The sequence below is a fragment of the Amphiprion ocellaris genome, chromosome 12 (assembly GCF_022539595.1).
Source record: "Amphiprion ocellaris isolate individual 3 ecotype Okinawa chromosome 12, ASM2253959v1, whole genome shotgun sequence".
Taxonomy (NCBI): domain Eukaryota; kingdom Metazoa; phylum Chordata; class Actinopteri; family Pomacentridae; genus Amphiprion; species Amphiprion ocellaris.
In genome coordinates, this window is record NC_072777.1 from 23,231,041 (window position 1) to 23,375,219 (window position 144,179).

Genomic DNA, 144,179 nt, shown 5'->3' on the forward strand with positions numbered 1-144,179 from the left:
ATATATATATATATATATATATATATATATATATATATATATATATATATATATATATATATATATATATATATATATTATATATATGATTTATATATATGATTTATATATATGATTTATATATATGATTTATAATTCTGGGTCATAATTTATATGATATTTTGTTACATGTTTCACCTTTATCACCTTTATATGGTTCAGCTCTCCAACAAAGTCAATACAGATAATAAACAGAAACCTGATCTCTGATAACAAGCTAACATGGCACTGTAGATTCATCTCTGCATTCAGACAGTTAACAGATATTACCTCAAATCGCTGCAAGAGGGCACCGGCACTGCATGCATGAGCAGCGTTCCTGAATGCAGATTAGTTACAAACCATCAGTGCAGTCTACATACGCAAAGGAACTACTCTCGAACATTAAACCATCTTTACTCAAAACATCATCATTTCAAATGTACATTTACTGCCTCTAAGCTTACAGTAAGTGTATTTGTGGCTTTACAGCAGGGTCAATAACACATTACAGGTGAGGTTACTACTAATCAGAGCACATAGTGTACCTACCTGCTAAACAAGTCAGTTTCTTATGGTTTAAGAAGTCAAAAATCAGTGATGTTAGTTATAACCAGTTCTCTTATGGATTAGTTTCACTCTTTATTTTTCTCCCAGGTCAAAATTTGGTACCATCAGTTACACCTAATTTCAGATTTAAAAAAAAAAAAAAAAAAAAAGCAATAACAATACTTAAACCTGTGTTTGTCGAGTAAAAGCTTTCTGCTGAAAAGTCTATTAAATTATAGTTCAACTCTTTCTTTTCCTTCTGGTCATGTCCTGTAAGTCCGAAAACCTCTCCAACAGACCAACAAGAACTCATAGTACACCACATCCATTGTTTGTAACTTAAATAATCTACAATATTTAGTTTGGCAACCAGACAATACTTTGACAGCAGTGTTTTCTAGCAACACTTAACTCATCTATTCCACCCCTCAAGAAATAGTTTTTTTGTGGTGTTATGCATCAAGATGTATACTAAAACTCATTAACTGTCAGCTGTCAGTTTCTCACAAGCAATTCGTTCCACTTCTAACTTTTTTTTATAAAATGATGGAAAAACATCGAACACAAATTCCCTTAACAAAACTTTATTGTACAAATAAATTCCATACAAACAGAATATCAACAGCTTGATTCACAGACACAATGTAAATGTCAAAGTATATGTATGTAAGACTCCTGCAGAACATCGGCATGTTTTTTTTTCCACAGAATTTCAAGTATCTGTTGAGGAGCTGCCAGAAAAGCTGAGAATCTCTCTGCACACCAGCGAGTGTCAGAGTTTCCTTAAAGACAGTTTCTGCTGCTGGTTATTCACGTAAAAATGAGTGCAGTTTAACACGCTGTACACTTCACCTTTTACTACAACTTGACATTGATTCTGTGAAGATATGGACCTTAGATTGAAACAAGGTTGACGCTTAAGTATCAGGAAAAAGAGATTCACAGCGCCAAAATAACCGGATGACTGTAAAATACATTTTCTTGCTTATTGTTGGAAAGTTGTGACACTACATGTACTCCGTATCAGTAACGTTTGGTGGATATGAACCGGCATTTAAGTTCATAAATGATACGTAACAGATCTATATATGTATACAACTACGCCGATGAGCCAAAACAATAGTAAACACAAACGCTGATGTCCGGCTTGAGGTCAGGAGTCTGTGCAGGTCAAGCTCTGCCACCACAAAGTGGAAAAAAGCATTTCTTTATGGAGAAATGTCATGATGAATGAAGAAAGGATCAAAAACAAATTATGGACACAAATCTGGAAGAACGCTACCGTCTAAAATTTCATTGAGCATGGTGGCATTGAGAAATCTGTAAACCTCAAATACACTGAACCTAGACTAAAGTAAAGTGGACGGAGGTGCCTGTCTTGGTTAAAGCTGCAGTAAGTAATATATTTATGGCAACAATGGATTAATTATATATTTGTAATATGAAACAAGTCCCTTGTTGAGAAAAAATATGGCAAATTTTCACCCAAATCCACCGTTTCCCTCAGCTCTGCAGAGCCTACTAGCCTTTTTTGGCTTATTGATCTGGTTTCTTCCACCAGTTAGCTACTAGCTGGGAACAAAAGTGGGATGTTTAGTTGCTAAACAGGCAAATATTTTCCTCATTAGTAATATAGAGAATGGAAAAGTCTTATTGGCTGGAATAGTGCACATTCACTGGGCAGACAATGCAATTCCAATTGAATGTCTGCCGTGTAAATATGCAACTGTTTGCTAACACATTTACAAAATTATGTATTAAAGTATTATGAGGCCAGAATATTGCTCTGGTGCCAAAAGTGAAGAAAAATCATAAAGTCGTGCACCTTTAAGGCCATAAACATACTGTCTTTATGATTACACTCATGTAACTGCAGGCATTGCATCCAACATGCTTGTATGATTCAAGTGCAGGTTACTGCAGCAGAAGGGTGTTCCAAATGCTGAAAGAGGGTCTTTCAATTTACGTTTTCTTTCTATACATTTTGCATATCTGTCATAGCACAAGTTTTTTATCAACACAGGCTTGTTGAGAACTCATGTTTTACCTCGACATGAAGGTAAGAACAGACTTTTAGAACGTACAACAGTTTCATACGTGGAGTATGTTTCATTCTTAATAAAACACTTACTTTGTTCTACTGTCAAAACAACATAAGCTGAGGATAACACACTGGAACAAAAGCAAAGCTGGCGTATAAAAGCAAACAGAGTAAAACAAAAATTATGGACAAGAGTAAAAATATACTTACACACAAACTGCTATTTAAGTATTCAGAATGTGGGTAGCTTGAAAAGACCCATAAAAACAAAGTCTAACTGTTACTTCCACTGGAAGCAGAGACTTTTGTCTTTGGAAAAGTCCTAAAAAAAATACTGACTGCCTCATGAGATGTAGCAGCTTGCTGTGGTTCTGTGGTTGTGTTTAGTCCTTCCTGGTGATGTCAGTGTTCCAAGTGTTGGAAGCGTCGATGAGGCCCGGCTTCACACCGCCATCCTCCTCACTGATAAAGAAAAAACATGTAAATAGTTTTTTAAACAACAGCAATGTGACTCTTTATCTGCTTTGCAACCAATGCAACCAATCCTGCTGAAGTCAGATTGGATATTTAGTAAACATGTTGTGAATTACCATTAGAGGGGCAACTTTTTAAAGTTTCAAGATTGTATCTCGTTTAGTGTGACCTCCAGCCGTTGTTACGTGTCTAGAAAATTGGCACTAACCGATTATTATTAGTAATGAAAAATAAAAATCTTGGTGTCAAAATATATACAAATTCCAATGCAAGATTTGGTAAAATACCTGAATATCTATGTTTTAATTGAAAGAAAACTTTTAAACAATTATCCTCCAATGTTAATAGTCTATTATTTGTGACGTGTAGCCAATCAGATAGTGCTGTGGATGGGATATTTACTTAGATACTGAGAGTGGTGACTACAGATAAAAAAAAAAAAAAAAAAAAAGGCAGCTTCACCGGAATCAATCTCAGACAATTTATATTTATTTATTCTAGCGGAAATCAGTTTCTTTTAAAAAGAAGAAAATTTTACTGATAATTGAAAATAATTCTGAATATCAGATCTGATAATCATCCAGGCTAATAATTGGTTGACACTTTTTAAAAAGCAGACAAAATCAAAGTTTTGGAAAGGACACTTTTGGAACTGCAAGCATCTTTTGATTCTGCAAGAAGAAAGAAATACTGAATAAACTGGCAAAAAAATAAAAGATAAATGACTATGTGTGTGGGAGATTAGCAGAAAACACTCATTCTTTGTCCAGATTGCTTCTGTAGCCACATAATAAATACAAACAGGCCTACTTTAGTATTATTATCTGCTGTAATCACACTGGTCTGGACCTGCTGTGTTGTGGTTGTTAGCGGAAAAGTCTGCTAAAGTAAATCTGTAATGCTTCTTTAAGTTGCCTTTCACTCTCATTAGAAGGCGAGATAAGCCTTTATTAAACCCACAGTGGAAAATTTGCAGTGTTACAGCCACAAAGGGGATAGTGCAACATCAATAGAAAATAAAAATAAATGAGAAATATACATACAAGGAAAGTATTCCATTACAAAAATGAATTGAGATCCAGAACTTGGAATACTTGGAATCCTTTATACTCAGCTTTTCTCCATTTCAGGTGATCATATAGCTTACATGTGTGGTCAGAATTTTTAATCTCATATTTCGCTTTGTTAGCACAAGTTTTCTGAGAAAGCCAGCCCGTCTTTGTTATGGTAATTAATATTTTTGCCCTTTTCATTGAAGCTTGCTGCAAACTTGAGTTGCATTTCAAACCCTCCCTGTTCATCTCTGATGTTTTTAGTCTCTCCGGAGGTGTTATTGTATTCTAATACAAAAGAGATTCTATTTTCTGCTGTTTTTTGGGGCAGGTGTAGTTAACTGCTCTCTCTGGAGATTACTGACTGATTAATCAAGGCTTTTGTTAACATAGCTATACACTCTGAAGCGCTTTCACATTTCTTTGGCCTTAGACCCAAAGTCTGATGTTTGAATACAGCTTAATTTCAATGGCTGTGGTTTACACTGCAGGAACTTTCCTCTGGGACTAAGAACCTTTTGAGGAACTCGATCCTTTTAGCCATGTTTCAATCCAGAGATACCAGGGTTTAAATCAAGTTCCAGGAAGATTGTTTTGCCCATCATTAAGATCCATGCGGTTGGTTGTATTTTCTGAAGCATAAGGAATGTTCGGTTGTGGCTTGTGGTGCCGAATGTCACTGATCTGTCACGTACTCCAGCGTTGTTCCCAGCAATTTACAACTACCATTTTTAAAAACCTGCAACTGCCAACACATTTCCTTTGATTTGAAGGAAATGCTGAAGAAAAAAAAATAGGGATGTTTGCAATCAATCGCTGCTGTTAATAATTCAACAGATTAAAAAAATAAGGCAGAAAACGAGGGATATGTCAGAAAATGTATTGTAGATTAGCTGTAGTTCCTGGTTGTGCCATCAGGTGGAGCATTTTACTGTTTAATGAGATGAAAAACTGCAGCTTTTTGAGTTTAAGACTGTAGCAACCTGAGAAGAACTATGGACAGCTGCATGTTGGCAAGCAGAGAGCGTTGTTTGCGTTTAGCTAGCAATGAGACTTCTGTGGCGGCTAATGGCCTCTGCACAGAGTTTATCTATTCAAGATGAACCTAACACTGCATTCTTACAGCTCAGTTGGTGTTATAATGAAACATCCTCTGCAACTAATGTCATGTGTTGGTTAAGAATAACTACATCAACATCTAGAATAATGTCCACTATAAATCATTTATTTTAAAAATTAATTCATTACTGATTGGTAACGCTACCAACTATTTGCATCCCAAAGAAAATTCCTCTTATAGATGGACAAAAGGCAAAGTCTACACCTTGTTCAGCATCATGCTGAGAAAGAAATTCAGCAGGAATTTAAGAACATGGTGTGCCCTAAAATTTAGTTAGTCATTGTCTTCTATTGTCGTAAACTGCTACGGTTTGTGGAAATGCAGGCATTAGAGGAAAGTGCCAGGCATCAGTCCCTGCAACTAAAAGTTCTGGGGGCCATTGGTGGCTAAAGTTGGGAAGATAAATGTGCTGATTCTTCAATATTGAAGCTAATATTTGCTGTCAGACATGAAATAATGTATTGTATTTTCATTGGTGCTGACGGTATTTGTTTATATCTCTATGCCTTCCACTCATTTTGTGGATGTTGAATGAGATCAAACAATTCTCACTATTCTCCATTTTACTGGTGCAAAACGTTGGTGCCTTCCTCCAGTAAATGCCAACAAAAAGGCCATAGATATTTTGTAAATATACTTGTGAAAATGTCACTGGTTCCACAGGTACTAATGAATCAGCAGATGTAGTTTTTGACAGAACAACACCTCACAGTCTTTATCTACAACACGACACGCTGTGGATGCTCAAACCTGAGGTTGGATCCCTCAACGTCTTCAATGGTGTCAGGCAGGGGCTTGTTGGCCGTCTCAGGCAGCAGCAGGGTGAGAGCAGAGCCCAGCAGTGGGCAGAGGCCACACAGAACCATGGGAGCGTGAGGACTAATGCCCCTCAGAAGGTACATCATGGGAGCCAGGACACCCCCGGTCCGAGCACACATGGAGCCGATCCCGATCCCATTTTGTCTGAAAATGACAGTGATTAGAAAACAAAGTCCCCGGTTACAGCTAGTATTAATATACAATCTACACCTGCTACTATCTGTAACTTTCTTCAGTGTTCACTCTGCAGGAAGAAGTGGACTTAAGTGAGCTTTCAACTTGTAAAGCTCATGTTGGTCACGCTGTATGGATTGTATTTACACTTGACTGATACAATGCCTGTCTGAGCACCTCCAAATGTGTGATTGCATTCCAGTCTCAATGTGTTCTTCCTGGATTTACACCTGCATTACCATGGGCTTTTCTTCATCCAGACAGTGTTATCTGAATCCAGATAAGTTATCATCGCCATAGTTGCATCATTACTGATACACCAGACACAATTATTCTGCTCTGCCCAATCACAGAGCTATCAGAGAAATCTTTCAGCTCTTACTCAGCAAAATGTAGGAACTGCAACAAGATCAACAGGACATGTATCCCGCCTTTGTATGATACAATATAACAAAAATCCCTTTCTCACATTAGTGTGAAAGTGAAATCTGGTTAACAGATAACAAAACACAACAAAACATGATTTTAGCATTAAAAGAAGGACTTGCTTTTAAGACAATGTTTCATCAAATAATTATTTTCTTTAAACACTGACACATAAGTACAGTATAGAATATAGTACAGCATAGTTAGGGGTGAAACGTCTCTTTTTTCAAATGAAAATAACCTGACAATACCTTGCCCCTGCTTCTGTCTGAGAATGTGTTACATTTCTTTGTCTTATCTGATAATAAAGTAAAAATCTTTATGTTGTATTTGACTATAAATATGTTTCTTGTGCTATTTGAAATTGTATAGCGGCTTTTATTTTCTCAAAAAAGTCGCAACAATTTTAAGGCATTTTGATCATTTTAGTTTTGGTGTGTGGCCATCTTTAGGCACTTATTCATGCCATTTCCAGCAAAGGAAATCTATTGGACAAACCAAAAAGACCCACTACATATTAAAATTTGGTATGGGTATAAATAATTTTGAGGTTATTGTACACAGACCTGTTACATGCTACATATTTAAATGAGCTTGTATTAATATTTTTCTTTCACTGCATTAAAGTATACTAAGTTACTGAGAACTGTTCACTCTGTGTTTAACACTGTTAATTGCAATGAATATCATTGCTTTTTTTGGTCAAAAGACAGTAATCTTGTCTGGAACTTTATTTTTTTCAGGATTAGTCTCTTTATTCATTAGGCGTATTTTACTTTTAGCAATCTGTTCTAACTTCTCAGCTCACTTTCTTAACTAGTTTCATGCAGCAGATGGTGCTCAGCTTTTATGGCTGACTCCGTTCAGAGGTCCTCTGTGTGTCCTGTGTAGCCAGACTATTAAATTTGCTGAACACTATTTTCCAATCCTACTTATGGGATATGTTTCTCCTGAGCACCGACACATATGTATAATTTCAAATAATCTAATAATTTCCCCAGTTTGGGACTCACTGTTTAGGAACTGTAGAAGGAAACTGCTTCTCTTGTACTCAAACATAAACTGCAGCCATCATTTCAGCATGAACACAGATAGATAAATTGATATTATTTGCATCAACCATGCACATTATTGTGCTTGCTTTCTAGAAAAACCACGCATCAAAATCCGATCTACGTAATGTGCGGATGGTGTCTGTAAACACTTAAAGCACTGCTGTATGCTGACATCAGATGTTCCAGCATCTGGTTTCTATATGCTGCACTGGAAAACAGTGTAATATATCAGACTAAAATTCACAACACATTTTTTCCATACACATACTTCCCATTGTCTCACAATGTAGCTGGATATAAGGAGACCTGCTTTAATTAAAGTCCTCTGAATGGGGATAATTTAATGTTATTTACATCTTCAGCATATTTAAACCATTTAACTACTTAGACTAAAACAAAATTCCATATGGACCTTATTTGGTGTCATATATTCCCTGTAGGATAAGACAAATACATTGGCAAAAGAAATCCTTATGGAGCTTTTGGCAGGAGGCTGGTAGAGGATTGCAAAAACACACTGCTCGATTCCAAGATTTTACATTAGTCAAAGATGCTGCGAGTCTTTTGAATTCTTTAGTGTAAAGGTTTGTGTTTTTTCTGTGATGAGATGACACTGAAATAAAAATATACTAATATATGTTTGCACAGTTCTCAAGTCTATTCGTTGGCACCATACTCCATGCTATTCTGTGTGATCAAGGCCCATATTTATCAGATTTGTAAGAATGACACTACAGGAAGCTCTGAAGACTCAACTTGAAAGTTCTTCAGTTTCAAAATGCTTAGATGATATAAAACCACAAAACTCATAAAATGTTTTTTTATTTTTGTTGACTAAAATAAAAATCTAATTACAAAAATTTCACTAAAACTAATGTAGCTTTTTGTCAAAAGGCTAAAACTAAATCTCTACAACGGTGTATTGTTTTATACTTTGATCTTATCTGGTTTTAATCTCTGTAAAGCACTTAGTCAACCATATTTCAGATACAAACTGTCTTGGACTTGACTTGTTACATGATAATCAAATGGATACAGCACTAAAAGAAAATCATTCCAGGCACAAGTTGGCAAAACATTATCTATGTTTCATAAAACTGGTTGGACAACTAACGGGCAGCTTACTGCCTCAAGTCAAAAGGCTTTTTGGCATCGACGTTCAATTACAAGACAAAAACAGCTGGCTGAGTTTCAAAGTGAATTCCATGCAGAGTCATAAAATACTGAGAAAGACCTGTTCCAGTGCCAGTCAGGGTTCATGCAATTCTTTGCAGTTCGTTCTTCAAGTCATCCCATTAAAATAAGTCAAATGAGAAATGTGCTTGATTAATTTTCAAACAGAGAATTGTCTCTCAGTTTAATTGTTTACTTTCAGGTTGTTGCTTTAGTGTTTGAGTTTTGAACAAAAAGTACTTTTTTCTCTTATTATTTTCCATTTTTCTGCTCGGTGTTTGTAGTTGGACTGTTACCATGGTGTAGTTTGAACACGGCTCTCAACATCATCCACTGATTTCAATCCTAATTATTTAGTTTCGAAATTTAGTCAGTAAGTTGTGTGATTTAATCTGACGTCATTTTCATCTCTAATATGTAATAACGGAGTAGCTAGCTAACTTAGGCTAGCTAGCAAAGATATGTGCTGAGGTTGCGTCACTGAATGGCAGTGCTACATTGCAAAATGGTGTAATAAGACATGCCTGTATTCCTCACCATGTGGAAGCAGATAGAATCCATCTGGAAGATTACATCACCCACAAAATATTTCTTCTCAAACCTACTGAAGCCTTTCTGACTGTGCTGATAAGAAATTAAGCACCTTTTGCATTTTGTGGATCTAATATAGTCTGTTGGTGTTCATTGTGTGACTAGTGCTCCGATCAGCCAGCTACAGTACTCCGTGTTAATGTGTCATCCAGTATGCTTACTCAGTTAGTTTCACTGCAACAGATGTACTGTAGCATAAAGTGTGACCAAAGATCCAGTCTGCTGTTGGACTGATAATGAAATGAATGAGGCTGGAGAAATTTGAAGACATTAAATTTGATTGCTGAGGTTCAAACAATTGGCAGCTCTTTCAGATCTATTTTTTTTCCTTTGCTTTGACGAGACATATCTGTGGGAAAATAAGGTGTGTGCTGTTGTCTTCAGCAATTTTAACTTATTCCTTCTTTAACTTGTACCTTGTACATTAGGCCGACAGTAAAATTAAAAAAATAATCTTGGCTTGCAGCAGCAAACAAGCTGATGATCTCAAGTGTTCTCCAGAAAAGCTGAAAGATGGTGTGAAGACTGTGATCAGAAAGTTTTTTGGCTGTTTTTGATGTAGACTACTGTGAATTAGAACGTACACTACCATTCAAAAGTTTAGGGTCACCCAGACAATTTCATATTTTCCATGAAAACTCATACTTTTATTCATGTGCTAAGATAATTGCACAAGAGTTTTCTAATCATCAGTTAGCCTTTCAACACCATTAGCTAACACCATTAGAACACAGGAGTGATGGTTGCTGGAAATGTTCCTCTGTACCCCTATGGAGATATTCCATTAAAAATCAGCCATTTCCAGCTACAATAGTCATTTACCACATTAACAATATCTAGACTGTATTTCTGATTTATTTTTTGTTATCTTCATTGAAAAAACTGCTTTTATTTAAAAACTAAAGACATTTCTAAGTGATCCCAAACTTTTGAGTGGTAGTGTACATTTATTTTACAGATTGGTATTGCAGTCCCACGAATAATTTACACCTACTTCTTATATGCAGACAAACCCCCATGACAACTAGCCTACCAATCAGACACTTCGTCAATATCAGGAGACAGAATCACCACAGTCCTAAATGATCTTCCTGACATAATATTGTATTTTCTGATAGTCTGATTATAAATTAATATCCCAAGGTTTTCATTTGCCAAGGTGAGAAAAATGAAACTGGATATTTGAACACAGTTTTTGTTTTTCCAAGTCTGCATTTGTGAGTAGAAAACTAAACTGCAAAAAGTTAGGAAAGTCAGTTGGTGACCCCCAGAGAGAACAGCTACAGTTTGTAGCCAAAGCTGGCTTAGGAACATTTTGCTTTGGAAACCAGGATTTTCTGAACACACAGGGGTTCATGGGAAGGTAACACTCACCTGATAACAGTGGGGAACACCTCAGCTGAGTAGACGTAAATAATGGACAGAGAGGCTGTGATCCCAAACTTCCCAATCATGGCCAGGACAGTTTTGACATTAGACAATTCTAGAAGAAAGATCAACAATAGGTGAGGAAACAGGTTTGGGAAGTATATGAAAGTATTAAACATGGAAACCACAACCACATGTTTAGACAACATAGAGTCTACTGTTCATTCCTCTGTTAGTACAAGGACATCTAGAACATGAAGTTGAGCTGAACATGCGCATGCGTGTTCGTACCACTGGGGATGAAGATGGTCAACAGGCAGGCAGTGCCGCCCACAGCGAGGAAAGCCAGCTGGGAGATCTTACGGGATCGGTTGAGGGTGAAGAGAGTAATGGTGCGGGCAGGCATCTCCACCAGACCAAAGATCATCTGGGTCAGGTAGATGTTCATTCCAAAGTCAGAGATATTGAGGGACAGGCCGTAGTACACAAGGACATTGACGAACCTGAGGCATGTGGAGAAGACAGAATGTTTATTACCTCATGTACTTCTGCTATGACTAGCTGACCCTAATGTTGTATGTGAAGCCTTTTTCAAAGCTACCATGTAGAGACAAACATCTTTCAAATGATTCTGAAGACAAATATTTTCGTTTACATAAACTAAAATGATCAAGGTTAAAAAACTGAACCATTCCACTGCTGTGATTTCTGATAGTACCAAAGGATGGCAGCAAAGTAAGGAATTTTCAAATCCTACACACAATGACTTTAAAAAACGTTCTACTTGGCAAATCAGCACTTTTCCCTGTTAAATATTCTGCAGTTATAAAATAGTCGTGTTTGTTTGTTGTTCTGTTTTTATCTGATTTTGTAAAACTGTGATGCAAATAGTTTTAAAACATTCTTTCAGGTTTTATCCCTGCAAACAGTTTAGTGTGAAATAAGTTTCATCACAAACTTATACAGTCCATTAAAAGTGAAATGGTCTTTAAAAAAGTTTTTGAAATATAAAGGATTGCCCAGCCCTTTTTTTAATGTTACATATGATTAATGTCAAGCGCTTGCATATGAAAGTGTTATTTTTTCCAATTAAGCTTTTAGCCATTTCCTAATCTTGACTTTAGTCATTTAATTTCCAAATGTTCGGTGTCAAACTTTCCAAATGGAACTGTCTGGCATTTGAAAGGGGGAACAATGAAATATTGCTTGTTAAAGATAAAGAATCATATTTTTTAAAAAACAACACTAACAGTTGTGATTAGTAGCAAAGCATCTGGTACTAAGACACATTCAGAATTGAAAATGCTTCTAAGCAATACCTTAGTATCAACCTCTGACTTTACCTTCTTCCATAAACAGAGCTGTGGCTTACAGGCAAAATGTCACATGAGAGTGGGAGCCTCACCTTGTTGTGTATTCATTGTGTATAAAATTATGTAATGTTCTTGGACTCTTTCATTATTTTACAACATCAAATCAGTAGATACAGTGTCTATAAAAAGTATTCACCTCCCATAGAAGTCTTCCCTTTATATAATTTTTCAGCATTGAATTGTGGTCAGTTTAGTTTTGGTTTTTTGGACAATAATTTATAAAAAAAATGTTAAAAAAAAATTGTGTCAAAGTGAGAAGAAATGTCTACAAAGTAATGTTAATGATTAAAAATATAAAATGTAAAATTAGTGATTGCATAATTATTTACCCGCTTCAAGTGGGTATTAACTAAATTGAGCCTGTGTGGATAGATCTCAAGTGGCATTACACATCTGGACACTGCTTTTTTACCACATTGTTTCTTGCAAAGCTGCCTTAACTCTGTCAGGTTGCACAGGGATCATCAGTGAACAGCCCTTTTCAAGTCCAGCCTAGAATTCTCAGTTGGATAGAGGTCTGGTCTCTGACTCAGACACTTTAGAGTGTTCACCTTGTAGTCTTCAAAGTCAGCAGCAGTGTTTCCTCACTACTACTTCTTATACCTTGTTTAAACTACACAATATTTTGTCGAATAAGATGGTCACTGTGTCAGTGATTATAGATGATGTGAATCGGTTGTTGCTTATACAGCGGACGCTAATCATGGCTTGGCATCTTTCACAAACTGTGTGATATCACTGAGGAGGAGATGACAGGGACCCACGACCAGAAACATGAATGGCATCCAAAGCAGTGTCTGCGATACTGGCATAGCAAGAATTTACGACTCCATAATTAATATTCAGTGCGCTGACACTAAGCCAGTTAAATCTTAAAATGTTGCTGACATATGAAGATTTGATTAAGTCCACAGACATATTAAACATATTTATTATTGAGTTCAGAGTAAACTGTCAGTGTTGCAAGGAGCTATATTTTATTTAAGAGTATTGCTGTTTTGTTTTTATCCTCTCTATTTACACACATGCATTTGAAGAGCAGAACATTTGATAGAAGCCAAACTCTCCAACTTGTTGTTCTCGCTGACATATTTGACAGCTACTGGACAATTAGACAAGCTCATAAATGCTCAGCAAAAAGGAACATCAAGTCCTCTACTGCGGCACTAACCCACAAATCAAATCATTAATTCAAGGTTTCAACTTCATCTGCCACAATAAACACAATGGCAACATTGTACTGTGACCTTCATGGATATATTGAGTTTGGAAATAAGTTATCACAAGGTTTGGACACCATGTGCAGACAGAACTGAAGACACTGTGGTAACCATTTTTGAGAAGCTGATGTTATTGATGGGTAAAACAGTTGTTTACTTTGGAGAGAAGGACAAAATATGAATATGAGGATGTGTTTTCATGTGTGTGACTCCTCAGATTTGATAAGGCTTCCATTGAGCCCACAGAAAGTGAGACTTCTGCTAATACTCACCAGAGGTAGAAAACAATCAGAGACTGCTTCCTCATTTTTGGAGTTCGAACAAGGTCGAAGAAGGAGTGTTTCTGCTTCACCCCAGTTTTCTCCTCAGTTTTATAAACCTGATGAAACATGAGAACAACAGTGAGTAATAGGTGTCGCAGTCACAGTTACAATGTGAGAGTTAAAGTAATTTGCATGTTTAAATGCCAGCAAGTTATCAAAAAACCATTTATGCAAAGTAGAGCTAACAGTCGTCACTTTAGTAGCAGAGTAGTTGTGTCACACAGTGAGTACTTTCACTGCTACATAAGTATTTGTATGTGCTTAAAGAAGGATCTGGCAGCTGATTTATGTGTTTTCATTCCTTGACTTGAATACATTTCCAGTGATGGTGACAGCAGACCGCGCCCCGTACCCTCGGACAGATGTAGGTCATTTGTGTGAAAGTGAAAATTATTCAGAGGAAAAGTGTTTGTTATTGGTTCTGACTTTATGGGAAAATAACAACAATGTAGGTTCTGACTGACTGAGTCTGGACCAAGTGCTCTGTTGAAACAAAGTTAGTGGAATCCAGCAGGAATTACCAGCTACTTATGTGAATAATCAAATTTGCATTGTAGTCTTAAGAAAAGCTGCATTTTATAAAAAATGGGAAGCGTCTGATTATGTGAAAGTGGAATTTGGGCCAGTAAACATCATGGCAAGCTGGTTTTTATCAAGCCTCAGCATGCCATCAAGACATGAGGTTTTACTGCAGACTGGCTGAAGTCAGATATATTTCATGGAGCAGAGGCTTGTGGTTTTTACTTTCAGTTTTTTTTCCGAAAATTCGATTTCCTTCCTGGAGCAGCTGACCAAAGCACAGAACAAAACAGACATCTGATCTTTTAATACACAAATGGATTCTGTGTTAGAGTTTCTGTATATCACAATGCTTATTTGGATGTCAAATGATGACTACATTTTCAACATACACACTACCAGTCAAAAGTTTGGTCACACCGTCTCATTCAAGTTTTTATTTGCATTATTTTCTACATTGTACATTAATACTGAAGATGAACACTTTTTTGTTTACAACATAATTCCATATGTATTCTTTTATAGTTTTGATGTCTTCAGTATTAATCTACAATGTATACAATAATTAAATAAAACCACTGAATGAGAAGATGTGTCCAAATTTTTGACTGGTAGTGTAGGTGCTTTTACAGGATATCCTGGACACAAATCTTGTACAAGAGATCCTTATATTTTATTGCGTTATATGCAGGGTTACTTGAGGGGCCAATGCAGTAATGGAAGCTATGCCCATCGAGTCTTTGGAGTCTGTCTGTTCCACCAGATGTGGAAGAGAAACAACTAAAAATGCACCTGAAATACTACTTTTTGTCGGTAATGTATTATTTAGAAGCCCAAGAGCGCATCCTCGAATAACTACAGTACAGGAGCAAATACAGTTTGTTGGGTTAAAGACTGTATTAAAAAAAATCCCTGTTTGTGACTCTTACATCTAATTCAATTCAATTCAATTCAATTCAATTTTTATATAGCGCCAATTACAGTCAAATTGTCTCGAGACACTTTACAGAACCCATATGCCTGACCCCCAGAGCAAGCCAAAAGGTGACAGTGGCAAGGAAAACACCCTTTTAACCCTACTTGTGTGGAATTCCCCACTGTATGAAAGGCAGTCCTAGTTTTTAATCAAGTTTAGGCTTGTATTAGTGGCTTTGTCCTGTTTTTCATCCCTCCCACCACATCATCACTGCTGCACAACCGAACAACATCTTCTTCTGCAGTTTCGAAACAGCAGCACAGCAATTTTCCATATCTGAAATTATAGCAAAGCCTTTGTTCTTATTGCTTCTGCTTATGGCATTGAAATGCAGAAAACAAAAAATAAAAGCATACATTATTCATGAAACGAGGCAGTGTGAGTCATGGCACCAAATATGTTATTAGTTTTGTGTCCAACTGCTTGAACGCTAAAGTGTGCTCATAGATTTGTGTTGAGATTCAAAAATAGACTGGAAACTTGTGTTTTCAAGGGTAAAAAAAAAATTTAAAAGCTGCAGATTAGAGTTTTTCTAATTGGTTCAACAGATCTTTTACTAACTGAATTTTGAAGATGTTTTTCATTATGACATTTAAAGAAAAAAAAATCGCCTTGGGGCTTGAGAGGATAAAAGACAGAAAAAAGGAAATTTCAGTTCCATGACAGCTGTGAACTTTAAAATGACTAATGATCTCATTGAAAGCCCAAGAACAAAGTTAAGTAGATCTTGGGTTACACTTATTTGTCATTAAACTCTAAACATTATAAAGAAGGAAGCTGATATGTACATTGCAAGTATTAGTTGCTTAGTCGGCGACATGATAGTTCAAGTTACACAATTTCAGCACATGACAGGAAACGAAACTTACCCTTCCTACTGCTTGATATCACCAAAATGGCAAAACCAACATTTCACTTCCTTTTGATGCCATGTAGGGCATGTGTGCATTTGGTTTTGGTTTTATTTGTCCAGTTTTTGACCTAATTCCGAAATCAGTGTATTTGCAGTACTGTGCATGACAATAAGGCCAAACATACAGTCACAAATATAGTACCTAAGCAATGAAAGAGCAAGGAGTCCTGCAACAGTTGCAATGGTCCCTACACAGCTCTGATCGCAACGTTTAAGTATGCTGACAATTTACTTGGGACACAGATTAAACCTCAGTTTGTCATGTATGTAGTCAGCAAGTGCACATTTAAGACAATTTTTTTTTGAGGTTTTATTTTTAAAGAGGTCAAATACAAACATTATTAAGTCATCCAAATGTACAAGGTGGAGTTTACTTCAGCCAACTAATTTCTAATTGCAGCCTCAAAACATGAAGCTGTCTTTGTCCAAAAAATGTGTACGAACTTCTACAAATAATGTGAAACAGTTACTGTAAAATGCAGTATGTTAAGTGCAGAGATGGAGACAGTGGTATAGTAACAACAATCAAGAGTGTTGGAGCTTAGCGGTCGGCTGATTTCACAGCACTTGTTTTCAGTGTGTTAGGGTTTTTTGTTATTATTGCTGACATTTTGTCAATGAAATAAATATCCACAGGCTGGGAAATTCTAAAAAACACCACTACCTGGCACATCTCAAGGTCTTTAGTGAGGGGCTTCCCGTTCATCTGTGCTGCCTTCCGGATTAGTTCCCAAGCTTCTTCTGTCCTGTCGTTGGCCATTAGCCAGCGAGCTGACTTTGGCAACACCCTTAAAATGTAAAAACAAACTGTTCAGGTCACAACCTTGACTGGACAATTTGTCCTTCATTGTGGAACATTGGATTGCAGCTATTATTCCTGTTATATGTTATATTTGACAGGTAAAAATGAGCATCACGTGGAAGCTCTCTAGCAAGAGGCAAACAAGTAGTCTTCAAAGTAGGTCAGTGGAGTTTCCTGGAGCACTACACTCAAAAATGAGAGGAATTTGGCACCAACCATGCATGACAGCATACACTGCAGATTTTGTTTCCGACATAGCGGATGAACTTCAATCGCAGAGTTTCACAAGCACAACACAAGCACACTGTTCTTTATTTTATTTTTTTTTAATGATACTGTTAAAGTAATTTTATGAAATATAAAGAACTGTTTTTTTTTTCTGATGACACTGTACACTCTGTGTCAGGCTGCAGCCGACTCACCAGATGTAGAAGATGAAGAGGAAGCCCGGTGCTGATATCGCCAGCTGCAGTTTACGCCAGTCTCTTATGAGGTAAGCCACACCAGCCAGAAAAATGTAGCCAAAGCCAAAGAAGTAGTCAGTGATTATACCAGCCAACATCCGCTCCTTTGATCCCGTCCATTCTGTGCCTGTATGGCAGGAACACGTGAATAAGCAGCACAATGAATAAAACATATGCCAATATATATATATATTAAGGTGTCAGATTGCACTATGATGTAGTGTTTCGAACAGAGAAAGAACATTTTATAATTTTTTGGCTACAGTTCGCATAAGGCTCACATCTTTCTGATTCAAAACCCATAAACAAGTTACTGTTAGAACCACTGTAGTCTCAAAGCTCAAGTGTTTTAAGACTTAATTAAAAGTAATCCAGAGCTTGAGTCTACCTTGGTCATTCATTCCACCTACATTGGCTGCTTGTATTTTCTCTCTCCAAAAATATATTTCTCCCCTCAATTTCTTCCCCTTCAATAATATCTGTCATTACAGATGGTCTTGGTTTCATATGCCAAAGTTTTGTAATGCTACAATCACAGCTAAAGTACTACTGACATTTAGCCTCAATGCATGGAAGTGGCAGCATCATTGTTGGACATAAAAAAAACTATGATAAATGAAACCAAACAAATCTACCTGACTCTCTACCACATTGCATTTTTAAAATTTGAATAAATTTTCCCTTCAGATCAAAATTAACCATGAAACCAAACCAAAGGATACATCAACCCTCATATTTTAACATTCATAGTCACGATTAGTAAATGATTCAATCCACATCTCAACATACAACCGCTAAGACCGAGATGCATCTTTTAAGGACCCTATTTAATTTCTGTTACCAGTTGTATATCCATCATTTTCATTTTACTGAGCTGAGATTCTATTGGACACTGACCGAGCACAAACGCATTCATGATAACCCCAGAGATAGATGTTCCAACCATGAAGCGCAGGGAAACGTAGACATAGAAATTAGGGGCAAAAGCAGCAGCAACCCCAAAGGTGGCCTGGATAGCCAGGTTGATGAGGATGATGATCCTGCGACCATATCTGAAACAAGACAAAAGATTTCCAAACTTCCATGGAAACTATACTTAGGTGCAAAATTCTACAAAGTAACACACAGAGAAAAAGCAATGAACAAGACAGAAGGTGTTGCAAATCCTTTCAATAGTGCATTTAGGATGGATGCTGTTTCACTTACTTATCAGCTAAGCTTCCAAACACAACAGCACCGACAAGGAGGCCAAACATGTAGATGGAAGAGCCCATGTAGTTCAGGCTGGCATTGTCACAAACCAGGTCCCACTGTGAAGAAGAAATACTGGTAAATTCACTCTAAGAGTCTGAGAACTCTAAAATATATGAAAATAGTACAGAAAAATGGGCAAGATCTATTAATGGTGCTGCTGGGCAGTTTCACAGTTCACTTTGCTAGCAAGTGGTCAGATTGTGATAAGTTTTGGCAGTGTATTTACGGTGCCTAGAAGATGAATCCGCTCCGATCTTTGAGCTGTTTTCATACTAGTCTGTCTATGACTCCATGTTTTGTCCATCTAAGATATGTTTTAGTCTAAAAGGCTGATGGCTATTGAATTTGCTGAGCACATTCACAGTCTAAATGGGCAAAACCTGTTTGATTTTGACCTCCTGACCTTTCCCCTTTGTCTAACAGGAACACTCCTGCACAAAGCCCTGCTACTCAGACAGCTGTAGATTAAATGAAAATCATTTGTTTGTGCCATTCAACACTTTAACAGTGCTAAAATGAACACTGCAGCATTTAACAAACTCTCGTGAGCCTTTTGCCTTTTTAATAGAGGCGCATCACGTGTAGATTCCTGAGGCCTCTCAAATTGCACATAAGAGATGTGCTTTGTTGGTGATTCGCCCATAGTATACACCACTGAAGTTCCACAGCTGGAATGTTACAGAGTCCCAGACAACTTCCCATCAAACGCTCCTTAACATCCACAGCCTCCTAAATCAATTGCAGGCCTCTTGTTTAATGTCGTCACTGCAGATGGTTTGTCACATTGCCACACGTGACATTGCCTTGTCCAATCAAATCATCTTGGTCATGTAACTGTTCCTGGTGCCCACCCCTTATGTTCATGAATTACAAAACTTGGCAGCATATGTGGGGACGCCTGGAAGATGCCTGCACTGCAGGAGTCCATCTCTCAACCCTCATCCCGTTTAGACCTTGTCTCAGATAACACCAAAGCCTACTGTAGTAAAGCTGCTAAGCCCCTCCACATTCCATAGCGGCATGGAGTCCTTGTGTTGAACACATCAACCAAAAACATAGAAATTCAATAAATTCAAATCCTGGTTTGAGAGTTTGTCAGAGTGGCTGCTGGCTTTTTACTCACCTCAGTTACTATGGTGTTTTGGAATGTTTCTGTGCTATACTCCCAGCCCCCCTGGCAGCTCACGGTAGAGTGTCCTTCGCCAAGAGTTGCTGCATTGCTGTGGTTCAAAGGGACTCTGCAGGATAGCGTAGGCCAGACATCGGGGGTAGACAGACGGCTGAAGTTTGAAGAGGCTGGAGTGCCCGCTGAGGGCCATGTGGAGCGGCATAAATGAGGAGGAACAGCCCCGGTGAACACCGACACCAGCATGTGGAACGCCAGGAAGATCTGAGGTATACAGATCCACACATACAAGATCTTCTGGAACTTCCCAAAGCCTCCAATAATAGAGAGAATTTCATCAAAATTCATTTTGAGGTTGCTTGTAGACGCACACTTAAACTGTAACTGATCAAGTTCTAATTCAGAAGGTCCAAAAGAGCTTCTAAAATGAAACAGCCATAGATGCGCAAGCAGATAATGACAGAGAGCCCAACGTCAGTCAAATGTCTGTGATAAAAGACTGGAATTAGTGACTCTGTGCCAGGCTGATGATTAACAGGCAGAGAAAGTGTCCTCACTCAGATGCAGTCACACCTGTGTTGTGCTCTGAAAGCAACCTATGGCTTTCTGTAGTGAACTGTGGAGCTTTCTGACGGTGATCTAACCTAAGAGTGATGGGAGTGAACTAAAACAGGAGGGAGGTCTTTGCCTGCTGGAGGAGGAGTCACTGTGTGATGGCTGAACTGCTCTGCTTTTGTCTCTCCACCCCTGCTCAAAAACTTTCATAACATAAGAGTAAATTAAGTAACCCATTCTGACTTATTACCAAATATTTTTCACATACTTTCATTTGACCCGAATAGGCCTCATTCAGCGGAATTTTATTTGCTGCAGTGACAGAGGGAGACAGCAAAAGTCACTTTAATATCATCTTTATGTGGTTTTTAAGAAAATGCACACGTATCATGTAGCGGTTTCAGTTTTCCTGGTCTTTCATTTGTCAAACTTCCTCAATTGTTCTCAGTAGGACTGACAGACATGCACATTCCAACTGGTGCACAGTAATTCTACTGTTAGATGACATGTGGGAGGAGTAAATGTCCAAGTTGGTGACACAAAAGGAGAAGATAGATAACAACGAGGATTAAGGCTGCTCTGACTGGTCTTTACTCACTCCATCATCAATAGCTCACATTTCTCTGCCTTATCAGGTCATCTCCTGGCTTGTGCTGCTTAATTTGAACACTGCAGTGATTTGTTCTGTGGCTAAATTCTCATACATGCCATGTGGATCCCTTATCACTGCCATCAAAACCATTGACAAAAATGGAACAGAGCTCCTGGGAGTAATCTGAGTGGACTTGCATTGTTTGATGAGGCTCCTGTGTTGAAGTCTTTATATCGTCAACAGTCAGCACATGTAATCTTCTACAAAGAGTTTAAACTGCAAATGCAAAAACACAGCACAGAATGGTGGCAGCTGAAGAGTAGTTTCATAAAAAAAAAAAAAAAAAACTGTCAGAATGGGGTGGAGGCAAGTTAGCACAAGACACCCTTTCAATACAAAGCAGGAAGTAGTGAGTGCTACAGTATATGCCGCAGATCAAGTATCCCCTGGGAGTAGACTGTATTACATCACAGGGCTCTGGCTGAAAAACACTAAAACTTGTTTTTTATGGAGAAACTGGACATACAGGTTGAAAACAGGCTTTCTATAGAGCCAACAGTTCACCATCACTCAAGCCCACATCTGTCACTTCTGCCCTTCTTTGCTCTATAAAACGTAGCACCATCTTGTGGTGATATCAAAAAAAAAAAAAAAAATCAGTCCAAACAATAAATCAAATTCTGTTCATTTTCAACTTAACTTTCAATTAGGTAAGTTTCTACTTTTCTAGTTATTTTTCTAGTGTCAAAATGTGAAAAGGTGTGTTTTAAAATGCTTTCTTTGAATGAGTCTGTCTGCAATAAGAAAAAATAAGAGTTCAAAAAAGGTATAAAAACAAATTTTATTAATTACAAAACATATATTTTTGTGCATTTGTTAGGATAATTGATAGGCTCTGAAAAATATGACTTAAATACGTTGTTTAATGTAGATTATATGCTTAGTCACTACAGACAACACTATCACAAAAACTGACCCACAACATGACACTAAAGGATTTTGTCCCACAAATTCAAGTGGCTTTAATTCAATTTAAGATACTAACAAAAATAAACTACAACCACTGCAGCACAATTCTACAGAGATTTAATTTTCTATCCTAAACCGTGCATCTTCCACTAACTCATTTTAACAAGCCCACTGCCAGAGTGTCGGCTTTTGCCCTGGTAAAGGAAATGTCAAAACAAGACAGGAATGTTAAGACTCGCACCTTGCAAAGCTGAAGTGTGTGAGATCAAACAAAAGCACCCAATTATGGTCTTTAAAGGTGAGGAGGTGGAGCAGTCGCCCTCAAGCATCACCAGAGGAAACAAGACCTCAGAGGTGCAGCTCCAACTTTACACATCAAACCACCGCCAAGATGTAGCATTTTTTTGAAAATTTCTTCTAGCAGTCTGCATGAACAATAAAGACACTGACTGATTGCAGAGGCTAAAAGCAAGCTTCAGGTGTGTATTTGCTCCGTTAGGACTTTTTCTTTAAAGTACCTGAGGGGAGTTGTGTTGATGGTTTACTGATGATCTGTCTGGTGATTGGTATGGCCACCGGAAAGTCTGCAGGACTTGTTTTGTCAAAAATGAAGCATTACTGGCTATTTCCTGCTACTGTAAAGTCGTTTGGTTTCAGGCTTGTTTCTGATTATATTCCCTAGTCCTAGACCAGACTTGTGATTATTTGGTCTTTTTTTTTTGTTTGTTTGTTTATTTTAGATCCACACCATTTTCTATCTGTTTACAGTAAAAGCACTATAGGGTACCTGGCTCGATCCTGACTGACTATTCCTTATCCTGATATAGATGTACGCCCATCTATTTTGCTAATAGCACTTCTAAATATCAGCTAAGAAGGCGAAAAGCACAGCCAGCTCACAGTGGACATAGTCTGAAGCAGCAAAACCGCGCACAAACATTTGGTGAGGAGTGAGTCAGTCCAGTTGACCCAATTATGGTCAAAATCATCAGTCCAGTATGCACAGCTTGTACAATTATAGAAAAGGTTCAAAATAACTGAGAACTAACTTAACTTTGCTTCAACGCAGCTCCTAAAGGTGGTTTTGGTGCACAAAAGTAAACAAAAACCTTCATAATGCAGGATGTGCAGTGTAGATGTCACAAAGTGAACTGAACATCCTGTACTGAAGGGCAATTGATAAAAGATAACAGAACACATTGTTTAAAAAGTTAATGTGAACTGTATTTTAGATGTGATGGGTATTGAATGGAGCTTTAACTAAACACATTTTGAATATTGTCTGCATTTTCTGATTATCTTTCTAAAGCATGGGAAAAGTGAAAGACAGTAACTCTTCCAGTGATGGAAGAAGAATTAAGAACATTTACTTCAGTAAAAGTTTTAACAAAACACTATAAAAATACTGTATGACAAGAACAAGTTGTGCATTCAAACCCTTAAGTAAAGGTAATATAGACTTAATGCACTTAAAATGTGAAACATACAAGTAGTCACTGTGCAAAACAATGCTCCCTGTCAGTGTTTTATATTATATATATAATGCTTTTGGATTCATATTACTGCTGCATTAGCACTTTCACCTTGTAGCTAGAAGATCCCTGGTTCACGTCCCGGCTTTCTCGGGATCTTTCTGCATGGAGTTTGCATGTTCTCCCTGTGCATGCGTGGGTTTTCTCTGGGTACTACGGCTTCCTCCCACAGTCCAAAAACATGCTGAGATTAATTGATTATTCTAAATTGTCCGTAGGTGTGAATGCGAGTGTGATTGTTTGTCTGTCTATGTAGCCCTAAAATTGTGATATAAGAGTTCAGAGGGTAAATGTACAGCAACGTGTCATAATCTGTAGGATCATCATGTGCTTGTAGAATTGCTGTCCTGTGAGAATAATCCTTCAGTTTATAAAAAAAAACTAAATAATCCAGTTTGGAGATACATGAAGAAGGGTATGAGCAGTTTTAATCTGAAAAGCAACTAAAGCTGTAAAACAAATGCAGTACAGTAAAATGTACGATATTTACCTCTGACATCTAATGGAGCAGAAATATAAAGTTATATAAAATTAAAAAGTATCTGAACTTTGTACTTAAGCACAGTACTTGAGTAAAAACACAGTCTATTTGATTACTGGATAATTGTTTGTTACATACAGTATGAACTGGGTCAAAGATATTAAGTTTGGCATTAGGGGAAGCAGATGTAGCATTTGTCTTGTTGTTATGTGCATCTTATGTTTTGGGTTTAGGGGGCGGTGTTTGCATATTTACTACAGGTCCAGGGTTAAATATCTCCAGTAGAGTTATTTGTGGGAGGTTTATATTTGGATGATGTTTATGTTTGACTCATGTCTATGTCTGGTAGATGCTGACGGCAGATGATGGTGGTCAACATGGTGAAATGTTTAGTTTGTTGTTAGTTAATGACTCTGAATAATCTCGTGAAGGATAAGTGGTATAAATGACCAGATGAAGATAAAATATTACAGTAGGTCATAGCAACAATTTTGTGTAAATAAGCAGCTTTTGTTCGGGTCTTTCCATGTGAATTCTCAAAAGGGTGTTGGCTTTCCAGGGATGGAGGTGGAGAGTTTAGCTCTGAGAGGGACCTCTTTACTCAGTGTAAATAATAATGGAATGTGAACTCAAATACATGTCCGTCCACATCATGTGGGAACGTACAGCTTCAGCACCACATTAACCAAACAGCACACAGTGGACGTATTTACTGAGAAGAACTCCACTTATGAATTCGGGTTTTGTTGGACAATTTAAGAATGAAATGTACTCTGCTGAGTGCTAGGTAGGGACCTGTCACAGACGGTTTACTGATTTAACTCTTAGTTTAACCCAGATAAACGTGAGCGAGGTCCACAGACTAAGAATAAACAAGTGGGCAGGACTTGAAGGTCTCGGAGCGGCCCGGCAGTTATGAAGACAAATATTTCCCCTCTGGATCAGTGAGGCGGGGAAAGGTGTGTTTGGAGAGGAGACAGAGGGGTGCTTTGTCCCCTTCTTCAACAGGTCAGCTCTCCCAATCTCTCCTCACCCCACCCCATTCCTCTCCCAGCTCCCAATCCCCCTCCCTCAATCCCACTTTCCTGCTCCCTCGTCCCCCTGGTCGCTCTCCTCTGGAGCTCACACAAACCTTAACACTTAAGAGATGCTATCGCTTCTCTGCCGTTCCCTCCTGCTCATCCTTGTTCAACAGGTAAGAAGAGCGTTATCTTTTTCTATTCTCACTCTACAGACAGACTGGGTTTCTGCTGGGACAATAACTGATGTCTCTGAGTACCTGCCTTATATGAAGCAACAGGAAAATACAGCAGAAACTGTACTTAGGGGAAAAAAACTCACTCAGTATTTGCCTTTTCATTAGTGTGGTCTTATAATGTACTTATTTGCATACAGAGTGGTTTTACTGGGCTCAAGCTTAGTCTTTCAAAGTATGAGCTGGCTACAGAGGAGAAAATTCTGAGGGCTTTGTATTTAAAGCTCCCACGGACCCATTTTCACACCATGAAATGAGCTCATTCAGTAAACCTGGCAGACAGGCTTCAGATTTTTGGCATAACCCTCAGTGACCCTTGGAAGCACTGAGAGGCCGGGGGAATTAGAGTACACCATGCACGAGTTTCTCCACAGCAAAAAAGAGGCAAAGCAAAGTGAACACATTAGAAATACTACAAACCTAAGTGCTAGAATAGTTAAAAGCTGCTGGGCTGTCACTCCGCTGAGCTTTGAGGAGTAGTAAACCTTCACTGCTGTCACACTGTGCTGTCACGTTGATGCTTTAAGGTTCAAAGACTACAGTTATCTTCATGGTGTTTTTTTGCTTTTTAATTGTTTATCAATGGATGGTAGACTGTTTAAAATATAGGGAGAGAGAGAGAGAGATGAGATGTTTGAGACTGCCTCTCATCACACATCACACATGTATGATGCTCAATTACAACTGATGTGAGACGCACCTGAACTGCCTGACGCTGCAAGGAAAAAGCAAATATGAAAACTTAATACTAAATTTATGATTTAAGGTGTGAAATTCACAGTAATAAAGAAAAAAGGAAAGAAAAAATAGGTATATTTTAAAGGTTCTTACCCAGATTGTGCAACAGGTACCCTAATTTTGTGTTTGAATTTTTAGTGTGCTTATCACTGCTACAGACTTTACATGAAACCTACAGAAATAGTCTGCAAGCTATATGTGGACAATGTCATCAATGCAGGAAAAACTAAATGTGTCCTGGTCTCCTCTTTGGCTTTCTAGCTTAAATATATACAGTTAAGCATCTAATTTAAAGTTGTTTTACAAATATAAGCAGACAGTGTTATCATGCTTAATTAATTACCTTTAAGCAGGATTATTTGAGCTGATACTACTTATGATAATGATAAATAACTAAATAATAATGATTAAGAATTTGTCTTGTTTATGTGGTACCAGAAATACAAATCTCAAGGTGCTGAGACAAAAAAAAAAATGTTATTAAAAGTAAGGAAACAGGGGTAACTGGCTAAATTATCCTTTGCTAAATCTAACAAGAAGAAGAAACAGTTAACGGGAAGGACAGTCTGCAGCTTGGTTTTACTTCTGAATATTGTTTTTTTTTCGTGATGGCAAGGTAAATTGTCAAAAATTGTGACTCTCGTCGCAAATCTATAATTACTATGTTTTGCCTTGGCAGGATAGAAGGTGTCATTCTGTGCTTTGTCACTGAAAGGTTGAGACTTGCTTCATTTCACTTTTTAATACTGCCAACAAAGTTCAAGAAAAGACCAAAATAACTTAGTAATCTTGTACAGGTAGACCTATCGCCACAGCTTGGCATCAGCACTGGAGGATGGTCTAACTGCACCAATTATCATTCTGCTGTGGGAAAAAAAATTCTTTGGTGTGTTTGTTCCAATTCAATATGTCAACCATTAGCTAGAATACCAGAAAACTGCAGAGAGACCAATGTGTCTAAATGGCTCTGGAGATGTCCCAGCTTTTCTTCTTGAGCCACTATGAGGCTGACATACAGTATCTTCCTAGCGAACCCAAACCTTTTTATCCAGCACCATCAACAAGGCAAAGTTTAATCTGTCCAAGGCAGCCTGGTAACTCACCTGGTCAAATGTGCGCACGAGCATCATTTGCTACGGTTGACTCCTTGCCACAGCAGCCTGGGTTCGATTCCAGCCTGGGCCTTAACTGCATGTCTCTCGCCCTCCCTTCCTGTCTCTCCTTAGCTGTCCCTATCAAAAAAAAGGCCATAAAATATTCTTGAAAATGTATTTGTCCGACAAAGTGGTTACAACTGCGAAACTAATGACATTCCTATCAGAATTAGTTATAGTTTGTGTAAACAAAAACGGTGATCATGTTATAGCAATTATACTGAAGTTACCAATTTAAAGGCACTTCTGCGTCTACTCACAGTGTTTGGATGAACAGTACTTGATAGGGGGACACATTCACGTTTGGTCTGTGTCTTTCCCTTTTTTATTTAAAAAATAAAAAATCTGAATCAGATTCAGTTTTATTAGGAAGTAGGTTTTCACATATGGGAAATTTGACATGGTGTTCTGGTGCATAACAGTAAACAATGACAAGCAAAAGCACAAGAATAAAACATAAAATAAATGTAAATAATTAAAAAAAACTAAATCAAGGAGAAAAATCTAGACTATCACCATTTACATAGCATAACTATGTGTTTCTCAAAAAAACATGGCCAGTTCTTCCAATTAATAAAATCTTTGAGGACATATGGATAACTTAATCAATCTTATATTTCCATTTTCCAACAGTTACACTGTGAGGGATTAAGCAATGAGGGAACCTTTCCACATTCACTTCTTCTCACTGTGATATGCCTACTTTTTCCACTCTTGATGGAAAAACAAACTTTCAAGGACCATCTCTCTCCTTGCCTCCATCTCTCTCAAGCTGGACCAAAAAATATCTGACACAAAATATTGACCTTGGCTTCCAAAAGGCACTTGAGTGAAGTGCAAACTAAGTGTGTGAAGGCATTTTATTTTTAAGTCTCTCATTAAGGTGTCTGTACTGCAAACTAACTACCTCATATGTGTCAGAGTTCTACTCCAACATTTTCCACAGTAGCTAAACTTGGAAGTGGGACAAGAAACTGTCCATCAGAAAAATTTACTGTCTTAACAGGAACCAGAAAAACAGCGACAGTATGTCACATCTTCAGAAATCCCAGTTTTTTTAAGTCTCCAGCTAGACTGAAACTATAAGAGGATGGAGGAGTTCAGACAATGATGCTATTTGTTTTTGTCCAAGTTGACACAAAGTTTTCAGTCAAATCTGCTCTTAGTAGTTACAATAGCAAATAAATATACACCTACTGCTATGATATATGTCCTGATATCAGTGGGCTAACATAACAATCCACCAGGCTGTAGTATGAAAGTTTATTTTCCATTTATTCAGGACACTTTGAAATTTGGTTGGTTTCAAGTCAGCGTGCAGACCTAAAATCGAAAAAAGCGAATTCTTATTTGACCTATAGGTTCTTTCTCGTTGGAAATGATGGAAATTTGTCAAAATACAGCCAGAAGCTGCATTGGAGATGGTAATTATTAAATTCAACTTCATTCAACAGTATTTTTAACAGTCTTAACAAAAAACTATTCAAAAACTATTCAGACCCCTTGAAAATGTTGCAATTTTTTTTTAGAAAAATTAAAGTTTTTATTCTATTCTAAATTGTCCTGGTAATATTTACCATGTTCTACAGCATTTTTATCAATAGCTGATGCAGTGGTTCGCAAAATATTCATTAGTCAACTACAAGTGAAGGCGAAAACCAAAGAGCTTAGTGAACTATTTGGGCATATCACTGAGGCAGAGTCGTGCATTGTGACTCGTTCATCCAAGTCCTTTCAAATGGCAGTGGCTACAACGCAAAGCACAATCAAAAAGTAGAGGGGATTCGACACTGAAAAATCTTAAACAAGACAGGAATGTAGTTGCCTGAACACAGCTATGAGGCTTCTGATTACAAAAAAAAGTAGCAGCATTCAACGAGAGGAACGGCATTCCTACTGATAAGCATGGTAGTGGAAATGTAACACCTCAGAGTTCCTTTTTAAGCTAATGGGCTGGGTAACATCACTGAAGTAAATAGCATCATGACAAAAGACGAGGACAAAAAATATTCAAACATGAGTCTGCAAAAAAAAAACCTGCCCGTAAGAAGCCCTGGATCTGAAACAAACAGCCAAAGTGGTGAAGACGGTTGCTTGATGGTTAATGGAAACAAAATCAACATGTTAAAGTGGTCCAGCCAGAGTCCAGACTTGAGTCTCATTGAGGATCTGTGGAGGAACTACAAAACTGAGTTTCGGCAAGAATATTATCCAACTTCAGAGACGTGGAGATCAGAATTGTCTTGTCAGGCCTGTTCATGTCATTTCTAGCCAGAAGATATCTATCAGTCATATCAACATTTGGCAATGGTTATGAATAATTTGGGACTTAGCTGTACATGAACTGTTTAATTTCAGCATAGTAAAAATATCTTGGTCTTGACCCAACTGTTGGACAGACAGCTAGATAGAGTAATCAATTTAACTCTACCTCTGCAAGTCTGAAATCAAAAAAGTTGAACTAGGGTGCTTGGGTCACTTAGCCAGCTGTACTGAGGCAATATTATTTTGCATTCATTGAAGAGTTCAGAAGTCAGCAGTTGGAAAATGTTGAAAAAAAATCACCTTCTAATTCAATTCACCAATTCCACAGTGGTGTGAACACATTCCCAGAAAAATGAACTGCAAAATGCCACTTTGAACCTTGAATCTATCTTTCTTCCACCTTCCTTCTCCAGTGCTTCAGCCGGGCTCAGAACAATGGGCAGCTGTCGGCTCCTCAGGGCGGACGGGCTGCGGCCGAGAGGCGGCAGTTCTGCCGATGGCCCTGCAAATGCCCCAGAGATCGACCCTACTGTGCCCCGGGTGTGAGCTCAGTCCTGGACGGCTGTGGCTGCTGCAAGAGCTGCGCCAGACAGATCGGAGAGCCCTGCAACGAGAGGGACGTGTGCGATCCACACAAGGGCATGTACTGCGACTTCTCAGCAGACCAGCCAAGATATGAGGTCGGAGTGTGTGCATGTGAGTGTGTCTGTTATTTTTCTTTATCACGCTCTCTTTCTAAAACAATAGCTCCTGCTGACTTAGTGGATCCATGCTGTTAGCAGGTGTTCAAACCCAAAGCAGCCATATGTAAAAAAAAAAAAAAAAAAAAAAAAAAAAAAAAGAAAAAATAGTAAGAGAGTATAGAAGAGCAATATGATTAAATTATTCTCATTTGCCTGAGTGGGGAGCAACACACCGGACTCCTTCGAGGGCAGAGGAAGTCCCAGTAAACTCTCAACTGGCTCAACTGAAAAATAATTGTAAACATGAAGTTGCCTGCAGGGGCTTTTTAGAAGTAAAACTCAGTGGGCAACTTTCAAAAGAAACAGAGCTGCAAGTAACGATTATTTTCATTGTTGATTAATCTATTGATCTCCTTCTTGATTAATAAAATGTTTGGTGTGTAACATGTCAAAAATAGTAAAAAAAATTTTTTTTAAATCAGTGTTTCCCAAAGCCGAGGTAGCATCCTCAAATGTCCTGCTTTGTCCATAGCCTAAAGATATTCATTTTAATTTCATGGAAGAGTAAAGAAACCAGAAAATATTCGGTTTTAAACGGAGTTTTGACCTTTTTCTTAAAAGAAATTACTCAATAACCAGCTATGCAAATTGGCAAAGAAGTAGCTGGCAATTAATTTTGTTCAGCATAATCAACTAATTGTTGGAACTCTAATAGGAAAGCACATCTATGGTCTATCTATGACTCAAGCTAGTTTTTCCAGTTTAACAAACATCCGATAGACAGACTCAGAACAATAAAACTACCCACAATAGCCACATAACATTTTCAGAACAAAACATATTTTCAAATTTAAAGTCTATTTCCTTCTTTGGATGAGTGTAACTACTGGGAATGGGTTCAAGGCTGTTAAATGACAGCACTACAAGAAAGTACTCATAAATTTTAAAACCATTTCTGGCTTTCTGGTGAAAATAAGTGTGGTAAACCTCTTGGTTCATCATGAAAAAAAAAAGAAAAACATTAATTTACATTAAAATCTAAAACAGCTTTCAAGCTCCACAGTAACCGCATCAAGACAAATTCATCATGGGTTGTGACATGTTTCCCCTCATTCCTTCAGACATGATGGCGGTGGGCTGTGACCTGAATGGGGCCCACTATGAGAACGGAGAGGCTTTCCAGCCCAGCCCCCTCTATAAGTGCACATGCATTGCCGGAGCCATCGGCTGTACCCCTGCTTTCATCCAGAAGCCTGCCGGCCTCCTGGGCCCCGCCCCGCTGATGGGCAACATGCCAGCTGGCCTCCGCAGTGGCCAGAGTTCTAACAAGCACCAGCAGGACACTACGTACATGTCAGGTGTGTGTTTAGAGAGTAAACTGGTGGAGAAGGGCCAGCCTGTCTGGCATGGAATGCTAATTGCTGTCAAAGTTAACTGGATAGAAGGGGAGAGGGAATTCATTGCTCTGGCAGTGCGATGTGTGACTGCCTGTGGTTAGACTGCCTCACACAGGAAAACAGAGTGATGGATGGCTCCAGTTACGAAAAAGAGGAGGAGGGACTCAGTTTTTATTAAAAGCACAAGAAATGCCACTTTAATGCACAAAACAGCTCATTTGGCAACTCTGCCAAAACATATGTATACCATGATCTGTGTGTTTCAGGGAAATTTTACTTAGATTCTGTGGGATCTTGTGCAAGTAGAGCTCAAATTAAACATTTACAAGCTCAGCAGCAAATTCCTTGATGGTGAGTCAGACCAGGCATTTTAAGGTTGTTGGGTAGATTCTGATCAGTGATCTGCCTGGCAGCACACAGGCTAGCGCTTTGTGTAGGGTGTTGTTGACACAGTACCCTTTAACTGTAACACTGAAAGCTTACAGGGATCCTCCTTTAGCCTGGAAGAAGAACTGTCTGATCCAGACGACACCCTGGAGTCCCTGCTCCAAGACCTGCGGCCTTGGCATCTCCGTACGAGTCAACAACGACAACAGCAAATGTGAGATGAGGAAGGACCGCCGCCTGTGTCTGCTGCGACCGTGTGAGAAAAGTGTGCTCAAGAGCATTAAGGTGACAACTTTGCTTAAATCTATGCATTGGCTTGCTTTTATACAACATTCAAAAAAAGTTATCAGTGATTGCTTTTGTTGCTAGATGCCAAAAGGAAAGACGTGCCGGCCGAAATTCCAGGCAAAAAAAGCAGAGAAACTCAAGCTCTCCGGCTGCACCAGCACCAAGAAGTTTAAGCCAACATACTGCGGCGTCTGCACAGACAAGCGCTGCTGTGTCCCCAACAAGTCACGCATGATAAAGGTCAACTTCACCTGCAAAGGAGGCTCCAACACACAGTGGAAGATGCAGTGGATAATGTCCTGTGTGTGTCAGAGGAAGTGCAACGATCCGGGCGACATGTTTTCTGACCTGCGGTTACTCTAATGGAACCATTCAACAAGTCCAGAGACACAGGCACGGAGAACGAGCCCTGCTGTGGAAAACTGACGACTGAAACATACTTCGGTTGTTAAGTTTTCCTCAGCAGTGGCGATGTGCCTCAAGAAACCTCAAAAGACAGAAACTCCAACTACAAAACTAAATTTGATATAGAAGAATGGCAGAGATAATTGACTAAATGAAGAAAAATGTTGTTAGTTATGATGAAAGCTTTTGTGAACCCTGTCTTCAGGGCAAGTATGTGCAATAACAAGGAATATGGCCAGTGTATTAGCTGTAACAGCAGATGTTGTCATATCAACATTACCTCATAAAAACATGGTCAGGGAGCCTTAAAAGGCAAATCAAGTCATACAGATTGAGTTGAACTCTTTCTATATTCTTTTTACATGTTGTTCTTACTTATTTTTTCAGACAGAGAACATTTAATCAAGTCATAAATTAGACAATATTGATATATAACTTATAAAGGTATATACAAACGATTTGGTTGTGTGAAGTTCTTTTTGAAAAAGACAAAGGAACAGACAGCTACACACAGACTGACTACAAAGCGGACCTTCATGTGGCAATGCTGAGTCTGGGTGTGTCAGGGATGAGTCTGGCCTTGGTGGCATCCAGTTGATGATACTCTTCAATCAGTGAGCTGAGGGAGTCAACGGCCTCTGAGAAGAAGCTCTGCTCCATCCCCTCTACATGCAGGTAGTGATGTAAGTGAGCCTAAAATACAGCAAAAGAACAGAACTTAAAGTTGTGAAGTTGAAATACAAACCAAAAAATAATATGTAGTAATAAAAACATGAGTCTATTCTGGACAAGTGGTCATTCAATACCAATGACCCAAAATGAAGGTAGTGTCTTTATTTTTTGTGTTGGCACCGAAAATGTGTTCATTTTGATTCAATCTTTACCTCCATTTTTTAAGATCAAGTGTTGAGTGATCACCAAAAAAAGAATAACTGGAAAAAATACATTCAGCTGGCATTTCATTAAGTCCACTGAGCTAAAACCGACAAATTTAATACAACTGTCATACAACACCAAAGCTGTAGCATTGAAAATGACCATGTAGTTGTAATAACCCTTACCTAAAACAGTGGCAACAAACACTGACCATTCTAAGCTTCATGAAGGAAGAATGTCTTGCAGGACTATTGCACTAGACTGTATTAGTTCATTTTAATAAAATGTTTAGTCTATAAAATGTAAGCAACCACACTAGAATAAGGGTCAAACAATATGGTTTATTCAGGGCCCACGACAATTATCAGTAATCAGGGACACCTTTAACTGCTATTTAAAACCAATAAATTTGCAGTAAAACCAAAAATCTTGCTGACAAAATTTAGAGATATAAAACTCCAATACAAGCATTTTTAAAGGTGACTTTCTTCACATATGTTTCATCAAAAGATAACTTTTCAACATGTCTCCTTCAGGTTTGACAGCTTATTACCTGTGATGTGGAACCAATCAGTGCTGTGGGTGCTCTGCTCGAGAATTTATTGGGAATTGGTTAAAAAAAAACACAACAGTAAGGATAATCTGAAAAATGTAGAATATCAGACCCAATAAACGCCAGGCTGATAATCAGTCGACCTGTTTGAGGCTGTACCCTAGCTAAATGCTAATATCAGCATGCTAACATGATATTTACCAAGTATAATGTTGTTTGTGAAAATATTCACACCAATACTTTGTTAGTTTGCTAATGTTTGATGAATAGAAACTCAGGTTGATGGGAATAATACAAATGCTGATATTTAGTCATAAAAACAAGTGATGGACAAAGTAAAATTTGGCCTGATCATAGCACTAGATGAAAAGTTACGAGCTCAACAAATGTTAAAATATTAAATGTTAAAACAAATGTGGTGAGCAAACCACCAAAGACAGGAGAAACATTCTCTGAGGACCATGGATGCAGTCCAGTAGTTTTTAAGAAAGGTCAGAGTGGATGAAAGAAGTAGAACAAGCAACATCACAAATCACAAATGGCCATCACAGATTACTACAGATAAATATTTTCAAAAAGTAGGTTTTAAAGAGAAGTTAAGTAGCGAAGTAAAAAAAAAAAAAGTAAGTAAAAATAACTTGCTGATTTTAATAATTGGTATAGCAATTTTTTTGTACCTTTTAAAAGCTTAAAAACTCAAGAGTAGTGGAGGCGCACCTTCTTCCTGTAGAGCTTGGTAAAGCGTTCTCTGAGCTCCATGAATGTGGGCTTCACACAGGTGTTGTTGGCCAGAGCGAGCAGGGAGTGGGAGTGACCCACAGGAGGCACCGAACACAAACTCGTCTTCCAACCTTCCTGGTTCCACGATACAAAAGGCAGCGATGGCCTCAGTCTACGACGAGGAGAGACGAAAAACACCTGTACTCTGATAATTGTATATTTAATGCATGAACATAGGGCTGAAAAATCAACTGTAAGCAATCATCACAACTCTGTTGCATTAAGAGTCTCAGTCACATTTTAAACTGCATTTCAGTAGCAAGGATGCCTAACATATGAGCACATACGCCCTGAGCAGTGGAATCTCGGCTGGCCAGACAAATTGCTGCTCTGTTGTGTCCCACATTTTCTGTTTCTCTGTCTTACTATCAGCAAATAAAAAGAAAATTTAAAAAACCATAACTTTTAAAAATCTGAATCTTGTAAAGAAAATATGTATAATTAAGTTCCCACAGCATGCAGTAATGTTAAATTGTCCATTGATTTTACTAGGTCATAAAAATCTGAAAAATTGCAAATTATCATCATCATTGGAGCAGCTGAACCAACCATGTTTGCTAGTCCTGCTTGCTAAATGTCAATTCATTTCTAAACATTTTATTTACATTATTGTTTTGTGAGGAATACCGGTACTAACATTTCCAAGAGGAAGCATTCTATTCATTACATTTTTTATGAATCCTAAGATCTTCAGCTCTTTTTATGAAACACATTGATGTAACCAACAGTGCAGTACTGTACTTTCCCTTCTTCTCTCACGTTCCTTTTTTAAATTATGGTCACATGTATACGTGCCCTCACACCAGCTTCTGTTTCAGTTTCTTTTGACGACACGCCGTACAAAAACAAGATCTGTGGGGAAAGCGGTGAGCGCAGAGCAGAGGAAAGGTGGGTGCTGAATGGACCAGTCATGAATTATTGCTGCTGGTGTTGAATGGAGGTACTATTGGCAGGAGTGAGTGTGAAGGCCCTTTTTAGAGCTGTCAGGGTGGCTGTACTAACTTGTTGTGTGTTGTGTGGTGCAGAAGGAGTGTGAGGACGCTGCTCTGACCTCTCGATATTCCTGCGGAGGTCAGACACCTGAACGTTGCCCCTGACCATGAGGGCACAGGCCAGGTAGAGGCTATGCTTCGGGTCGGCTCGGATTAGTTGGTGGTCTTTACTGAAGGCATCGCTGAACATCTGATCCAGCCTAGAGGGCACAGAAGTAAATAAAATGTTCACATCGCTTAATAAACAAATCAGTTTTGTATCTTTTTCTGCACCTAAACTACCAAATAAACAAAAACATTAAGTGAAAAAGAACTGAAGACATTCCAGCTCAAGTTCAGTTTGTGAGGAAATCAGTGAAGCAGTGTTGACAAAGAAGAATTTTTGGAACTTATCTATGCAGGAAGGTCTGCCGAGGAGCCAAGATATTTTTAAGCAACACCCTGTTCTGCATTCATACAGTCACAGATATTTACCTCTGGGAGTTACCCGGTACAGCCACTGCTCTCTTTGACCAATGAGCAGTTCCACTGGAGCAGACGAGGACCTTATGGTTCACACAAGCCGCTTTTATGTCAGCTGTTGTTGGGGAACGTGGGTTTTTTCCAAGTCAGGCAAAGAGCACATTAAGTTGGCTCATAGTCGAATAATAAAGTGAATTAAGGTAGTTTTGTGGTGACTGAAAATCGTACGCTTATTGTTTAAATTATGTGACTGATTAGACAAATATTACGTTGAAGCTTCCTTTCTTGATTAAAGATCTAAAAACTCACCGTAGTATCAAAGTTACCTATTTAGCTAAGCAAGGCACTGGCTTTTTATTGGTCTCATTATGTGTCTTTCTGCATATAAAAAACGCCATATGGACTTGTTAAAAAGTCCATATGGGTCTTTAAATTACCAAAATATATACAATGTGACCTTGGACGCACATCCTCAGGCAATAACTTTGCACAGTCCTGTATACTGAAAGTATTTCTGATACATTTTAAGACCTATAGTCCCTTGATTACATTTACTTCTTAATAGTATTGTAACACTTACTGTCCGTGGATATGCAACACTTTTTTAATCTATATGTTACTGTTCATTGTTACGCACTAAAACACCAAATCAAATTCCTCCTATGTGAAAACCTACTTGGCAACAAAACAGTTTCTGAATCTGATTGTGAAAGACAAATGCCCCCCCAAAAAGCAACTAAACTATTTATATTGAAAACTGTCTAAAACATTATTTTAGGTAACTTGGTATTCATTAAACATGTTATTAAAATTTTACTTTTATATGTATTTTTATACATACATTTCTCTGATCTAATGCATAAATGTGTGTCATTTTATTATACTTGCCATAATCTAGTCTATCTGAAAAATATTTATATTTACACATGTGATACTACCCACATCACCCAAGCCTATCTGTAATACATGAAGTATTTGTCCCAGGTGACCGGTACTGTTTCATCATCAGGTTTTAAATAACAGTGTACACAAACCGAGCACGCTTCCCATAAGTGGGGAGCTTCACGTGAGCTCAGTACGCTAAGCTCTGTGAGTGTCAGAATGTCAGAACAACTGTGATGTATAAATAACTGCAGTGACAGCGAGGCAGCAGACCTTCTGGTGGGGACACTGACATCAGCCAGCGTGTAGAGAGGGGTGAGGCTGGGCACCAGGTAGTGTAACCGGGGGAAAGGCACCAGGTTCATGGCAATCTCATTCAGGTCCATGTTTAGAGACCCCTCAAATCGGGCTGAGCTGCAACAAAAGGAAATTTAAGGAAATTCAGGAGAAAAAAAACAGCTTAATAAACAACAACAACAACAACATAATGCTCTTTAAACACTTCAAAAAACAACATATAGATTTCCTCTTTCTTACTGTGCAAAAGTTTGAGGAAGGAGACGAAAAGAAAAGCAAAAACGTTTCCTGGAATAATGTCATTAACAGTTTCTATTTAGCATTCAACCACCTACAAAGAGCAGTAAACACACAAAAAAAACCAAAAAACAAAATCAAATCATCAATATACATGTACAGATTCTGAAAGTACCTATCAATTCTACAGTTAATTTAGTCTGTCCTAGCGTCTTCAGTCTGTTCATGTAAACCAGGACTGACTCCATGATATTGAAATTGGGGCTCTGAAGGGCCCTGTACCATTTTTTGCTGGACTTCTTGTGGTTGCAGATCGTTTTTTGGGCTCGTAGTCATGAATTTTGGGCTGACTAGACAGGTCACTGATGGTCTAAACTCAAAAGAAGTCAACTGGACTTGCTTGAAGAGGTTTCATCCCAAAAGCTTCAACAGTTCTAACAGTCTGGTGGAGAGTCCAAAAGAATTCAGAAAAGACTAAAGACCCAGCTCTTCACCGAACACCTTTGCATTTGACAGACTGCCGAAAAAGAAAAAAGAAAAAAGAAATTCCTATTAACTCCTGCATTGGCTGTAGGCACCAGGATACTATCAAACTTGAACTTGTTTTATGGCACTTATTCAGGTTGTTTTCTCCTGACTAGATCCTTGCTTATATTGTATCCACGCTCTAGATGTATGTCACTCTGGATAAAAACGTCTGCTAAATGGAATTGTAGAATTGTAAAAGGGCTCTCTGGACTGCATTGTAATCAACTGATAAGAGGTGTCTTATAACATCTTTTCTGTTTAGTGATGGTTGTTTTAGTTTCTTTCATTTCTTTTTTGAACCACTCTTCTTTGACCAAGATGTTTACCAAATGCGCTCTCAAATGAGCATCCCTTGTCCGTCACATATACCATAACCTGGAAAAATTTAATTCTCATTTTACCGAGCACCTGATAAATAAATGAGCATGGAAGCACAGTTAATACGGATATTTCCACAGAGGACACAAGGGCTCACTGAATGATATTGTGAGTAAGAAATGAAGAGGTACACACAAATACTGCCATTTTCTAAAAATAATTTACCCAAAAAAGGTTTAAAAGTCCAAGGGCTTAAAAACACCCGTACTTAGATTATAGTAGATATTGCAAAACAGGCCTGTTTCTCTCAGTACACAGTGGTCTGGTGTATGTGAGCACACAGTAGTTCTATACCTGGTGATATTGAGCAACAAGTTAGCCACAATGTTGTTCATGGCATCAAAAGGCTTCTCTGGCCCGCTGAGTCCACCCTGCCCAGAGATGACGGTGCTGTCTCTCTTGATCACTGACCCTGGCTTTGCACTGTGAGACATAATTTTAATCTTGTTCACAATGTCGACCAATGACTGGAAGGAGAGAAGTGAGGGAAAACCAAAAAAAGTAGTTAAAATGCATGTTTTTGATATATACATACTAGACAGACATCTGGAGAAAGAGGCTCCATTTGCACAAACCTGGTTCTCTACAGGCAGGACACAGTCGGCGTGCTCCGTGAGCTCTCTCATGGCCAGGATGCTGTTGTAGGGAGAGGTGATGACGTCGTCCTCAGCAGACGGATAGATGGAGGTAACAATGCGACAAACGTCAGGGAACTCCTCCTCCAGCAGGCTGAGCACGCTGGTACCCAGACCGGAACCCGTACCTCAAATCCAGAGTCAAGCAGAGACATAACTTCCCTTTCCCCCCCTTCTCTACAACTACCCTTTTGCATGCTTATTAATATTTTTATTGTTATGATTTATACTTTATAATACTGTTTTTATTGTACCAGCACCATCAGTTTTTTCTTGCACCTTAACTTAGTTCTTCTACCAGCATGATTTTCACCTTATTCTCTTTATTTTACTTAAATGCAATATGTAATTCATTCATCTGTCTGTTTGACTGCAGTAATCCCATTTGTTTATTGTCACAAGACCTTAAAACTCAGTTTCCATTATCTGGGAAAGGGATAAAAGGGGCCAAAAATGTTGGTTTCTGTTATCAAGCAGTAGACTCATATGACTTGCAAGTAACACAATAAAAATATCCATGCATGGATGTGGCAGACTGTTTCAGGACCTTACCTCCTCCCATAGAGTGAATAAGAAAGAAGCACTGCAGACAGTCGCAGTGTTCTGCTGCCTTCCTCAGCTTATCCACGATCTGCTCCCTGTAGGCCGAACCATACGTCATGTGTCCAACTGCCCTGGACGAGGAAAAGGTACATTAATGTTTGCCAGTGAATCAAACTGTTTACTAAAAGCCTGAACAGCGGCAAAAATGCAAAATTTATGAGAGGTATTGTGTAAATGTTCTTATTTGGGTCAGAAAAAGACATATTTCATAATTTCACAAGTGGTGGAAAGAATGTCTTGGCAATAACATTACAATACTCCACATAAAATAAAATTTTCAACAAGACAAATAAATAGAAGCCAAATGCTGTGGTGCAGTATTAAAGGGTTTCGAGCCTGTAAGCAAAGAGCTGTGTAATTATTCCAAGAATTTAAGTCAGTTTCACTGCACATGTTTAGAAACTTCAGAATTAAAGGCTGAACCCAGCCATTGTTGAAGGGGAAAATTATCCGCTGTGACAGCTCTGTCTCATGTGAACTTCTCTTTAATGTGCTGAAAATTCCATTCCCAGTGTCTCACAAACAACTCTGCTGGACGTGTAGAGAGGTTTTGTTTCTTTTTACAATGGCTGTCAGGCAAAGGAAAACCTATAGAGGGAATTTTCACAGCAGCCCTGTCGAGAAGCAACACTGACCTTTCCCCCAAATTATACTATGCAGGCTTTGAGGAAGAGCAAATTGGGGAAGAAAAATAACACCCAGCAGTTAAGGTCACCCTGTTTCTTTGCTTATTTACATTCTTGGGAATTTGAAATATGGTGGCTATAAAAGAAAGCTGCATTTAACTCTTACAGCGGATAAATAAAAAATTTAACACTTTCACAAAACTCCGGCTATCCAATTTCTACGACTCAAGCCTTGAAAATCGGAGCTCTGCATGATGTAACAGCACGTGTGAGCATTTGCAAAACAGCTACAGTATTTTAAAAAAATATGGCTACAACAGTTGCTACTGCTATATGAGCCATGGCATCCTGTGGTTAGTCTGTCTCTCACCAGTTGTTGCCTGAACCTGACACGTCGGTGAGGAGCTGAGCGCTGTCGAACACTTCCCTCAGCGGGCCCTGCAGGATCTCCTTCACTACACCCTCCTCCATGTCCACCAGGACCGCCTGCCGATTCAAATATGCGAGAATGAAGACAGCACATATATTTCACTGCTTTACGTAGATGCCAAGCGCATTCCTTTGACCGCTATGATCATTCCATAACTCCTCTTTGTAACCCGATGAGCGCCAAACCTTTCATTACGCAGAATCCATGCCGCACTCTAAAATAAGCTGTGACAAGAATCTATGCTTCAATCAGCCTCAGGCATGTTGTTACCAAGTTTAAAGTTGTTTATCATCTTAAATGGTCGAAACCAAAAGGGTTAACTTGAGCAGGTTAAGCTGATGCGGAAGCTTTTGTTCACTTCTTGCCAGAAGACTTATTTCATCTGTGTGGAAAGACTTGTCATCCCCAACATTTGGACAGTGGATCAGAGACATTATGTAGGTTGTATGTATTTTGGAAAATCTGTTATTTTATAAAGGAATAAACACATTCCCCACTACACACAATTTGGAAGCTTTTGTAAAATACAGTAGTAGGAAAGAATCTTACAGGTCTCCTTTTAGTTCATTTTTTACTTCAGTTTATCTTACTATTATTATTGTCATTATTAACATGGAATTACTTTCTGCACAGAATCAATCACCAGCCATCAGTGCACAGCATATGCCAGTTAGATTTCTGTTAGACTTGTACTGACATCACACAAACATAGGCAGCAGTATTCTAATAAGATCAAGCCTCAGGACATTATGCAAATGCCCACTTGATTGGTTTAAATCCTCAGGTAACAAAGTAATGCTTAATAGAACTATATATCATTATTAACTGGAGAGATTTTGACTTTTTTCCCTCAAATTTTCAAGGTGTATTCTATTTCCAGTACACATATTGTTTGGTTGATAATGCTTATCAGTCAGAGGCCAAATAAATTCACATTACACCTCATAACCTGCATACAATATATAGTTGCATTTATTTATTTATTGATATAACACTTGACTAATGTATTTCTTGAAGTAATTAACAACAGAAAAAACATTTGTACAGATGCTAAACCCCGACAGTCTAAATATCTGAAAGATCAGTAATCAAAGTTATTGTTGAGTCGGAATTTATCATTATTTTTAAATGATTACACAGTTTGAGAGTGACAGATCTGCTCGGCTGATTTATATACAAACTGACGCGGTGCTGAGTTACGTGAGAGTTCGTGTAAAATGGAAGTTGAACCACAAACAGAGATCACAGATGCCTGTATAGCATCTTAATGGACTACCTTGTTAAAATAGATAATTACCTTGTCATAATCGGAGACTGTACACAAGCTGATTAGTCTAATAACATTTTATTGAATCAGAATCAGATCTAACAGGATGTGAGTCCACACTCATTTGCATTCCATGTGAGGCACAGTTCATCTGAAATGAGTTTCTATGTCCAGTGCTGCTATTTATGCCGCTCTTTGCTTGTGTAGACTGAGGATTTGAGGATTAAGATTTACTTTAATTCACATGCAGCTGTTGAGATGATAAATTATAACCATTGCTTGCTGTCTGTGAATGCTGTCTGTTGTGAAGATTAGAAGATGAAAAATGTTCTCTTGAGCCGTTTGATGGTTGGTTGAACTTACCCGGGCCTTCAGATGTTGGATTCTCCCACCGACACCACAGGCTCCTCCAGCACTTTTCCTAGAAAACCAAATATAAAAAGGACTAAATTTGGAGCCCAACTGTCAACCTCTGTATGAACTGACACTGGAATAGAAACCAGGTCTAATTACCTTGAATCCACATTCCGGAAAAAGCTACTGAGGGCCTCATCATACAATCCTTTCTGAGTAGGAGAAAAGTGCAGGATATTAGAGGTGTCTTTAGAAGTTGTGGTAGGTGATAAACATGTCAGGTTTTATAGGACACAACAGGACATAACATAAATCTTCCCATAAAGCTTCCCCTCAGGGATAGGTCAGGCTTTTTTTTATTTATTTATTTATTTTTTTTTAGTAGTTTTGGCAACAGTTTCTGTCAGTCTTCACTGAAGCATTGTAGCTGTGTTATCAGGTCTCAGAAAATATGGCTGGTACCATGTTACTCTAACTGATAGGAATGACAGCCAGAACCAGAAAAAATATTACTCAAGTTGTAATAACCTGGAATTATTCTTTAAATCATGCACTGAGCTGGCTGGCAAGGTTTTGATTTGAATCTTTTTACAATTCTTAGTTGCAATTCAACTAATCTTGTAAAGGCCATAGTGGGAAAATGACATACATCACATTTAAAGACCACATTTACATAGTCACAGGTCCTATTGTTCAACAGATTTGTATATATGCTCAGCAATCTGGCAATAAACTCACAAAACCTACAGAATGAATATGACAAGACTCAAATATTTTAATAAATGCCCTAAATTTTCAAATATCTATAACCTGTAAATATGAATTACTGTGGAATACATTCATCAAATCAGATTTTGAGCTGGTTATGTCTGCTGTGTTTTACAAAATACACAAGGACATTGCATCTTTGACAAGTTCAGACATTTTTCAAAAATGCCCGATTTGCTTTACTCTATTAAAAGTATGAGTTATGGCCAGAAATGAATAAAACATTTCTGGCTGCAGTTTTTCCAAAGCAGTATTTTAAACTGTATCTATGTTTTTATCAATTTAAAAAAAAAAAAAAAAAAAAAAAAAAAATCATTTAACTGATTATCGACTTCTTTTCTGGGCTTTGTGTGTTTGCCCAACTAGCTGCTTATTACATTGCAGCCAAAACAGTTTCTGAAGGTTGTGGAATGTTTTAGGGGATGGTTGAGGCATGTTCAGAGTCAGGTGAGAATGTCCTTGAATGTGGAGATATAAACACCCTGGGGGGGTTGCATGGATTGCCTTTAGTATGATAAGCATAGAGCATAATAGGCTAGGCAGACAGGATTGTGTGACTTTGGTGGAATATGAAAATTGGGTTAGGATTAATTTGCATTGAAAACATTTAGTCTGGAAAATATTTGCTGCTGTTTTCATTTCACTACCAGCAGAATGAAAGGTCTTTGATAAAATGTGCAGCCTGTGACTGATAACGTCCAACTTGGAGGGAGTGATTTTGAGATGGAATCAGATGACACTGATGCAAGTGATGAAGATGCAGGTGAAGTTGACAAAGAAAAAACAACCCACTTGGCCTGAACAATCTGGGAAAACTATCCAATTGCAATCATGTAGTAGATATTGCAATATGATTTGTAATACTCTTTGAAGTCAAGCTTCAGTTCAATATTTACTGCATAACATATTTACAGGATGTGATGGAGCATTATTATATGAGATACTTTAAAAAGTGTGACTGTCAGCCCAACAACCCACTGATGACCCAGTCTGTGACTAGTTAAACATCAACCCCAGCCAAATAAACAGACGATGTCCTGTGATAGGCATCTATCCCTAAAAAAGGACTTTGTCTGTCCTAAGACTAATTCTTCTGGTCCAAGCATCACCCACGGCGCCGCTTCCCTCCACACATTAGTGGAGTACCTACAGACGTTTGTGTCACAAATTCAGGTTTGTCAATACAGTTTCACTCTGTTTCTAATTAATAAATGATCATTCATAAAAAATATGACGTGATTATTATTCATGATATACATACATTCATGGTGCTACATAAACAGTCAACCCTGCAAATGAACCCCTGTTGTTTTTTATGTTAAGTACAATTACAGAAATTCTGTTCCCAACAAAAGTCAACAGTGAAATATCGCAATTTAGCATTCTCCCAAAAAACTTAGACCTAAAGGATTTCAATAATCCCTAATTTAAGCTTTTGAAAAGCTGGAAAAAATGCTAATCGTTTTCAATATTTGGGCTGAACAGGTTGAAGGACCAACATTTGCTTGTTAAAATTTACAAGTTTTATAAGTCATGTTTTATTAAGCGGCCTTTTAAAAGGTAAACTAAATGCAACAAGTTACACTATAAAGGTTAGTTACAATATTAATAAATGTGTACATATTTCTGAATGATTAAATACATTCTACAACATTTCAGAAAAAATAACAGCTCATAATAATCTAATGAGGCCCAAGGTGAAACTTTCAAATGACATTTTGCGACAGTCTAAAACACAAAGATATTCAGGGTACCACACTAAATATGAGAATGTGCTAATATTCTCATTAGAGATACTGAAAGTCAGCAAAAGTTTAACATTTGTGCTTGGCAACTGCATTGATTAATCAATTATCAAAAATTTCTGACAGTCATTTTCTGCTAATTAATGAATAATGTTTTTAGCACTGTAATCCACAAGTTGAGAAACTGACAGTAAGTGAATGAAATAGCTTTCTTTACTGTGATATGATTTGAAAGATAGTGAACAACTAAGATACATTTTGTTAAAAGGGATGATTTAAACAGAGAATGATTACTAGTATTTGTCGGCTGTATGGATGTGTTAATGAAATATAAACAAATGAGAAAGGGAAGAGAGGTGTGGGGATGAAGATAAGCCAGGATCGCTAAAGGGAGAGGGAAAGATAGCTTTAAGAGCACAGGTGTAAGTAAAAGGATTAGACATTGATATCTTCATAAAATTGGGATCGGGTGAAGTTTGTTAAGTGAAAGTCTGCTTCCTCCTCCTTTCACCAGAGCCCAGCCTCATCTCTAATCCAAATCAGTCATTTAAAGGGAAGCTACCCTTCTCTCAAGCTCACCATAAATCTTTCTGTCTAATCAAACACCAGCAGATGTTATGAATCTAGGCTGAAAGTGTACTGCTCATGGAATTTTGTTTATCATAGCTGGAAAATCCATGTATGGCACTTTTCATACAAGTGGGATGTAATGTAAAGTGATTTAAAGAAGAGCAAAAAGAAGAGGGAACTGAGGAAATGAGGAAACACAATCAGAAATAAATGGCACAGACGTTATGATCATATTTAAGGTGGGAGTTTGTTTTGTGCAGTCTGGTACACAGGGACAGAGACGTTATAAAGACTTTGGCTGAACTTTGACTTGTGTTTTTCTGCAGTGACAAGTCCAAATGTCTCTCCTGTTAGACGGAGCGTCTGAACAATGTGCGTGTCTGCACTTACTTTGTTAACATGGGCGTGTTCTCGCAAAGCAAGATCCCAAAACCTGCAGCCAACTTGGTTACCACACTGTCCAACTGCAGAAAATAAGATTAATGTTTAGCCAGTAACCATTGCTATGACAAAATGTGCATGCTTAACTGTAAGGACCTTCTAGCTACAAGCTAATAATAATATGAGCTACCTAAGAGAAAAGAGCAACATGAAGCTAACCTAGCTTCTCTAAGCTAATATTAACTAAGTTTAACTCACCTTGAACAACAACAGACTGTGTCATGACAGCGGCGACCTAAACCATGTTTAAAGTGAATATTTGTCCACAGCTGTCCGCTTAAACGGGGTTTTGACGAGACTTTTGAACGCTTCTTCAAAGTTGCGCGTTTAGCTGTGTTTGGTCGAGCGTCGATGACGTAATGGTCATGGCAACAGAGGGTACGGTGCGCGGTACGGTTCATAGCTGCGTGAAAAGCGCAAGACGCCTCAGTAAAACCCGGACAAGTTTATTTTGTGAGGCAACAGTGTGTAGGGACATGTCATACACTGAAGCAATTCAATATGCTTTACAATAATATAAGAACTTTGCAAAGTACATGATTTAAAATGTAAATAAATTAAATGATTTGCCATCTAAAATTCACAATAAAAAAATTCAGAAGGGCAGATATGAAATGCAAAGAATTTTATAAAACTGAATTTCAAAAACATGTGCAGTTTCCCACTATTGCTACCTAGTAATAACTAGGTAGACCAGGCAAGGGGAAGTTTTGTAGCTTTACTTAAAGGCAGTTGGTGTTGGGGCTTGTTTAACATCACCTGAAAGGTTATTCCATTTCTGTGTTGTATGATACCACAATGCTGCTTCATCACATTTCATGAAGACATAAAAGAAGACAGGAAAATAAATCATTCCTTTAGTTGTGAGGAAGGGATATTATTACACAAGACTCATCCACATGGAGGTAAGACAGTATGCCTGAGAGCAGAGGCGTTGCTAGGATCTTGAAACTCTGGTGGTTTAGTCCAGCACTCATATCTTTGTATCCTAATCCGATAATTGCACCATTTTCAAGGTATAAGTAAGTTGAATGCGAGACACTGCTCAAGGCAATGTAAGGTCCTACCACTGTCTTCTATGCTCAGCCCATGTTCCATCCATCCATCCATCATCTATACACCACTTAATCCTCTGTAGGGTTGTAGGGTGGATGAAGCCTATCCCAGCCGACGAAGGCAGGGAACACCCTGGACACGTCTCAGCCCAAGCTCCACATGAATATAGCCTGTGGTTCTCTGACAGCGTACCTTGGAATAAATCTTACTGATATGTTTACTTATTGTTCATTAATGCACATTTTACTTTTTAAGTAATCATTTTGTTTCACTATAATTTGGGTGACCATCTGTTTACATGGTCCAGGAGACGCGGGTGCCCATACCAACCAACTAAATAAATAATAATTCAATTAAATATGTTGCCTAGATGCGAAAGAAGAAAAAAAAAACCTGCTCATGTTGAACTGAGCAGTGTTCTGTGTTGATAGATTGACTTCACTAAAAATTTATAAAATATGTTTGAGTTTATTTCATAAAAATAGATGCTATTTATCATCATTTTTTTTATTTATATTTATGTATAGTATCAGAGAACAACAATGTCAAACATACATTTTTATGTTGTATATATGTATATATTGTGACTGCAGGCTAGCTAGAGAGAGAGAGAGAGAAGAGAGAAAACATTTGAGGCTACAGTGGCTTGGACACACAGGTATAACACCACCACTGCCGGCAAGCCTAGTGCATTATATTGCATCATATTTTGATTTGACACCAGGTGCCTTAGTTTTGTTCATAAAGGGATGCAGAAAAGGCACAAATTAGTGCATGAAAATTTGCCAGAATGAAGGAAATTAAGTGTTGGACGCTCAAAATTTGCTGTATCCGCACATCCAGACCGCTAGTTAATATGTCCCCGATCCAATGTTGAAACAAAATCTCCACCCACATAAACCACCATTTCTTGATTTTAACTGTATTATGTACCCTACAGTAACATGTTAGACTCCTTAAGTAAAATTAAGGCTACATTGCCATGAGAATACAGCTATCGAACAATGGCTGAATGGGCTTAAATACTCACTCATTGATTCATTCATTCAGTAATAATAAAAAAAAAGAATATACATAACTTTCAAAAAACAAGGCAAAACAAGAAAATATATACAAATTAAAGATTTAACAAAAAAAATCTAAAAATATTTGCAAATATTTAGTTGGAAAATACACATAATATCCAGTAGAGGGCATTGTTTCCATATAATGCATGTCCTGCAGATGAAACAAAGAAAATTAAAAAAATAATAAAAACATTAATAAAAGAAACCCTTGAATAAGTCTTTTTCAGTGCAATTCACAAACTTGAAAGAAAAACACTGGAACATAACAACATGCTATTGCATGGATGAATCAGTAAAAAGCCAAACTTGCATGTAAAACATTTATTATCAGAAATGAAACAGTACAAAAAAACAAAGTTTTGAACATGAGCTTGTACAAAAAAATGTGCCATCAAGTTAATAAAGTGGAGTGATTGAGTTAATTGTACTCTAGAATGGATTAATGTCAACGTGTGCTTCATAGTGTGAACTGTAAGAGCAAAGAAAATGTAGTTCTTGAATTGGCAGTAAATTTCACAGGTTGGTTCCATTCAGATGTGCTTACATTTTCTTATCAATGTTTCCTTTGCGGTTGATTTATAAATTTGGACGTTTTGGTCTCAATTCTTGGTGTGGGACAAAAAAAAAAAACAATCAACAAATAACAGACAGAAACAAGCATCAGAGAGTGAAAAGGACAATGATACTCTTAGTGTGTATGTTTAACAGAAAGACAGTTTCTACGATGTGTTTGGTCAGTGCTGTATTGGGGAAAGAGATGACATAAGTGTTATGCTGCTGGACAGCTTCCAATGCTGACGGCTCCGTTGACCAGAACAGCTTTGCTAAAGCTCACTCGGTTGTTGTCGATGGTCAGGTTCCTCACGCAGCCAATGTAGGGCTTTCTGGTGACGATGTTTTGTGGGAGGAAAAGATCTGAAAAGAGGAAGAGTGTATCGCATGATAAGAAAGATGTGGCGTTATTGCAATAGCAGAAAATCAGGAGGAGCTGTTGTCGCTGGCTTACCTGGAGCTCCGCCGATGAATACTGGCCTCTTGGTGTCTGAGGACTGGGGGTTTGGAGGACCCACAACATGGTTGATCTCAGCATCCACAACCAGCTGGACAATGTTTCCGTCCCGAATCACTGCAACAAAGCAGGGCAGAATTAATTAATTTACCCTGAAAGCTCTTCAGAAAAGTGTTTTTTTTATATATTAAGCAAAGCACTGTGACTCGTTGTTGTGACTCTTTATTGTGTTAACTGCTTATTGCAGTATTCAGATACTTAACTCAAGAAAAGTAGCAATTTCACACATTAAAATAATATATTATTTTGTCTTTCAAGTTTTTCTCTAATAGTTCCTGATCCAAGATTATGTAGTGGATGATGATTAGTTATTAAAGAATCCACTAATGGATTGTATATTAGTGAGTCATTAGGCAATTCACTTACAACGAAAACACATTTTCCTTGTTGACCTGCTTTACCTGCATCCCTTCATTCATAGCAGAATGTGGCAGATGGGTAATTTAACTGAATACTTTAGTCTACTCTGCCTGACTCTTTGATCCTTTATGTCAGACACCAGCTTTCAGGCTCTGTCTCAAATGTTTGAAATATCAGGTCTTAATTTGGTTATTTACTGTGTTTTAGGGATTCATTTTGCAGTACAAACTGTTTAAACTGACACCAGATATTGAGCCAGAGCTGAACAATGAATCCAAATTGTCCATTTAAAGCTTTTCTGTTGGACACGTCCCCTGTTCGCTCTTTTCAACTTTTGTCCTTTCTTTGCTTTAATGGCTTTTGAGAACCGACGAGGAAATCCTCACCTGTGATTTTGTGCCAGGTACCGTCACACACACCCTGTTTTGGTGACACCTTTGTGAAGAACTCGTTAGTCCCATCATTTACAAGAACCACCACCTGAGAAAAATACACCCGTATTATATCCGTAATGCCTTTGAACAATAAGCATATTTCAGCTGAAATGATCTGAATGTGCTTATTTTTTTTCTGGACAACTGAGCTGAAGACTTACTGCTCCCTGATGAATGTACACAGTGAAGTATCCCTCTGTGGTGCGCACATGCAGCAGCACTGCAGATGCCACACGAGGGCGCACCTCCATCACCAGCTCAAACTTCAGCCCCACAGAAAACGATTCATCTGAAGGCAGAGGAAGCAGAGGCAGTGTGATGAAGTGACTCCTGGGTACTTTATCTATCCCGTCCTTTATTGTCATGCCGCATTAATCAGCTTCTCTCTGGTGCGTGCACATGCAAAATCACTGCATTCATCCAACAGCTGCAGCTCGGTTCCCTCATTTGTTGGGGCCTTCTCTCCCCCCTCCACACCGACACAGGCTAAGCACTGCTGCACTGAGGGTATCGTGTTGCCTCCCCCAGCCGCATTCTCTCCATGCAATGCACACAGGATGGCGAAGGACCGAAGGGGCTTGTGAGCTAATGAGCCGTGTAAATTAACAGATGCTCAGTTTGCAAACAGTTGTAGGTCCTGCCAAAGTGTACGTGCTGCTACTTTGCGTGAGGAAGACTGCACAGATTCAACACTTGAAAAGTCTGATCCCCAAGTTTCCCTTTGAAGCTGGAGGTTAAATCATGTTTGGAAGTAATAGGAACATACCCAGGACGACGTATCCTCCTTCCTCTGAGAAGTATGTTCCTGCCTCAGAATGTCCCTCAAAGCACGGAGTGACCCCATAAGTCTCTGACGCTGAGGGCAGCAACTGTCCATCCAGCAGAAGGTTCTTCAGACAGCCAGTGAAGCTGTACGCAGAGTTTCGCTGAAGGGAGGAAAACAGTTGGAAGTATGAAATAAACAGCTAAAGACTCACTGGATACATTAAAGCGACACCATATGACATTATATGACAAGAAGTGATTCTCTTTTAATTACAATGAAACGTTGAATTTATGAACCATAAAATACACCACCGCTCATTTCACTCAGGGGTTTTGCTGCTGCAGTATCATTTGGTCTGGACTGACCAGTCATACACAAGAATAGTAAGTTCTGAGTGAGGGGACTGTTCATTCAGTTTTTTGGGGGGTTTTTTGTAAAAAAATAAAAAAAATCTGTCTTTCTGGGGTATTATGTGTAGCTTGATTAAGGGGACAATGAATTAAAATGATTTCATAATCTTACAACATAACAAAATGTGGAAAATGTGAAAAGTGAAGTGGTCTGACTACTTTCTGAAAGCACTGAACATGCTTTTGTTAGGTGATATTTTCACATTTACCATGATGGCCAAAGCAGCCGCTGTTCAAGCTCATTTTAAAGCAGTAGTAATAACCATTTTCATGTTGACAACAGGCAACATAACTGTGTACTATATAAAAGGGGACGAATATCTGGTCGTAAATTTTATTTAGCAGTTTAAAGTCAAAGTAAAAAGCAGTTACAGCATTTTTAGCATCAGTAATGTGAGGCTTTTCCTACAGATAATGTGAGGAGAGTTTAACCATGAAAAGGATTTAAATGAAATCCTTTTAATCTGATTTGATTGCGACTACAGTGAAATATAGAGTTGTGAGGGAATACAGAGCTGAAGAAGACTGTTGGCTCCTACTTAAACTGCATTCCCATGTCGTTAGATTAGGAGGAGGACACGGGTTTAAAAAAAAAGTTGAAATCCAAACATACAGCTCCTGCTATGATATTGCTCTGCTTGTTAATCCTAGGAGCTTCAGCAGAAATCAACTGGACTTGACTTTCAGAACTGAAGAAAACTGTTGGATGAGAGGCGAAATGTCTTCAAGAACCTAAAAGAGAAGTCTGGTTGATTTCTACTAAAGCTCGTAGGATTACCATGACCTTAATGACTGAGAATCTACACAAACACTCGGCTTGTTCATTATCAAGAGTGGCTTTATATGGGGGTTGGTGGAAGCTACTCACCACAAATCATTTTTTATGGGATACATTTATGTAACTGATCCTGAATCCGAGATTAGACTTGAAAAGTACCTTTATAATTTATAGGAAAAGACCAAAAGAGAACTGAAAATATGAAAAATTATTGTACTTCAGCATATGAATCTGTGCTCCTGTTAATAAATAATAAACAGGAACACAGAAATGAAATTTCACTGTTGTTAAGAGCAGAGCAATTTACTGTTTTTGGACACCAAAAAATGGCCAAAGAAAAGGGGATATTTGACTTAAATTCATAGCATGCCCAGAAACACAAATCCTGTAGCATATGTAAGTAGGTTGTAGTAAATGACATGTTTACCATAGCAACTTTATAAGATGACAGATGCAGTGTTTAAATGTTGTTTACAGCTTGTTCTGCTGCCCCCAAGTGACCAAAAAAAGCAACTAATACTGCTTTAAAAACTCAGACGACGTCCTACTCTTGGGTTTCTTCTAGCCTGTGGGAATGCTTGAGCTGAGCTGCCACATATGTTCCTGACAAACACCAAATATTCCCATTTCCAATGATTCCGTGTACAGCATATTTTTACAAATAATGTTAAACCCCTGCCACAGACTAAACTTTATTCGTACCTGAATATTCTTTTGGGCTCTCCCTGGAGGAACTCCTCCGACATAGATGGGGCTGCTGACATGCCAGGACACGTTGTTTCCCTGAACTCTGTCTTCCAGCACTGTGAGCCCATCAATTATTAATCGACCCACACTCCCATCACGGATAAAAATAACCTTCAGTAGGAGAAGAGAAGAGGTTGTCACTTTAATACATAACTAACTGAACATACATCTAGCCTTGCATACTGACAATGCTAAGCCATGGATTCTATCATGAACCTACATTGTGCCAGGCACCGTCATTGTATTTCTCCTCGCTTCTGATTTTAACTCGTTGGTGCGCTACATTGAAAGTGTATACGAGCTTTCCGTGGGCCAGGAAGAGAGCCATAAAATCGTCCTCTTGAACGTCAGATACATAAAAGATGAGGCCAAAGGACGAGTGGGTCTTCAGGGACAAGGAGAAGTGGGACCTGGAAGGATGGAGATGCATTTAGTCATGCATGCAGACACAAAGACACCCTTGAAAGACAAGCATGAAGTACATGTGCAGAGTGAGCAAACTTAACACTGAGGTTACTTTTAAAGAGCCTCATCTACCTCTGAGAAAGAGAGTCTGGGATGTCGGCGTAGTGCTGCCTGCTGTTGGCGATGCCGCCGTAGTGGAAGGCTTGGCGGGTCGATCTGGGATTTGTGGTGAGGTAGCAGGATTCAGTGTTCAGCCCTGGTGGCTCCTGGTCGTCACTCTTCAGTTCCATCAGACCTGGAGGGAGGCTGGACTTATCCCTTGTAACCTATTTATTGAATATGAAGTGAACATAACTTGAATGATGTGAAACGGTTCCTTCAAAAAAGCAGGATTCACTAAAGTCTGCAGTATTGTGGGTGCCATTTTCACTTTACCTTGTGTGACTGGCTCTGTTTGGGCCTAGCAGTGTTATCTCTGTGCCTTGACACCAGTGCAGCAGGGGGTCGCTGTACTGGACAGTCCTGCAGGGAGGTCTGGACCTTTTCCGTGTATCTCTGAAAGTCCTCAGGCTCAATGTCCCGGTCTTGTCTGCAGAAACACAAATAGAAGATGTAACACTGCAAGAACACTCAACATATCACTGTGTATCCACAGCAACGAGCCCCATTTCAAGAACCACTCAGTCTTTGTTTTACATCCTGTTGAGAAAAGAAAGAAGAGGCCTCCATTCTAATCAGCAGCAACGGATACCTAGAAACACAGCTGAACAAGAAGCTGAACTGGAAACGCAAAACTGTCTTTAGCTTAGCATCTGCATGCCTCCTTAGTGCACCTTCTATGAGACGGTAATGGCCATGTCTGTGTTCTTTGGCATGGTGTGCTGGGGAGAAGGTGCTTGCACAGCAAATGCATTAATAAACTGATCAGGAAAGCCAACTCCATCTTCAGGAGGGATACTACTCAGGAAGTGATAGAGGTGAGGATGCTCTTAAAACTGAAGAAGAAGCGAACACTGCAGGAGTTGTTTTCCATTAGCTGCTATCAGACTGTTAAACGGGCAGGAATAAGATCTAACCCCGCTACTGTCCATATACAGGCAACAGTTGAGTAATGTGTGGGTACAAGTCTTTATTTTTATACAGATTTTGCACATATTCAAAGACCATTCCATATGTCTATATCGATATTTTATCTGTTATATTGAGATTTTAGATATACAAGTCATTTTGCACACTGCACATTTTCTGTATTATAGATTTTCTACACTTTTACACTCATATCTTACACATTACATATTGTATGTATTTTTATTACCTTACTCTAATTCTCTAATTCTTGTGTATCTTCATAATCATATGTTAAGGCACTTCCTTGAATAGTTTTGGTATCAGAAATGTTTTATTCAGTGTCAAATGTGGGTTCTTGACTGTGATTGTAGCTGCTATAACTAAATCATTTCCTGCAAAGGATCAATAAGGCATCTATCTATCTAGCGCTAAATCCACATCTAGAACTCAGGTGCATGTCCTCTAACTATCTAACAGTGCAGTGGAGGTTTACCTGTTGATGTAGGCGTAGCTGATGCAGCCGGTGAAGTTCTTGAAGCTGCTGCTCGGAGACCCTCCGTAGTAAAACGTCCTCGTAGTAGCTTCTGAGGAGGATCTTGGTGCTGACGATGGACGCTTCTTCTCCTGCTTGTCTTTGTCATCCACCAACAGTGAATACCTGAAATGAAGAGTGTAAGTAGTCAATAAGTCAGTTTAGATGCTGTCAACCTTTCCTTTAGTTGTAAATGCATCCCCTTACTCTGGCCCAGTAGCTGAAAAATTAGTCAAAATTTAGTTGACCTGAGTCTGACTTTTTCATATTTAACCTAACAATATAACCATATTTTCTTTTTGGCAAACTAGGAGAATAGCATGTAAAAAAAAAACTAACCAGCAAAGACTGCAGTCTGGCTAGTTACAGTAGCCTTAGCTAAAGTTAATTTACTCACTTTTTTCTACCTTCTTGAATTAAAACATATATTTATCTCATTTAGCCTACCAACATGTTAGCAAGAACGTTATTTATATCACACAGGTAATGCAGTACTTGATTAGCTAGTGCTGGTAAAAGCTCACTAGTTAAGTTTAGCAGAGCAGCAGTAAGACTTCAGTGATATTCATGTGATATTATTTGATTAAACTTCATTTAAATGACATTTAGATGTGTCTCATGAAAGGCAAATTTAATAAAGCTACTTTATTTGTTCTAATATATGAAAAAAATAACGCAAACAGCCATGGCTGCAACCTGGGTAGTTCTAGAGACCTGGTGGGCTACCCATTTTTTCTTGTTTCTTATTAAAAAAATACAATCAAATTTGATGTTTCGACATTATTAACCTGTATTCAGATTTTTCTTTGTTCTTTTCAACTAGTAGTGCCCTCCCATAGGTCCTTGGAGGATCTGGATTTGCTAAAATTGCACTAATGTGACCTGTAGTTTTTAAAAATCGTTGTGAAAAAATAACTGCCATCATACAACCATACCATAAGAGTTGCTTGTCTGTCAATGAGCTTATTTGGCATTGGTTCTGGGACTTATGCATTATCAGTCATTTAGCAATCACATTTGATTGTAGCTTAAAAATCTACACTAAATTCCTCACATAAGGGCTTCAAGTTTATATGTCGAGGGCCAACTAATCTCATTAGTGTTTACTGAAGCTGTGCTTTATTTAAATGTCAACTGAGAGGAGACATAGTGTGCCAATGACTAGATTCAAAATCTAACACAAAAACAGCTTTCAGAAGTCAAACACTTACTTCTGGTTGTTGACTGAGGCCACCAAGAAGTGTGTCCTTCCATCATTGTACTGTTTCTTGTGCGATTTGACTTTAGTGCCTCTGTTGTTCAGCACCACTCCTCCGTTCTCCAGAGAGATGCTTAACTCATCAGACTGAAGACAGAGAAAATAGGTTCACTGTTATTTGTCAGGAGGGTAAGATATATTAATTTGGCATCTTACCACTTGCTTAACATATATTTTTTTGTTGTGTGCATGAAGACAGATGTGTTTTTACCCCTTCGCTGGTGTAGAACAGGAGTCCGCTGGACTGTAGCGTTCTGAAGTTAAATCCTCCCTCAAAGTTATCGAAGGGTGAAATCTTTGCTGTGGATCCCAGGTAGCTCTCTCCACTGAAATAGGCTTTACGGGACATCTGTTACGAAAAACACATTTCACTTTCAGCACCTATTACCCCTCTTTCACTTCAGTGATCCTCAAGTGCAAATATTGAGTGACTCATATGAAAGCTGTTGAACTAGAACAGACAGTTATTTTCTCTCAATTGAAAGTCAAAGTTTCAGTGTGCAGATGTGTGTTTGACTTCTTTGTGAGATAGTGTGTGCCATCCACTCTTTACCCATATACTTGTATTGATTTCAGAGAGACACACACAGTGCATTATGACTGACAGGGTGTGAAGTGATGGAGAGGACTCTTACAAAGGACTCTTCAGGGCAGCCGCTGCTGATGCCAATAGTACCAGGCTGCTCCAACAAGTTATAGTCTTTCTTCTGGTATTGAAATCCTTTAACGCAACCCTTCAGGCCAACAACAGAAGACAGCTCTGGCCTGTGGATACACACATGACATATGTAAAGTTGTCATAGGCAACTATGTAGACACCCTCAAAACCCCTTTTCTGAGACCCAAAAGGATTCACCTGTTTGTCTCAAAAATTCTGCTGTCAGACATTAGACAAACATGTAAAACTGCCCCATCATGGTTCCCCATGCTAAAACATCGCACAGTTGAAGAAAATTCAGATCTCAGGTAGCCAACTATTGGCCTCCACTAGCTCCCAAGAAAAATATGTGCTTGTAAGATGTTTGATGGTTGACTTCGACTTGGTCAGCTAGTTTTAATAGCTGTAGTAGCTCTCTTAAATTATTTTTTTGCCTCCTTTTTTGGAGGCAAAAAAATCACTGATGCAGTTATAAAACCACTGGACCTGTTACCCAAACATTCTCCATCCTCCCACCTATTCAAACTAAGCTGCAGTTGCAGCTGTTTTGTTTGCAGGCATATTTAACTCACAAGGATTTGAGGACGCTGGATGGAGCCCCGCCAATGTAGATATCTGCGAAGGGCAGTGTGGTTTTCGGATTCTCCATAGATTTAACGTGACTCTTGTCCACCAGCAGGATAACTTTCTTTGACTGATGGTAGATCACTGACACCTGTGGAAATGTCCCAACACTGACAGTTATTACAACACATTCACACTGTAAGTTGTGATCATTAAGACAAATAATCGAAGAAGAGGAATTTACGTCGTGGTATCTTGCATCATTTATTTGTAGCTTGGGTAAGTTATTCTCCAAAAGTTTAGGCCCGTTGCTGAAGCCAAAGTCATACATTAAGCGCAGGAAGCCATTCTTTAGCTCCAAAAGGAAGAATTTATCCTGAGAGGAGAGAAAAAAATATATTAGCTTTTGCGTAAGATGATCATCATTCTGCATGTAATGTACAATATATGGACCAAATTTCTACCGAGATTTTTTTACTCCTATTTGATCCACCACTGAATCAAAACCAAATAAAACATCACACTAACAATGGTGAGCTACAAAACTACTCTGCAGATGGTTGGCACAACAGCATAAAACAAATGAAAAGAATTAGGCCCGTGCAAAATGCTTATAAATTCACAAGACTTACCCCATTGACCATGAGGAAAAGGACGCCATTGTTTGCGACTGTTCGCACTGCAATATCAAATCTTGTGACAACACCAAACTTCCCTCTACTCTCAATATTGTTGATAAGTGCGTAACCTGTTCCATCAAACAGGTAGCTTGCAATGCGGCTCTGGGAGAACGCCAGCTTGTACCTAGGAAAAGAACAACAAACATGATATGGTACTTTTAACAATTTTAAAGCATCTACTTGATAAATTCAGCTTAGGTTCATCGCTCACATAAAATAGTTACTAACTAATGGGAAGACTGAAAATTGGACAGTTCCTGGCACATGTAAATTGGTGCTGCTAAGGTTACTATTTTCAGGTTTGTTCAGGAATTTGCGCTACAGAACAATATAAATACATATTTTTTCATTAAATGTCAGTCTAGCCATGCAAACGTTTACCTGGGACATGGTGGAGACGCAACTATGTCTATTTTGTGAGTCTCTTTGAAATTGTACAGACTGATCACGTCGTTGTTCAGCGAGGCCAACTCGATGCAGCCCACAAAAGGAGCAAGACTCAGAGGAGGTGGCAGCTGGTGTGCAGACAAGAAGAACATTCACATGTCGTCATTTAGGAGAAAAATCATATTATTACATGCAAATTTGTTTGCATAAAGGAACTTTGTTGTTACCCTGACATCTGGCGGGACACCACCAACAAAGAACACTATGTCGTTGGGGTCGATGTCAAACAGTGAGTCACTTCCAGGAGCTTCGCCTTTCTGGATGAACTTCTGCTCGTCTGTGGATTTGTGGCTCGGTATGGTCAGGAAGACTTTTCCATGTCGGCCCAGCCTGCAAGCAAGAACCAAGAGTAACATAAATAGCTGAAATATCTCGTTTGAACGTGATTAAGGCCGACTGTTCACAAGTAAGTATGCAATCAGGAAACTGGCATAACTGATACCACTAAACGTCTACATAAGGTCTATTTCACCCCATTTATGGTGGAAAACAAGGGGAACCATAAACAAGAAAAATATTAATACTGTTGCCAAGGACGAGTCATCAGAACACAAAGGTCGAAATAAAGAAGGAATGGTTTGGTATGTAGCTAGATGCAAAAAACATCTTGCTAAAGCAAATGGATAAAAGCATGTTACCCTTTAGGAAGCAAATGAGGACTAATAAAATGCCAAAATCATAAAGTGTTTATCAGAAAAGGAAAATTCAGTCAACTGGAAAACTAAGAGAATGACAGTCAGGTTACCAGAAAATAAATTTGCATTAAAGGTGGCCTTTGGATTTTTAATGTAAACAGATAAAAGTAGTTTTTGCAACCAGAGTTTATATTCTTGAGGTCTAAAACAAACAAACAAAAAAAGTGACCATCAAATTTCCCTCCATGTAAAATATTTCACTGCTTGCTATCATTGTTCTGTCACCTCTATAAAAGTTACTCCACAGCACTAGTAGTGGTCATAAACTCTACAGGGTACACTTTATTTTATTTTTATATCATAATTAAATTCAAGAAAATCAGTGATCATGACAAGGTGTGTTAAATCACTTGTGTGCACCACTTGGATGATTCTGCCAGAGAAAATGATTCTGGCAAAATGCTGCATCTTTCTACCTAAAGCTCATTTCTTACCTCTCTACTTTGATGTAGTTGAAGACTGCAGGCCACTGGCTGACAGGCTTTGAACCCAGCGGGATCTCAACATCTTCCCCCCCGAGGCTGTACACGAATACCAGGTTGTCGTTCTTGATTGCGAGTCCCATGTAGTCTTTCTTACCCTGAAGGCAGTAACAAGCAAAAACAGAGCGTTCATTTTCCTTTCACAGCTTTTGTTTCGGTGTTTGTTTGTTTTTTAAATAATATCTCACCACAATACAAAGCTTCTGTGTGTTTCCAGCAGGGAAATGCTATTTTACCTGATGTATAGGAGTTTCAGAAGCCTAGCTGTATTTCATCTGTGACTACTACCACTGAAAAAACTTGGCCAACATCACTGCATAGATTACAGTGGCAGTGAAATCACCAAGGTGAAGCACTGTTAAAGGAGAACAGAGAGCTCTCACACCGGGTCGCTGCACTGTTTCTATGCACTGGTGGGCGGAGGGAGCAGTATTTATGTAAATGAAGGGCAACTTTGAAGGCACACACATGCACTATTGTCTCAGGCGTCTCTTGGAAACCTTTGGAAAAGGGGCAACTGCACGCTTTCAAAGCCTGTCACTTCTGCTCCCATGATCACAACAAACTATTCACATCCACAAGCTGCTCCCCGCCTTTCATCTTCGCCTTTGGGCCTCCGGCTGCAAGTTTCAGTTGGCTTTTTTTTTTTTTTTTTTTTTTTTTGTGTAACCGTAACTGATGACCTCAAACAACAAAGCAACTAAATTCATTTTCCCTAGATTCCTCACATTTCTGTCGCCCAAGTATAAAATGAACCGGTCCTCTATGGGGTCCTTGTCAGGGTCCACCCTGAGGAACAAGCTGATGGACGTCATCGTCTTCAGCTCCTCCAGGTTGCTGTGAGGATGAACCTCCACTGAGGACTGTCCGTTGAACTTCATGGACACCTGGACCTGGAATAGAAAACAAACCAAGATGACTGAAAGTTTACAAAAATAATACACTGAAAATTGAAGATTGTTTGATACAGTCGTCTCATTATCTTGTCACAACAGTGGATTTTCACTAAGTTCATGTCTGTGTAATGAAAAGTGTGAAAGTTTGTCATTGATCTGAGTTTAGGGGTTTGATGCTCCTTTTAATGAAAAATGTCTCATTAGCATTTTTGTAATCTCACAGGGCTGAGATATGACGCTTTTTAAATCCTGTAAAGGTGCAGTTTGTTATGACTTTCTGTACGATTACATTTTTGCACATATTATTTTACTAATGTCAGCCTTATATTTTGTATTTTTAGCTGTATGATGTGTGAATTGTTATATCTTGTTTGTGTGTGTTACTGCAAAAAACATTACATAAATGAAGTTTTTATTATTGTTTTATTGTCTGGTGAACCATGGCATTAGATTTATGCATGCTAATGTTACAAATATAACACTGACTATAAGTGGGATCAGCATAATTTTATGCTAATGTCACTTTTGAGTGTTGAGTTTGAGTTTTGTGAGGGGAGGCTTTAGCGATCTTCACCTGTGCTACCACTTGATGGTTCCGTTCAGTCATTTCTCGCTACCTGTGAGAGCTACTGCAACGTTGTGTGTTATTACTTCTAATTGTATTATTATTTCCAATAGTTGCCATTTACAACTGGAAAGCCATGAATTGACAATTGAAGAAAATCTTCCAAACATCAAAAAAGGGAATAAAATTATACTGAAGGCAAAAACAAAAATTGATCAAAGGCACCTTCTTTGTCGTAGGTTATTATCATTAATTAATTAAGTAGCCATACTGATATTTCTGAATCTTATGATTTACACCTGTTTATATTGTATTGTGCACACAAAACAGTATGTAAATTTGCACATGCTCAGGCAAATATTGCTTATATTCCTGCACACTGTAAATATTTCTAGTTCTTTTTATTACTCAAAATTCTGTGTTTTTTGCTACAATTGCTGTTTATTTGACTTGTAATACTTGCTTTCTTTTTTAATCCTGCTTTAAAAATGTTCTACTTGTCAGCATATACTGTAATGCACTTGGCAACCAAAGTGATTCTGACTCTGAATCTGTCTTCTGTGCATCAGATGGGAATGTTTTTTTATCCAGGTGCTTAGAAAAATCTTGGGAACTTTGGAAATATCTTCCAAATTTGCATTAAGAGTCAAATGATGTGGGTTTTTAAAAGATTTCTTTGCATTTTTTTTTTTTTTACTGAAAATGTTTATCTCTGTGACTGGAATAGAAGGTAATACATGTCATGAGAAGAACCCACTGGGGGTTAAGCATGTAAAAAGTAATGAACTAACCTTCTTGGCGACACTCCTGGCCTGGGCTATGAGCTCTCTGATCCTCATGATGTTGGTGGTCACGTTGTTGACGGGCTTCTTGTCCTCGACCACCTTCAGCTTGTCCAGCAGCTCAGGAACTAGCACATTCAGGTTCTCCACTGCAGAACAGGTTCAGCGTTAAAAAAAACCCACCAGGTTAAATGTGACACATGTAGTTACAGACTGTTGTGGATGAGCCAAACTAGTTGCTCCATTCATCAATAATTATTCTGATTCTTTCAAATAAATACATGTTTGATGCCCTGAATCTTATACCTGCTTCCCCTGCAGAGACGACAGCCTGTTCGTATGCATCTGTGGAGTAGTCGTTGTTTTGCATGTTGCTGGCCCACTCCTCCACCTTGCTGCTGATGGGGGTGATAGTCTGCAGGACTTCTGCTGAGCGGTTCAGAGTCCCTTCAGCCACTTTCATGGTGAACTCCAGACGCTGCGGCGTTCTGTCTGGAAGTGGACGCAGATTTTGACATTCAGTTGGTGGAGAAAACCACTCCATATATTATACACCGTGTCTAGATAAAAAGATGGTTTAGAAAACATGTGCATTTTGCAAATTCAGAATATGCAATTTTAATTGTTAAAGAACAGTCTGACATTTTAAAAAGCAGACTTGGGTAGAAGTATTAAAGTGTATCAGTTTTTGTGCTAAGCAAGGCTGAAAACAGCACTAAACTCTGTCTGAACTAGACACTGAAATCACTTTTCTTCCTTTAAAATAGGTGTATTCCTACCTGTGTGAATTTCCTTGATATCCTGGACTATTTCTGCAAGTTTCTTGGTGTTTTTATCCATGGTCTCTTTGGTCTCCTCAATGTAGTGTAGTTTGTCAGTTACCTCACTTTCTACCTCTGCAGCAACAAAAACAACAGAAGTACGCTGAGTATTACACAAATTAACAATTATTACATCTGTAATATTTCATTCTGTGAAGTTGCATACCGTTTTGTTCTGAATGCAATGAAACAGACTCCTTGAAAACATTGTCGCTCTTAGTTACCAGGTAATTGAGCTGCACGTTGATACCAGTGATGGCCTAAAACACAGACAGAAATACAAAAATACAGCAGGCTGATAAAAATTGATTCAAAATTTTAAATAATGTTGTCGAGTTGTGTGATCTGACGCACATCTTCAGCTCTCTGCGATAAGTTGAGGGTGGTGAGTGAAGTGATATTGCCATCGTCGATGTATTTCACTATGTTGTTGTACACGTTGGCGGCACTTATGGCTCGCTGAACGAAGCCGTTGGCGTCGCTCTCTTTCAGATCCCTGGAGGAGAGAAGTTGATTGATAACACAGTCTGATTCAAGTGCCTCTAAATTACATAACAGCATCAAATATTCCCACTCCGCCTGGAAATCATATTAAATTAAAGCTGCACTCATCAGTATTTTTATATTATATTCATATATATGGATCAGATGACTGGATGTAATGTGGAAGAGGGTGATTTCACAAATACACAGAAAAGTATCATCTCAGAGCATTTTAGCATGTTTTATCTCATTGTTTTGGTTCACGTCTCATGAACTTAATATATGCTAACTGTCTAGCATCAAACAGCAAACAAAGTTAGCTATTAGCGCGTGAATAAAGCTAAAAGCAGGCATTCAAATTACATTTAACAGGTGGTTAGAAACTTCAAATGAATGCCAATTTGTAATAATTGTTTTCTTGCACAATCTTGCTACCCCTAGGTGGCCAAACAGGAAACAAAAACAACTACAAAAAAACCTATTGCAGCTTTAAGTTTTCCCTGTTTTCAAATGATCCTTTTTGAACTTCATGATCATGTTTTATTCAACCCTCTGAAACACAAAACCTGCTGACGGTTTTGAGAGACATGTCCTCAAAAAATCACCAAAATAATCCCATTTATCAGAGCCAGAAACTACAGAAAAACAATGAATTGATATTGTTGGAACTATTCAACTGCCATGCGCTGTTTGGTGTTTTGTTTTTTTTTTTTATAACCATATCTGAGCGTAAAATCAGCACTTTATTCTACATGTCTAATGAAAGAATTGCCAATAATAAAATAACAACAGTAAAATATTAAAAATTCTGCATTCCTGTCCACAGCCATTAAACTATCAGGTACTCACCTTTTTGTATGAAATATGACACTTTGAGTTCTCTCTATTTCTAGCCTTGGTTGTGCTGTTTTCAAAGAGTGATGGGACTTAATATTGCAGTGATAAATGAGTCCACAGTGAGTAAAAATGTGACAGGAGCAAGTGGGTCAATTCAGTTTTCCAAGTATTTTCCTCGTATATATGTAGCTACCGTTGAAGCATATAGAAACAATACTCTTCCTCTCTGCTTTTACACCTTTAAGGTAAATTCTATATTTTTCTTACTGTCAGCAAACAGTTTCAAATCAGTGAATGTATTCTACTATTGAAGTCTCCGCTCTTGAGATGTGAAGATTTTTTCAACTGTTGCACAGGGTGTGATGTTCCTCCATCACTATAAACACTATAAACTGTACTTTATTTTGAGCCATTATGACAAACTCCACACCCAAACTACTAAATTAACTACTGCACCATCGTGGGTAATTTCCAGCTAAATATATGCCCCAACAATGGCACTATTTCCTCCTGTTTGAGTAACATTTAACAGAACTTTAAACCATATAAAAGCTGTAATAGTCGGTTTAGAAAGTCTTCAATAAGTTCATTTCAAAAGTGTATCTCACTCCTCCAGCTGGATGGCCTGTATGTCCAGGTCGTCAGCGTGATCGATGGCCTGCTGGACCAGATCTCTGTCAGTCAGAGAGAGACGCTCCGCCTTGTCCATCAGCTTTTGACTGGCGCCATCGATCGCGGCGTGGTACTGAGTCACGTTCTGCACGCACAGATTGCACAAATGTTGTAGTTATCATTTGGAAGCGCATTCCACTGATTTGCATCAATACTACGAGTAATCTCACTACAGGTTCAATTACTAGACACATCAACGCAACGGGATTGATTTATTTACCTTGTGATTGTTCAAAGTCTAAAGAATGACAACGTGCTTAAACACACACACACACACACACACACACACACACACACACACACACACACACACACACACACACACACACACACACACACACACACACACACACTCAGGTTCAAGCTAATATTGTTACACTGGGATTACTGTAATTCCCCACAGAGTAACTCAATAGAAAGCTACTTGACTGAAAAGGGAAAGCTGTTTGAGAATGGCACTTATTCAATCTGCTGCAATCCACAAATTGCTTCCAAATTAAATTGGCCAGGTCCAGACACAAAGCGGCTCTCAGGTTTCCATTCCATGCATAAATTCAATGCAACCCCGCAGTCTATTAGATTATGATACATTCTGCCCCATTCCTTGGGCCATAAAGAAAAAGCTGAGCATCATTAGACAGCAGGAACCTGGAGCTTTATCCACTCACACGTTTGAACCCAACTAATAAAAGGTCCTGTGAATTTACTCTTCTCGTTGTCGTGTCGTCTCACCTGCACCATACTGTCCACCTCAGCCACAGTCCTCTCTGTTTCAGAGATGAAACCTTGCGCTGTTTCCAGTGTGTCGTTGACGGCAGCGTAGTCCTGAGTCAGAGTCTCTTGCTTCGCCTTTGAGACACAGAAATAATCATAACATTTAGTAAACAGAACTTAGACTACAATCCTTTTATGTGTTTCTGGTGGGGGTATATTTTGGTCTTTGTTAGTTAGGACACAGTAGAGAAAGACAGGAAATGAGAAGAGGGATTTTTGGCTAGACATTTGTCACAAATTAAACTGACTTTCTTGCAGAGAGTTAAAAGAAAAGACCATCCTGGCTGTGAAATCTGGAGCCAAAGCTGGTTATGATTAGCTTAGCTTAGCTTAGCATAAAGACTGGAAGCAGTGGGAAACAGCTGACCTGGCTTAAAAGTTCAAAAATAAGTCTCTGAAGCTCAAAATAAACATGCTATATCTATTTGTTTCATCTGCACACAAAATGCACTGCATCTCCACTGTTTTGCTTGGCAACCTCATGGAGAGAATTTGGGAAGTTGTTTCTGATTCTGGTTGAGTTTCACCAAAAAATTGCAAAACAGCACATAACCTTTTATAAAACCCATTAATGTTAATGTTTCTTTCAGAAATGTCGACACTACGTTTCTCTATACACTGTTCGGTTTTACTGTGGAATACAATTTTAGCTTCTTTTACTTTTTCATTCTGAATATTTAATGTGATTATGTAGTATTACTAATTCATTCACACAGTTGTTCCCTGTTTGATTCTGGCCTTGAATGCCAAACCTGTCAACATTACAATAAAGGCCTGAAGCAATTATGATGCTAAAGAGTGAAAGTTCTGCAACGCTCTTCTAATATTTCCAGCACTATGTTTCCTTTAGTTCCCAGAATGTACTTCTTAAAGGTGGAATAATGTTCTCTAAAGACTTTCTAATAATGCATTATCAGACCGCTATAGAATAACATTCCTAAAACATTTTCTGAATGTTGCATTGAGAATGCCCTTCCTTTGTTGTCGTGTCACACTGTGTAACATTATGGAACGTTCTACAATGTATTGTAGGAATGTTTTATGAAAAAAGAGGCCTTGATAACATCCTGAAAGTATTTCTCAAATATTTGTTGGGAAATGTTTTTTATTTGTTATCCTGTAACATAATCTCCAGCCCTGACAACATCCTCAAATCATCCTTATGATTACTGCTGTTAAAACTTTATATCGTAGGTCACATTTAACTTCCCTAAAACACCCCTAAGATGTTATTTAAATGTTAGATGAAAACCTGTTCCTTAAGACAATATCAGGCAGTGTTAGCCGGTATTTTGTGGACATTTCCTGCTGCTTATGACAGCCCAGTGATGCATGCAGTAGCTTTTAAAATCACTTCAGAGGAGTCGATAACGTACCTAAACTTAGGATTTTCACTCAACCATCTTTTCAGAATATTTCACAGTTAAATAAACTTTTCTCTGTTCACTTTCCTTCACAGCTGTCCTCCTTGAGCCTCAATCTGTTAAAGATTTCTACCTGTTCAAACCAAATTTGTACTGTTGGAATTGTTAGATGTCTCAATATGATACTGTGCAGTCTTGACGTTACTACGTAAAGTCCCTTGAAGTCACTTGTGTTCTAAAAAGGTGCAAAAAACAACCTGTATAGTGTAAATTTTCATGCTGTTTAAGCAAATTCATCTGCCAAGGTGGCCCGAACTTGTTGGGGTAAATGTGTTACAGTGCCAACAGGCCACCTTTAATTTGACTGCATGACTGAGTGCAGCACACTGATGAGGTCATTGGATTCGGCCAGCAGCCTGCACTCTGTGGCTGCAGCTGGTGTCGACCGGTCTGTGCCCCCAGATTAGTAGAGGCTCCCTGTTTGGTTAGCGCCCCATTCACAGCACAGACCCTGATCACGGAGATCCCCACTCCTGATAACACACGTGCACACAAATACACCCACAACACATGCAGACACACAAGGCAGCAGCTGTTCTGCAGGATCGCAGCTTTCTGCTTCCAGATTCCAACCACATATATTTTTACAGAGTTGTAAATCAATAAATCCAGGAACATGACATCAAAACACAGGATGTGAACTCAGGGAATGGAAGAACCATACTGGTGGTTTTACATGTTTTAACACATGTATTGCATATAATGCGTATTGACATTACTGCCAACCATTTTTCATGGAATATGTTAGAATATCTAAAGGTTTACTGTGTGTCCAACCTGCCAGGCAGCCAGGTTCTGGATTCTACATGTTACGTTTTCACATTATTAGAGCTCGGTAATGCAACTCCAACAATAGGTTCAAAATCACTAAATTAGAAGATAAAATCAGATAAAATGAGGCTATGTGCTGGACAAATAATGCTCTGTAAAAGGCTGTAAACCAAAAACAACAACACAAAAGACACTAAATAACTCTGATAGGCATAAAGAAACTGCAGAGATAGGTGGCCCCTTTCACTTTACACATATGATTATTGGTTAATACAACATATTGATAAAGGCAGCTTGAAGCCCTGCTGCAATGTTACATTAATGCAATTCTCTATTAGTAAAAGATAAATTTTTTATGAGGAATTACAGTTCATATTTGTAATCCTAAGGTGCATAATGTACTGCCTGCTTCTACCTATGAGGCTGCAGGTAAAAGAATTGCAACAAAGGAAGGGAAGCTTATTTTTAAAACATAATTCTACTCAATTTGTTATGGAGGAGAAACATCTGGTCCTCTGTGGGTTGAAAGGTGGAAGTCAGGTCTATCTCTGACTGCACAGTGATCACTGCTAGTTGTAACCTTTGTGGGCTAAGCTAACCTCTGTCCAACGCTGCTTAACTGGACGAAAATCCAATTAGCCTGTTTCGAGACCTGCGCGGTAACAAATTAACCTCATATGAAGACCAGAGAAAAAACAAGGCAGTCTCTTCTCTGAGAGAAAATAACAGCAAGCAGATGCAGCTGCCAGCTCTGTAATAAAACACAGTGTAGTCTTCACAATGAATGTATTAAGGAGAACTGGATGATGGAAAATTGCTTGTTTGGCTCATGAGAAGAAAATGTTTTCAAGGCTCCAGGTTTTGCTCAGTATTGTTTTCTCTGCTGGCCCCACCTGTATGCTCCGATTCACCCCTAGATTTTACATTGTGATATTAAAAAAAACTCACTTTCACACGTCCTGGAGACGTTTCACAACTATGATTAAACATTCACGACAGAAAGGGTAAAAGCCAACCTTGTCTGTCGGAGGTTTCTTGTCAAATGTGCTACAGATGTTTGTTTTCTTAATGGGGGTCTATGGACAAACTGCAGGGGATTTTTTTGTTCGAATACCATGAGGGACCACAGGTACAAATTAGCAGCAAGACACATCCACGATTGTTAAATTCATCCATTGTCTTTACCTAAAATGCACTGGAGATCAAGTACTATCACTATTTGTACAGTAGTCAATTTTTGATCCTGTTTGAACTGTGCCATCAATTAGACACATGATGTTTGAAAATTTTAAAGATAATTTTGCAATAAAGACAGTAGAGTTCTATTTATATTTGGAGTGAAACTATTCAATTAATCGCATCTCTTGCTGCATGATACACATCACAAAATAAAAATATTCCCATCAGCCTCAATTGCACTCCATTTTTATTGCTAATTAGCAACTGCTAGCTCTCCAACATGCTAAACTCAACTGATGGTAATGACAGTACTTGCTACCCAACCATGTTAGTATTATAATTTTGAGCAATGAGCATGTTAGCATTTGGCTCAATGTTGTGTCTATTGTGTCTATAGGCCCTCTCCAACAGCTAGCAAAACTGGAGTTAAGCATAGCTGGTCTAGTTGGCCTAGTAGATATTGTTGGAACACACATAGAGCAACAGAACATAGCCATTACCCGGGCATATGTCACTTTGCTATTCCAGAACAAGGAGAAAAGTCTTTAAAGAGGTAAAAACCACAAGCCGGGCCATGCTGAGAGCTATTTGAATGCGACCAGTCTATCTACTCATCTCAGTCTTCAGCGGCTCAGGCTAGCTTATGGAGAAAGTTACAATGCAACTTGCAAAGTTATCTTTTAATTTTACAAATATCATCTATGAGACTCACAGCACAATTCAAATGGATGTCCCCACTGACACGTTTTCTGACCTGCTGCTAACAAGCTGCACATTTTACAGCACAGAGTTTTGATGCAGTAAATACTACAACAAATGCAAAATGTACACTGAAAGATCCCTGTTTTGCATTTATAATTTTAATACAGTTTTACTCTTTGAAACAGCACTTCTGTTGCTGTTTTACGTTGTGATCTGTCAGGGCTTTCAGGGTTGCAAAAGAGGTTGCAGATCCATTGATGTATATTAATATAACTTACATCTTTGCTTATATTAAAGCAGATATAAGGTAAATACTCCTGCCAAGATTTCTAAATGATCCTTCTGCTATCTGTCCGGCCATCTATGACATATACAGCATGATATTTGCAGATCAGTCTAAATGCTTGTCAGTATTTTGTTTTTTCTCTTCGACAGTAACATGAATCTCTTCTCTACAGTTATGATTCTGTGAATTGCCGGCTGCACCACGGGAAGGTGAAGCGATGTTTCTGTGTGGGCTCTGGATATTGTCATGGGAAAATTTTTTTGGCGTTGCAGCACTGCTTCTCCCCCTGTGCGGGCCTCCTCCTAATGTAACAGTCCAAAGCTCCCACATATGGTTGTGTTTCTGCTCTCAGCACTTAAATACCACAAGTAATAGACCTCTCTGACATGCCAGGCAAACTACAACCAGATCACTCTCAATGCAACTGTGCAGACAGAGGATCCTCCTATGATAAAGCACGACTCAACGCTGTTTCAAACATGGCGAATGGAGTTAAAGCAGACAGCACTTAGAGGAGGAACTCTATGTGAGCTCTTTAACAGAACTTTATACTAATGCATTTATGCTGACAGAACTACTGAGGAGTGTTGGGAGAAAGATGAACGAGGGGAGTTTCTGGAGCTGAAGGGGGTTTCTGAAAAATCACCTCTTTCCTCTGGAATTTGAGGACGCTGGCTCTGTTCTTGTCCTCGGCCTCCTGTACAGTGCTGGATGCTTTCAGGAGAAATCCACGAGCATCCGACAGCCTGCTGGAGAGTCGAGATATTACCTCCCTGACGGACGGGAGGCGGCCGTCCGTCATCATCAGCTTCTTCTCCAACTGACGGATGCGCCTCAGCACTGAAAACACAACCAGAGACATGACGTCCTCATCATTATTGTCACATCTGAGTGACTGGGCAGTTGCTACTGTAGATGTCTGGCCCAAAAATATGGGTTTGTAGTTGGTCCACAGCAGTGACTACATTGCGTATCCAAATTTTGACTGTGTCTGCTATGTTCTAGGTAACACAGTAATGATTTCTCCTTAAACTTTGAATGTTTGCATTTCTTTGCTCTTAAAATTTCAGCAGGTGGCTTGATATGTTTCAATCATAAAAAGAGTTGAATTTATGTCTTTACAAAGCAAGACCATGGCAGAGCCGGTCAGCTTCCAGATAATGCATCAGATTTAAAGGCCTTCTGACTCTAGTGCTGCATGTAGGTTTAAATTTTAAATTCAGAGTGAAATGTCTCGAGATTACATTCAGCTTACATTTGATCCAGATCCACCTCATCATATGCTCTTCGAAATCTCAACGTTTTTGTCATCAAATACCTGAAAAACTAATAATATTCTCATCAGCCTCAGTTGCATTCCAGTTTTAGTGCTAATAACCGACTGCTAACTCTCTAACATGCTAAACTAAGATGGCGGTGCACCATTTAAACATTTTTATCATGAACAATGTGCAAGTTAGTATTTTGACTACTGTGCCTACATGATCCAAGTTTTGCTGCTGTACACATAGGTCTAGTTGTCTCACTAGGTATTTTTTGCACAGGCATAGAGTAGCTATAACAGATTTCTATTTCTCTTCCACAAAATTTGAAGTCATAAGAATGAAAACACATTCTTGTTCATATCAGTACTCTGAGCAGTTTTGTTGCTACAGACTTCCTTTGTTCAGTCTGACCAAAATCAGCAAAACATTCACTAAAATAATCAAAGACAGATAGATGATGCTCTACAACTGAGTGTGTTTGCAGCATTTTAACTATTCTCTATTTTATATCTTTTGCTATATTACATTTGCCTTTATTCTGTAACTGTCACAGTATTCAACAAACAAAAGCTTACTTTAACTAGCCTCTTAATTTAAGGATACTAAGCTGTTTTCCAAAGACTGAACACTGTTCACTAAATATATGTCAAATGTGTTTTAAATATGCTGTGTAAAACACTTGTGTTTCTCCTCATGGCTGCATAACCTTTCATCCAATAATGTAAAAATAATAGAGGACAACAATTTCATCAGTACATAAGAATCATTATGTTGGTGCACTTTGCAGGCTGTGTTTGCACTCTGTCTATATCTGCTCACAGTCGTGGGCCTCCTCTGATTCGTCGATGGCGATAGGCACTCGTGGCGACAGGTTCAGTGTCCTCATCCAGGCTACCATCTCCTCAGCCGCCTCAGTGTTTCTTCTGACCACCTCTGGATCCACATCCTGGTGAACGCTGTACAGCTCCCAGTCATGGATCATCTCTGTGCACAAACACATGCACGAACACCTTCAGACTGCATTGCGTCTCACTCTCTGTTTTATTTTACTGGTCCCTTGGATTTCTTACTACAGTGATTCGCCATTTTTTATCAGACGTACCCATACAGAACTGTCAGATGAACTATTAACTACGGAAAATTTAACTTGCACTTTTAAAGCTGTATGTGAGCATAGCTGTTTGGTACCTTCAATACGTATGTTGAGGTCGGTGAGATTTGTGCTGAGCTGCTCAGCCAGGGTGAAGGTCTCCAGAGTGTCGTCATCCAACTTGTTGCCCAGATTCTTCACCACACTCTCCTGGAAAACAACAACAACCATCAATGACACCAATCAGTGGCTGAAGTCAGGTGCCAAGAAGTCTAGTTTGGAACTCTAAGGTGTGTATTATAAACATTAGAGAAAGTCTAAATAGCTAAGACATCTTAGCCTATCTTTGCATGCTGTGTTATGTTGTCCATCCTGTGCTGTGTAAAGAATTCACAGGATTCAATGGAAGCATATACAACAAAGTCACTTTGTATATAGTAGTTTGTATCTGGTTATTACTAAGTAGCAGATGATTGGACAGCTAGAATTCAGATGCATTGCTATGACAAAACATCAGCTTAAATTGTCTCGACTAATTGGAAAACGAAGACTTTGCTGACCGACTCTCCCATCTGCTTGATGTCCAGCACCACAGCGTCTGTAGCCTCCTCCAGCTCACCAGTCTGGGCCTTCATCATGGATGACTTGTTTCTCCAGTTTTGAAACTGAGTCTGGAAGCAAAGCAATTAGTTACTTTATCAAATCGCATTCCAGTGAATTAGAAAATAGTAAAAAAAACTTATCATAGCATCAAGATTTTTAAAGAAAAATATTCCTCCCAAAGAGACAGGCCAACGTGGTAGTGTAAGTTCCCTTTAACTTTACATTTAAATCTGTCTTAAAAGTCAGGAAACTTTTTCCTTACTTGAGGACAAAACTCTACACCAAGATGAAATACTAGATAGAAAATATTTTTGCAAATTATTACCTGTTTAAACATAAATCTGTCAAAAAGCAACATCAGCACTGATTTGAAGGTGTCTTTCTGGTAGCGTGATGAACATATGCCCAATATTATGGTAAAGTAAAATTGTTTATCGTAAAACCTAAATAATCTGGAAACCCCAACATGCTCTAATCATGTGTTTACAGTAGCTCTAGAGGACCTAATTCACAAATTGGAAGCAGAAGGGTATCATCTCTCTAAGAGATATCTACTGTATATTAATGACTGTCTCGACTTTTTTTTCTGTTCCCAACTTCACATTTCTTCTGCTTCTACCAATAAAAGACTTTTTAAGAGCTCATGTCCTGCTGTTTGAGCATTTTTTTCCCCCAAATCCTTAGTTAAAACTATAGATGAAGAATAGAAAACCTGAACTAAAACCATTTACAATAGTTCAATGCATGCTCGTCATACTTTGATACAATTCAAAGTTGTGCACAGATTCATTCCTTCTCTGAAAAATATTTAAAGATATTTTGCTCTTCTATTAAGATTTGTTAGATTTGTTTTTGCCAGGGCTTTTTACACAGTCAGATAAGATAAGGAGCTGAAATATGTTAAAACTCTGCACACATGTGGAGGTAGCTGCACAGGTAGGTGATAAATCTCTGTGCGTTCGCAAACATTAGCAACCTATTTCATATTACACATACTGCTTTGCTGCACTGTTCATATGAAATGTTTAACTCGTGCAGCTTTAATTTGTCTTCATAGATGATGCATTCCGCTGTTACCTTGTATTTACATTTCGCTTATTCTTTTACATGTACCTGCAGTCGATGAGCAGTGTAGTTGTAATATTTGAGCCTGTCGTTAGCAGCAGCGCCAGTGGAGATATTTAACACTCCAACCTTAAGCTGGTCCAGTGTCTTATTGGACAGACGCAAGTCCCCAATCAGATGCCAAATACACTCGTCACAGCCTAAAATCAGACAGAAAACATGTAGGTGTTTTGTTCTTTTTCACACTATATTCTTCTGTTGTGGAGTCTGCTATTAGAATGTGCTCCCCTTACTGATGTTGCACAGGTTGACTGTTGCAGCCTCGGCCAGACATTCTCCTGTATGCATATCACAGTAGCCACTCTCACAGTCACACTCTATAAAAAAAAACAGATACACTTTATCACACAGTGCACAACACAAAGTTCTGCACCTCACTTTAAATTCTTTAATGACTGGAAGCAAGTCGACGCAGTTATCAAACGTATACGAAGACCCACAGATGGTCATTTGGCGTGATGCCTGCACATCTGTCCTGTGGTCTCTCTTGTGTGGGACTGAGTATTTTAGCAGCTGTGTATGGATACAGATTTGGGTTGCATGGTGATATCATGCAACTCTGCAGAGAGTTTCTGACCACAGGGTCAAGGCTCCCAGCAGATGCTGCGTTGACATCATGAGCACTACTGCAGTAGTGGGTGTGGGAACATAAGCATTCAGCGCAGCCTTTTCCTCTGGGAATCTGCTTTGGCTGTTTCGACAAACGGTCTTTATTTCAGAAGAGTAAGAAAATGTTTGACATGTATAGGAACAGATGACTTACTCTGGCAGCCGGAGGGGCTGTAGTCCCAGAATCCTGGGAGGCAGCGCTCGCAGTAACGACCTCCGGCCCCCGGGCGGCATGGACAGCTGTGAGTGAGGGGATGGCAGGTGGGGCGATGGGAAGCTGGCCCACATTCACACCTCCGACAGCCCTGACAGCTGGAGAAACCGGAGTATCCCTCCTAGATCGCACGAATGAAGAACACTGTTAGTCTCTAGTCGTCTGCCTGTTCAAGTTCATTTTGAACATATTATTATGCATTATGGAAAGGATAACTGGGGCCTTACTTTGGTACTTTTAGCCATCATTTCTATGATGGTAACATCACGCACAGTATCTCAAGTGCTAGCATCTGATAACAGTGGCATTAGAATAGAATAGAATAGACTAGAATAGAATAGAATAGAATAGAATAGAATAGAATAGAATAGAATAGAATAGAATAGAATAGAATAGCCACTTTATTGTCAACCAGAACATACACTAGCTAGTGCACATTATGACTGAAATTCCAATGCAACAAGCTCGCCATTGGACTGATAAATACAAAAACAAAAACATTTCTAAATAAAAAACAATTCCAATATATACATGTAAACAAACTACATAAATCTATATATAAATACGTATATATAAATACACACACACACACACACACACACACACACACACAAATATATATATATATATATATATATATATATATATATATATATATATATATATATATATATATATATATATATATATATATATATATATATATATATATATATATATATAAATAAGTGTTAGTAGAAAGTATTAACTGATCTTGACAGTTCCCTATACTTTGGTGCATTCATTTTACTGTCTCCCTTTACAAGCCTTCCAGGGCCTGCTGCTGAGGAGCATCCCTACATTGTGATGCTGCCACCACCATGTTTCAAATTGTGGATGGCATGTTTGTGGTGATATTCAGTGTTTTGTCTCCATTAAACACAGCATCTAGTCTGATGGTCCCATTAGATGTTCAGCGTCTTGGAAATTCTCTTGTATCTGTCCGGTGACTAATTAATACTTTTACCCAAGTTGCTTTTCTTCTGCATTCTTGTTGTAGTTACTGCTGTGGTTACAGCAGCAGGACAACTGGTTGTGTCCAAGAACACTAGTCTGTAATACTGATGTTTACGACAGATAATTCAAAATTTTACAATTTACCCTAGTTTTTTCTTCCAAATAAACGATTAACAGCTAACGGCTTATTGATTTCATGACATTTCACCTCCTTTTAGCTCTTACACTCTATATCACATGCCATTAATGTTTACATATCACATTCCAGTGTTTTACGTTCACACAGTGCCACTATCTCTAAAACTTCCACCACAATTTTAACTGCTTCAGGTTTCACTGACACTTGAGTTTCTTTGGCCCTCACGTTTTAGCAGAAATATTACCCATTTACTTAAACTTCATTCACCTCTGACTGTTCTCATGACATTTTAACCGCTTCCATCTCTTGTTCTACCTCAGACTCTTCAATTCCTGTCATTCGATACTCTTTAAATTAGAGTCCAACAGCTTAACGCAACTTTTTGCAGGTTACACTTCACTTAAACTGAAACTTCATGTCATTGCAATGATTTCCTTAACTGACATGTAGTATTCACAGCTTTTGATGCTTGAACTTAAACTGACATATTAACTCCTTTCAACACTTAAACTCTGCAGTACCTCCAATCTTTTGGAAGCTTTAGCCCTTTAAGGACTTCAAATTTAATGGTAACTCCTGTTTATTTTGTGAACACAATTTTATTTTCCTGAGAAAAAAACATTTTATTCTAGTTTTAGTGTTGCTTTTAAATAAATTCTATTTTGTGCTGCCTTTCCAAATTCTTTCAAACGGTGCCGTCACAAAGGAAACTTTCTTTAATACTTTGTAGAAATGTTTAAAAGGTTTTAGAGACATCTCAAAGATAGTAAAAGCAAACAGATGGCAACTGATCACAATTTTGATTGCAAAGCAAAGGGTCTGACTATTCTTATAAATGAGAAATTTGTGTTTCACATTTTTAGGAAATTTACAGAAAAATCTAAAATATGTTTTCGCTTTATTGTAGTATATTCAGCATTGATTGCTGGGGAAAAAAAATGTTAGACTTTAAATTTATAACACCATAAAGTGTGCAAATAAGGGACAGTGGATACTTTCTGCAGTGACTACAGCTTAGAATGGCCAAAGCTGCAAAAAGGAACACCCTGTAATGCAACAAACTGATGTAATCCTTTAAACCTTACTTCTGCAGTGAATATTTGTGCCTCCCTGCAGAAATCTTGTGGTTTGTCTCACCTCACACTGGTCACAGTATCGTCCAGTGACCCCCGGTTTGCAGTGACACACTCCTGTCCTGTCGTCGCATGAAGAGGTGCCGCATTTGTTGCACTCACATTCTGGGAGAGACATAGGACGTAGGCAGTGATGAGTACATTAGAGGTCAAATTACGTCACAAGTATGGTGGAGAGGGTTATTTTTGGACTTGCAGGGCCTCGAAAGGCATACGGTAATCCTTGATGTGGAATTGTGACCTTGTCTAGTTTTTCCACAGGGCAGCTTTGAGGTTGCATACACACTGTCAAGTACATTAAACTGAGAATCAAACTTTGGTAGCATATGTTATCTTCAAACACCTGAGATTAACTGAAGAAGAATATGTCATAAAACACAATTTCTCTGATGTATTCTTATTGTGACTCCCACACAGTGTGACATAATACAGCAGGCCATCACGTCGTACAACATTGACTTGGAAGAATGCATGACTGCTGTCACTTGGTGTATGACAAGAATGTACAACAGCTAGCCAGAGCAACTGTGTCAACACACTTCATTAATCTTCCTGCCTTCACTGTGCATCGAGCTTTGTGACAGGCTTTAGATGCACAAGTTGAATTGTTGGGGTTTCACAGAGCAGAAAACAGCAACAGTACTTTCAGGGATCAAATATCTCTTGAACGACGGTTGAGGATGTTGGAGTTCACCCGTGTCCCTCACCTTGGCAGTTCTTGGCGCTGATGGCGTCGCCGTAGAAACCCGGGGCACACCTCTCGCAGTTGGCACCGGCGGTGTTTCCCCAGCAGTGCTGGCAGTGACCCGTCACGTTGTGGCACTCGTTGAAGATCAGGTTGGGGTCGGAGTTACCGTTACAGTCGCACCTCTTGCAGGAATTACCAATTGCCATCGGGTTGCCATAGTAACCAGGAGCACACCTGGATGCGTAAAACAGCACATGTAAACTGATCAGTCATAACATTATGACCACTGACAGGTGAAGTGAATAACATTGATTATCTTGTTCTAATGCTACGTTCTGCTGGGAAACATTGAGTCCCAACATTCATGTGGATGTTTGACATCTACCACCCACCTAAACATTGCAGGTCAAGCGACCCTGACGGGAACAGCAGTCCTTGATGCCAGTTGCTACCCTCAGCAGGACAACGCACCCCGACACACCGCAAAAACTGCTCAGGAGTGACCCGGGGAACACAACAGAGCTAAGGTGTCCAAACTCCCCAGATCCAAATGTTATTCAGCATTATTGTGGGATGTTCCAGGATAAGCCTGATCTTGGTAGCTCCCACCTGCAACCCACAGGACCCACAGAATTCACTGCTATCATCCTGGTGCCACAGGACTTCCCAGAGGTTCTGTGTTCATGCCCCACTGGGTCAGAGGAGTTTTAGCAGCACAAAGGAGACCAACACAATATTAGGCAGGTGGTCGTCATGTTTATGCCTGTTCAGTGTATAACTGCCTATTACAAGGAAAGAAGTTATGGAAAAATCCATCTTTGGAAACTTTGCGATTTATATAATCTACAGACGGAGAGACACTTAGGTGTAGTGTGCTACAGATTTTTTGGGTAGGAGGTGGAGTGTCGGTGTACGTTTCCTTGTTCTATATGTTCTCGCAGGTTTGTCTTGTTCTATGAAGGGTTTGTGTGTTGTTCTTTGTTCTGAAACATTCTACTCCTGTTTGTTTTGGTCACATCTATGTAATCCCTTTTTAATGCTTCATTCTTATTGAACCGATAAAATAAAATCGAATGTAACATTGGAAACAATAATTTACAATGGATACACAAATACATCACCTGCAGGGTCTGTGCTTAGTTCAGTCAAAAACTAACCTGTAGTTTTTCATGAATGTGCACAGAGCATATTTCAGTTATAGTGGATTTAAATGCTTTCTTGATTGCTTGCTCAGAGTTTCCTGAGCACTGACCTCTCACAGATATGTCCAGCATAGCCCTCTTGGCACTTGCACCGCAGAATGGCACTTCCTCTGTCACAGTGCACTGCGAAACTGGCCGGACACAGAGGGGAAAGTATGGCAGAGATTACACGCTGCTTGCCAACATTCAATCTTGTGGCTGCACAAAGAAGAACAAACCAGCTTACTTATTGGAGGGGATGGAGAGGGGGCAGGCGCAGGGTTTGCAGGTGTGCCGTCCATCCAGGGTGGGAGACACCATATATCCATCTTCACACATTTCACAGAAATCCCCTGTACTGTGGTCCCTGCAGTTCTGGAAGGGGAAACATTAAATTCATGGCATGCTTTGCCCAGTTGGATAGTTTAAGGTTTGAATAGTGAAAAGCAATAGAGGAAGCTTACTATACAAACACCAGTGATGTCTTCACAGTAGTCAGCGTGGCCTTTGCAGTTACATGGCAGACATATGTTTTGCTCACTGAGGAAAAATCCCTTTGTGCACAACTGTATTGGGAACAGAAATTCAAATTCTAAGTAAGAAGTGACTAGAAGCAGAGCAGAAAAATAGAAAAATTGAGTGCTATAACTGTAGATAGAAGTCAGTGTGCATAAAGCTCATCAACACACAGTTTGGACCTATGCAAGTTGATTGGTTTGTTTCGAGCTCAAAACAGATGGAAACAAAGGTAAACATATTACATATGAGTATAAAAGAAACTGGCATGTAACTGAGTAACCCCAAAGCGCATGAAGAAGCATCTGGACTATATGCTGCTGAGATCTTTGCTTTTGTGTACAATTTCCTTTTCCTTTTGACTGTTCCACTAAACACACTGCCTAAAAATACAGACTGAAATAAAAATGTTTTTTGTACAAAGCTGACATTATGGCCTTGAGGCTCAATCGTATGGAGAACTGATAAGTCTGCTGTGGAATTTTGCCTTGATAGTGGTAGTAGAGATAATAGCAAGTCACCAAAATGACTAAGGGCAGTAAATTTCATCACAAACTGTCTGCAAAACTTCCAAAGAGCTACTTGTGATGTCTGGAATGTTTGGCTTTCTCAGTCTTCCAGTCCCTTTATAAATGTTCGGTGGGGTTGAGGTCAAGTGACTGTGGAGGAGAGTCCATGACAGTCGGCACTCCTTAGTCTTTGGTCTTCAAATCAAAGCTTTGAAGTGAGTTTGGGCTCTTTATTCTGCTGCAGTTTGAATCCTTCCCCACAAAGATGTAAACCAGAGAGTCAGCATGTGTCTGAATAATGGAGTGTTGCTTCGCCTTGGTCAGAGTGGAGTCAATTCCAAATCCAGAGAAGCAAAAGCGACAGATTTGAATATTCCTATCACCATGTTTCACACTGCAGTATGATATATATATATATATGATATATATATATATATATATATATATATATATATATATATATATATATATAAATAAAAATAACTTGAACGCAACATCAAGAAAAAATGGAGGAACTCCTATAGGAGAGGCATATCATTTTCAAGCAAATGCAAAATAAAACCAAGCACATACTGAACCAGTCATGATCAACAGTAGCACTAACCTAAAAGATATACAACACTCAAGTATAAACTTCAAATCCTGCTGTCAAATGAGTCCTCTAAACCTTTGCAAAGCTATTTTATTACTTTGCTGCAAATATCATCCTGGGTCATCAAAAGCAAAGACTGCTTTTTCAGGTACAGACAGACTGCTAAAACAAGCACATGTCCAGAAGCCCAAAGGGTAAGGTGTCTGAAAGGTAATTTGCAGTTTAAACTTGACTCTTCATGTACTTGCAACTTAAGCTTTGACCTAAATGTTTCGAGCGACATTTTTGAAAATCTCCACAGTGTGAGCTGTGAGGAAACCCTTCTGAATGTCAGCATCCTCCCTTTTTACAGAATGTCATGTTAAACCCTACATCCTGTCTGATGTTTGTTCACCAGGCCTTCTCAGGACGGTGTGATGTAAGAGTTCAGAGCCGTCTCTCACACACACACACACACACACACACACACACACACACACACACGCACACACACACACACACGCATGCACACACATACGCACACACACACACACACACACACATAGGCACGCACACACGTCTGAACATCTTTTGAAGCAGCACCATTCAATGAGGCGTACAATCGCACTCTGTTTGCAGCAGACTGTAAGAACTCCACAGTTTGACCTCGTTGTTCCAGTCAGTCAGCTGGACATTGATGCTTTGCATTCAGAACAGTCAGAAGATGAAACATTCCACAGACGTACGGTAGCCTTTGCCCACTTGTGGTTCATATTTTCCTTTGATTTATTCACAGATGGGCTGCGAACAAAGACGCAATTATTCAGACAGCTAAATGTGAAACATCCTGTGAACAGCAGCTCTGATTCTTCCTGCAGATCCCTTTTCCTGTGGGTCTCCCTGACCTGCCGAGCATGTACGCTGATAGCAGAGCCATCCGTCACTGTCATGTAAACACTCAGTGAGTTAAACACATCACACAAATTCAATTAATGATGCCAGTGGGTTCGGGACTCACAGGAACAGGGGAACAAAAGAATGGAAGCTAAAATGGTCCCAAATGGTAGTTCAAGCCTCTAGGAGCAATAAACCACAAGTTTATAGGAAGACCATTGAGATGCCTGCTATTTACCATTTGTAAAGCCACTTAAGAGAGTTTTTGAAATGGTTCAGACCTATTAACTGTGTGACAGCGCGTGATGGGTCAAACAGCTGCAGAGTATATACACAGGAGGTCACAGGACAGGGGGTGGAGGGTTGGAGTCAGGAGATGAAGCAGATGGATGTCTTCAGACTTCTCTAAAACGAGTGGAATGTATATCCATTCAAGCCAGCAAAACAGCTTGTGACATAAACTTTTTCTTCCTGTGTTTAGATGACTCGTAGCAATAAATATTTGTAATTCAAACTTTGGACCTGAAAGTTCAACACTTGCCAAAAATGAGATAAGAACATCAACACAAATCCTTGTTTCTGTGGTAACTTTCTGCAGTGCTTTCATGTGTGTGGATACCAGCATGTACAGTTTATTCACATGTAAAACGAGTTACTCAATTTAAACTATGATCTGTATTATACAAAAGCAGCTCTTAAAATCATTTGCAACTCATAAGTTTATACATTAAAGGTTTAATAATCTAATGAAATGTTTTGCATTTTTTAAAATGTTTAATATTCTTCTTGTTTAATTGTATTTTTTAAATGTTTAATTGTGGAAAATATTTTATCTGTAATTTTTAATATTTGTATTTTTAAAATTTAGTTTAATTTCATAATGACATGTATTGTATCTTGTTGAATTATCTAATTCAATATTTTGTCTGTTTAATAGAGTTAAACATTAAATACAATTCAATTCTATTAAACAGACAAAATAAGACACAACTCAGCTGCATCAAATCCACTAATTACTGCACACATTAGCACCATGTGCTAACTGTAGCTAAAGAACCACATTTACCAAGACAACTATCCAGTACAAAGCCCTAAAACACACCAAGAAACACATTAAAGATGATTTTACTGCTGGAAGCTGCAAGCCAACACCTAAAGAACACACTAAAGCAACAGAGCTAAACCCGGTTCTGTGGTGAAGAGAAACAGAGGAAATGTTTGTCTGCAGCTAAATAAAGCAGGAAGACACTGAGCTGCTCAGGTGTTCCTGATAACACCAAGCAGCCACCTGGACAGCCAATAGGAACACAGCTTACTGGAAGTCCAGAGGGCTGGGTTAGTGAAGGAAATTTAGTTTAAAGTTGAAGCAGAAAGTTAACAAAGAAAGTTGAAAACCACCTTCTGATACCTGAAATCTCTGAGTTTTCACACAAAGAACACCTGAACATGTCAAACTGGTTCCATAGTAGAACCATCATTGTAAAAACGTCATAGTATGGTGTGTTGCTCAAAAAACATTAGGACCTGGCTGTCAGGGGACAAACCTGTAAGAAACATGAGAACAGAGAGAACCCAACCAGTAGGTCACAGTTTATCATCCCCCAGTCATCTCCTGAAGTCCATATGGTGAGAGACATCAGTATCTGGTTGTTCATTTACCAGAGGATGCTTATAATCATGCTGATGTGGTCTGTACTCTACAGTATTTTAGTGACTCAATAAATGCCTAAGTCAACCCGCCCGGCCAGCAGCAGATGGGTCCCCCCACATTAGAGCCGGGTTCTGCTCGAGGTTTTTTCCCTGTTAAAAGGGTGTTTTCCTTGCCACTGTCACCTTTTGGCTTGCTCTGGGGGTTCAGGCATATGGGTTCTGTAAAGCGTCTCGAGACAATTTGACTGTAATTGGTGCTATATAAATAAAATTGAATTGAATTGAATTGTTTTTTTTAAAATGCTTTTTAGTTTTTAATAAACATTTAATAGGCCTATATGTAATCAATAAATGGCCTTTGCCTATCTTAAGAAAAATTCACTCAGAACTCTGATATGTTAACAGTACTAAATAAATCAATAAATACATGCATACACACAAAAATAAGTTAATACATTAACTGTGTTAAGATAAGATTTAGATTTTTTTTAAAAAAGTTGTTTATGTTTTTGCAGAATCCAGTATTACTCACTGGTTGGTCATTACATTTTGTTAGTTTGATTTCACTGTTTAAAATGATGCCACCTCTTTTCAGACAGAACCTGTGATAATAAAACAATACAAAATTCTTAGTTTCGTGTTAATAAAGCACTTAAAGCTTTAAGTATGGCTAAATGCTTTTTTCAAAATTAAATATATCACTCCTTAGGTGGTAGTGGCCCCAAGTTCAGTAAAGTTGGAAAGATATTCACAGATTCGGACTTCAAGCATCAATAACTCATTAGATATAGGTTGTCAAAACATAAACGGTGCCTCTTTCCCATTGTTGCAAGGCAGACAATGTGCTACAAGCCCAGTTTTATCAAAAGTAGCTGTCTTTCAAGCTACTGGAATAACATTGGTGTCTATGGAGTGAACAGGGTCCGTCTGCAATTTGCAAAACCGCTGCAACAGTAAAGAGAGACAAATATTCAATAACTTCACTCTTATACATTGTAGTGTCACTAAAATCACTGCAGCCTTCAACTGGCTCCTGTTGTCAAAGTGTTTTAACAGAAATGTAAATGCTGTAATTTGATTCTTTTAATGAACCATGTAACTTGAATGGATGTGATGCTGGTGTGACCACAGTGCACACGTCTGATGTTGCTCACAGTGGTCCAAGGGACGCTCAGGGAGTTTGTGTGTTTGCTCAGACTCATGAAAAATTACAGGGAACACTGCTGGCAACATACACATTGGTTTGGTCGACCCTAAAATACCTGCAAATTCCTGAAGTGGATAAGAGTTAGTGACAAACTGGTGGACATACTGGAGCATTTAGTGCTAAATAGCCAGATATTTTCCTTAAGGGTTTGTGGAGGCCAAAAGGAGAGTGAATATCTAAATGTTAATACTGCTCTATACCTTGTGGATGCGTAAATAGGTAAGTATTTGGTAAGATATTATGCATACAGCTCTTGCAAATAAGAGAACAGAAACACAAATCAAGCAATATTTCCCACAACTTCCCAGTTTGGACGATACTATGGCTTGGGAAAAAAAAACATATTTGCTGTACTCCATGTAAACACCATATTCTAAATTTGTCTGAAGCAGGATATGCTCATAACTCATAACCGGGATGCTGGTGTGCATAGAAAGGCACTCATGGAGATTTCCGGTTTAATGGCTACTGGGTGAAGCAAATAAGATACAAACATTAGGATTATTAGTCACTAGTTTTGGACATAGCCAGGTACTCAACTTTTCAAAACTAGGCCAACTAGTCCTGACTCTAGCTCATCAATCAACAAAAGGGATTTCAGTCTAGTCATTCCATCTCTCATAAAGACAGCAAATAAGTGTTTTCTATAATTGTTCATTAACTATTTTAAGTCTCATTTCACTTGTGATGAATCTGAAAATTGGATTAAGATTTTCATACATGATGATATACAGAAACAATGGACATCTGAAGCCCTCTGCCAGCTGTGAGCACACTCAGCAATGTGAACTATTTCCACGGCCCTCCCACTGCGCTTTCTACAGTGGAGAACAAAGCTGGCATTCAACATGTGATATAGCTGCTCTCTGTTTTCAAGAGATGCAGCTTTTCCAATGATTCAATCGCTTTTTCTGCTCTGGCATCTGTGTATTTCCTGTGTGTTGACCGTATGTCTCTATCTCTGCGATACAGAGCTGGTATCAAGCACAAAAACAGGATTTGGCTCCACAGATGAGCTTTGTCCAAAGTCTGCAGCCGCTCTGGTCATGTAGATCCAGAACTGTGAAGCCCACCATCTCCCTGTGGTGCGTGTATGTATGGGAAGCCTGTATGACAGCTGGAAGATAACTTTTATCTGCTATTGCTTATGTCTGCTGTACATCTGCTTGTTTGCGGAGTTTTACCATTTTGGGGGAATTAAGAGGATTAAATGTAGAAGCTCAAAGGTTGAATCTCATTTCCGCTTTGAGCTGCTGTATTTTTATCGACCTTGAAGGCTCAGACACTGGATTTAGTCAGGCTAACTCCTGTGAACATCCTCAGGATGGGACAGATCCCGGGTCATGAGAACCTCATCCTAACTCAATAACTCTGCAGAGACCGTCTGGCTGTGGGGGCCAGGCCTCGTCTCAGGGGACCGTCAGCTCAGAGAAAACTCAGGGAAATAAACATATGTATATATAACAAACAAGTATATGAGGTGGAAATTGCTCTGGTTTAGCCTTGCCAATTTTGGGGTTTAAATATGCTCACATTTACGAGGACAATTTTGATCTACAGCCAACAGATTTTATTATGCTGATCAGTTCTGAATTCTAAATGAGCATCCATATAATGATGGTCACAGTATTACAGAACATTTCTGTAAAAAGGAAAGTTATAACTCACCTATGGCCTGATACTTTGCTTCAATTAATTGCAGTAATAGTAAATTTACCATAAATATCAGGTGACCAAGATGCTCTCTAAAGGTAAGTGCCCACTAGATCCGGCAATTTCTTGGATCCCATTCATTGTCTATGTGAAACGCACCGCTTTGCATGCTGGTTTGGTTGCGTCTCCCCGGAGCAGGCCACAGTTCATTTGCATAAAGTAGGCTTGACTTCTACTTTACGCAAATTCGATGCGGCGCGTGGAGGTCTGAAGCGTCGCGAAACTTTCGTCAAATGTCTAAACTAGCCGTTGGTTAACTAAAACGAGGACAGATTCAGCAACTGCACAGGTTATTTCACGCCTAAAATACTTTCAGAAATGCTTTTGGCTGAACTGTTTTCGTAATAAAAGAGAAAGTTTGCGGCTGAGTTGCCATGTTGGTCCGACTTCAAATCCAGGAGCAGACAGCTCCCAAGTCGATGCGTTGGTCCAATCAGAGGCAGGCAGGATGGTTCAGGAAGAAGGTCAGCAGGAGCTGAACATCGGTTTCAGGCTTCAAATACACGCCCACCAAGCGGGCGATTTACAGATGCGGCACATCTACATGCAGGAAAAACGCATCTAGTGGACACGTAGCATTAGAAATAGGAGATTCTCAAGGAACTCTGGGGATATTCAAGAACTCTTGTTTGTTTGAGGGTTCCTGGAGGGACTTTTAGCAACTCCATTCAGAGAACAGGGTGCTCTTATGACTCAAAATTAATTTCCTCCACACTGGCAATGTAAAGAAACCCCAAAAGATGCTCCAAGTTCTTCTACTTCTAAGAATATGGGTTCAGATTCTACAAGAAAGGTGTTTAAACCAATCAGTCGCATCATAAATACGAGTACTGTTAATTTTGAATGTATGCATCGGCACATTAGGACTGTGCATATTAAAGTCTGGCAACCAAGACGTTCCCATAAAGTGAAGCATTTAGTGTGGCTTTGTTCAGACTAAGTTAACCTCATTGCAAGACAAAAACAACTTGGTTAACTCTGCAAAACTCTAATCTATGTAAAACTGTTTTTCACCTACAGTGCCACTCGCCTTTACAAAACCCTTGCTTTCTGAATTAGTTTTGTTTGGCAACCACAAATATGGTTAGTAAGTTAAGAAAAGCTTGCGGTTACATCATTTGCCGATTTGTGTGGGATGTGAACAAAGAACAGACACACTAAATGTCTAGCCAATACTCCAACCATCCACACCCAGTTGGCCCTAAGTCTTGAGGTGCGTAATCTTTCAACATGAGAGCAATTCCTCAGGATGTTCGGCTGGACGAAGGTGGATTTATGTTCAACACAAAGGGTTACGATGTTATATGGGTAATGGAGGTGACACCAAAGACACCTCCGGCTGATTTATACTTAAGCATTGACCTTCCAATGTGACTGGTGGAGCAGTGCTAGAATACTAGTGGGAAGCCTTGCTAATTAAGGCTTTTAATGGCCACTAGGGACTAGTGAAACTGCAGCTTTGTCTTCTGTAACTAAGAAAAAGACAGGTTACAGCATCGGATGAGGTGTGTAAACACAGTAAATGACCATTCACAGCTCTAGCAGTCTTTATGTGGCATCTAGCATGGCATTGTGGTTACATTTCCAGTTTAATCCCTGCCGTAGACAAGTCAGGCCTTTAGAAATTTAGAAGAGTTCTATTAAAGTCTGGAGTATTTATTGGTTTGGAGACAGCTTTGGCTGTCTTTGCTTGGCTGTGACATCAAGTTTGTTTTGATGATAAAGGTTACAGTTTCAGAGTTTCGTTTTTACACCAGAGTTATGAAACACACTCTGAGCTGCTTTTCTGTTAAGATTGCAACAAAAGAAGAGCAACTGGTGTATTTTTTGACACTACAGCCAAATAAATAGTGGCCTGAGTATCATCATGACATAGAGGAGACTGAAGATCTTCCTTCCAAACCAAACTTGTGACTAAAGTTCTTGCTTTCCTGCCTTGCCTTTTGCTAAATAATTGAAATGTCCATATGGCACAACTTTTGTAATCTGGCTTTATGCATCTGTCAACGTGAATGCAATTATGGCATACACTGTGTGGTGTCAACTAGGAAACTTTGTTAATTTTTTAATGAAAATACTATGTTTTGTTAAGTTGAGCCTGTGAGGTTAGGGCCCAGTGTAGCTATGTGAATCTAAGGGATCTGTGGTCTGTGTACCAGCAGTCATTAATGGCTTCTCATGCCCTTACTGCCTATTGTGCTCTTTCTCTGTCTCTCTGGGTTGTTGCTCAACATTTGGCAGCTGGTTTCCATTAGGGAGCTGTCAGGGAGGGGCAGGAGGGGCATGACAACAGTGGAGACAGTAACTCAGAGCCCATCTGAGTTTTAGCCTCGGGGTACCTCTGATGACACAAACACATACATGTGTGAACACAAAGCGGCACTGTTGTAAAGTTTCAATGTCCAGATAGAGTCCCCAGAGAGCTCTCAAACTCCCAAAACGCTTGGAAATCGGCCTCATCCATGACAGTCTAACAGTGTGTATGTGTGAGCTTGAGCTTCATTATGTAAATGTACAGCAGGCAGAGAGTCAAACATAGCTGTTGCTAGAGTGCACAGTTATACCAGCCAAAAAAATAATAATCTATCTTACTTTCAGCACTGACTGTTGCTGTTCCCCAAGCCTGGCGGCAGAAGCTGGATAGACAGTCCCTGAGAGGATGCAGAGAAGGCAGAGGCAGGACAGAGATATAGCAGCCATGTTTGCGTTTTTTGCCCAGTGATTCCCTTCTCTCTCCGTCAGCGTCTCCTGGCCGTTGGGAAAAGTCTCTGGGCAGCTCCTCTTTGCTCGGCTGCACCGGTCGGCTTCACTTTTCCCTGACGTCCAGATGCAGCACTGCCCCTCGTCCCGGCCAGGGCTGAGTCCCGTAAAACAAACTTGTGTGGACTTCCTCCCTTTCTCTCTCTCTCTCTCTTTCTCACTCTCCTCTCTCACTCCCTCCCTGCTCTGATTCTTCTCCCCTAGCGGACTTGCCTCTCCCCTGAGCCTGTGTCCAAATCACATACAGATGGGAAGGCTGGAAACTGACAGTAAGAACGAGAGAGAAAGGACAGCAGACAAATGAGCAACTGTCTGTCTCTTCAACAGGCTCGAGGCAGACAGTGCACCCATCCAAGCCGCCTACACCCCTCCCCTCCAAACCCAACCCAACTTGCAGAGTCAGATTCAGCCCCTCGTCTCCATTTGCAGGACCATGGCACCCTTTTCACCTTGGGCTCAACAGGCAGCACCCCTCCCTCTGCTGATCTCACCCCTAAACTCCCTCCTCTGTCCGGCCAGGGTGGGCAGAGGGTCTAAAGCTTCAACACTCACTCTGCACTCCACAGGCAGAAAACAAACAGCTGCTCCGATATCCTGGCCTCAGCTCCACCTCGCAGTCCCAGACATGGGCTTTCTGTTTGTCGTCTGAAGTTGGGATCATCAAAAGCTGCTAAATTTACAGATACCGTGTGAGGCTATGAACAGGAAAGAGCCTTGGCGCGACACTCTCAGCACAAAGGAGGTATTGTCAAGGTCTAAAAACAGCATTTCCCTCAAGATGCAAGCTGCTGGAAACTGTAAAGGCCACTTCAACGGTTACTGATGCACGTGCTGAAACTCATGACTCTGCGGGTAACGCATGTCTCCACAAAGACCATGTTGTAGGCAGTTCCAAATACGTCCAAGTTATGCGACTCTAGCCTGCAGGACCATGTGGAAGTTCTGTGTCTCAAGTGACTAATAAACAGGTTGTCACATTCCAGTTATGTATGGCAGAGATGTCATCCACACAAGACCAAAAAACAAGAAGGCCTCAGACACCTCTATATTTACCAACCTGGACAGAACCACGGTCATCTAAATAATAATAATAATAATAATAATAATAATAATAATAATAATAAAAAAAGAATTCTGCTCACTTTAATAGTGCTGCAGTTACTTTTCCAGTTTTCAAAAGACCAGTCTTGGACAGATTTGTGGAAAAACCAGCAAAGCATCAAGCCACAGAGGGCGTTCCCATGGAAGAGGTTGACTGACAACTGAGAGCTGATGGTGATACAGTAGAACATCCCCTATAGAATCTATATATAAGACATTTCTGTCACTTTTTTTTTTTACAAGAACACATTAACAGTTCAGTTATATATTAAGTCACACAGAGTCAATGATTAAAGGTGTGATAGCACAATGGAACCACCCAGATGTTAAAAGGGAGCACCCATTGTGCTACTAAAGGATAATTCCAGTTTATTCCAACCTGGAGTATTTCCATTTAATGTACAGGTGGAAACTGCAAAGTAAGCTTGACCTATAGAGCCAATATAGCAGTCTAGTGATATTAACTATTTGTGCATCTACTGGAAAAGTAAGATTTTAAGTGACTTCCAATGGCATAATTTTGAAGATATAGAAGTTGGAATTAAAGAACCCAGTCTAACTCCCAACTCATCACATATGGCCACTTTGTCAGGGTGCCTTAGTGTCACATTTAGATGCACTGGGGACCCTTAGGTGTCATTTTTCAACAGGCAGGCTAAGTCTATAGACTGAAGAAAACTCCTGAATGTCAGACATAAATGCATGAATCTGTAGTCTAATGCTTTTGCTTTATAACGTGATTCATTTTGTGTGAGAGTATATTTTACCCTAACAAACACCTTTTGCTGACTTTGACCCTGTAGTTTTGGTTCCTCAAATCAACAAAACAGTGAGTAAAAGCTAGACCTCAGTCCAACACAGGACACTAACCAAGTTTCCTGGATAAAGGTACTGTGACTTATTCAGCCCCGACTCATCCAACCCTCTTTGTGATGATCTTTAAAACTGGAAATCCATCCTATCTATCAGTGTTGTATATTGACCCAAGTAACACCAAAGCCAAGTAATACCTCTAAAACGTTACTGGCATTGAAAAGATGTGAATGAGAATAAAATCACTTGACATGCATGTAGACTGCGTTATAGCCCATTTTCTTCAATTAGTTGTTGTACTTTCTTTCTGTACTTTTTTTTTCAACCTTGAACTGGGAGTGTTTTAACACTAAAATGGTTGGCAAGAGCTGCAAAGTCAAATCACTGAGAGCAGCAGATCATTACGACTCAGTTTTCAACCGGTGAAGTTGAAGTCTCTTTTGTTTTGTCTATATAACCTTACAGTACCTGCTTATGTGAAGTCTGTGGTGCTATAACAGAGTTAATTGCTGTCCTGGGAGTAATTGTAGACTCCGGTTATGCACTTCTGAGTCCAATTTCAACCTTTATGAAACACATTTACGCAGTGTAATTTGCACATGCGAAGCACTAAACACCAGAAAGGTGATTTTAAGCTTTTCTGAACCACATTCTGTTTATTCCCCCAGCTCACTGACACGGAGAAGCCTCTTCCCTCTCCATGTTTGGCCGACTGCACATTGGTATTCTCAGCACAGGCAAAGTATAAACATCAGAGACCACTCACAGACCAGGGTCATATTCAGTGATCGGAAAGGTTTTCACAGCAGCAGCACTGTGCTCTTTACTTCACCACAAAGTGGATGAGTTTGTCCCGGGTGGTCTCCTTTGCCAACCTATTCAGCTAAGGCCACTCGTGTGATTAAAGGCCACTGGGTCTGGCAGCTCGATGGTACAGCAGGCATGGCGCAGTGCAACACTGCCCTCCGAGCCAAAACCAACAGGGAGAAATCCACCCGCAGTGCTGCAGAGTGACTATCACAAGATCCGAAAAAAAACAGCTTGTCTGTTGTTTGTCCTGCAGTATTTTGCAGACTCAGATTAAATTCCAGCATATTACAACTTGAGTCTACTGGAAAATGTAACATTGTACATGTCAAACTACTTCCTGAGATCTGGGAAACACAAGTCAGATAATTAGATTTTGAGCAAAACCCCCAAGTTATTCAAACTTATATGGTAAAGAAAACAAAAGTAGATATTAAACTGCAGATTGAAAACATCCATCAGTGTTTACAGACTTCCTGCAAAGTCACCCTTGAGTTCTTTTCCCAACAGGAACAGCAAAGAATCATTCATCATATTCAAACTGATTTTGAAAGCAGATCGTTTCTACGTCATGCTTGCAGCATGCAGCTTAAGTTCACCTCCAGATGACAGCAGGAGAGAGGCAGGCTCTGCTGACAGGGCTGAGAGGCCAGAGAGCCTTGGAGGTCAGCTCTACTCCCTCAGCCTGCGGTGTCTCTTTACACTCTCCACACATACCACAGAAAACTATAACCTCTATCACAACAAACCCCTCCTCACTTTAACGCTACACACTCACTGGTGGTGCTAAAAGCTCCCTGGGCAGAGTGCAAGCACAGTTTCCAAAAGATAAATGAACCTTTGGCACTTGATAGGAAGTATTATGTATGCGAGAAGCACGATTTGCATTCGTGTTCGTGCTTTAGAGATTTAGCTCACATGCTAACCAGGACTGACTTGAATGACAGCAAAGGTTTTATGTGCTTCAGTGCCTATAACCACAAACCGAAAGAGAACAATCCCTCCTCATGACGATGCTGCAGCAGTGTCAGATGTCAGCTGTAGTGCTGGACAGACAGATTGACCGATGTGGTCTTTAAGGTTGCACTGTGCTTTAAATCAGCTAGACTGTCCAAGAAATCAATATCCAAAGGCAAAGCATAATGTTTCAAATGGACACACTAGATGGTGGAGTGAAAACTGAAACACCTGTGAACACAAGTGGGATTTAGGATCTGAACACTGGGGTGACTGGGTGTTCTCTGTAGCTGCACCCATGCAGGCTCTGGAACAAGCTCCCCCCCGACATGCACACCATCACTGACCTGGGTCTTTTTAAATCACAGCTCAAAACCTTCCTGTTTGAAATGGCCTTTCACACCTAGAGGCATGGTGACATGTTACTTTTAATTCTTTTAGATGTTATATTTTAGTGCTGTTTTATTGCTGTTTATTTTATTGTTTTACTGTATATTTTACGTGCTGCACAGTGGCGTGGTGGTGAGCACTTCTCGCCTTGCAGCCTTCCTGGGATCTTCCTGCATGGAGTTTGTATGTTCTCTCTGTGCATGCGTGGGTTTCCTCCCACAGTCCAAAAATATGCTGAAGGTTAATTGATTATTCCAAATTTGCTCATAGGTGTGAGTGTGATTGTTTGTCCTGTTTTAAGTTACTGTATTGTTTTTAAGTTATTTTCTTGTTTGTTTTTTTTTACTGTGAAGCACTTTGGTTACCCTTTGGGCTGTTGTAAAGGGCTATACAAATAACCTTTGATTGACTGATTGATTCGTACACCTTTACAACGTCAGGCAGGATGTATAGTAATTTTCTGAAAACTAACTATCCAATATTCACACCCAAGTTAAGACATGAGAGGACTGAGATACTACAGTCTTTCTAGTTCTCTTTATTCATCTGTTACTCAACTATTTGTTGCACTACTCATACATACAACCTAATGCAAGACTCTGCTTTTAAACAATATTATGTCGTCTAGCTCTGTATGACAACCACCTTCTCAATCTGCCCTTCAGATGACTGTAAGCACTTGATTTCAAAAGTGGTCAGACAGTGCATCTACCATGATAATTCCAGCTAATTTCAACCTGGTGTATTGCCCATTATTGTGGCTATTGTGGCTCAAGAGGTCATGCTAACGCAAACTATTGAAAGACAACATGTCTTGGAAAACTAATGGTGTTCCTGCACTCACTGTGTTCTTCAACCTTGGCCTTTCAAACAAACACTTAGAATTAAAAGGCTGTATGGTGGTCTTATGCTGTGAAGGAGAACATTTTACTGGAGTAGATCAATGAAAAAGTAGTAACACTTGACGACTGCGAGAGACTGCTGAATGACTGAGCTAATATCTGAAATGTATTTCACATTTAGGAACTGACCACCTTGACATGTTTAAGGAACATTATCTGAATTATGCAGAGCCTGGAGCATCAGCTGTCATTCTGCAAAGTGTTTGATGTACATCCTTACATGTAACTATAGACATTTCCTAAGAATCTGAGCTGGTGTGTTTGATTTGTTGTGTTCACCTTTGTCTGCTACTATAATGTATTTTTATGTTATGTTAAGTTAAAATCAATAAATGTATGTTAAAAAAAAAAAAAAACAACAACAAAAAGAAATAAACGTGGAGACGAGATCCACCACAGAAAAAGGAATTATAAGTGAGCTGAGGGTGGATGTTGATAGTGAAAACAACAAAAAATGGAAAGGTAACAGCCCCAGAATATTAAATGAGTGATTAAAATGGAAACAGCCCGTGGTATGGACTCTATGTTTGAACAGGACAGTGAGTGTAATATGGAAAGCAAAGGGAATGAGAAGAAACAGAAGAAAGAGAAAGCAGGAAAAAGGTGCTAAAAGTGGAGGCAAAATAGAAGCAGAGGCAGTAGAGGAAATAACAGAAGAATCACATTTGTCATTCCATTAAAAAAATGAATGAGCGACCATAAGAATTAGCTGGTCTTTTATGTACAATAACTTTGGTATTTTTAATTATGCTAAGCAAAATTTTATTTTCAGAAAACTAAAATTAATTTCTAATAAAGGCATCCTATTGTTAACACTTTTGAATGCATTCATGCTGTATGAATGACCCATTATGAATTGTGTTTCTTTTATACCATTGACAAACCCTGAAAACAAAGCTGGAGAAAAAAACAAAGCAAAACCTGGAAGAAGACAAAAACCAGAGAGCAAAACAACACAAACAACGGGGAACAAAAGGGTGAAAATGCAGGCAACTATGAAAGAAGAGAACGGTAGGTGAGATACACAAAAGAGAGATATCAGCAACATTGAAGAAAAGAACAAAGAGAAAACGCAGGAAAAACATGCAGAAAGTGGAGGTAAAGCAGAAGCAGAGACTGCAGAAGAACATTACAGAACACGGTCTCTACATCTCTGGAAATGCCAGAAAAATCCTAACTTCAATGTTCAGTGGGTCATATTTGTTCATTTTCTGTCTATGAAGCACACAAACAGTTGTTTTATTAGTATTCGTTTCAATCAAAAATGTTCTGATTACATTTTCAATCAAGAAAACTCATTCATCTGTATGGATGATTTATCCAGTTATATTCTGTTCAGGTGAACATTCACAAATGTCAGTTTCCATGTTTTCTAAGTGTAGCCGTCCTGTGGGATCCTCCTGTCCTTCGAGTGCAGTTTACAGACTGCTTCATGATTCCTCTCAGTCACTGAGTTGCCTCTTCGGGGGAAAGTGTATCTCAGTCTTGGCAGTGAGTGTTGATTAGAAACAGATGGAGGGAGGAGGGTCTGTGTGAGAGAGCGATTTAAAAAATGTGGAGCAGAGGTCTGACTTGGTGGGAAAATAGAATGATTCAACATCCACTCAGGCAGGCTGTCTTCGCTGAAAACTGAGACTACCCAACAGATTAGATTGTGTAAATGCTGGCAGTGCATGCGTGATTTGCTGTGCATTTCCCTCCAGTGTGAGTTCAGTTCATGCTCTCTGGGCTGTTCCAAAGTCAGCAGATGGAAAAAAAAGGAACCTGAGACGGAGCAGTAAATAACTGGAGTTTGCTTACTTCAGTTCCTCACATATCAAGAAAGAGGAACGCATTATTCAAACTAACAAAAATTAGTTTTAAAGTTTAGTCAATCTTCCAATACAGCAGGTTGAATTCAAAAGATTGTGCAGCACAGATTTAAATCAGTGTGATGGTGCAAACATCAAAAAAGATGTTAACTGAATAATTTAGTCTGTCACAGCATCATGTGACCAATGTAATAATGAACTGGGACCTTGTCATGTTTAATTTTTAAAAAGAATAGTTTGGCATTTTCATGTCACTTATGCCCTTTCTTGCTGAAAGTTAGAAGAGAAAACGGATACCATTATCATAACTACACAATAAGTGCAATGCCTACAAAAGGTATTAACTGTCCTTGGATGTTTTCCTCATTATTTACTTCAAACATAAAATCATGGTCCAATTGAGTTTTTAATCCATAATTTATACACACAAAAAAAAAGTCATGTCACTTAATTAAAGATGATCCAATCCTTCTTTGCAAAACTGTTGAGGCTCTGTCAGGTTGTAGAGGGATAGTGAGTAAAACGCCCCTTTCAAGTCCAGCCACAAATTCTCATTTGTCTGCGCTCTGACTCGTAACATCGACCTTGTTGTCATTAAACCATTTTTGTGTGGATTTAGTTGTTTCAAAAATTGTCTGATTCTGTCTCCCAGCTTTACACATTGGAGGATCCAACATCTGGCGAAGGATTGCACCTTCAGGTTTGTGGCATGTAAACACTGATTTGAGTAGCCTGTATAGGCTCTTACTCCAGATCTGGGAAATTTCATAACAGATTGGAAACATCCTAAAGAAACTGAGATACTGTTGCATGTCTACACCATTTCATGACTGACTATCTGAGCCAAGTAATATAGCTTCAGCCAAGCAACATAAAGAAACACTATCTGGATGTCTTTTTTCTGGCTTGGGATTTTAATGAAGTGGCACATAAGTTTTCCATCACACGATTTAAGAGAAGATCTAGAGGTGAAAGGCAACTTTACATTTGAGCAGGATTAATATCGTAAAGGATAGAGGCAACAAAAAGGTAACCTGGGACACATTTTGAAGAAAGAGAATCGTCAATAAGCAAGGGCAAACTATATAAGTAAACAGGATTGAATTTAATGGAACATCCTATAAAATTATGCACGGCATGTAGAATCCTTCAGCTGATGTAATGTTGCCGCCATATAAAACATGTCTGTGAATTTCTCCCAGTGGAAACATTAATGTTGCTTCAAAGAAGATTTCTGGTGATGGTTTTTCCATTTGACCTTGAAGGTACATAACACATAAGGGGAGACAACAGAATGATACAGGATTAAGAGGAAAAATAATGTTAAAGTGTTTTAAAACAACACAGTTCTGATTGTGTATCGCACAATATATCATAGCCCAACGGTTGATGTCATGATGAATGAGGGCATTCATGCAGTTTTAGTTACAACAGCACTGACCTGGTTTACTGCAGCTACTGGGGTCTACAGAGTCTGTTATAGCTGTGATATACATTACAGTGAAACATCTGCATGCAGCTGTTTTTAGATGACTCCAGGGACTCACTCAACTTTTCCATTTCTATCTATGATTTCAGTGACTTCGATTTAGTGCAGCATGTCATAAAGCTTAAATCATAACTCTATCTGTTTTGCACCAGGACCAAGTTTTCTCATTATTTTCCATCATGCTGATTGAAACCACTTTGCTTTTTACATTTGGTGCTGCTATACAGCACTTAATCTCAGTTGATTGAGCTCTTTTGATCGAGAAAGCAAATTTTACTTGGATTCCATTTTATCAGTAACCTGACAACCTTAGAAGTGCATCACATTCACATACAAGAATTTAATTTGAGACCTTTTCCAGGAATTGTGGCATACAATCTCATAATTAAGATAATGCACTTCCATAACTAAAGTTGAGATGGATAAAAATCTAATAGGCTTCCATGCGTCTTTTAATTTCCAGACTGTACAATTATGAACTGGCCTTATATACTAATTTGATGAAATATCTGCATGTAGATGAAGCTCTGAGGTTTGTCGCAACGACTCTGGTGAATCTCTCACACATAGCAATCCACTGCAATATTACCATTGTAGTGAAACTGGTCCCATTTACAGCACAGCCAGTGCTTCTAATAAATACTACACAGTTCAAAGTGGCTGTTAATCAAAATTAAAGATGCCATATTATGCAAAATCTATTTTTTATTGTTTTCAATAAAAATCTATCCAGTAATCTCACTGGGTTGTGCGCTTTCCCCTCACAACCTGTTAATAGGAGGGTTACATTTGTTGCTTCCAGGTGTTTAGGACTATTTCCTCTGAGTTTATTAAATACCAGCAGCATCAGACAGCAACAGAATCCATGAGAGTGTCCAAGGAAAAAAGTTGCATTTGTGCAAGTGGGCCTATTACAGTGCTGGTAACTGTCCCCAAGAGAGCATGGAGAGGAAATCAGTTCGGGCCACAATCTGACAAGTCACACAATGATGTAAGCCTACTTGTTTTTGCATTGGACAGGTGATCTACCACACTCAGAATGGCAGTTTAGTTTGTTGCTTCCGGCTGTTTAGAACTATTTTCTCCGGGTTTAATGAATACCTGACATCAGACAGCAATAGGCTCCATGGGTGTCTCCAAAGAGAAAGAACTGCATGCATTCACGCATGGACCAACAGTAATAACTTCATTAATTTGTCGTAACTATAAATTATCCTAAAAATCGAGACAGGATCAATCAGGATCTAACAGCACTGTTGACTTTTGTCCACCTCAGACAGGTGAGCTGTTTCACTGAGCGAAGGTTTATGAGCTGCAGTTAAATATTTACTCTGCCAAGGAACGTAGCGGAGTTACGTGACGATCAATGTACATTTTTCTGTTAATCTGTCTGTTTGTCTGTGTGCAACATGACTCAAAAACGGACAAACAGATTTGGATGAAATTTTCAGGGAAGGTCAGAAATGACACAAGGACCACCTCATTAGATTTTGGCAGTGATGCGACTTTTAGTCTGGATCCATGGATTTGTTGAAGATTTCTGTATCATTGCGAGATAGCGTCACGGCGTCACTGTAACTATGACAACAAGTGAACGCTAGGTCTGCTGCCTGCTGATGATCACATGATTGCGATTCTACTACATATTGACTGCTGCGGTCTTACCTGAACTCATCAGTCGGAAACTATAGAATGACTGAGCAGCCTTTTCTTGTTTGTTACGTCACAGCTGTCATTAAGTTGAGTACTGAGCTTTTAGTTTCACTATATAACGAATTAGAAATAAACTGGGCTGTTAGTTATTTGGACACTTTGATAAGCTGCTAATATTTTAGATGTCGTCTGAGGCAGCATTATTAACTAACTTGGTACATTGTCTAATCTAAAATGAATGACAAATATTGCGTATATACATGGCTATCTGTCACTGTGGTGTGTATGTCTATATTAAGTAGTGAGGGACATTAACAGAAAAATTACCTGCGTCTAAATCACATAATGCCATTTTAATGAACTGATGAAGCAGCAATGTTCCGTATCCAATGTCTGAACAGGGCTGTAGATGAAAAGCGAGCTGTCCCTGCAGACTAATCACTAAAAGAGCTGTGGACATCAGCAGCTCAGTTACATTTAAAGTTACAGACACTCAAACAGCCCGTTTGGAATAAGTCTTAAACTACAGGCATTACAGGGAATGGTCGATTAACTCTCTGTGCAGTATTTTGAGATGAAACTTACATTAGAAAGCATTTTGGGATGTGTGAGACTTGCATTAACATTAAAAAATTAGGCCTTTAACGTGAATACATTCAGTAGAAAATCTCAAAAATAAATCACTGTGCTTCTGTCTTTTGTTTCCGATGCAGCACAACTCAGCAGAACACCAACTAAGAAAATTTCAGTGCCTTGTAAAGAGTGCCAGAGTTTTGAGGGTGAAGCCTCAAATCTGTAGAAGTACAGAGAAGCAGCACGGAAACAGAACTGTATTCTGAAAAGGTAAACATCACTGAATCTCAAACTCAAAAACCACAAAGTATGAGAAGAAACAAAGTCAAAGGAAGAAAAAGAGAAAGTGAAAACTTAAATATTCTCTTGCAGAAGCATCCGGAGAAGTTGAAGACGGAGCTGACCAGCCCAGTTGTTCACAGAGATGTCTTAACTGAGAATGCTGTTCAGGGCCGAAGTGTGCTGGAAGTACAGACAAACCAATCTAACCTCCATCTGAGCTGACCAGAAGGGGATTTGATTTTTGTCAGGGTAAGAAAACAACACTTTAGGCAGCTCTACTGTAAGGAGGTGAGACTTTGTGTGCTTAAGAAAGAACAGCTTTCATAGATTAAAGTTTTGCCATACCTACTTCAACAAATACAAACCTGAAAAATCTTAATTTCTAATTTTGCACTCAGAAATAGAAACACTTGCCGCTAGACTAAATGTACTTATGTGAGAAGCAGTGATAGAACGTAACTAAGTACATGTGCTTCAGTGCTGTCAGGCTAAGATTTTACATTAAAAACATAAAACAAGCTTTTAAAATGTAAGATTGTCAATAATAAAACCACTGGAGCTGCTGTTTACGTTGGGCCTGTTGTCAGATTTCAGATATCTGTGTGGTTTCCCTTCTAAACATCCCACATTTAAGTAATACTTTGAAGTCCAAAAAGGAAATTTGGCTTTTATTTTATTTTATGAAAGCAATAACCCCATTAAAATCTGGAAAAGTCTTACATATCTGAGCAGCAGAATTAATTTTCACCCAAAAATCACCTCAGGCACATTTCATTATGGTCATCCTTTGTAGAGGCCTAATCCTAGTATCACCTGACAGAATTGCCCAATAGTACATAAAGGAAATGACAAATTAGTAATTTTAGCAGAAAACTGTATTACGGGACGAAAGTAGGAGGTCGTGGTCACAAGCTGCTGCAATGAATTTCCTCTGTAGGGTGGCTGGGCTCAGCCTTTGAAATAGGGTGAGGAGCTCAGCTATCTGAAGGAAGCTTGAAGTAAAGTCACTGCACCTTTGTGTCAAAAGGAACCAGCCGAAGTGGTTTGACCAGGATGCCTCCTGGACGTCTGCCTTTGGAGGTTTTTCAGACATGTAAAAATGGGAGGAGACCTTGAGGTGGACCCAGAACTTGCAGGAGAGATTACCACAGCTGGTTGCACCTCTGGATCCTCAAAAAGAGCTGGAAAAAGCTACTGATGAGAGGAATATCAAGAATTTCCTACTTCACCTGCCGCCACTGCAAACCAACCCCAGCTACTCGGAAGAAAATACATGGATGGATAAAGTCTCTCATTGTGAGTCAAAGCAATAATATAAAGAAAAGCAATGTGTTAAAGGACTTATCTACACATGCCTGAAGAAAAAAAATCCAAATACACATCTCTGATTAATATGAAATGAAACTGAATACTTTTATTGAGATAAAGGACATAATAGTATATGTTTGGAATTACATATTAGATACTGATGTGTACAAAATACCACAGTGTTTACACAGGACGAATGTGAATTGCTTAGTTTCTGTCTGTGGTCTTTTAAAATTAAGTTTATCAAAAAACCGTTACTTCTGTCTCAGTTCTCCCACGTGTAATATTGTTATTAATCAGAAAAAGTTCACCTACATTTGGTACATTAAGAACATTTTGCTGGGAACAGACAGTACGTACTTAATAATAAAAAGAAAAAAATTACTACTTGTGATGTAGTTAAAGTATCGAAATACTTCTTTCGCCGCTGACAGCACTCTGAGCTTAGTGCTGCAGCCTCACTGTGAGAAGTTATGATGACAGGCAGCTGTGTGGACACTGACCAGAGCTGTGCAACGCTGAAGGAAACAGGAAACCCAACCGTGTCCTGTCAGTGGACACACAACTCAAACTGACACCGACACACCCAGACACCCTGCAAACACATGCAGCACACTGACACACAATCACAGCCAAATACACAAAACATCTGCATGAATGTGTGAATTACATCATGAACGGACACTGTCAGTGTTCATGCTGCGATCCACCTGCACTGTTAATATGAAGTGCGCCCTACTGCTTAAACACTGAACTGCAGCTTCTTTTTTACAGCAGCAATGGTTCAAATTTAACACTGCGTGTGTGTTTCTCAAGTTGTGGAGACACAAATCAGTTCAGTGACCATTGGTGCAAGAAATATTCAGACCCTTACCAATACAGCAATAAAACATCTGTTTAAAAAATACTTTCAAGTCCTATTTCAGGAATTATACACAGGTATTAGTAGCAAAATGTAGTTAAAGTACTGGTTTGGTCCCTCTGGCTAATATCTTATTAAATATCACAGTAGATTATTATTCTAAAGCATCTGTGTGTAGCATGGATCATGTGGATACGGGATGTTGAAATTACTTTACATACAGTTTTATATGCATCAACACTAGAGAGATTGTAAAGCAAACAAAGCAAGAAAAGCACTCAGAGCGCAGTACTCCGCCAAGGCTGCTCAGTCATTGTATCATTTCCACCGGCTGAAATCTTGAAAAAACCCCTGGCAGAAATCACAGCACTATAGAATGTGGCCATTTAATAAAGATGTACCCACAAACAAAATGACATTGCGCTGAGCACAGGCATGTGTACGTTATGTTTGGATGCCGAATCACATGACTTAAATGTGTAGCAGGCGGCGGGAATTGATGGGACTCGGAAACAGCCCCACAATTTGATCCATTGTTCCTTATATAATTTCGGACGGATGAGTCCCGATAAGTCAGCAACGGCTGTTTAGTAGGATTGCAATCATGTGATCGTCAGCAGGCAGCAGACGTAGTGTTCATTTTTTAATCATAGTTACAGTGATGCTGTGCCACTATCTCACAATGATACAGAAATCTTTAACAAATCCATGGATCCAGACTATAAGCTTCATCACTGCCAAAACCTAAGCAGTTGGTCCTTGTGTCATTTCTGACCTTCCCTAAAAATTTCATCCAAACGCGTTTTTGAGTAATGTTGCAAACAGACAGACAGACAAACCAACTAGACAAACACTTATGCCTCCGTCTAAAATGTTTATTTTGGTAGTTTGCTCTTTTACAACATTTGAATAAAATTAGAGCATTTTTACTTTATGTAAATCAGCAAAATAATTGCTATTTTCCGAATATTTTTATTGTTATTATTATTATTATTATTATTATTATTATTATTATTATTATTATTATTATTATTATTAATAATAATAATAATAATAATCAATTGACAGAAAAATATGTACATTTTATTTTAAAGATTTTTTCCGTTTTGTTAAAATTACAGACTAGTATAATCACAGGAAAACATGTTTTTAACAAATAGACAAAACTGTATGTGTCTGTATTTTTTACTATTATTATTTAAATATTGTTCTACATTTGACCACAAAATTACACATTTGCTGTATTCTGCATTTTTAGTTCTTTGAAAGAAATATTGTGTATATTAAGGAAAAATATTTTTCAGTTTTGTTAAGTTATACCTACTATCTCGTCAAATCACAGAAAAAAAAGTATTAAAGGCCAAAACGATACATGACAACATTTTTACATATAGCATTGTCGGTATTTTTTACAATGTGTGATCATAAAATTAACCTGTTTTACTGTTTTGAAATCAGCTAAAATATCATTAATTTCCAGGTATATGCAGATTTTTAAACCATTTTTACAGTTCTTGAACATTACAGCGTTCTATCATTTTTTAAATTTATTTTTTCTGGCACTTTTGGTGACAGAATTTCAAGGTTTTACTACAGAACTGTTTTCTGCAGCACAGCTAAATTAAGAGAGAGCCAGAGAAAGTGAAAATCAGAGCAGCTGATCTGGTGTCTCTCTTCATAAATCAATAGGTCTCTGGCCACAGCAAGAGTCTGAGTCAGTGACACTTCACATATCAGAGAGCTGCAGACTCCAGAGGACTGTCAGTCTGCTGTCCATCGTCTCTGCTCTGCTGCTGCGAACACAAGACGATCTCTGAGAGGTGCATCGTAATCCGACCAGCATCACACACTGTCTGACAGAACAATCTCCCCGTGAGACCGCCGACACCATCCATCACTCTGTAGCGCCGCTCCACCAATGCATATTACGCTCATTCACTTCCTCCTCCTGTCTCTGTATCTCCACCATGAGCTCCACTCATCCTCTCCTATTGTGCCGCCAGCCTGGCCTGTAAAAACTCTGGGTGACAAATTCATTTTTACTATAATTGGTTGCCCACACTGTCCAGATGCTGTCACCGTCCAGTCGAGCAAGAGGAGTAAATTTCTTTTCCATTTCTCGGAGGCAGGAGGACTTTAAAGGGAGAGTCTGGCTGACCGAGTGAAAACACCTGCGGTCCAAACTGAGTCTCTGTGACATCTCCATTACTGTCTGGCTTAATTTTGGGGGCTTTTAGTGCTGACAAATGTGTAAAAACATCATGGGCGGACATTCAGACAGGGAGATATTATTTAGACGTGACTAGATGGCATTTAATTCATTTCTAGACTACATTTTTAATTATTGAGTTGCCGTACAGTTGGATTAAGATAGCTAGATAGGCAGATAGATATATACTTTATTTATCCCCTTGAGGAAATTCACACATAACATTCAAGATAGGTAAAGAAAACAATGTACAAAAGAAGATGCAATTAACGAGCAAATCGTGCTGGTCAAAGAAATAGAAATAAGGTGCCCAAAATGCTGGTATCTACAAAAACAGGTGCAAATATTGTTGGGATTTACAATAAAGTGCAAAATTGCTGCTATTTACCACGAAATACAGTATAAAGGTATAATTTGAAAACAGAACTAGTAAGTTTGTAGGAGGGATGCGGTGCATGGGTCCTGGTGGGGCTAAATTATTGGTTTTATTGCACAGTTCAGAAATAGTTCAGGCCATGAGCCACTGTCCTTGTCTGAGATCAAAATAATAATAAAATATATAATAACAGTTAAATGGAAGAAAAAACACACAGGTGTGCTATTCCATTAATTAGCAAACAAGGCATTTAGTTAACTTAGACTGCAGTTCAGAAACGTAACTTCGAGACGTCCTTAGTTAGGCGTCTCCACAATCAGCATTACAACCGCAGCAAAGTTAAGAGTTATTCTGTCACTGAAATTCAGCATTATTATCTATATAGAGGTAATATATGGTACTTCTTCGTAAATCATTAACTTTGACTGCAAAATGTGTTAGCTAACCTTGTTTTTGCAGTTTGTATTCACTTTTTGAGGAGAACGTTCAATATCAAACTTCGCTAGCTAAAGTTCGTGTTCACTTTTTAAGGAGAGTGGTCATTATCAAAGATAATTAGGTTAAGTGTTCAGTTTCAAAGGAGAATGTTTCTTATTAAAGACCGGTAGCTAAAGTTGCTACTACACTTAGTGCTCGCTTTCTAGGAAAGTGGTTACTATCAAATTTTATTACCTACAGTTTGCGTTCACTTTTTAAGCTAAATCTTTATTATCAAAGTTTATTAGCTAAAGCTGTTACACCACTTTGTGTTAAATTTTTAAGGATTTTTTTTTATTATTAAAGACTGTTAGCTAAAGTTGCTGCTGCACTTCCTGCTCAGTTTTTGAAGAAAATGTTTAAGTATCAAAGTATGTTAGCTAAAGCTGCTACTGTATTTTGTGTTAACATTTTAAAGAGAACCTTTAATATCGAAGTTCATTTGCTAAAGTTGCTGTTGCACTTTGTGTTCACTTTTTGAGGAGAATATTTAATTATCAAAGTATATTAGCTAAAGTTGCTACTGTATTTTGTGTTAACATTTTAAGGAAAACTTTTAATATCGAAGTTCATTTGCTAAAGTTGCTGTTGCACTTTGTGTTTACTTTTTGAGGAGAATGTTTAATTATCAAAGTTTGGCAGCTAAAGTTGCTACTGCGCTTCGGACTTACTTTTTAAGGAGAATGGGTATTATTTAAAAATGTTGGAGGTAGTGATTAAATTGGGTTTTAAAGGAGCATGATTTTTGGGATATTTCCTTCACATTAAATCCACTAACGAGCCTCCCGAGTTGAGATAGCGATGAACCTTGTGAAGTTACACAAATCAAGAGAGTATCTGCATGACTGTGGTACTATAAGATGTTTTATTTGTCCTTGTGCTCTATACAGAACTCAGGTTGAATCTAAATGATTAATACGAGAATCCTGTGTTATTCTTTTACAGAAAGGATCATAGACACAAGGGAGACTTAAGTGAGAAATTGACTGTATACACAAAAGCTATAAAAGGAATCATAATCATGTTAGAATATGAGTCGAAAGAGGAGAGGAGAAAACATAGAGAGGAGAAGGAGAGACGTGGCAATGAGACGTGGCTCAAAACAAAGACAGGCATCAATTAAAACGGCCAAATATTTGCTGGAGTGCATCACAGTTTACTTAGCATGGTTACAGTGTTTGGAGGATTAGATGGTCTCATCCAAGCATGAGGCAAACTCATTAGCTTGATTCATCTGCATTCATCATAAGCAACAGGGCTGAGTTGGAACTGCAAAAAAACAACAGAAAACTGACACTTAGCAGCACAACGAGTGTGTATTGTGTCGCTACCAGGTGTGAATAAAGAATCTGTTTGATTTATTTGTGTATGAATAAACAGCGACATATTTGATGGCATTCATGATGAATTATATTGGAAACAAAACCTAAATGTGGTGCAGATTATACTGCTTTATATGCGATCCAGTTTCATGACCTGAAAAAATGACTACAAAACATAATTCAAATTACGTAATTTAGACTTAAAAACCAATGGAAGAGATCTGCACAGAGTCTGAAAACTATAGTACACATCGAATGAATGAGGTTAGAGTACTGAACTGCTAACTGGTCATTCAAAAGTGTGACAAAACATTGTACTTAACAAACCTGGATGTCAACTTCTCTCAGAAATGTAATTACTTAAGAGAACAACATCCGCCAGTGGAGTCAAATAAGGACAACGTTTGGCTTTATCCCTACTTACGTCAGGAAACTCACTTCTAAAATTCCAGAAATTGTTGGGTTAGTGGAATTCAATCAATTAGACACACAACTTTGAGTTTTTGTGGAACTAGATTATACATTTGAAGGGCTCTTAAGAATTATACATACTAGCCTACATTTTTTTGGTTTTGAGGAACATCAAGACCGATGGTTTTTTTTGCCACGTTGTCAACAGGAGATTTGATCCTGCTTAAAAATATATTCACTCCCAATCTGAGAAAATCAGCCCGAGAACTCAGATTGAAACCTTGAACGTGATTTGTGATGATTTCACGGTGCATTTTCACGTCCATAATGAACAATTAACCTCTGAACTCTGCTGATGAGCGTTTCAGCCACGTTTTAAATCCAAATCACATGAGGTAATCTGCAAAATGAACTCACATTCACCACCACCAAAACAAAAGGACGACACAACGATGCTGTTGCTGCTGCTTCATCATCAACACCTGCACACGAAAATAAAGCACTGAATCAGACTCGGTGGGGATAAACAATCTGATTTGTCATCATCAGCAGTCCCCAGCCCGCCGCTGTCATCCCCTCACCCAAACACCACCACCACAGCTCAGATCAGGCTGGTGATCAGCCACCCTCTCTCCTTGCAGCTGCAGCAGCAGACACTCTAGAGGGCACTGTTGCTCTCAGATTGAGGTCGAGGAACCAGCTGCAGTGTCTCCCCAGAGGCCTCCCAGCATAGAGGAAGGAGGCTCTCTTCCTCTTTTGTTTCCCAGTTGCTGCAGGCCGGGACCCCTGCCAACCTTCGTCTGAAATACAAAGCGGAAAAAAAACAACAAAAAAACCCACTGTGTGGCAGAGCAGGCAGATCACAAATGTGCAAGTCTGACACGACTCACTCACTGAGTGTTACAGCTGTAGCTGTGCAGCAATTACGGTCTGGGTCAGTAAATAGAGAAGCTTTTTATTACCGCTCAGGGTGTCGTACAGACTAAAAGCACACTAGGTCTAACTATCGTGTTGATTGCTTTACATTGAAAAGAGTGATGAATAGGAAAAGCTGCCGTGTTCACTTGCAGGAAGGAAAACTTTGAAGGCATCCAGCCAGCTGAGTGTGTGCAAACTATGAATTATGTATTGTGTATTATTTGAGATGTCTTTTCCCTCCAAGGAGCCTGTTTTTGTTGAGGCACCAGACTGGATAACCTTATCTGGAGCAGGCTTTGTTGCTTGTGTAGACTGCAAAATGTTAAAGAAACACATTAAATGTACTCCTGTAGACTTCCTTATGGACCTCGGAGGGTTGTTGAGGTCCATTGTGAACTCTGGGAACTCTTTAGGGGGGGATTTCACATTTAGGTAAAGCAAAGGGAAAGATGATATTGGTTTATTAGGCTTTCAAGGTTGTATTCAGGATTTAAGACAATTGTAAAGATGCTGCATGAGCCTAATCAGAGATAAATTTATCTTGATCCTTGAAAATGTGTAAATAGTTAAGTCGAACTTTAGTGTTCTGTAGATATTTGTATTTATCTATTACCTTAAATATACTGTATATATTGTTGTAAACTCTGGGTTGAATTTATCTGGATATTATAGACAGTTTATGCCCAAAGGCAATTTATTGAAACAAAATGTCTCAGTTATGAACTGCATTAGAAGGAGGTGGCTGTGGTAAATGGTGGGTGTACAGAACACTTGATTCCCAGAGACTGTGGTTTATATCTAGAGTCCTGTTGTTGAAGCACCAAAATCATGCATTTTAGGTAGATGCATATAAATCTAGTCTTTTTTTCAAGTTACTGTGTGTAAAACAAGATGACAGTTTTGCCCTAACCTGAACAAAGTATTATAATTGTCTAAACTTAGCTCAAAAACCAGTGACTATTGCTGACATATATATTATTCTGCAAGATCAGATTTTCATGAAGAGAAAATTACATTGACTGGGAACATTTTGCATTTATGTTCACTATTACCAACAGTTTCCCGTTATGTTTATTTAAACTATAATCTATCCCCAGTGACTTTTCCTTGAAGATGTTTTTTTCCCCTGAATTTTTTGTATAGTCATGTCATTTCTGGGAAGTCTAACTATCCCTATCTTGGAAGTGTGATTTGGGGATACAGAAGGAATGCATTTCAAAACTCTGTAAATGTGTATTCTGAATCTGTGAAAACTTGCTTTGTGCATGTGGGCCTGTGGAAGTATGCAGTGGTAATTTTTTGGATCCTAATCCAGTTCTGTTAATGTACACTTATCTGTGTCTTGGAAGACTTTGCAAACTAAAAAGATTACGGGTGCAATTGTAGTGGAATCTCAATTTTGTAGCCATTTAAATGTGTATTTTGGATCCATGTAAACAGTAAATGAGAAATAAAGAGCTCAGTTTTGTATCCCAGAGAGCTGTCTATGTGTAATTATCAGGATACTTTACTACTACAGAGAAAAATGTTACACCCTGGAGGGTCAAACAGATAGTTTTTCTTGATTTTGGAGCTCTCCTTTGTGTACTCTGCATCCATGAGAACTGCAATCTGTATTGTATTTACAGAGGAAGGTAGAGGTTACCACAGGGCTGCCAAGGGGTAATTACACTGGACAGAGTATTAAAGTCACTCTCTGGTCGTTGATTTAACCTCTAAAAACCAGCCACTGTGTATCAGTGGTACATATTTAGTATTCCTGCCGTATAATGCATTCAATGCATGAACTTCCTGCCTCTCTTTCTACTTACTACTCACTGCTGGCTACAGCTCAAGCACACCAGTTCCCCCGTGAAACCACTCAAACACTATAAAACTACACTGTACTACACTCAGAAGTTGTAATATTGGAGTAATTCCGCCGTACATGTTAGAAACCGATTCTGAAGAAGATTAATGCTGCGGAAAGTCTCACCCTGCAAACTGACAGAATTGGCTTTTTAGGTTTGTGACGTACAAAATCCTGACAGTCTGAAGCTGTGGGGTTTTTTTTCACTGCATTGGTGCACTGCAGTTTTAAGGTGGAAATGACCAGCCATGGCACTGACTGCTTATTCCATTCATCATATGTCTTCCAGCATACAAAAAACACAATGTTAATAAAGCAACAAAATGGATTTTAACTGCTGTGGGCCTTTAAAATGCATCATGGACCCTTGACCACCATGCATGTACAGTGTATCTGCATTTTAGATGAATTAAATGGAAATTAATAATCCTGAATATGGACCATGTTTTCCCTGTCTGGGCTATTCTCAGTTTCATTATTAATCTTGAGCATGACACATCGAACCAGTCATATTCCACATTGCATATGCAGTAAATTGACCACCACTTCTTGGACCCAACACCCAAGGAATGTTCATCTAAAATATCCAAGCAAGTGATTTTATCCACTCGTGAGTATAAAATTGTAATTTACTGAATAAACAGTCGGCGGTAATTAAGGTAGACATTTTCTGCAGCCTCCAACTGCCTCTGACAGCCATCTCTGACAAATCCATCCCTCAGCGTCACTCCTGTCTGATCTGTAAGTCTAATACCCTGCAAGGAGAATGGGGGGAGGTCAAGGTTGACTCGAAAGTAAGTGCCATGAAATATTGACTACGGCTATAAAATATTCTGCTTTTAAGCATCAGTCACACCAAATGCGGTGCAGACCATGGGTGCAAAAAACAACAAACATCAGCAAAAACATTACAGATATAATCTCCGGCTGCTCACACCCATAATAAACTGCTGTGTATGCTTTTGCTTCCTGTCTCGGACATGTGAGAGGAGATTTAATCTTTTCCCTGGAGCGACTCCTCCCCTGTGACTGCTGGGGTCATGGGTGCAAATCAGCCACGTTGATCACAGACGCACAACTGCTGCCATCGTATTGCATATTGCTTTTCGTCTCCACGCGCACCCAAACAGAAAAGTCACTATGTAGCTCTCACTCTCCAAGTTCCATCGCATTTTTCAGAGTTTGAGAAAAAACAAAGTACAAAGATGTGTAAACACAGCAGAAGTCACCTCTGGAGCCAGGGCCAGATTTCAGTATTTGCTGTAATAATTGCCAGTGTAGCAGCGTGTTACCCTCAAAAGGCAAAGTAATAACAGCCATTCAAAGGTCCTCAAATAAGCAGCCTTGTTTGCTGTGCTCTGAACCTGCCTCTGTGTTTTTGTTTGCATCCATCTGGAACGTCTCCAGGTTATTCTATCTGCTGAGCTTGTTTTTCAAAGAGTGAGAAATGGTTCGCTTTTCTCTCAGGGACTGAGGCGTTCCTTCTGCTGCGGCAGTTATGATTTTCTGCCATGGTGTATTCGTTACTGTGTTACACAACTGTCAGCTCTTGTTAACCTGAGAATATGTACAATTTTATTCTTACATTGCTGTACACTCATGTACACACATCTATGTACACGTCGAAGCCAAATCTAGAATCAACCGTGGGGTGTGGCATGTATTGTGTAAGTTGAGACCCAGCTGTCACAAGAGATCTGTGACTTACTGTGATATTTGCCTGGTTGATGTTAGGTTAAGAAAAGATTGTGGTGACTGTCATAGAAAATGAAAGAATGTTGAGCGAAAATTTGTATTGGGACATGAATTCCAAAGTCCTGCATGAAAGTTCGATGCACAACAGACCCATCCACCACCCCAACCTTCACACCTTCAGTGTCTGCCTTTCTAATGCACTTCTTCCTAAACTGGCACTGAATACTGACATTGGTTTTGAATTATAAAGTGTGCAATTGTCCAGCGCTACTTGCTGTCTGTGCAGTGTTGAAAACAACAGTAGTGGACATAATCCCGGCATTTTCAGAGTCCTTATGATCTCAGTATTTGCACAATTACCTACACGGGGTTGACAACTTCAAGGAAAAACCAACATCAGGTCTCCTACTAAGGTGTTAGGCCACCATGTGCTGCCAGAAAAAGCTTCAGTGTGCCTTGGCATTCTCTCATGGAAGTCTCTGGAGCACTACTGGAGGGATACACTCAATTCCCCCAAAAGATATTCCCTTATTAGGTGTTTAAATGATGGAGGCGGAGAGCACTGCCTCACAACAGTCTACAATTCATCTTTAGTGTTCACCTGGGTGGAGATCTGGAGACTGTGAAGGTCACAGCATATAATTCACATCATTTTCATCCTCATTAAACCATTCAGTGACCCCTCATGCCATATAGATGGAGGCACTGTTATCCTGGAACAGAATATTCCCATCAGAATTAAATTGTTTCATCATAGAGTGATGGCAATCACTCAGAGCAACTTTGCATTGATTAGCGGTGACCCTTTTCCTAGATATACACTAGTGGACCTAAACCATGCTAGCAAACCCTTAGAGTTTCTGTAAAAAGCAACTGAACTCCTCCTTTTGGTTCTTGAGGATGTTTTACATCTCTTCCAAGGGGCTTCTCTAGATCTAAAATATCTAAAACATCTTCAAGAACCAAACAGAGAAGTCCAGTTGCTTTTTACTAAAGGTTCAAGAATTACCATGAACCAGGTTGACTGAAAATCTACACAGACATGTCAGCATAATGCTTCATACAGCACAGCAGTCACCAGATCCTCCCTCTGTGGAGGTGAAGGAATCAGGTTTTTCCTTTAATTTGTCACCTGTCTGGAACTCCTACAAACCTTTCTAAAATGTCAGGTCTTGAGTAAAAGCATATCAAGTGGCAAATGACAGAAAACATGAGAAGGAAAAATGATCATTTTTCCACTTGTGTTAGATAATTGTGTTTTACAAATTTCACATTCTGCTTCCAGTGTTGTCCATATAGCATTTTGCTAGCTGCTTTCTAGGACGATTAAAGCTTTTTATACAAAGAGAATCGCGAACCCTGAAGGGCTCTGAAGCTCCCGTGTTCATTTACAGTCCGTTGGTTTGTAGCAATTTCATAAATTGAAAATTCGAGTGAGAAAGGGCTCAGAGGCAGCTTTTACATAATTACCTATCTTATCAAATTTTCACGGGGTATATTCCTAAATTAATTTGTATTTTACCAAATTATCGCACACTCAGGTCAATGGGGGCCTCTAGCTAACAGGTTGATCCAGCCATGTGTGATAACAGTGGTAATTTAAATTAGAACCGAGTTAAGCGAGAAATGGCAGCTTGTTTTGCTCCACTGTGCTGAGCTCCAGAGGAGACAGGCTGTGAAATATGGTTAGTGCAGTGTTGACACTGTTACAAAATACCCACAAAAGAGGGATTTATGGAATCATTATTCAGCTAAGTAAGTTCTCCTTAACCTAGGTCAACTTGCTCTCCAGTTTGTGCAACGCTTATTTTTGCGCAGGAGCAGCGCAAATTATCCAGCACTATAATTCACTAGAGATGGGACACATTTTTCCACTCTATGCTAGTCCAAATGGAAAATCCATAGACTTTAACTCATATTCATATAAAAAAAAATCCCTTTGTTGGACAAGGTCATGTGTAATAAATTCCAGTGTAGGTTGACATTCAAATGATTAAATGTATTCCATACATCATACACGCAAAGCACTTTTTCAATTTGAAATATGGAGTTGGAAAAACACCTCAATAGCAGAACAGTCCAACGCTCAGTCAGACTCAGAGTTGCAGTGCTTTGATCATGGAACCTTGTACAGCAGAGATTTAAGACTCCCACACGTACCATGGGTTTGTTGATAATTTATAGAGATACAATTCCTCCAAAATGTTCTTGTTAATATCCCCAATGTTTCACTCTCTTCACAGCTTTTGGAAAACACAGTACAAGCAGCTGATGTACAGACCGACCGGTTTTCTGTACACTGGACCATGATCAACACATGCACAGCTGTTTCTGGTTATTACCCCTCGGTCCCTGAACAAATATTAACCTTGCTTTATGGTGTGACTCATAATAAGGAAGTGAAGAGTTTCATTCCAAAGTAAGGCATCAATCATTTGAAAACAGTACCACCTGCAGTCACACACTAACATGTTATGGTTCTCTCTGGTAGCAGCTGACCTAAATCCTTGGGTAACTACATTCATCAATGACTTACTAATTTATTTTAGAAATAATTATTGTTAAAAGAATAGTCTGACACTTTGAGAACTGCTCTTACTAGCTTACAGACTTTGGAGAGATAATTTAAAGGATCAATACCACTATATACTGGCTCACTGACGATAATTAATCTACCTACCTGCACCTTAATGATGGTTGATTCGATGCAGCATTGGTCAATTAACTGGTCCATTACTTTGGTTGTATCTCAACATCTATTGGAAGAAACGCCATGAAATGTTGTGCAAACATTCAGAGTTTCCATAGGATGAATCCAACTGAATGTCAATCCCTCATTTTTCCTCTAGTACCGACAGGAGATCCACTTTTTAGGCTTCTAGCCAAATGTCTTGACAGCTGTTGGATGGACTTCCGTGAAATTCCTTGCAACTATTCATGGTGCCATGACAATGAGTCAAAACGATGTTGTCATGCATAATGTGAAATATCACTCCAACATGGACTGGCACACAATTTGATTCAGACTTTTATGATTCCCAAGGTATGTATCCTGCTGACTCTAGTGATCTTTTGACATAATCTCTAATACTACCATGAGCTTCAGATTTAGGGTTTTATAGTGAAATGTCTCAAGATACATGGGAATTACTTTGGTGATCTCCTGATATTATATGTAGCACATTAACAAACCATCAAACTGTTGCTTTAATCCTAAAATGAAGTCCCTTTTCCAAAGTGAAAATATAGATTTTTGATTATCCCATCAGAGTCTCCCATACCCTAAAAAAAAAAAAGTTTTAGCCTAACAAGAACAAAAAAAGTACCCTAACTGTTTGCATCAGTCTTCTTGAGTTAACACAACTTCTAATGAAGTTATGCTCAGTCAACAAACCACAATGAGATTGGAGAATGATCTTTTTCTCTACATTCAAAGGTGCTTTTTATTAGCAGTCCTGACCATTTGAAATAGTCCATTCATGTTAAGATAGAGGATGGGGCTTGGAATTTTGAAGTCAAAGTAAAGAAAAATTAAGTTATCTAGCCAGTTCCATTAACGTAACTCAACTTCAGTTTAATTTTAAACACAGAACACAGAAATCTGAGTTTAAATTACAGACAAAATTAAGTTGATGCAGTTAACAACATCATTATGTCAACCCAAACCTTCAAGATAATTTTTGCAAGCTAACATATTTATCTAAAAATATTTGTTTGTTTCTTTTATCTTGCAACCATGCATTTAAGTGGTGGGAATAGATCCCTTAAATGACATTTCACAGCGTAGAAATGATACTCCTTTACAGCCAAACTGCGTTCACATTTAGGTTTTGAGGGAAATGGATTACATTTGCTTCTAATGGACCTATCTTTCTCATTTGTTTTATTGCCTTACTGTTGCCTCTTTTAAGCCAACCAGGCATATGTTGGGACAAGACTCGTCAGTCTTTTGACCCAGAAAATGGAGAGGAAGCTTAGTGAAAGTTTGTATTTGAACCCGAGCTATGATATTTTGATGTGACAAGTTACGTTTCTTTCAAAGCTTCGCTGAGAATGCAGTTTACTTGCACACAAACCTCATTTTTGGAAGACAGGGCTGGATTTTATCATAAGATACTGAAAAAAAAGTTTTGGGTTATTTCACCTCCCCATCAGTTCTATGGATGTACCTGTACTGATGTGTATAAATCTCACTCTTTGGACATCGGTTGTCTTGTGACAGTGTCACAACACATGACTCAATTAACACTGTGGCTGATCAGGGTGAAATGGCATTACTATGGCATTAAACAGATAATCACCACCACGCTACACGTGAGATTACAAGGCATGGGAGGACTTCTGCTCCACCAGTTCTTGTGTGCAGCAGCCCTGTAATAAGATTATTTTAGAACTGTGCTCAGATAAACTGGATCTTGATATGACTCTGGGAAGGAAGTCTGAGGTTATTATCCTGAGCTGGAGTGCAGAGAGCAGATGAGGGGGACAGCAGTGATTATTCAATATTTAATGCCATATCCTCACTGTCCACAACTGAACACTAATCACCCCACAAAGGGAGGACAAGCTCCTCGACAAAATGAGCCCAAAGTGTGCTGCTGCATCACAGACAGGAAGAGTAGGAGGCAACAACTGTAATCAGTCAGGGCCCCTGTGGAATAGATGATGGTGCAGCTGGGCCTCGGCTTTGGAAGCTTCACCGTTGCGCAACCGGAACAATACGGAAATGTGGTCTATTTTAAAAATCCTTGGAATCACAGTCATTACAGTCATCCTCAGCTTACACACAAACCCCAGCCTTAAAGGAACCACACAAAAACTAGTTAATGCCTTCTAGAGGAATCCATGCTCATTAAATACTCTCAAAGACAAAAGTATATGATTCAGACTGAGCTAAAGCCGCACAGTCAATATTTTCTATGAGTAAAATGACTAAGTTTAATGTGAAAAGCATTGTTTGTTGTGGCACAGAGAACAAAAAATTGACTCTGCAGTGCTTCTCAACTCTGCGATGCATTTAAATGTTTTTCAGCTCATTATTTTGGTTTTACGACCCGAAGCTTTACTATTTTGGTTCAGTCTCATTTGTCTTGTTTTCAGCAGCAGCCAGTAGTTCTTTTGAGTGCTCTGATAAACCCACTGTACACTACCGACAGCAAAATTATTCCTTCAGCAACTGGTGGAGACCAAACTAGAGCTAAACGAATAAATACTGGACATAAACTAATCAGGTGGACACCAAAACAACCACTGATGAATACTGATGTTGTTCCATAACTGCTGAATGAACAAAAAGGCAACAAATGAGGATAAGACAAGCCAGAATACTCCTTTTATTAATAGTATAGCATGATAATATGTTGGTGTTTCTGATTTGATGGCCCTAAGTGGTCAAAATGTGATTAGGACTACCTTTAAGTGTGCTCAGACTGGATATGTCCAGCTTTTGTTGAACAAATTTAAATGCTGGAGTTTTTGCAGTTCATATTTACTCACCCCAAACAGGTGTTGTGGCAGTATCTACAATGTAAGTTACATTCTCCAGGAATTCGTGCGTTTTTACCTTTCTGTGTTTATGAAATGGACTATGAATTCTTTTTTTGTTTTTGTGAAACTTAAAACATTGTTCACTCGCACAGACACGTCTTTACCTCAGCTATTCCTCCTTTAAGTGTTTTTATACATTATTTGTAAGCATCTGCTACTTTTCTATTAACTTTATGTGTAACTGCACTGCACCTAAAGTTTGCTGAATTTTAAGTTTTGGTCTTATTCAATTTATACTACTAATGAGGCTGAAAATAAAAAAAAGACTTGGAAAGGGTTGGTGGTGGAGAAAAGTCCCTGAGAATGCAACAAAGCGTTCATCCTCTGGGAAGCGTGAAGGAGCTCAAAATCATGAAATGTGTTTTTTTTTTAGAAGTGTATGACATCTTAAGGCAATAACAAAAGACTACAACAAATATCATGGAAATAGGCCCAGTGCTTGTAAGAAGCAATCTGAGCTTGACTAACAAAAAAGTTAGTCAAGCTCAAATTGCAACTTGAAAATGCAACTAGATGAAAGTAACACTCAGTCTCTGGGGGCAGGGAATGTTCCTACCAAATTTGATGGCAATCTGGCCACATGACTGAGATTTCATGCCCTGAAACACAGATGCCCCAACTTGTCAGCAACAGAGCATTTAACTGCTTTCAGAACTGAAAGACATGACAGTTAGAGTATCTGTTGTGCAAGATCTGAGTAAAACCCTGCATTCAACGATACGGCATAATTACTTTCACAGTAAAGTATTGCGGTTGTCTTCCAGGATTCTTGGCAGGAAACCCTCCCATCCACCCCCTTAACCCTCTCTTTTTTTGCTGTGTCCTTCCACAGACGTGACTGTACAGTAAGTGGCAGTTGGTGCAGCACCACCAGCGCAGCAGTGTGCAGGAGTGTTAATGCCAGGAACCTACCAGAATAATGGGAACCCTGTGCGGTGACCCAGCTGCTCCCATCGGGCCCCGGCTCAGCCAACGCCAAACAGCAGGCCCCTCACGCTCTGCACCGATAGCACACTCTCGCCATCCAGCCACACAGGAACGTGGCCAATCACAACTCACCGCGACTTGTGGCGCTATCTCAGACTTCTGCCCATCTGCTTCCTGGCCTGCTGACCTTGGAGGTCACTCAGACAAACGGATGTAAGGCCAGCGGCTTTGAGTTGATGACCTCTGAGTGAATGATGGACCTCTTCTTCGCCTCGTCTGACCTGCATTCAGACGAAAGGAAAATAAATGCACAACTTGCATGAAACTCTTGAAGTTTTTATGCAACCATTTTTCTTTAACCGTGCCTCAATTCTAACATTTTTACTCAATTAATGAAAAAATGTCATGAAAACATTCAAACAAACGTACACACTACCTTGTGTGCTTTTTTCCCTAAGCTTAAATAACTATTTTAATTTATTGCAGCCTAGATTGTATTGCCAAAGTCATGGATATAGTTCCTGTCAATTCTGATACACTGCAAAAAACCAACTGCTTTGATTTGGGAACTCGGCCGAAAGAATTAAGAAAAATAGCAGGCAGACCTAAAAGTTGGTCTTTAAATGGTAAAAAAAAAAAAAAAAAAAAAAGTCTACAATTTATAGTTTGGAGATTAAATTTTATTTTAACCTTTGTTTTCTTTTACAAACTACTGTGGTTGACTTGTTATTTGATATTTCTGGACAGTTGGGGCCAGGATAAACATTGTCAGTGCTTTGTTTGCGACTGCCATAAACAACACTAATGAAATGTGAAACCGAACTGAACTATAGAGTTGCAGACGCCCGAAACAATGAGCTGAAAGATAGAAAGAAAAAGAAACACATACACTGATGAGTGCAACATGAAGTAGATTATATCTAACATTAAAACTAAGACTTCACATAAGCTTTCAAAGACCTCATTCATGTTGGAATAAGCATTTGACAACAACTGTAAATCACAGTTATGACATTTAGATGATTCATCACAGACATCTGACTACATTTCATGGATATGTGGTTCTTCAAACAGTTTTGCTTCTCTTACAATCATTCTCACATTTCCTCCCTTCTTGTTACTGTCTGACATTGATATAATGCAAATAAAAACTTATATACACTCTGTATAAACTATTGTACCTCACTGTTTATTCCGAGTGACATGTAAAGAAGCACAGCCAGAGACATAATAAGCAGACTAATGATACAGGTAAACAGCTAAATGACAGCTATTTACCTTGTGTAAAAAAAAAAGTGCCCCGATCTGCTGTGTTCAGCTGTCACTGTGAGCTACATGCACTGACAGAAAATGTCTTTACTTCATGACTGCAGCGCCGTAGATCAACCGCACATCGACAAGCCTTCAGCCATTAATTCAAGTTCATGTTGCGAGAAAATGACTAAATATTGTCCATCACTTTCAGAGCCAAGGCATGTGGTGGAAAGTTGTTTTTCTGGACTCTGAGTCACACTGCTTGTTTAATGTGATGTTTTATTGATTCCAGCCGGGAAAGTGGAGATTTATAAGCAGAGCCACATCCACTTTGTCTCTAGCTGGCTGAGGTTAAAGATCCTATGTATGTATACAGTCTTTGTATGATTATAGTACCTTTCACATTATTGTAATTCCCTGTCATATTCTCCTCACAGCACAAATACTTGCTTTTGTATGAATCCAATTGAAAGCTGGAACAGTTTATGGATTATTGTTTTCCAAAAGCTGTCTGCAAAGTGGGAATGCAAGGACCATGGCTATACAAGTGGTTAGTCTGGATCACCACCACTGAAAGATCTCAACAGTCATTGGATCAACTATGGGGACAAAATTTTGTACAGATATTTCGATTCCCCAGAGGGTAAATCCTAATAACGTTAATGATTTCCTGAAGTTTTCTACTAGAAGGTTGACATTAAACACTTGCCAATATTTTGGATGGTCGAATGCAACAATATGAAAATGTTTCGTTCAACACAACATAATGGAGATGCATATAGTTTGTCCGGCATAACAGCTCCAACTCCATTATTCACAGCACTCTCTGCACTGTTTGCAGCACATGTAGCAGAGTGTGTATCACAGCAGAGCAGACAGCGGTGTGGAGTCAAGTGGTGTCTTCATGATGCCTTATTGGTGCTAACTTGTTTGTGGAATAAATCAATGAAAGGTTTGGAAACAATGACCCATCATTCTCCCAACATATCGTATGTATAAATGTATGCTTATATAGAGAATTTGGGCTAATATATCAATATTGGTAGCAGTATCAGCACAGAAAATATGGTATTGGTTGGGCTATAGTTGCCATTTTTGTTTTTGTAACCTGTCAAGAAAACCATCACAGGTCACCATAAAATTTGTTAAAGGTGTTCATGGTTCACCAAGGATAAATCCTGATAATTCTGGTGATTTCCTGACTTTTCCTGTATCTGACCTATCCTGTGAAACAACTCAACATCTACTTCAAGAATTTGCACAACATTTTAGAGACATTCATGGTTCCCAGGTGATGAATCCTAATGACTCTGGACTCACCACCATGAGACTGAAATGTGAAGTTTTTAATTTAAATTTCCACAACTATGGGATGAATTGCAATATAATTTGCATAGACTCATGTGTGTTTCCTTAACTTTTAATGTTGGGACACCACCAGGTTAAAAAACTGAAACTAAAAACATTTTTTTTACGATCAAAAACTAATAAACCATAGTGAATCAAAACAGTTTGTCTTTAAAGCCTTACAGTATAGTCCTGTTATAGTCTAAAATACATTCTTGCTTATTTAATTTTTTTTTTCTTTTTTAAATACATTAATCGGTAAACTAAGGTGTGATCCAAAATAAAGTGGTTTAACAGTTCTGCACATTGGGAACTAACTCAAGCAATGAAATAATTGAAAAATGTTTAGAAACTTCTATAAAACGTCACCTAAAATATGCAGCTTACACGGTGTGTCAAGTAATTGAGAGCACATTTTATTGATCTTATGAGGAATGCAAAGATTGATGAATTGAAGAAATATTAAATATGTGTATGGTAAGAATGATACGCCATAAATTCTTGGATATACATTAGGCTGTTCTCGTGCAGACACAGTAACAACACCTACTGAGAAAATTGGACTTCTGAACATGCTAATTATTATCAGCCTGTTCTAAAGCACATTGGACAGGTTGTGGGTGGGAACCCTGACCCATTTTCTGCTGAAGAATTCTTCTTCAGTTGAAGGTGTTTGTGTTTAATGGGTGGAAATCTTACATTAACTCGTCAGTCTTAATGACACGAGCAATTACCTTTTCAACATGTCAGCTAAGTTTTCACACAAATACACACCATTTCACCGTAAATGCCTATAATGTCCTTCTTCCTTCCCACGGAGGGGAAGGCCCAAACGCAGTGATATGTGAAAACGTTATGGTATGACAACTTTTATCGGTGTACAGGAATTTATAGGAGCTCACAGGAAAACAACAGATAGCTGGAAAGCAAACTTTCAGATTCAAGTTGCCATTCTAAGCAAAAACGCAGTTTAGAGTTTTTCTTTCTTGTCTAAAACAACTGTCTCATAAACATCCTATCTAAATAAATTTAGGTATCAGATTGAAGGTAGAAGTTGACTCCTTGACTCCTACCATGAACAGATCTAGTGGCTCCTTTCTGCTGTAAGGGGGCATTTTGCTGATATAGCGTAGATCCACTCAGTCCTCTTAGAAGGTCAAATCAGTGCAAATCAGTAAAAACATGTTCTGAGTGTTCATCTTTATCCTTTGATGAAATATTGCTATCCTGATAGGTAGTGGTCTCTTTGAGATTGACAATGGAGAGGAAGAAAAACTGTAGGGTTTGATGAAAATTATGAGAATCATATACTGTGGCCTTAACAGTCAAGGGATCTCAACGCAAATCAACACCTATGGGAGATTTTGGACCGCAGTATTAGAAACCACCATCAACAAAACACCAAATAAGGCAATAATTTTTAGAAGAATGGGTTTCTACCCCAGCAGTAGAGTTCCAAAGACTTACAGAATGAGTAACAAGCTGCACGGAGTTGTTCTAGTGACCCAACACCTTGTTAAGACAATTTATGTTGAATTTTCCTTTAATTTGTCATCCATGTTCAGAAGATGGGTATGGGATTAAAATATTTTTTCCACTGAAAGCAGTTCTCAGCTGCAGCTGGAAACAAGGTTAATGCTTGAGTTTGTGGAAACCAAAGCAATGAATAAAATTGGCTGAAAAGCTCAAAAGAACAAAGGAAAAAAGTCAGGTCGCATCACAATGAGAATCACATCTCCTGGTTACAGCTGTAACTTCTCATTTTACCTGCTTAAAGTGTTCACGTGATCATGATGTAAAACCTGATTTTACCTTATTTATTTTGGAGATACACAATCAAATCAGTCAATCTGATTCAACTAGAAGAGCTTTTGTGAGTCCTGATGTGACTCCACACTCTGTTCCAACTACTGTACAGGAGGTTATACACACATAAAACTGTATGTGGGTCTACATGAGTGTAAGGATGTTTGGAAATCTGTGAGGCAGGGTTGGGAACCTACAGTGGGAAGCAGCCAGCAGAAGGAGGGCAGCTACACGTATGTGCATGAGGGGGTTGTACCACTCTGCAGCTTTACTGACAGGAAGTGGGCCCTCGCTCTGTCCCCACATTCCTCCAACAGATGTTTGACAGGGAAAATATTTTCACAGCTGGAGAGGGAAGGGAGGGAAAATATATGTTTTACGATACATCACACTGGAGGTGGCGAAAACTGAGAAAAAAAAACGTCCACGTGATTTTTTTTTAAAAATGGTACATGAGCGTATATGATGCGATGTCCTGGGAAATCCCACTGTATGCTCAGTCATTGTCTCCTCCTCCACAAACCATCCCATAATTCCCTGAGTTCATGTCCTTGTGTTGATGATAAGGAATATATTCATTAATCATTCACTCGCAAAGGAATGTGAGCTAATGTAACAAAGCAGCACCTGGTCTCTGTCAGTAACACACTGGTTTAATGTGAAGTGAGAAGTGATGACGATGGTGTGGGTGGTGATAATAGCTACAAGAACTACAACGTTTATTTTCTGGAAACTGCTTGGTTAAGTCATAAAACAAAAATGACCCAAGCACAAGCACAAAAAAACCCCACGACAAATCCAAACAATGCAACAAAGACAAACGTGTCACACTGCAAAAACTCAAAATCTTACCAAGTCTGTTTGTCTTATTTTTAGTCAAAATGTCTCATCCCACTCGATTTAAGATAAATTCACTTAACCCTCCTGTTGTCCTCATTTACGGGCACCAAAAATATTGTTTCCTTGTCTAAAATAAAATCCAAAAATTCAGCAAAGAATTCCACAAATTTTTGAAAATTTGCAAAACCTTCAGGAAGAAAATTCCAATAATTTTATTTTTAAAAAATCCCCCAAATTTGGCAAGAAAATTCTTGTAAATATTTTCAAAAAATGAGTAAAAATCTTCCAAAAAAAATTCCTAAAAATATCTAAAGTGATTACATATATATCAGTAAGACTTCTAATATTTTCTTTAAGAACATTCACTAAAAAAAATCGATTTTTTGTGAATGTTCTTAAGAAACATTTTTAACATTTCTTTTTTCCACCGAAAAATGTTTGAAGATTTCCCAAAAATGTTGAAAATGTGGACATCAGAAGTTTCACTGTGAAAATATTTTTTTTCCCCCCACATTTTCAAACTTTAAAACTGGTCAATTTTGACCCACATTACAAGATGAGGGTTAACAAAAGACATTTCAGCAAGATGGAGGGACTTGTTTTAAGACAATGCATCCAAAATATCTTAAGTCAAACAATCTTGAAATTATCTTGTTTTTAGTTGTATTTTACAAGAGAACTCAAAATAAGTTTAATACACCTCAAATTAGGAGGTTACATGAAAGCAAAAATCTATTTTTGAGTGGAAAAACTGCTATTTTTTTTTAAGCATGTCTGGCTTATTTTAAGACACCTAAGCTTGACAATCCTGGTAAAATATAGTTTAAAATAAGTTTTCCCAGCTAATTTTAAGATCTCAATATTCTAAATATCAGATCTTATTTCAAGAAATCTTACCAAGCCATTTTTCACTTGTTCTATTGGCAGATTTTTTCACTTATTTCAAGGTAAAAGTTCCTTGAAATAAGTTTCTTTTCTTGTTTTGAGAGGGGCATTTTTTCCAGTGCACTGTGCCAAAAGTGTTGACAAGAAGCAGAGCAGTTTCACATCTCTCTTTTCTGGCTGAATCTGACGCTAGAAAGTGAGAAGTGGTCTCCATCGAAATGACAGCACTGAGGCTTCCAGCTGGACTCCACTTTATGAGCCTCTGTCTCCCAGGAGAGACGCCTCCCGGCTGTCTGAGCTCCGAATCAAGAAGCACCAGAGAGCAATTACTCTGTCCTTGCTGGGCTCATCCTGGGCTGTTCGGACACAAGTGAGACTGTTGTGATGGCAGTTTATTACTTTTGTGCCATCTTCCCCTGTAATGCCGACTCACAGTCTAACAAATGATGTACTGGAAGACAGCTCACTGTTTCATGTATGTAGAGGCCTGCATTAGCAATTCTATAAGCAATTACTTACAGTGAAGTCCAAAAGTTTGAGACCACAAGTGTAGATGCATATATATACTTTAAAATGACTTTTCATCAAAAATAATAACATCAAAGTGTAAAGTTAAATGTACATGTACATGTTTGTTCGATACTTGCTATCAAAGCATGACTCCAAAGAACTTCCTGTCATGACAGAAATGTTTGACTTTTCCAGCCTTCCAGTGCCCTTATAAATGTTCAGCGGGGTTGAGGTGACGATGGAGGAGAGTCTACTACAGTCAGTACAGCTTTGAGGTATGTTGTGGTAAAAATCCTTCTCCACAAAGATGCAAACCAGAGGGTGGAGAATCTCTGTGAAGGATGGAGTGGTACTTTTCCTTGGTCAGCACGGAGTTCATTTGGTGTCCAACTCCAGAGAAGCAAAACACACCCAGACCCGAACATTCCGACCACCATGTTTCACTGTTGATGTATCATTATCTCTGCTGTTTGTCTCCTCACATACACCCTTCTCTTCCTTGTCTTACAATGACAAACCTCAAACTTGGACCAAACACGACTGTTTTTCCATCATCCATTGTGAAATGCTGGTATGCTGTAGCCCAACCCAAACATTTGACCTGGTTTCCCCTCCTGAAAATAAGTTTTAAGGTGCTACTCAACCCTACCAGAGAGCTTTCTTTCGAGAGGACTTTCACTAATTGGAGTCTTTGGTTCTTTATTTCGCAATTTCTGTAGTCTGATAGATATTATCTCCCTGTCAATGTACACTTAGGGCTGATGCTGCGTTTCAGACCCTTCATTAGCTAATACTAATAATAAAGCCAGTATCAGTGTACATAGCTGGACGTATTGTTCTTCTGATGGACACGTTTGGTCTGCCTGATCATGCTTTGATTACAACTGAATCAGTTTCACTTCAAATGTTTTAGAGCGCCATGCATTGCCACCTGAAAAATGTTTGGTCCAGCCAAGATCTGATGCCGAGAAAGCTCTTTTTGGAATAGAACAACATTCTGGCTTGTGACTCTTGCACTTAGTTTGGATGCCATGTTTTCCACTATAATAGTCAGGAATGTTCTACTGGAAATTTGAGGCACAGACATTTTCATAGTAGGGGCACAATGACTGCAGGTTGATTTAGTTAAAGAAGCCACTGACGAGTCAATAAATTCCAGTTTATCACTGCTTCAGTGGAAGGATGCAACTCCATGAAACACTACCTTTGGCACAAAGGAGACCAGTGTCACTAAATCGCTAAAATTTGATTACTGACCTAGAAATAGTGCAAAATTTAAAATACTCCTTTGTCATTTTCCATGTCCAAACTTCTTCTGTTTTGAAATGTTTTTATGATAAAAGTCTGGCTATAATTAAGTACCTAGAACTAACTTAAAGGTAAGGGTTAGGAAATGATTGACATTATGGTTTGAATAAACCAGTGCTGACTGTTGGTAGGAGACTGCTAACCCTGGGCTAGCATCAAGATGAAACACTTTGTTCACTCACACACCTGTATGTGGCTTATGTGACTTCTTCACAAAAGACAGTGAATTTAAACTACCCAGTGTCACCCCATAATACCTGTCAATGAAAACAATTGGGAATTGGGAACAAAAATTAGAAATTGGGGCAACATTTGGTGATCATTGCTGTTGAATGTGATGTAAAAGAGTGGAAGACAACCACCTTAAGACAATGTCTGAATTGGGTAGAATTTCTCTCACCTAACTTGACAAGGCCTGCAAACATGTTCATGGTACTGACTCAAAGGATCTCAGAGCCCTTTGCCATTAAAAAGGAAAAGGAAAAGAGGACTGATGTTGGAGCTGCCAGGTGCAACACTCAAGTTGAAACTGGATCACTATGGTAAGTAATGCAAGTCATGAAAGACGATAAACTATAACTGGTTGCACCCAAAGCATATAGTCTGCCAAGAGTCTATGTCAGTTCACAACAAGAATGAGCCCGAATCTAACCATAATCATTTGTAAAAGCAAAAATACTATGTAGGTCCTTCATGCTTCTTCTGCTTTTGCATCTGAGAGAGGACAGTAATTCATTGCACAACCATGGGTTTGCTTGTCATGCTTCTCCTTCCATGGGTTACTTTAAAAATTTGAACAAACATCTGATGATTGCTTTCCTGGTCAGGACAGTCTCACCTTGCTCAAGGACACATTGATATCAGCTCATACTGTCCATTTACCGCAGCCTGAACCCTCTCCTGAATCCTTTGGTGTTGTCACAGCTGTGAGGTCTGTGTTTGAAGATCCTCTCACTGGAAGGAAAACATGGCCTGGGAGAGGATCAATATCACTCCTGTTGTTATTGCTGGTGTGGCCTGGACTGTTGTGAAGTCTAGCCAGGGCCAGCAGGTAGCTGTCAGTCACAGACCACCTGAGGAGACATGTGCCTGTGAAGGTGGGAGGTTGGGACTCATGGAGATGAAAACCCAGGTTTATAAAAAACTGCAAAATGTAGATTCTAAGTTCTGACACGTGCAACATTTTAAACCAGATACTTTTCTCATGAGTGAGAGAATCTGAATGAATGAGAACAGCATAGCATGAGGCAGCTGAATGCTAGTAAAGTGTTGTTTCCAAAGTCAAGAATACACTTTTAGGTCAACATGGACGAAAAATTCTAAAACTACACAGATAAATGGGAGAGTAAAACTGGGTACTGAAAGCTGCAGTTGCAAGATCGGAAAGAGCTAGTAAGATTTAACTACTATTTCATAGATGAAGAAGGAAACATCAAAATCAACTTTTAAGTCAATATGCTGAGAAGTCCTCAAACTACATCAAAAAATACAGTGTACAACTGAGCTCCACTCAGTCCTCTGAGGATGTGCTTGAAAGTCCAAGAAAATGTTCAAAACAAACATTCATGTTCAACTTTGAACACAAACGAGAAGACGTAAAACTACACAGAAATATGAGAAAGATTAGAAGTGAGTTAATTCAATCCTCTGAGAAAAACTGTAAGAAGATTCTCAGCCGTCTTTGGACAAGAGATGAAACATTCTCAAAAAACTCAAGCAAGTCTGTTTGTCATCCTTTTGGTACAACTGAGAGAAGCAGCTAAAAGATCTGAAAATGTGAGTTTCTCAACCTACAAAGATATGAAGTCCTAAAACCAGTCAGAAAAGTTAAAAAGATTACAACTGAGCAAACTGAATCTACTAAGGAAGATGTTCACATATGCTTGAAAGCTCAAGAAAAAACATAAAAAGTGAACATTAAAATGATTTTTTGGTTACATTCACTATGCATTATTGGATTTTCCCAGATCTGACAGAAGTGCTAAAATAATGTTTGGACCAAAGAGACTGAGGCTGAACTGACAGTCTGTCAAACAAGGATGTAACTAATGAAGGTAATAAGTGAGACAGATCACAGCATTGATTCAACTGATAGCTCACTCATCGGGAAAACGTGCTGATGAGTGCAAAGTCAGTTTTCCTCGAGTTCCCTGTCTGGTCTCTGGTTACAGCGTCATTGCTTATACAGGTGCATGAACGACACCATTCGTCTGTGTCACCACCATGACTTTGAACAGAGCACTCGTCAGAGAACAGGAGATCTTTGCTCGTTTTGGGTTTGATTCAAAGCGGGCGAGAAACGAGCTTCCTGCTGCATCCAGCTGGCCTCATTGTTTGGCCGGCGTCCTTGCTGCCAAGGCTGCTCTGGCTCGGCTCCCGTTCAGTCTGGCCAGACCGACTACTGGAGCAGTGCAGGCCTCTGACCCTGTGACCGCACAGCCTCCCCCAGTCTGACCGGAGTGCAGCACCAAGCAGTGCAGCTAAATGTTGATGGACTCACAAGTCGATGCATAAACCCTACATGGGCCACTACAAGTGTTTTTTAAAGTCCCCCTTATGTTCCTCTGTCATTGAACAGGACCACATAGAGCTAAAAATAAGTGATAAAATCTGTACTGCAAGCTTTTACATATGCATTTTCTTAAATACCAGTATTTCTTACTCATTAAATAGGGCCCGTAATGTTGAGCAAGTTCCACAGACAGTTTCCTGACAGATTTCCATGAAATTTGATATAGATATTGATTGTCTCAAGGGACTGACTTCTAAAAAAATTCAGTGACCACCGACCTTTCCCTAAAGGGTCACCTATCGGTAGTATAAACAAGGTTTAAGACGCTTAAACTTCCACAACCCTTCGTTTGTTTCCCAGTTTGTCTATCTATTATTTATGCATATTTGTGTGTGTATATATATATATATATACACACACACACACACACACACACACACACACACACACACACACACACACACACACACACACACACACACACACACACACACATATATTCCTAAGTGTAATTTATTTGGCATGTTTTAGGGGAAACTAGAGGGACTTCAGAATTGTGTAAGACTTAGCTAGTTAGCACACAGATCCAACAGAAACATCATATTAAAAAAAAAAAGCAAAAATCATTTGTCTTGATGTCATTTGCATTTCGTGCTTAGAAGTGTCATTTGGCACTGGACTAAATCAGAGGCCAACAAATAATCTATGAGTGCATAAATATGCCTGATATTAAGATGTCTAAAGAGGAACAGGAAATGCCATCGATTCTCCACCTGCAGTGTTCTGCATATCAAATGAAAGCGAGAGTATCCTCGCTTGTTATGTTACAAGACTTTCTCCAATGGCCACGCTGAGCAACACTGTATATTTTCCTTCTTGCCAGGATATTGCTGAAAACAAACCCAGGGCACCCCAAAGTCTTGCCTGAGCTTGTTTAAGATCCTCGTTGTTTGCTGGTGTTTGTTGAATTGGATTTCTGCTGGCGACTGGCACTGTGTTGAAGTTTATAATTTGCTTCCTGTTAATGTTCCAGTTAAACTAAGGACTCTACTGTATGTACACATTACCAGAAGCTTAAAAAGACATTGCACACCAGCATGCATGCTTGCACATGAAAACTAAAGCATGTGCAAGCACGCTATATAGACTCAGTTTTATAGAAAACATTTGTGTGACTTTCCCACACTTTCCATTGAGACAATAATGCACCTGTTCAACCGGATCCTGAGCCGGCCACAAATCTTACTCCCCTCTTGTGATAAAAACAAACAAAAAGATTGTCTTTATACATGTTCTTTAAAATAGGAAGTTCGTTCTGCTTGTCTGCTGGCTCTGACTTACAGATCAATACCTGCTGTCAGTTTAACGGTACAGTAACTGTTAGTGATGCATTACGAATTCAAGCGGTGTCCTGTCTAAGTGGCAGAACTTGTTAGAGCAGGCACTTCACCTGACCTGCGGCCAAACTGTCACGGTGCCAGGAAAATTGCTGTTTTATTGTAGCATATAATCTCCCTCCAGAGATGGGAAGAATCTGTTGTACAATGTATCTCAGGAGGAGGGGATGAGATAAAATTCTTGCTTGGCTTACATTCAAAAGACAAATAACTGAAAGCAGGAGCCATGACAGCGCCTGACTAGATCGGGAGCCAGTTTCTTGCCTGCTAACTGTCGGTGCTTTTTTCACCGCTCCATGGGCCAAGTCTGGACCACAGCGTCCCAGTGAAAAAAGCGAGGATTAAGACAGTTGGAGATAAAGACAAAGAGGACACATCGCCTCTCTTCCCCTGAGAGCACGCTCCCAGCCACACAATGGTAGCCTACAATGGGATGATGTGTTCTTTTGGCCTGCGCCGGATGTGTCATCTCGCGCTGCTGTGCAGAACTTCCCAGCATTGTGTGCGGGCCTCTGCCATTGTGGCTGAGCAATACTAATACCTTGCAGATATTTCACAGTGGGTGAGTGCTTTCTTTCCGCCCAGGCAGCCTGGAGTTCCCTAACTCCCAGGGTCAGGAAGCTGGGAGGCCCTGGGCCTGACGGACCTACAGAAGCACAGCTCCAGCTGTGGGGGAGGAGGAAGGTCACTATCTGTGTGTCTCTGTCATGTTTGGAAAAGCTCTGAAACACCTTGTAAACACCCGGTTCCTTCATTCCTGAGTCTGGTATCAAAAGGCATCATTCAGGACCAAACTCAGTGGTGTTTCTGCAGCTTCTGAAAAGATCAGTTTTCCCCCTAATGCAGCTACTGACTCAGTTTGTCATCATTATCATCCTTATCATCCTTCTTAAAGTAGACACTTTAATCTTAACAGCAACATCTCGAAAGGGCAAAATGTCAAGTTGGTATTTTGACAAAAATAATTAAGCCTGAATTCATTGCACTGATAACATGTTTATTGCTGCATACGACATTAAAGTCGTTTAACAACCTAAAGAAAGTATGTTAATGAGAACAACTAATGACAAATATGGTCAAGTAAATTTTCACATACAAGGGACTTATAAACGCTGATAAATAAAAAGTTTTTAAGGAAGGATAAAAAGATTTTTAAAAAGGAAATGTTGCAAGTCAATCAACAGTACGTGTTACAAGACAAACAAGAAACGGGTGCTACAAATTAAGTAAATAGTAAGTGTGGTGAATTCAATGGATTATAAGCAGTAAAAAGTGATGTGCACAACTAAGGTGCTCCACAAGGAGCCTGTTTAGGTCCACTTCAAATAGACTAATTACACCATAAATGTTAGTAATAATGCTGTAGTTCTGTGTAGCTTTAAAAAAAAATCTTTGTATTGATAATTCAGTGTTGTATTTTGCAAGTGTTTAAATTTCCTTGATCATGTCCAAGATTTGCAAATAATGCTATGTAATTCTGGTTAACGAGAAACAATACATTATTTTGAGATTTTAACATCAAAGTGTTTTACAGAAGGTCCACTGTGGCCCAGTGGATGACAGTGATATAAAACTTATCATGGTAAGTTCTTAGTCACTTTAGTGAGCCTTTGAATTTAAAATTTGTCTTGTATTCTGGAACCAACAACTCAAAACTTGATTTTTACTGAATCTGATTTCACAAATTCTTGAAGTCCTCAGTCTAAAAGATTCTTGACTTGTAGCTTGTTTTCCACAGTTTATCATACAGTAAGCTTGTGTAATTGGATCATGGGAAGTCAACAAGTATGTAACTTCTACAAATAAACAGAAGAGTAAACCGCCGTGGCCGTGACAGTTTCAGAGAGCAGTTCCCACACAAAAAACGTGGGATTGGCCTTTTCTATGCTCCCCTAAACAAGCTACTTTCAGTTCCATTTTATTAGATTAGACATCTCAGATTAAAGACAAAGCCGCATTTAAGCTGCATCGCATCGTTTCATTTTGATAAAATATCTCCTGCCCATTTTGGCTGACTTCATAAACTAGTTTTAGTCTTTTTCTACCTTTAAAGCTGATAATAATCCTGAATCTGAACTATGCTTTAGGTTAGGTGACTGGGAAAAATGCATTCTGCAAATGTTATGGTCCAGCAACGATTTTTAATGCACACAATGAAAGCCAAACCAGGAACTATGGATATGCAGATGTGATATTTGTCATGACCACTTAGTGCTGTCTGCTGAGATGAGACCAGAGAGGAACAGAAAGGCCGGACAGAGGAACTGACTGTGTGAGAGCAGTCAAAAGGAACATTGCCCTTGGGCCTGTGAAAGCACATTTTTCTCCAATGTCATGGAGATTTCTTTTGCTAATGAGCTGTATCCATGGGCTATCAAGTACTGCCAAATGCAGAGAAGAGTTGCTCCTTTGCTTAATTAAATCATGGACAATGTTGTGGCCTTAATATCAGGGATGAAAGCCCTCATGTAACTGTTGGGAACCTAGATCCACCTACTTTTGTGCAAAGCAAGGCAATGACACAGGTTTTTGTTAGTGTGAATGCAAAATTAGATGGTTTGCTGAAGAAGTATTGGTAATATTTCATGTTACTTTGGCATTCAGATACTGTTTTATCACTGATAAGCAACGAAAACTCTTCGAGTTCACTTCTGCTTCTGAAATTGTAGAGCATCTTCCATTCCATACCCTTTTTACTCTAAAGCTAACATCTTTAAATACTTTAAATGTAAAGTACTGGGAGTTATATTTCCTTTACATAACAAGTCAAAAAGTAAAAATGGGGCTGTGGTCACAGAGAAATATTTTGTACCGCTGTCATCCAACTGCTTTTCCGTATGGCCACACTTGAAGGCAGTTTGAAAAGCCCGTCATCATAGAGGGGAGTGATAATAGTTCCATTATGGGGACAATAACACACACAGAAAGTCTTTCCTGGCAGATAAGTTTTTCTCTAAGTTGTACAAACAAAAACTCAGAGAGAGAGAGGGATGTGGAAAATATGAAAAAGAGAGTGTGACAGGGATGTTAAAGCTACAAATACGTGACAAACTAAAGGAAAAGTCAACACCAACAACCTAAGACATAACACAAATGTCCTAGGAAGGTGTTGAGCAGCTTCACTTCACATTATTTTCATATTCATCAAACCATTCAGTGACCTCTTGTGCCCTACAGATGGAGGATTTACAGCGATTCTTTCCTTCAATGAGATAAGTGGATCTAAACCATAGAGCATAACAAAGCCACCAGATACGGTCACTATGGAACAAGGGTTTAGGTTTTACCTTTAATTTGTCGCCTGCTGGACATCCATATTCTCACATCCCCACAACAAGTCGAATGTTTTCAAATGTTAGGTTACTGAAACTGGTGCTGATTGTGTGACCTCCAAGTTGTAGAAATTACCGCAAGCAGCGATTCAATGCCAACGCGGAAAAAATGAAGGGAGAAGTGATTTTTGAGGAAAGATTTTTAAGCATTGTTCTCCTCTGCCGTGCGCTCTGATTGAAGCATGCTGATGTTATGATAATGAGGAGGTTGGGGTGGTGGATGGGATGGTTGTAACAATGCTGTTTTTGGAATCAAATAGCTCTTCAGTAGCGGAGTGCTTACTAAAACAGCATCAATACAAGCCACATTTTCCAAACGATTTCATAAGAATTATTACGTGACATGACTGCCTTACACAAGCACTTTTATATTCTTCTTATATTCTTTAGGATTGCTAGTTAGCTAGCAAAGGCGGTATGAGGCCATCACTTTGTGTTAGACTTTAGCCTGTGGCATTTAACACGATACATGATCCATGAACAATGCCTCAGTAAACGTATACACCTAGAAGAGCTCAGGCGATGCTAACTATGCCCTGCAGATCATACCTTCAGTATGTGGAATGGAATCCAGGGAGGAACTACAGATACAGTACAGAGAGCAGCAGGCAGAGAGGGGAGTCTTTATCCGAGAGGAAAAACCACAAGAGAGGGAGTGATCTTTCATTTAACCCCCAGAAAGACCCACTGACAAGTGATGAATGTGAGAACTGAGCTTTATTCTCCTGAATCTACACCGGACTGATAATATTCTGTTAAGAGTTCACATGAAGCTTTAAAGCTGCATTTCAAGTGCCTGTGCATTTCTGCAGAAAAACCAAGGCGATCAAACAGATGGAAGAAAAAGATTCAGGGTACTCAGCTCAATGAGATTCTTTCTTCCACAAGTTTCCTGTAAAAGGAAAGTGTGGTTTTGTGTCCAACAGCTTTGAGATGATAAAAAGAGGCTCCTCTCAAAAGCATAACTTGACAGCTGTTTTGGCAATGCACAGAAGTGCGAATGCAACTTTTTCATGTTCAAGACAGGTCCTGGAGATGAAAGGCTCCTTTCAAGAGCTCTGTGCGCAATAAAAAACGGCCACTTGCAGCCGGCTAAAACTCGGGGGAGGTAGATCCAGGTGGCCTTGGTTGGCACACAATGCCAGGGGGGGGGGAAACAGTTGTTGCAGATTTCTGTTACTGTGTGTGGAAACTTTTCAAATGCCAAAACAGAAATTTATAATTGCAGTAAGTTAAAAAGTGCAAGCAGTTTGGCTTGAGTAGAAACAAGCTTTGAGGAGCGCTTGCACCATAACAAATGCACGTCTCAATGAAGTGAGTTTTCTTACATGTGGTTTCAAGTGTTTGAAGCAAAATAAAAGACGGCTCTACACCAGAGAAGGCGGCATTCTGTTGTCACACTGATGCTCTGCGAGACTCCAGCTCTCCAAAGTTCAAAGTGGAGTGTTTTATCTCGCTCTTGCCACAAGGGACCTCGTTTGTGACATCCTAAAGCCTAGCGGGCCTGATTTCAACCATCCAGATTTTCAAAGGGCCAAAAAAAAAAAAAAAAAAAAAACCTCTTCCTGCATTTTCAGACTCCAGCAACCCTTAATGCTGCAACTACTGTATATTACTTGGCACAAATTTCAATCTCAACCACATCTGTTCACAGTCTGAGAGAACACACACCCACACGGACGCATGCACTCATTCCTCGGATCTGATGGAAACAGTCCTGGAGAACATGTGAAGTGGTACGGAGGTTTGAGAAGGAGCTTAATGAATCCATAAGTGTAACAGTATGCAGTGGGCTGAATGGGAGGCCAGGCTGTTTGATGTGTAGCTCTGGATCTGACCGCTGCCAACAAGCTGACTGTAAGAGGCGGCCTCTGTTAATATAGAGGTTATTGGACTGCTGTATGTGTTTCCGTGGCAGCAGAACTTCTGTCAGCAGCTGCTGATGCTGTCAGATCAATGCAGCTTCATGGTGAATAGTCTCTAGAAATGCCGCAAACAGTCATTATGAGATTTGCGAGGATCTGTGGGGGGTTTATGGGATGGCTGCAGACATCAAATACTGTTCATTTTTCATCGTAATTAATTTGTCTCTTCCTAGCTCATCAATTTTCTTTTAGATCCACTGGTGGTCATTTATAAAAGGGTATAATGTCCTCTGAAATGAAAGATAGTGCTCTATTCTCTAAATTATTAGGTCGAGCACAACACCGATGTTTCTAATTAAACTTTTTAATGGAACTGTATGCTGTTAAAAAAAAAAAAAAAAAAAAAAAAAAAAAAAATATATATATATATATATATATATATATATATAAATAAATAAATAAAAATTTATTTATTTATTTATTAAACAATTTTTGATGAAGCTAAAATTTCTGGAACAATCTACTGTTATTTTACAGATTTTCACTGTTTTGTTAAATGACAAATAAGTAAAATATTGTAGTTAAAAAAGTATGAATTTAATTAATTTGATCATAAAATCACACCGTTTTACTGCATTTAAATCGGTCAAAAATAATTATTCAACAGAGATGTGCTGTTATTTTTACAATTTTTAGAATTTTTGAATGTAGCGCCTTTGTTTTTTTATTTACAGTGTACAGTGCAAGAGCTTTGGGTTTGGATGTTTAGATTCTTATCCGTCACATGATGCCATCAGGTCTGACTGGGAGCAAAATCACGGCTTGGAACAACCACGGGCTACTTGGAAAACTGGTGGACTTGACATTAACTGATAATAAAATGCTATTATTTTTAATTCAGCCTCAATTTAGCAGATCTTGCTATTCAAGTTGGGCACTAAGAGCTGGATTCTGAACTTACTTATATACACTGATCAGCCACAACATTAAAACCACAGCTAGGTGAAAGGCACATTAATCATCTCAGTACAATGCAACGCTCTGCTAGGGAACCTTGCATCTGGGCATTCGTGCGAATGTTGCTTTGATATATAGGACACAAAGGACAGAACTCTGAGGATCTGCTGCCATCATCCTAACGTGAGACAATACAGGACTCCCCCAGAATTCCTGTGCCCATGCTCGACAGGTATGAGGGGTGTTGGTGGCATGAATAAAACTTACACAGCATTAGCCAGGTGGAATCCATCTCCAGTCATTGATTTAACCTCTAATAACTAACATTTAGAAGTATTCTTCTATAACTAATCCTGTGATATAGCTTGCATGTGACGCTATACTGTTGCTTCTTATAGGATGAGCAGATCTACGCAGTGCCTACCTCCTCCTCCACTTGCCCCTCTGCACTCATTGCAGTTCGAGATCACCAGTTTACCTACAACTCAGCTCAAACTTGGTAAAACTACTTTACAGTGGCAAGTTGTACTGGATGAATGATTCAGCCATACATGTTTCAGCTGGAAACCAATTCTGAAGAAGAAGAATGTTGATACAGAAAGCCAGATTGTCAGGTTTATTATCCAGAGCAAATCTGAGTCTGTGTTTTTTAGACTGTCATCGGTACGCTGCATTTTACAGGTGGAAATTGTCTGTCACATTGTGGACTGCTTATTCTGATCGCTATATGTCTTCCAGCATACAAAAAAACCAAAAAAAACATATTAACACCATAACAAGGTAAAAACTTCATTTTAAATGGGCCTTTAATGTTGTGGGGTATTTTCTGCAATACTTATATGTCTTTGCAGTCAAATATTTCAAGTTAGGGCTAATAAGAATAATAAACTGGTCCACAAATATTTACCACTAACAGAAAAACTACAAGCTGTTTCTTCCATATCCCGAATCAAATGGAAATATAGGGCGATGACTTTTCTTTGGTATTTAGGAACAGCTCTTTATTTTTTTTATGTATCATTTCGAAAACAGCATGTTTTGAAATATTTGCTTTTCATTTCCTGTCTGTTAAGATAAAAACAACATCTGGAACAGCTATCATCCACTTCCTTTGCTTTGTCATGTAATTTCTGTGACCATGGCAACAGGGGTCTGGGCGAAGGCAGCGTTCAACAGGAAGAGTTCAGCTACGTCTCTGCTGAGAGGCACTGAAAGAAGAGCCGACTGTAGATTAAAAGATGCCGCGTCCACTCCTGATTCATCTGCAGATCTTTCACTAAAACGGATTCATCTCCCGCCACTGACTGGAGAACGCTCTAAAAAAAAATAAATAATAAGATGAAGTGATGTTCTAATCCTTGTGTCTTCTCATGCTGTCATCGCCTGCAAATGAAAACCCAGTCAGATCTCCCTCTCTGTCTCTCACTGCCATCTTAAATCCACTCAGGGATCTCGGGGGGACCAGTTTTTCTGCATACTCAATATGTTCGCAGCTCCTTCAGCCCACACCGTTGCTATGGCAACCGCAGACCACCTCTGGCTTCTAATGCATCTGTCAGCCAGTAACTCCCTCCGCCTCCCCTCCACCCCGACACACAAACACACTGCCATCTTGCTTCTTTGTAGCATGAATCGGCATGGAAGTCTTCACCACCACCTTGCGCTTCTTTTTTTTTCTCTTTTAAAAAATTCCAATTATTTAAGGTGGTATTCTAAAATAAAAAATGCACAACTGAGCCAATCTTTAAGTCTTGCTTGAGGATGATTTTTTTTTTCACTCCACCATTTCGTCGCCATCGTCTCCACACGTAGCAAGAAGAATGCTGAGATGGCAATGCAGAATTAGTTTTTTGCAGTTTTTATCTGAAGAGGGCAGCCTTGAGCCTTTTTCTCGTGCAGAACTGTTGACACTTTCTCATCTCACACACACACACACACATACACACACACACACACACACACACACACACACACACACACACACACACACACAAAAATCCACGCAAACCTGCTGTGTCACAACCCACACTATGAATGCAGGACCACCCATCCAGCACTAAAAGTCTCTGGCTGGGATTTAAACCTTACTGACCCCGCCCCCACCCAGCAAATCACCTACTACAGAAAAAAAAGTATTTTGTGTGTGTGTGTGTGTGTGTGTGTGTGTGTGTGTGTGTGTGTGTGTGTGTGTGTGTGTGTGTGTGTTGGTATGCATGCATGAATGCATGTGTGCAGCAGCGAGACGGGGAAGGAAAGCGAAAGAGGAGGAGGACGGAGGAGCAGCTGAGTGGAGCAGCTCTCTCTCATCACTGAGTAATGTTTTGCGCCGGCTTTTTTTTTAAAAACATTTTTTATTTTGTTCTTTCAGAAAAGAGTGAAACAGCATTGCAGCTGCGCCGAATGTGTCTATTCTCCTTCTCGCCCTCTTCTCTTTCACTGGAGATCTTTTCTCCTTTGTCGCCCTAAACCCTTCCCACCTCTCAAAAGTCTCCCCTCCACCCTCCTAAAACCCCCTTCTGAAGTCCCCACACTTCATCTAAAAATGCAGTGGAAGGAGGAGGGAGTCTGGGTGTAGTTGGGGGAGGGGCGTAGTACTGTTGTAATCTGCAATTGTTACAGTCTGAAGCCTTGCTACGCTGTCACCATCCCGAATTGATTTAACCATCAATGGCAGCATCCATTTAAGGGCTGCTGGCGCTCCGGCCCCGGCTGCCCGGATCCAGCTGAATGTGCAAAGAACCCCCTTTTGCTCCCTTTCCCACCATCGGGTATCAAAGGCTATTGTGTCCAGAGAAAGTGGAGGGGTCACCCATTTACCCCCCGTGGGTCAACCACGAGCTGGGACGGAGGGGAAAGTGAAATAGCGGAGGAAGAGGAGGCAGTCTCGAAGCACTGCGCCCTGACGTCCGTCCAGGAGGAGATGACTGTTTGTGTGTGTGGCCCTGACGTCAGCACAGCCATTTAACACAGCGCACTGAAAATATTTGGAATCCAAAGCATCTGTCTGCTGTTATCACCAGGATGGATGTTCCTGTTTGGGCTCTGGCTCTCTTCCTCCACAGTTGGCTCCCTCCCTGAGGCGGTGTTTACCACAGTTTGAGTCCACCCAAGGAAGCAGATTCTGCTTCTCACAGTTGAATACCTGGTTTTGACTCACAATGACTCAGCCTAAGAAATAAAGCAATCGAGGAAAATTCTTTGGCATCGGGGAATTTTCACTGGTTTGCAACACAAACCATCACATGAGCCGCCTACAGACCTGGTCAATTGCTGGCTGCAAGTGGCTCGAGGTCCTGCCTGTTTATTTTAGCTTATTACATGTTTCCATATCTGCAGAGCAACTTTGATCTCCAGCTTCTCTTTTGTTTGACTGAAGCACAATGATGCCAGGGGAGGAATGAAATATAGAAATGAATACTCCTTCCACAGTAACATCAGTAAAAGTCGGTGGTGCGCACTAACTATAAGCTCTGGTCTGTGATGCCTCATGCTTCGAGGCAGGAGGGGTAATTTGAATAACGTGATTATGGATGAGGTAATACTCTGCTGCCCCTCCTCGGTCGGGTCGCCCGATGCACAGTGCAGAATTAGCATTGATGTGTTTTTTCTACTTGTGCTGAGCTGTAAAAACAGAAATCTGACGGGCTTTTAGCATTTATGAGCAGTTAGGTTAAAATGTGTAAACTACTACTGCTTTCAGGGTAAATCTATCTGCAAACAGCTTTGGGTTTAAGTGCTCTAGTTTTTCAGTTCTCTGAGATTTCTGCCTCCATTCCTATACATGGAAGTGAATTAAATTTTTAACTTACAGTATTTGAAAATCATACTGAAAAATGTCAACACCATATTTTTTCCATGAATTCTGTGACAAACCATACTGAATGCTGATTAATTTGCTGATACTTTACCTACCTCACTGTTTTCCTTGAGACTACTACTTTAGTAGCACATATTTTCAATGAAAAGAGCTGCAGTTTTGTCAACAAACCAGCCGCACAAAACTATATTAAAATAAGATGCTTTTTAAATTCTAACGTTGTTTTTTATAACCAAAAATTGAAATTGAAAAGGCAACAAGCTCTAGATATTTTTTGCCACAGTTTGATAGGTTTGGGGAGAGATCGAGGTTTGGGTTAAAATCATAAACACTCTGAATGGTCACAGTTAAAATAACACTGACTATGAAATCAAAAATAAACACCAGTTTCTTGTGTTAAAGTCTAATGTCTTGTTGAACCATCCATCCACACCGACCGCCCTCTTGACTTTGAGGCTGTACAACACACTTTACTTCCTCTTTTGCTCCCATCATACGAACTATGGCCACTGCAGGGTGCTGTGACAATAAAATGTGAACATTGAGTTGTGATAAGCTGCTTGAACAAACAAACTGTGGAGTAGTAATTATGAGCACAGTCTTCCAAAGGAGTCTGCATTTGATTTCACTTGTTTTTGAACCATAAACATGTAAAGCAGTTAAATTATCCTATTTCCGTTTAGCCTCACCCCAACTGGTCGAGGCAGATGGCTGCCCTCCCTGAGCCTGGTTCTGCCAGAGGTTTCTTCCTGTTAAATAAGTGGTTTTTTCTTCCTGTTGTCTCCAAGTGTTTGCTCAATGGGAATTGCTGGATTTATTGGGTTTCTATTAATAATTTTTGGAAAAGGCTTTTTTTTTTCACTATGGTGTTGACAAAAATCTCAAAGTGCAAATGTTTTCAACTGGCTTTTCGTTGCTCTTAATTGTCTGAATATTTTAGTATTTTACATTTAATTTGTTGTAGACATTTATCTTACAAGCTGTGGTCCTGTTTTGCCTGGTTTAGTATTTTATACTACTTTATTTTGTTATACAAACTGACTTAACAAGTCTTACCCTGGCTTGAATTTTGCACATGATTTTGTTGCTGCCTTTTTAATAATTTGTATAGCATGTTGGCTTTGATTGCTATGTATGTAAAATGTAATTTAATTTAAAAATGACTATGATCTAATTATAATGTCATTCAATCATCTGGAGAAACATCAAGAAATACATAATTTGTGCTTCACTTTGGCAGTCAGATAAAGCGATGTTGCTGCCCACCAGAAAACCACCTTCACAGTCCTGCCATTTCAGGAAACAAAAATCTGGAGAGTGCAAATGCAGCTACTGTAGCTGATTAGGTGTGTTGGACCACCTGTAGAAAAGCTCAGAAAAACAGCTGTGCACGGCACTTTAACTGAGCAGTTAACCAAGCACACATTAGCAAAACAAACCAATTAGTCCTCATTCTGAGTCCTTCCTTGTAAAAAAAAACCTGAAAATAATCTTAAGAAAAAACATTAATTTCACTTTTGCGTCACTTGTTGACGTTTGTTTTGGAGTGTGGACAAAAAGCACTAACTACTGCTTCTCAAAAGCTGTCAACTACCAGCGGGCCTCTAGCCGTAAGAGACAGTAATGAGCCCATTACAGCTCGGCAACCAACAATAAGGTGAAGAAGATGCTGCAAGTTAAATTGGCAGAAGAGCCCACAAAAACTACATCCTTTGTATTTTCCAAAACACTTTTCTTTGACCAAAACTGAAAATGCTATGAGGTCTAAGTAAGACGTAAAAGAGATTCACGGGGACGGAAATTTCCAACCACAATGCTAAGAAAGTCCAACTTTACTTACATTAGTCCACGTAATCATACGATTGCAGATGTTGTTGATGTGGGTCTGCCCTCGGTGGTGTGTCATCCTGAATGGTGCTGCTGTAAGGAATTGTGGCACAGCATTATCTCCTTTCCTTTTGTAAAGGATAGTGCAGTGTCTTCTTTGCTAAAGGAGATAAGAGAGGAAGCATTAAAGCACATTTCCTCAACATTTACATTCAAACAGCTCTTGTGGCTCCCACTTTCATACTTTCAAGTCATTTCACCCAGCTAGCAACCTTCCTAAGCAAAAAAATTATATTTGACCACAAACCTTGTAAGGTATTGTAAGGTTTTTGTGTGACTAGTCTGTAGACTATATTTAGCTGTTTATCTGGTAAGGTTACAAGGCTAGTAGTAGGACTATCTTGGGTTAATAAGCAAACAGTACCAAATTGAAATAATGTATTCCTGTTCTCAATTCTACTGACACTGCAGAAATGTAGCAAGCAACTCTTTATCCACAAAAATACGTACTTTTGCAACTAAACTGCATTGTCTATTAAGTTTTGAGGGGAACACAATTTTGTTAGACAATAAATATAGTTTGTAGTTTTCTCTTGTTCACATTCTGTTTTATCGCACTTGTAGTTAGTTTTAGGCAGCAAAATGATGTAGTTAGGTTAATTAGCCACTTTTGTATGTTAGAAGCTTGGTTAAAGTTAGCACTTTAAGGAATAATGTCAGTTTGGGTTAAAATACAAGTCTTTCATAACATGTTTGAAGCTTCTCCTTCGTTTTCTGGGTTACCAAGTTGACAAGTTCCACCATCTAATATAGGACTGGTTGGCTGAAAAGAAGCAATGGTAAAGCAGTAAAATAAATGGTGGGATTTGTAGCAAATTATATGTTTCTCTATAATGTGACTCAAAATGCAGTTTAGTTGTATAGGAATATACAGTTGTGGAGGCTGGGCTGCAGCATGAGTGGTACTAACATGTTCGTTGTTAGCTAGCAATAAGCCCTTCAGCTAGTCAACACGTCATTATTTATTTCACAAGGTATGAATGAACACCTCTGTCTTGATATTTAACACTGTGTGCATGTTCATTGTTTGTGAATGGAGGCAGAAATCACAGAGATATCTAAAAATCTGGTCAGAATAAACCAAAAGTATCTAAATGGCTATATGCCACTAAAGAAAAATGTTTTTTTGTTTTTTTTTTTTGCAATTTTTGTGTACCAACACTTGATATATTAATTACAAAGAAAAACATGCAAAAACCCTAAAGGGAGGCTTATGAAAGGCTCAATGTATGTGCTCTCTTATGTTAATGAACTGAAATACAGCTTCAGAAGAGTGTCAGCAATTAGCCATCTGCACAGCCAATGCTGTTTTATTATTCACAAGATGTTAATTATATCAACATACAGGGACTCTTGGCATGGAAACATGTTTTGACACTTCAGTGATCCAATGGTGGAATCCAAGTGATGCAGCTCATCGTCCAATCAGATCAGTCCTTTCAGGGCTCTGGATATCTAAAGGCTTCAGGAGGAGGTGACTCAGATCCAGCTAACAGTGACATCGGTCCGCGATAACGTTCCAATTAGCTGCACAGGCACCTTTGAGCACAGTTCAGCACTGTAACTACATTTTGTCAGCTAAACGGGCGAGACTCTAGGAAGGGACTGAGACACTTCATTATTCCACTCAGTGCCTCGTATCTGGGACGTCTGGAGAAGCAGTTCTTCACTCCGTGACAAGTCTCGGGTTTACGTGCAGGGCTGTTACTCTATCTGCTAATTGTCCAGGAAGGGCCCTCTTGGAAAAATAACTTGAGATTGAGTGTTGAAGCTTTAAATGGAGCAGAAGGAAAGCAGAGAATCCCCTTCACCTCTAAAGTAGCCTCGGGTGACAGCCATTATGCATATGATATCTTTGCGTTGGTTCGTAGAATACAGATGAGGCTGCCTTTCACATTCCTCTCCTCTACAAAGAGAGTATCACTCCCTTGTCACACAGAAAAGGGCCACTGCACTCACTCCCTCTATTTCAGTTTTGCTCCCGACGTCTCCATGGTAACCTAAATACCATTCAGGCCTTGCAAAGCAAAGCAGTCCTTGCAGGTGGCTCTTCTTTGAAGCAAAATATGCCACAAATGCAACTCCTTCAAAACAACTGTTGTATGAGGGGCTGCTGAGAAGTTGGACATTTAACTCTGCAGGTTCATTTGAGGCTAAGAAAGAACATAAACAAGTTGGATTTGTTTAGTTTAATAATTGAGCCATGATTCGTTTAAAGCGTTTGTGTGTTAGAGGCATGAAGCTGATAGAAGAAACGACGTCCATTAAAGCTTTTACATAATGAGCCATTTGATTTTCGCTCGCTAAAAGAAGCTCTCAGTGTGATATGATTGGGGGAGGGGAGCAACGGAGTAATAAGACTGATGTAACATGAGTGTATTTCTATGGTGAGCTTGTCGCTGAGTAACCAGTTGCCTTGGTAACCCTCTCCTTCCCACTTCCCCACCACTGTCTCTCTCTCTCTCCTTCAGCGCTGTGTGATCTCCATTACAGGAGGAGGATATTAAAGCGTTCTTATCAAGGCTTCAGATAACAACAAGGCCAGCGTAATACATGCTCCCGCACAGGTCCAGATAAATGACACGGGCCCCGTGTCATCTGCCACATGGTCCTCAGTGGCTCTCAGGAGAGTCTGCTGTGGTGTGTCGCTAACTGAGCTAATGGTTCTGCAATGACTAATGAGACCTGAGGGCTGGATAGCAAACGCTGTAATGTGCCAGAGGGAGCTTCAATTATATGAAAACAATCCTCAAATGGTCAATACGTGCTCAGTTTTTTGTTATACTGAAAATATATGCCTGAGTTATGCAGCAAAATGTATGTATTTCTAATTTTTTAAGCATATAATGTGCAGTAAAGCTGTGGTTCGCAAAGTTGGTGGTTTGATCCCTGCTCTCTGCACACGTCAAATTCTCCTTGTGCAAGAGATAAAACCCCAAGTTGCTCCCAAGCAAGCTAACAAGTTTAAAGGTGCAATTGTACAACAGAGCATTTACCGTTTATAAGGAGCAACATACTAATACTGAGCAACACCTCTATTTGCTCTCAAACAGCTTAAGGTCTCTGTGTTCTGGATTCTACATGATGTTGAGATTCTTCAGATGTTCTACTCCATGTTGACATCATTGGATCACACAATTTCTACCATTTTTTTTTTTTTTTTTGCTGCACACTCATGTTGCTAATCTGCTGTTCTGCCACATCTCAGTAGTGTTCTACCGGAATCACAATCATAGAAGTGTGTCTTTATCACAGGACAAAGGTCTGACATGGGTTTAAGGTTAAGTTAAAACTGAC

At 39.1% G+C, this 144,179-nt stretch overlaps 4 protein-coding genes across 10 annotated transcripts; 1 reads left to right on the top strand and 3 right to left on the bottom strand.

Moving 5' to 3' along the window:
- Nucleotides 1–1,135: 1,135 nt before the first annotated feature.
- si:dkey-119m7.4 (uncharacterized protein LOC560629 homolog) lies at nt 1,136–27,181 on the bottom strand. 3 transcript variants are annotated; one of them, XM_055015877.1, is made up of 11 exons: nt 27,056–27,181; nt 19,828–20,144; nt 18,657–18,760; nt 18,348–18,502; nt 17,409–17,577; nt 16,846–16,972; nt 13,726–13,832; nt 11,152–11,363; nt 10,867–10,975; nt 6,005–6,217; nt 1,136–3,070 (listed from the first exon to the last, which is right to left on the bottom strand). In XM_055015877.1, exons 2-11 carry the CDS (start codon nt 20,074–20,076, stop codon nt 2,992–2,994), a joined length of 1,524 nt encoding a protein of 507 aa, XP_054871852.1. In that variant the 5' UTR covers nt 20,077–20,144; nt 27,056–27,181; the 3' UTR covers nt 1,136–2,991. The 3 variants fall into 3 exon arrangements, with proteins under 3 accessions (XP_054871852.1, XP_035798208.1, XP_023152726.1); XM_035942315.2 differs by lacking the exon at nt 27,056–27,181 and having other exon boundaries at nt 19,828–21,753; XM_023296958.3 differs by lacking the exon at nt 27,056–27,181 and having other exon boundaries at nt 16,849–16,972; nt 19,828–21,743.
- On the top strand, nt 24,980–32,989 carry ccn6 (cellular communication network factor 6). 2 transcript variants are annotated; one of them, XM_023296964.3, is made up of 5 exons: nt 24,980–25,154; nt 29,785–30,067; nt 31,176–31,412; nt 31,951–32,123; nt 32,208–32,989. In XM_023296964.3, the coding sequence occupies exons 1-5, from the start codon at nt 25,107–25,109 to the stop codon at nt 32,487–32,489; spliced, it is 1,023 nt and encodes a 340-aa protein (XP_023152732.1). In that variant the 5' UTR covers nt 24,980–25,106; the 3' UTR covers nt 32,490–32,989. The 2 variants fall into 2 exon arrangements, with proteins under 2 accessions (XP_023152732.1, XP_035798207.1); XM_035942314.2 differs by having other exon boundaries at nt 24,983–25,154; nt 31,930–32,123.
- Nucleotides 27,056–46,313, bottom strand: tube1 (tubulin, epsilon 1). 4 transcript variants are annotated; one of them, XM_035942313.2, is made up of 13 exons: nt 46,154–46,313; nt 45,905–45,978; nt 42,591–42,643; nt 42,441–42,498; nt 40,751–40,866; nt 39,704–39,825; nt 39,092–39,279; nt 38,811–38,983; nt 37,350–37,490; nt 35,792–35,932; nt 34,678–34,852; nt 33,064–33,224; nt 27,056–27,184 (listed from the first exon to the last, which is right to left on the bottom strand). In XM_035942313.2, the coding sequence occupies exons 1-12, from the start codon at nt 46,176–46,178 to the stop codon at nt 33,066–33,068; spliced, it is 1,425 nt and encodes a 474-aa protein (XP_035798206.2). In that variant the 5' UTR covers nt 46,179–46,313; the 3' UTR covers nt 27,056–27,184; nt 33,064–33,065. The 4 variants fall into 4 exon arrangements, with proteins under 4 accessions (XP_035798206.2, XP_023152729.2, XP_023152730.2 ...); XM_023296961.3 differs by lacking the exon at nt 27,056–27,184 and having other exon boundaries at nt 31,606–33,224; XM_023296962.3 differs by lacking the exons at nt 27,056–27,184; nt 45,905–45,978 and having other exon boundaries at nt 31,606–33,224; nt 46,154–46,280.
- Nucleotides 46,314–48,384: 2,071 nt separating this feature from the next.
- On the bottom strand, nt 48,385–88,856 carry lama4 (laminin, alpha 4). The gene is made up of 40 exons (XM_023296971.3): nt 88,319–88,856; nt 79,131–79,232; nt 78,914–79,041; nt 78,738–78,818; nt 77,505–77,719; nt 76,802–76,902; nt 74,470–74,650; nt 73,940–74,023; nt 73,695–73,846; nt 72,539–72,649; nt 72,077–72,188; nt 71,708–71,872; nt 70,270–70,463; nt 65,220–65,336; nt 64,424–64,572; nt 62,850–62,991; nt 62,662–62,755; nt 62,454–62,570; nt 61,981–62,166; nt 61,684–61,823; nt 60,160–60,324; nt 59,384–59,529; nt 58,422–58,584; nt 58,189–58,322; nt 57,760–57,931; nt 57,372–57,503; nt 57,136–57,278; nt 56,541–56,670; nt 56,117–56,254; nt 55,859–55,992; nt 54,609–54,773; nt 53,483–53,636; nt 53,180–53,373; nt 52,863–53,052; nt 52,598–52,753; nt 50,708–50,867; nt 50,103–50,230; nt 49,894–49,987; nt 49,085–49,204; nt 48,385–48,993 (listed from the first exon to the last, which is right to left on the bottom strand). The coding sequence occupies exons 1-40, from the start codon at nt 88,424–88,426 to the stop codon at nt 48,848–48,850; spliced, it is 5,643 nt and encodes a 1,880-aa protein (XP_023152739.2). The 5' UTR covers nt 88,427–88,856; the 3' UTR covers nt 48,385–48,847.
- Between the last annotated feature and the right edge of the window lie 55,323 nt (nt 88,857–144,179).

What these genes read in the sequence shown, in the direction of transcription:
- si:dkey-119m7.4 (XM_035942315.2), bottom strand. Translation starts at nt 20,178, where the DNA reads ATGAATTTTGATGAAATTCTCTCTATTATTGGAGGCTTTGGGAAGTTC. An exon ending in AAAACACCATAGTAACTGAG is followed by an intron (nt 18,761 to 19,827) that starts GTGAGTAAAAAG and finishes TCTTCTTCACAG; the next exon opens with TGGGACCTGGTTTGTGACAA. An exon ending in ACCTTGAGATGTGCCAGGTA is followed by an intron (nt 13,833 to 16,845) that starts GTGGTGTTTTTT and finishes ATGTTTCATCAG; the next exon opens with GTTTATAAAACTGAGGAGAA.
- ccn6 (XM_035942314.2), top strand. Translation starts at nt 25,107, where the DNA reads ATGCTATCGCTTCTCTGCCGTTCCCTCCTGCTCATCCTTGTTCAACAG. An exon ending in TGAGGTCGGAGTGTGTGCAT is followed by an intron (nt 30,068 to 31,175) that starts GTGAGTGTGTCT and finishes TCATTCCTTCAG; the next exon opens with ACATGATGGCGGTGGGCTGT. An exon ending in GTGTGCTCAAGAGCATTAAG is followed by an intron (nt 32,124 to 32,207) that starts GTGACAACTTTG and finishes TTTTGTTGCTAG; the next exon opens with ATGCCAAAAGGAAAGACGTG.
- tube1 (XM_035942313.2), bottom strand. Translation starts at nt 46,178, where the DNA reads ATGACACAGTCTGTTGTTGTTCAAG. An exon ending in TATTCACTCTATGGGAGGAG is followed by an intron (nt 39,280 to 39,703) that starts GTAAGGTCCTGA and finishes TCTGGATTTGAG; the next exon opens with GTACGGGTTCCGGTCTGGGT. An exon ending in CTCCGCAGGAATATCGAGAG is followed by an intron (nt 34,853 to 35,791) that starts GTCAGAGCAGCG and finishes TCCTCGTCGTAG; the next exon opens with ACTGAGGCCATCGCTGCCTT.
- lama4 (XM_023296971.3), bottom strand. Translation starts at nt 88,426, where the DNA reads ATGGCTGCTATATCTCTGTCCTGCCTCTGCCTTCTCTGCATCCTCTCA. An exon ending in AGGTGGACAGTATGGTGCAG is followed by an intron (nt 64,573 to 65,219) that starts GTGAGACGACAC and finishes CTGTGCGTGCAG; the next exon opens with AACGTGACTCAGTACCACGC. An exon ending in TACCTGGCACAAAATCACAG is followed by an intron (nt 49,205 to 49,893) that starts GTGAGGATTTCC and finishes GCTTTGTTGCAG; the next exon opens with TGATTCGGGACGGAAACATT.